This window comes from Raphanus sativus, chromosome 2, assembly GCF_000801105.2.
Source record: "Raphanus sativus cultivar WK10039 chromosome 2, ASM80110v3, whole genome shotgun sequence".
Lineage (NCBI taxonomy): Eukaryota > Viridiplantae > Streptophyta > Magnoliopsida > Brassicales > Brassicaceae > Raphanus > Raphanus sativus.
The window spans coordinates 18,386,036-18,491,368 of NC_079512.1; the positions used below are offsets into that span (position 1 = coordinate 18,386,036).

The 105,333-nt window shown below is 33.3% G+C and overlaps 13 protein-coding genes, 1 non-coding gene and 2 pseudogenes across 15 annotated transcripts; 10 read left to right on the forward strand and 6 right to left on the reverse strand.

Moving 5' to 3' along the window:
• The first annotated feature begins 10,882 nt into the window (after positions 1 to 10,882).
• LOC108829732 (uncharacterized) lies at positions 10,883 to 15,241 on the forward strand. The gene is made up of 7 exons (XM_018603333.2): positions 10,883 to 11,520; positions 11,622 to 11,708; positions 12,137 to 12,400; positions 13,326 to 13,496; positions 13,597 to 13,650; positions 14,453 to 14,599; positions 14,722 to 15,241. Exons 1-7 carry the CDS (start codon positions 11,323 to 11,325, stop codon positions 15,097 to 15,099), a joined length of 1,299 nt encoding a protein of 432 aa, XP_018458835.2. The 5' UTR covers positions 10,883 to 11,322; the 3' UTR covers positions 15,100 to 15,241.
• A 318-nt stretch (positions 15,242 to 15,559) lies between these two features.
• LOC108835491 (G-type lectin S-receptor-like serine/threonine-protein kinase At1g67520) lies at positions 15,560 to 17,023 on the forward strand. Its single transcript, XM_018608737.2, has one exon. It carries the CDS (start codon positions 15,748 to 15,750, stop codon positions 16,960 to 16,962), a length of 1,215 nt encoding a protein of 404 aa, XP_018464239.1. The 5' UTR covers positions 15,560 to 15,747; the 3' UTR covers positions 16,963 to 17,023.
• Positions 17,002 to 18,612, reverse strand: LOC108841692 (pentatricopeptide repeat-containing protein At5g18475). The gene has a single exon (XM_018614450.2). The coding sequence runs from the start codon at positions 18,541 to 18,543 to the stop codon at positions 17,026 to 17,028; it is 1,518 nt and encodes a 505-aa protein (XP_018469952.2). The 5' UTR covers positions 18,544 to 18,612; the 3' UTR covers positions 17,002 to 17,025.
• Positions 18,613 to 29,035: 10,423 nt separating this feature from the next.
• Positions 29,036 to 31,763, reverse strand: LOC108835457 (inositol phosphorylceramide glucuronosyltransferase 1). The gene is made up of 9 exons (XM_057001804.1): positions 31,373 to 31,763; positions 31,166 to 31,286; positions 30,740 to 31,089; positions 30,530 to 30,637; positions 30,302 to 30,436; positions 30,120 to 30,227; positions 29,755 to 30,025; positions 29,535 to 29,658; positions 29,036 to 29,418 (listed from the first exon to the last, which is right to left on the reverse strand). The coding sequence occupies exons 1-9, from the start codon at positions 31,613 to 31,615 to the stop codon at positions 29,202 to 29,204; spliced, it is 1,677 nt and encodes a 558-aa protein (XP_056857784.1). The 5' UTR covers positions 31,616 to 31,763; the 3' UTR covers positions 29,036 to 29,201.
• A 319-nt stretch (positions 31,764 to 32,082) lies between these two features.
• On the forward strand, positions 32,083 to 34,908 carry LOC108835458 (probable receptor-like protein kinase At5g18500; annotated as a pseudogene).
• Positions 34,909 to 41,588: 6,680 nt separating this feature from the next.
• LOC108836524 (U-box domain-containing protein 26) lies at positions 41,589 to 42,026 on the reverse strand. Its single transcript, XM_018609678.2, has one exon. It carries the CDS (start codon positions 42,024 to 42,026, stop codon positions 41,589 to 41,591), a length of 438 nt encoding a protein of 145 aa, XP_018465180.2.
• Positions 42,027 to 45,335: 3,309 nt separating this feature from the next.
• Positions 45,336 to 46,316, forward strand: LOC108836535 (E3 ubiquitin-protein ligase SINA-like 7). Its single transcript, XM_057004179.1, has 2 exons — positions 45,336 to 45,488; positions 45,645 to 46,316. The coding sequence occupies exons 1-2, from the start codon at positions 45,336 to 45,338 to the stop codon at positions 46,314 to 46,316; spliced, it is 825 nt and encodes a 274-aa protein (XP_056860159.1).
• A 5,861-nt stretch (positions 46,317 to 52,177) lies between these two features.
• LOC130508597 (sphingolipid delta(4)-desaturase DES1-like) lies at positions 52,178 to 53,020 on the reverse strand (annotated as a pseudogene).
• A 1,493-nt stretch (positions 53,021 to 54,513) lies between these two features.
• LOC108843235 (protein CANDIDATE G-PROTEIN COUPLED RECEPTOR 7) lies at positions 54,514 to 56,203 on the forward strand. Its single transcript, XM_018616373.2, has one exon. The coding sequence runs from the start codon at positions 54,678 to 54,680 to the stop codon at positions 56,004 to 56,006; it is 1,329 nt and encodes a 442-aa protein (XP_018471875.2). The 5' UTR covers positions 54,514 to 54,677; the 3' UTR covers positions 56,007 to 56,203.
• Positions 56,204 to 56,788: 585 nt separating this feature from the next.
• On the forward strand, positions 56,789 to 58,608 carry LOC108841378 (uncharacterized). Of its 2 annotated transcripts, none has more exons than XM_057001828.1 (4): positions 56,789 to 57,141; positions 57,945 to 58,003; positions 58,094 to 58,207; positions 58,350 to 58,608. In XM_057001828.1, the coding sequence occupies exons 1-4, from the start codon at positions 56,874 to 56,876 to the stop codon at positions 58,410 to 58,412; spliced, it is 504 nt and encodes a 167-aa protein (XP_056857808.1). In that variant the 5' UTR covers positions 56,789 to 56,873; the 3' UTR covers positions 58,413 to 58,608. The 2 variants fall into 2 exon arrangements, with proteins under 2 accessions (XP_056857808.1, XP_056857814.1); XM_057001834.1 differs by having other exon boundaries at positions 56,791 to 57,141; positions 58,356 to 58,608.
• Positions 58,609 to 65,222: 6,614 nt separating this feature from the next.
• LOC108837037 (uncharacterized) lies at positions 65,223 to 66,188 on the forward strand. The gene has a single exon (XM_018610113.2). The coding sequence runs from the start codon at positions 65,223 to 65,225 to the stop codon at positions 66,186 to 66,188; it is 966 nt and encodes a 321-aa protein (XP_018465615.1).
• Positions 66,189 to 74,829: 8,641 nt separating this feature from the next.
• Positions 74,830 to 77,584, forward strand: LOC108825767 (zinc finger CCCH domain-containing protein 58). The gene is made up of 7 exons (XM_018599119.2): positions 74,830 to 75,170; positions 75,298 to 75,446; positions 75,669 to 75,737; positions 75,850 to 75,975; positions 76,079 to 76,393; positions 76,471 to 76,743; positions 76,934 to 77,584. The coding sequence occupies exons 1-7, from the start codon at positions 75,101 to 75,103 to the stop codon at positions 77,297 to 77,299; spliced, it is 1,368 nt and encodes a 455-aa protein (XP_018454621.2). The 5' UTR covers positions 74,830 to 75,100; the 3' UTR covers positions 77,300 to 77,584.
• Positions 77,585 to 79,578: 1,994 nt separating this feature from the next.
• LOC108841326 (ethylene-responsive transcription factor ERF086) lies at positions 79,579 to 80,819 on the reverse strand. The gene has a single exon (XM_018614096.2). It carries the CDS (start codon positions 80,737 to 80,739, stop codon positions 79,732 to 79,734), a length of 1,008 nt encoding a protein of 335 aa, XP_018469598.2. The 5' UTR covers positions 80,740 to 80,819; the 3' UTR covers positions 79,579 to 79,731.
• A 17,828-nt stretch (positions 80,820 to 98,647) lies between these two features.
• Positions 98,648 to 101,861, reverse strand: LOC108817421 (GTP-binding protein OBGC, chloroplastic). Its single transcript, XM_018590102.2, has 6 exons — positions 100,764 to 101,861; positions 99,856 to 100,129; positions 99,470 to 99,761; positions 99,215 to 99,380; positions 99,031 to 99,139; positions 98,648 to 98,942 (listed from the first exon to the last, which is right to left on the reverse strand). The coding sequence occupies exons 1-6, from the start codon at positions 101,852 to 101,854 to the stop codon at positions 98,841 to 98,843; spliced, it is 2,034 nt and encodes a 677-aa protein (XP_018445604.2). The 5' UTR covers positions 101,855 to 101,861; the 3' UTR covers positions 98,648 to 98,840.
• A 156-nt stretch (positions 101,862 to 102,017) lies between these two features.
• Positions 102,018 to 105,164, forward strand: LOC108842591 (probable serine/threonine-protein phosphatase 2A regulatory subunit B'' subunit TON2). The gene is made up of 12 exons (XM_057001853.1): positions 102,018 to 102,271; positions 102,444 to 102,535; positions 102,722 to 102,784; positions 102,873 to 102,971; positions 103,050 to 103,208; positions 103,290 to 103,361; positions 103,481 to 103,613; positions 103,714 to 103,778; positions 103,888 to 103,963; positions 104,075 to 104,176; positions 104,297 to 104,489; positions 104,745 to 105,164. Exons 1-12 carry the CDS (start codon positions 102,130 to 102,132, stop codon positions 104,989 to 104,991), a joined length of 1,443 nt encoding a protein of 480 aa, XP_056857833.1. The 5' UTR covers positions 102,018 to 102,129; the 3' UTR covers positions 104,992 to 105,164.
• LOC130508893 (small nucleolar RNA snoR104) lies at positions 104,545 to 104,663 on the forward strand. Its single transcript, XR_008943077.1, has one exon. It is a non-coding gene; the product is annotated as a small nucleolar RNA snoR104 (small nucleolar RNA).
• Positions 105,165 to 105,333: the final 169 nt, after the last annotated feature.

A 105,333-nucleotide genomic window follows, 5' to 3' on the forward strand; every position in this document is an offset into this window, starting at 1 on the left:
GTCAGAATATTCCGACGGAATAGTTCGTCGGAATATACCGACAACTTATTTCGTCGGAATTTCCGACGACATTTTTCGTCGGAATATTCCGATGCTTTGGATTTCGTCGGAATCATGAGTTTCCGATGAATATGGTGATCAGAAGGCGCCGACGGATTTCCGAGGGAATCAGTGATCGGAATTGCGTCGGAACTTCGTCAGAATCAAGTTCATTGCTATCCGTCAGAAAATCGTCGGACGGTCTGATCGATTTCCGACGAAATTTTTTTTCCGACCAACTGAAACCGACGACCACTTTCGTCGGTATGCGTCTGTTTTCTTGTAGTGTTCTGCAGTCGTCTGTAATATTCATATTCATGATAACAATTGTCAGTAATATCCATATTCATGCTAATTATATACAAATCGAGTAGTTCTTGTTTTTAGAGGTCTTTGTTGGAACTATGTATATATTTTATGCATGAGTTCCATGAAAATAATTTATTATTTTTCTCACCCCTTTCAGCAAAAAAAATCTTTATTTTTCAGTTTTATCGATTTTATATTAATTTTTTTCTATATCATAATATTTATTTAAAATATTTCTATGTAATTTATCCTTTCTTAAAAGATTTCACATAATTTACAATAGTAGTTCCAATATAAATCCCCCTATACATTAAAAAGAGAAGTCACTTTAGTGATTTTTGCTTAGGTGTCACTCATATAGAGCTTCTAGGATTAATTCTTATAATTCTATTGGTTCTTTTTTCTAATTTCTTTTTGATTTATTTTTAATCGGGTGGTAAGAGTTATTGACCTAGAACCAATTAATCTATGCTTCCAAACACTCTCATCCGAGTTCTTTTATATATGTTAAGAAATCTCATGAATCGAGAATACAATTTATCATCCGAGTTTATTATATGAAAATGTATGACAATACAAGTTTAGTCTAAAATATGTTAAAAATGTGAATCGAGAAAACATACACATATATACACATATATTTTGATTAAACATTGGTGTCTTTTTCTTTTCATATTTTCATAAATATATAAAAATGTGATTTCTTATCCTGGTAAGAATAGCACACACATAGATTTTATTTTATTTTATAATTTATATTATACTAAAACATGTTAAAATTAGTAATAAATCAAAACGTTCACTAAGTACTAAATAAAGGCTATTTCAGAATTCTAAGTATTACTAAATAATATATGTTTAGCCACCAAAAATATTATTTAAAATTTAGGTGAAATTTAAAATATTTGAAAATTTAAAATGATTTAAATATTTTATTTCAATATAAAAAAGAAATAAAATTTAATATAGAGAAAGAGAAGTGTTTATAATGTTTCCTTATTGAGAATATACATTTCGTTTTAATGACTTATCTTATTTTAATTATACATACCTTGCACAATATTTTTCTTTCTTTAGTTATTTGTATGTTATGAATTGTATTTAATTTAGTAGATTCGTATTAAGTGTATTACCTTATTTACAAAAAAAAACTTGCATAAGACATTGATATGACAATACAAGTTTAGTATTTCTATGTTCATAATGATGAAAATGTATGACACTACAAGTTTAGTCTTTCTATGTTTATAATGACGAAATTTTATTTATTTACATAAATAAAAATTTAAATTATTAATAGATTATAATTGTTTATTATATGTAACAAATGAGAGAGAATAGTGCAATAGAAGGATAACCTTCCTTTGTATGTTTAAATTAATAAAGGAGATTTTTATTAATAGTGTAAGCTATAAAAACAAGGTAACCTTCCTTTGTAAAAAGGTAATAACTATTCTGATATGACAATACGCATTATTAAATTGATTGAAATAAATTTTGGATACATTTTATATTTATTTTGAATGTTATATAGGATTTATGCCAAGCCTAAATTATTAGTTTGATTGAAATAATTTTTGTACCAAGCCTTTATGTGAAATGATTGAAAAAAGGTATAGCTTTAGAAGTAACGGATTATGCTTCCATATATTACAACGAATCTAAAACTATAGACCATTTGGAATAAATTATTTGGTTACCATATATTAAAAATACACTACTTTGTTTCTAAATAATATATATATCTTCATTTTATTTAAAACGAACCAAATCCTAATTCAGAGATAAATATCACAAGATCTAGCCCACGAATATATAGGATTGTGTGAACATAGTATTACTTGCAAACAAGAACGTATTAGTGTAAATAGCATTACTTGCGCAAAATGTTACGGGAACTTGCCATAAGAGGAATGTTGTAATAAATCGTTCTGAACCCTTGGTCACATTACTTGCACAAGTACCAAAGAGATACTTGAATCGTATATTCTAAGTTACCTTATATAATTTATAACTTAATGCTAATTAAAAGATGGATTAAATCGTATATTGTAAGACAAAACTTGATTGATACTTGTAATAAAAATTGCCATCAATTTAAATTGAAAGACAAGAATAGGAAATCATCATTTATTTTAGTGACTTGACAATATAAAGATGCCTTATTCCTTGCGAATGTAATAATTTTGCAAATTAATATTACATTGTATTCAGTTTCATAATCTTTCTAAATTGATCACACAATATTAATCACTTTCCTTATATTCTAATTCGAAAACTTGCGCAAGAGATCGGCAAATTAATGCAAAAAATATATTGCATGCAGATCTCAAACATTTGGAAAGCTCGTCAATATATAAAAGCAATACTAAAGTCTTAGATATTATAAGAGAGATTGAAGGGAAATACCAAAATTTTAATAACGTTATGGCAATGGTTCAAGCTACCAAAAATCGAGTGTCTTTTATCAGGCAATTGAAACCGTGAAAAGATACATGGCGTATTGAAGTTACGATCCTTCGTTTATGGAGAAACTACAACAGAGATTCCGAAAACACCATCGAAATGTTTTTTGCCGATAAAGAAGTAAGTATATAATGGTATTATATTTAAGACTAAAGTGTTTTGCGCAAGTTTTTTTCAATCCAACTAATTAAACTTAGTCTCATCACTGTCTAGGGGACAAGAATTCATGCTCAAGTTGGTGAACAGCTCATAAAACAATTTGAAGGGAAACTAAAAGAGGGCGATGCGAAGGCCATCCAGTTATTCAAACTGTACGATGCTATGGGTGATTATCGAACCACCGCGCATCCCTAAAAATTGGATTCTTTCAAACTACTTTTGTTGGACCAGCGGATGACTTCTCAAGTGAAGTTCCGGAGAAGTATCTTGTGAATTACAGTGATATTATTGATGGAAAGTTTGATAACAGTCGTTTGGTTGGTTAGTCAATTCCTACGATTACTTAATTTTCTTTTTATTTTTTCGTATGCAATGATTTAATTGGGATTTTAATTTCACCTTAACTTTATATTGTAGATGTTATTGGCCAAATAGTGAACTTCGGATCTCTTGAAAACAAAGTCATTAAAGGAAAAGATAATTTGAGGCTATTGATTGAGTTACGTGACCAAAAGTAAGTTTACAATACCTAGGTTTTTCCTTTGATCAATTTGCTGAGGTTTGAATAAACATACGATTAACCTAACTTTATATTATATGCAGTGATGTCAAGTTGATGTGTACTCTTTAAACATGTCCACAATGATCATTTGTCTTATCAGGTTCTGTTATATTAAAGAGTGGAAAGATATAGTTTCGGCACTATATTTGTTTTAATGATTCAGAGCATAAAATGTTTATAAGCTCGTGCTATTGTAGGTGCTTACTCCATATGTAGCGGGTATAATTCAACCCATATTATGCTCAACCCATCACTGGATTTAGTTGACAATTTTGAAGCCAGGTAAGTCCACTAAAACGACAACTATACCCAGCTAGAAATATAGTGCGTGGATTCCAGATACATACTCAAACGTTTTTGCCTTACGATGGTCAAGTTGAGATTGATATCCCTTCTGATTTGCTGATAGAAAATAATGGAGGAGATCCTATTGATACTATGGCAAAAGAGGTTTATGGACAAGCTTTTCAAACCTCAACAGATAAGAATTTGTATAGACATCGAGCCATTCTTACTCCCACAAATGATGAAGTGGATAAAATTAATGATTACATGCTTTCGCAGTTGCCAGGTAACATGTTGAATCTGATATTCTTATGTTCCACTACCAATAAGAGATCACTAAAGAAAAGGATTTACATATAATTTCAGGTGAAGAGAAGGTTTACCTTAGCTCGGATAGTATTATCCCATCTGATGTTGACATATAAGAAAATGTGACCTATCCTGCGGAGTTTTTGAACAGTGTTAAAGTGGCTGGAGTGTCTAGACATTGTTTGAAGCTCAAGGTGGGTGCTCCTATTATGTGTCTTCGTAACATGGATGTTGCAGATGGCTTATGTAATGGTACTAATAACTGGTAAAGAATCGAAACCGCAGACGAAAACATTGAATGTTGTCTACAAACAAGTTTTTCAAAATATTCCGTAGTCAGGGTACGTAATTTTAATATACTTTTTCAAATATTAAAGTTTTAATAAATAAACTATTAGAATTATTTTTTTACAAGGATGTGCAAGATGGGTAGTGATGAGTTACCAAACCTATTTTATTTGATTATTATCCAGCTTTCCGCCTATTTCTACGACGGTATGTCATTTAATATTATTTTACGTTCAATAAAATTTTGAAATAATTATATATCTATCAGATAATGTTATCTGGTCCAATAGCTTACCAAATCTAATACATTGTTTTTAGGTGTCTAATGGATTTGGTTTTCTTTATCGAGAATTTTTACTTCACAGACTTATGTCGTTTATTGATTATGTAATTAAATTTTATTTATGGATAATACTTATGGATAATATTTTGAAATTTATTATATTTTCTTTTAATATGTGTACATAAATAATTTAATTACTCCCTCTGTTTCTAAAAGACTGATGTTTTAGAATTTTCACGATTTTTAATAAAACATATTAAAACTTAGCTATAAATGCATTGTTTTCTGTAATTTTATATTCCCTATACTTTTAAACCAATAAGATTTTACAAATTCCAATTATTTTTTTTGAACTTCACAATTTTTCATTATTAGTTTATAAAAATTGTATTGAAAATATAAAACATCAATCTTTTTGAAACAAATTTTTTCTCTAGAACATCATTTTTTTAGGAACGGAGGGAGTACAATTTAGTATAATACTATTATTCACCTGAAACCCGATATTACAACACATACAATACAATTCTAATTATAGAGGATAATATAAAATCAGTTACTTCTAAAACTATACACTATTTATAAGTCGGAGTTTTAATGAAAGTATCTTCTTAAAACACTAATTATTTTGGGACTTTGCAATTATACATACACACAATAACTACCTCTTCATACTCGAGTTAACATCTTTCCAAATATTTTTCCCTCTCGTCCAATGTCAAATATTGAGTATCGGCTTTTCTCCATGGCTAGAGCTTTCTCCAAATGACGGTGACCTGATGATCCCGAGTCAATCTGTTACTTCTAAAACTACACACTATGTAATCCATATTTTAAATTTTATCATGTCCGCACAGGGTGTGGGCCGGCCACCTAGTAGAAATTACAACCAAAGTACATTTCTGTGTATATTTAAGAAACTATAATGAAAACTTTACTATTAAACAAAAATACCTGATATATGATGTTTAACAAATAGAATCTTGCAATAATATTTTTAAACACCAAAAGATGAGAAATTTAGTTTAAATTTAATCTAACTATAAATTTTACTTTATTTGACAAAAAAGTTAATTTTAATTACAATTATCACTTTTAAAATTAATATTTTTTTTAAATTATATTTTTTTAACTCACTTTTTGCCCCCGAAAACGTAGGTACCGATTATATATAAAGATTTTTTAAACAGAAATAATATAGAAATGTGCTCACATGCATATAAATTAAGTTTACTCTGTACCACTTGGTCTAATAAAACTGGATCAAAATCAGTTATCCAGATAACAAAATGTAAAGTTTTCTTATGGATTTTCAGGCGATCATTTAAAAAGCTTAGAGCATTCTCCAACCATGACATCAATATTTGGTGTTGTGGTGTACCATAACATCAAATATTACACTAAAAGTAATATTATATATTATTTCATTTTTTCAGTTTTAATAATTTTATATTTATTATTTTTTGTAGATGACAAAAAAATAATTATTATTTTATCGCAATTAGATATTATGATTGTTAAATTATTGTAATTTTATTTTTATAAAATTATTTACATTTATATTTTCGGTGTAAAGTATATAAAATATTATATTAAAATTAAAAACTATTAATTATAAAATGCACATACCAAAATAATATTTATTTTAATAAAAAATTATTTGTTAGTATTACAAGTTTAACTTTATTATAAAAATAAAAAATGTTATTTTAATGTTTGAGGAATTTAATAGTATTACATAAAGTTTTAATTATTTACTATTGTATCTGATTTTACAATAATGTAATATTATTAATTTTCATTACTGAATTAATATAACTTAAATAAAGATTATAATCGATATTTTAATTAAAAATAATTAGAATATAAAATAAATGATGATAAACATCTGGTGATTTCTTACTTGAAAATAAAATAAATGTTCTATGATATTTTATTTTTTACAATATAAAATTGATCACTTAGTGATTTTTAATTGAAAATAAAATAAAAAATATTTTAACTATTGAAATAATTTGAAAGTACAAATAATATAATATATTGATGTTTAGGTATAAATTTGAACTGATTAATAATAATAACTGGATTAAAATTACATTAAATTTGGTATTTTTGGTGTCCTATTGGAGTTGGACTTATAACTGTGCACAAAAAAAAACATGATCCTTAACCCAAAATATCAGATGAACTTGAAATTGATAACATTTTCTACCGAGTTCGGGTAAGCTAGAACCGGATATATATATTGACCTAGTTGATATACCTATAAATTTGACTAGATCTGCCATGGACCACTATAATAAAACCACTGTGTGACTTTTAATATTGACTTCGACCTTTTATGTATATATGAAGACTATACAATAATGTATAACGATTTTATACATACATTTATAGTTGAATGAAATGGGTATTATGTTAACATGTATGTTATGGTCAACGAGATTAAATAGTAGTATTAGGTTGCACAAAGCCAAAAGGGAATATCAATCAATACTATTAAAACAGAAGCATTCTTAAAAAATCTACTTATACAAGGTTGTTGGACCTATTAACTAAATATGTATTATTTTATATTACTTTAGTTAATTAAAGATCAGAAATATATAATCAGTTGAACTAGAATCTTTTTCCAATCGGTAGATTTTGGAAACATATATGGTGGGACCCTTACTAACTTATATCGACAACCACTTTTTAATGTTTTTTTTTACAGCATCACTCTTTAATGTTATAGCTATATCATAATTAAGTTTGAAATCAACGCTAATTCATCACCCACGTAAAAACCAAAAAATGAACAAATAAATATGATAACCATATGACTCACAATCGTTGAACCATAAAACAATGACATGAACAAAAAAGCATCGAACAACCGTTGAGCATATTTTAACAAAGGAGGCATAGTTCACTTATAATGGTACTCTATCACATAAATAAATATGTATTTCAATATATGCATGATTCATTAAGTAATTTCTTAACGTTTCAACATATTTTATATATTTCTTGAACTATACTAGATCACCCACAATTTTTATTATTATTTATATTATTAAAAAGAATCATCTTAAAAATTTACTTACAAAAAATTGTTGCACCTACTCACTAAATATATTATTATTTTTGGTTCTGCTTTTATCTTCTCTAACTATACAATATTTTAAATAAAATCATTTATTACTCAATATTCTTATATACTTATTATATTGATTTTATAATTTTAAAATATTACTTGTAATATTATATAAATATTAAACTAACTTTATAATTATGATATATAGATAGAGACAGCTTAAATGTCTTTCGGGTTCGGATAAATCAATCATAATTTCCGTGTGTTTTATAAAATATACTTTATTTAAAGGCATCTTAAATTTAAAACAAATCAAAAGTTGAATAGTCTTATATTTTTAACTTATTTTTAGAAACAAAGATATATCATATATTGTTAAAAATATTATAAAAATAATATACTATAGATATGCTATTTAAATCCACTAACTTTATTAACATCAATACATTTTGGAAACTTATTTAAAAATTAGCATATATCATACATCATATTAGACTGTGTTATCTTACATTACATGGTTCTAATACAAAATCAAATTTAATTAAAACACTTTAGCAAATCATCTGTTAATAAAAAAATTGCACTATTTTTATTAAAAATAATTATAAATAAATCTGTTATTTAAAATAATTTTAAAAACTACTAAACCTTACAAATCTATTATATTAGCTAAAAATCTGTCAAGTAAATCTTAAGTTTCACTATCCAAAAAAATGTATTTTTAATTAATAAAATGCACACAAATAATAAAACGAGAGAGTGGGTATTCAGGATTCCGGGTCAGTGCTGATCGGTTCCTTTCAAGTATGGGTTTTTCGAGTCCTAAACATTTGAACATAGATAGGTATTTGAAAGTTTTTAATTCATGTTCAGGTTGGTGTTTTCAGGTTGAGGTTAGGATGGGATCATAATTAAAATATGTATATATTTGGGTACATCCATATTAGTTTGGGTATTTAGTACAAGAAAAAGAATCGAAGTATCTGAAAACCCAAAACATATCAAAAGACGAAAAACACCTGAAACCCCAAACAAATACCCAAAAATGTTCAAATTTATACCCAAAAATCCAAAATTTTACCTGGAAATTGGATTCGAGGAACAAAAAAAATACCTAATTCTTTTTCCGAGTACCCAAAATATATTTTTTAAAAATTGGAATTTCACCCCTGAAACCTGAAATTATAACCGAAACACAAACCAAAACTTACAAAAGTATATGTAATACCGAAAACCTATCTGAAATACCCAAATATACCTAAAATACACACAAAAAAATTCAAGTATAATTTTCGGGTAGAACCGGACTCGAACACAGACCGCAGGTCCAATGGCACCTATATTTTAGGGTCCTAAAGCCAATTGCACCTATATTTTATGGTCGACTTCGGTTTATTTTTCGGGTCCGGTAAAATGTTCAAGTGTAAGAAAGAGTTACATGAAAGTGTACATACAAAATCTTAAATAAAATTAATTTAAAATTTACATAATTCTAAATATTTTTTTTTGATAAAATACGATTTTCTAACATAATAATATACAAAGAAAAAACCCGCGCTTAAAAGCGCGGATCAAAATCTAGTAACTAATTTAACAAAATGACAAAATTTTCATTAACTATCACTTTGAATCAGTTGGTACGTTCATTATCTGTTGATATTGGTTCACACATCGCATTCAGAGTGTGTAATTATAGGCATATATATATACGCAAAAATAATTATATACAGTAAACTTAGGTGTATGGGCACGCAATTAAAAGACGCCACATGGGAAAAAGTACCAAATATAGATGATGCTTGTACCTAAAAAAAGGCTGGCTCAATTGAGAGACCCTCAAGCAAAGATATTGAAAAGGTCCTCCATAAACTTTTACTGAATATAAAACGTTCAAACTGATGCTTAGATTATTATCATAATTATATGATTAAGTTTTGATCTGTCCCGCGCATTTCCACTAGAACTTTAGTTACTAGATATTTGCAACAGAAGCAATGTGCTGATACATAATTTATAAGATTATAAAGTAAGTTTTGTTTAACAGATGCATCTGTAAAATACTATATTGGACACTAACCAAATTTCATATAGGACTGCTATTTGTTTATAAATATAATCGGTTTTAATATGAAACTAGATCTTGATCCGCGCTTTGGAAGCGCGGAATATTTTACGATGAAAAATTTCACTAATAACTTAATAAATATTTTGTTAACTTTTAAAGGTGTGTATTTAAAATATTTTTGTATTTAAATCAGTGTTTTTAAATTCAACCCGATTGTGATTATACCGGTTAATCCGGAGATCTAACAATTCAATTTAGTTTTTTAAAATATTCATATTAAAAAGTCACTAAAACCCGAGACTAACCGATTGAACTCATGGATGACCGATATGTAATCTAATTTGATTGAAATTGTAATATTTTAATCTTATAATCCAAATTTTAAAGTTTATTATTTTGTAATTTATGAAATTATGACGTTTCTACAAAATTTTAAAGAGAAAATGATGGATATAAAATAACTAAGATTACTTATTGTATTGTTTGGAAACATTGATAGTAGTATATAAAATATATTGTTTGGAAATATTGATAGTAGTATAAAGAAATAAGTATATTGTTTGGAAACATGGATAGTAGTATAAAGAAAAGAACATTAGTGATTTAATGTAGATTTAACTATAAAGTATAAAGGTGTATTTAATTTAAAAACTTACAAAATAAATGTTAGGTCCAACAGAATGTTTCTGTTTTAATAAGATAGATGAAAGTGAACTCAACAATATTAAAATATCCTACTTTGACTTGCTGGTATCAATAGTTCCAAACAAAACTAAGCCAAAACAAACTTGTTCATTTTTAGTATATACAGAGATAATCAGTTTTGGGTATCAAGTTATACTATATCGCGTCCAAATACGAACAAAATGCATACTCTATATGTTTGAAAATGAAGAAAAAGAAAGAGTGACAGATGAAAACATTGAAGGAGTGTCATAAAAGGGAAGAAAGGTTTAGTTGGTTGGGTAGGTCTCTCTATTGTATTTATAGTCTCCTTTGCTTCTCTTTCATTTATTTCTCTTAAATTTATTATAATCAATAGTATTGCTTTACTCTATCACACACACATGTATAAAATGAATATTTCTCCTTTTCTTGTTTCTCTATCAACAAGAAAGAAAAGACAATATAACTAAATCTGTCTATATATAAAAATGAAACCGATGCAGAGCAATGATGAATCCTGATTTGATCTTCTTCTCGTAAACTTCATTGCTTTCGCTTCTTCTCTTCCATTTCCATATTTACACTTCATAATATCTCTTCACCCACTTCTCTTCTTCCCCATTTATAACACACATACACATTTATATACACATACTTTACATTTACATATTTTGGACTAGCTATCGTAAATCTTTCTTGGAATGGTCTTCCTCTTATCTTAACTTTATAAAATTCTGTCTTCCTTTCAGTTTCCATTTTTTTTCATTTTCCGCTCTCTGGACACTGAATGTGATACATTCAAAGATACATCGATGGAGGTTATTGTTCTTGCATCCAAGAGAAGTCTTCTTCTAATCTTCCTTGTTTTTGTAAGTCTCTTGAGCAAAAAGGTTACGCATGTCTCTGCCGTTAACTACACCAAACAACATAGACAAGTCAGCAGCTTAAGAGTTGAGAGGATCCAAAAACACTTGAACAGGATCAACAAACCTCCTATCTTGACCATCCAGGTAATATATATGTGTGTACATGTTTCAAATGCATTTGCTGATTTCTGTAATATATTTGTGAAATGTTTACCCTTTTGTCGTTGTAAAATAATAATTTACAGAGCCAAGACGGCGATGTGATAGATTGTGTACCCAAAAGAAAGCAACCAGCTTTGGATCATCCACTCTTAAAGCATCACAAGATTCAGGTAATTCTGATTTCTAGCCACGCAACTAGAAAATTTTACTTTTTAACATATTTCTTATGAGCATCACAAAATTAATTATAAATCTGTATGGAAATATACACATACTTTACATTCGCATATATTGGGATTGAAACATTCGTCTCAAGATGAACATTCCCAAATTTCTAAAAAAAAAATTTAGGCCCCTTAAATATTATATTCTTTATGAAATTGTCTTCAGCCACCAAAAATCTGAGGGCAGGCCATGTATATAGGTCAAATTAAATTAGAAAATCATGCAAATTTTGTAAAAAAAAAATATTATAGTGATGCTGTTAAGATTGAAATCATTGTGTATATTTTTTCTAGTTATACAACAAATTGAGTCGGTTGATGATAGTAATAAAGCTTTCTTGTTGATGAGAACTTAACAATGAGAAATAACGCAGAAAACACCGAGGACAATGCCGAAGATGGTGGGAAAAGAGAGAAGTGATGATGTTAAAGAAGCAGCGAGTGTACTGGAAGGTGCATGGCAAATGTGGCACGTGAACGGCACGAGGTGCCCCAAGGGAACTGTTCCCATACGACGCAACACAATGGACGATGTGCTCAGAGCCAAGTCTCTCTTTGACTTTGGGAAAAAGAGACGAAGTATTCACCTGGATCAACGGACAGAAAAGCCTGATGCCCTTGGAACTAATGGACATGAGGTACACTAGATCATAAATTTCTCTTCTCACTTCCCTTGGATCCAACAATATTTTCGCTTGCTGATTAAATATTTTGCTTGAAAATGAATAGTGTTAGCATTTACATACTTTGTTGATACCAATAATATTACACGATAGCAAAGTTAGTGTGGATTGTCTGTGTAATCATTTAATTATCGACCCATATAACAGCTTCCAATGTCAGTCTCAATAATTAAAGTCATAAAAATACACAAAACATAAGCATTCAATGGATTTTAAGATCTGGTCTCGTTATAATAATTCTTGAATGATACAACTATCTATAAAAGTATATGTAAACGCACGGTTTTTCATTCGCATATATTGGGATTGTAAATATGATTTATAGAAGTTAAATCTTAAATTTTATATACTCCTCTATCAGACAAATGATAAAAAGTGTTACTTAGATTTTTTTTTTTTGCATATATTAAAAAAATAGATTAAAATGTATTTGTGTTTTTATTAATATCATCTATTTAATTAGTACTCTTTTGTTTTATAAATTTTTTTAACTTTGATATTTTTCATACAGATTAAGAAAGTTATTAATATTTAATTTATTATTAATTACATATATTTGACCAATACTATTTGAGATAAATAAAACTATTTATAAAATTAATAAAGTTTACAATTAATTTTCAGGTGAAAGTAAATAAAATTTGCAATAAAACTATAAAGTGACAATTTTTGTGAAAAAAAAATTAGAATGATACTTGTTATAAAACATAAAAAAAAATATTTTAGATAAATAAATTTATTTAGAAGATCAATATATTTTGAAATTAATACAGAGATGAAAGTAAATGTAAATTGTATTGAAATTGTCATTCTAGTAAATATTTTAAAATGATAGTAGACTAGTACTAAAGTTTTTAATGGTGGTGGTGGCGAATGATAGCATGCGATCGCTTATACGGAAACATCGTCGGAGATATACGGAGCAAAAGCTACTATAAATGTGTGGGACCCAAAGATTGAACAAGTGAATGAGTTCAGTCTCTCACAAATTTGGATTCTGTCCGGATCTTTCGTCGGTCCTGATCTCAATAGCATCGAAGCTGGCTGGCAGGTACTGTCTTTTACTACTTCAACCTTTCATGAGATGTTTATTTACTTAATGACTGTGTGCAGTAGTATATGTCTAAAGCTTTGATTGTTATACTAGTCAGGTCAGTCCGGAGCTGTATGGTGACAACAGACCAAGATTGTTCACTTATTGGACGGTATGCTTGTTGCTTTCTCCTCGTCCACTCTTTTGTGTTTTGATGCAACAAATAATCTGGTTGCACTTTCATATCAGTTTGCTTTAAATCAAGAGTCTAAAAAGGTAATTTTTTTGGTAAAAATGTTAAAGTCTAAAACTTACTAGGGGTTATATACTGAATATCCTTGAGGATTGACTTTAGCTAATGTGTTGCTTTTAGGACATTCATGTGACATTGGAGTAGTTTCCATGTGTAGTTCAGTGTCTAGTTATAGTATATAGATTGTATCTTCAGAACTACCATATATATGTGAACAAAAAAAAAAGAACTACCATATATATTACTTTGAAAGAACAGTTCCAATATAGTACTTTATCTTTGTATATACATTCCCTTTTCTGGAATAGTTATCATCTAGAAAGTCAGTGACACTGTGCATGAAGATTATGATAGGGTGAATTGGAACTGTAAATTACGCCAAAAGTTTACGGTTGAAAGTAAATTTTATTTGTAACATTAATTCTTATTCTTATAGGTACTTTTAGTGTGTAGTATTGATCATATTGAAGTTAATGGGTGGTAGAGCAGAGTCATGATGATAATGTTAGGTGAAGAGCATTTACTATTTGCATTAATAGCTTATTATTAATTCGATTGATATATACCAGTCCAATTCCTGTAGTACTCTCCAAATCATTAAATCTGGATGATAAAATTGGTATATGATCATTGCTTGGGCAATAACTTGATTAAGCATTTTGTTTTACCTTGAGCATAGTTAATTATCCTAAATCAATAATAATTTTTTTAATTGTTTTAGAGTGATTCATATCAAGCAACAGGATGTTACAATCTTCTATGCTCTGGATTTATCCAAACAAATAACAAGATTGCTATTGGAGCCGCCATTTCTCCTCTCTCGACTTTCAGTGGAAACCAATTTGACATAACCATTCTCATTTGGAAGGTTCGTCTCTATTTATTTGTCTGCTATATTAACTTTTATATATAAACGTAAAGTCTTATAAATTAGTGGATATATTCCAGAAAACACGTTTAAATGAAACTTTCAATTGCAATTGCATGCAGGATCCAAAAATGGGGAATTGGTGGATGGGTTTAGGAGACAAGACGTTGGTTGGGTATTGGCCAGCAGAGCTGTTCACACACTTAGCCGACCACGCAACCACCGTGGAATGGGGCGGTGAGGTTGTGAACACACGTGCTTCAGGCCGGCACACGACAACCCAAATGGGCTCTGGTCATTTTCCTGACGAAGGGTTTGGGAAAGCAAGTTACTTCCGGAACTTGGAGATAGTTGATTCAGATAACAGTCTCGTACCGGTGCATGATGTCAAGATATTGGCCGAGAACACGGAATGTTACGACATTAAGAGTTCGTCTAGTAATGAGTGGGGAACTTATTTTTACTACGGTGGTCCCGGGTTTAATCCTAGGTGTGCTTGAAAAAACAAGTGTACATAGAATGAATATGTAATTTTTTCAGTGAAAATTGAATATTGCTTATTGTTTTTTCTTACATGGTCGACATTGTTGATTAAACCTAGTAATTTATTAATGCATTAATAGAGAAAAGTGGTGTGTATGATATATTGATTACGAGAGTTCAAACTTTCTATATACGTTGGAATTTTATTCGAAGACTTGGAAAATTATTTCATCAAGTCGTTGATGCTTGGAACTAGTAATTAAGTATGGTCCTCGCTCATCAGCCACTTGCATATAGCAGAAGACCCTACGACACGTTTCTACTTTCTACACCAATTAAAGTTTGTCTTAATAACCCATGGTTAACATTGCAAACCTTGATCAACCATTTTAAGTCATAGTAGGACCAGATACATCCCAATCTTTGGTCTGAGTTTGAAACTTCTGTCACTGGAAGAGACTTCAGTGAAATACTCGGAAAGAAAGTTCTTAGGTAGTCTCCATCTTGTTCCAAGCATATACCAAAGACCGTTCTACATTTACCTATTCAAAGTTATACACAAGTCATTGAAACAGTTTGGAGTTTAAGAGGAGCAAAAGGTGCTATATATATCCCTAAAGTGAGAGCCTAAAGTGAAACAAACACTTGAACCAATCAAACATCCAATGGCTCTTGTTCCTCTCATTCTCATGCTCATACCGATGTTTCACGGGTCGGTTTCCGCCTTTTCACCACTCAAAACCGATACGTTGAAACCGGGGCAGCAGCTCAGAGACTGGGAGCAGTTGATCTCCTCGGGTGGCGTCTTCACTCTCGGGTTCTTTACACCCACAGAATCATCTACGTTCTTACTTGGTTCAGCTGGTCTTAGGTACATTGGTATCTGGTCTCAGCATGGTTCAATAAATCCAGTTTGGGTGGGTAACCCAACCGAATCAGTTTCTGATTCATCCGGCTCTCTGTCCATTGACACTAACGGGAATCTCAAGATCACACGGGCCAACGCTTCTCCAATCATGGTGAACCAGAAACCCTTTGGGCACCTTTCCTTGGCTGGAAATGTCTCTGCCACTTTACTTGACTCTGGAAACTTCGTAATCCGACATGTGGGTCAGGGAGGTGTCCCGGGTCGGGTTCTATGGCAGAGCTTTGACCATCCCACCAACATGCTACTCCCCGGGATGAAGATAGGGTTTAACCTAAAAACCAAGAAAGAAGTTTCGGTTACTTCTTGGATAAGTAACCAAGTTCCAGCCTCAGGAGCATTCAGACTAGGGCTAGACCCGTCAGGAGCTAACCAGCTACTCGTCTGGCGCCATGGTGAAATCTACTGGTCCAGTGGAGTTTTGACAAACAACGGAAGCTCTCAACTAACCTTAGAGCTATCCAGAGAGTACCTTGATTATGAATTCAAGTTTGGTTCAGACAAGTACATGAAGTACTTCAGTTACTCAATCAAGAAAACTAATGGTTCTGTCTATTCCAGCTGGTTACTGGACAATCTAGGCCAACTCACTGTTACCAACGTCCTCAGGAGCAACACAAGCAACAGGTGGATCTCTGAAAGCAGTCAACCCTGCACGACGGATTTAAAGAACAGTACAGCGGTTTGCATCACGGAGAAGCCAACGGCCTGTAGGAAAGGGTCAGAGTATTTCGAACCTAGAAGAGGATACATGATGGATAATGATTATTATGGCAATAGTTTGAGCTTTGGCCTCAGTGACTGCCATGGAAGCTGCTGGAGAAACTGTTCTTGCATAGCTTTCCAATCCTTTTCTGATGGACAATGCCAGTATTGGGGGAAAGGATCAAAGTTTGTTCCTTATGATAGCTTCACCTTGGACCAAAAAATATATGTTCTTGATTCTGTGAAGTGATGTGTTGTTGTAACAGTACTTATGTAAACCAGACTAATATCAATAAAGGGGTTTAAAATTATATCACGAAACTAAAGAATCAAGCAGTTCAAAGACATGCAATAACTTCCTCTCTTTGCATAGTGATTGAACCACAGCTCTCCAAGACTCAGGCTCTGGTTTGAAACCCATTCCCGTAAACCCTGTCAGAACTCGAACACCTATATCTGCATTCCCGGATCCGCAAAGCCGAACCACTAACTCGTTCCACGTGGCATGGTGTGGCCAAACTCCTTTCTTTGACATCAAACTAAGAAACCCAACCGCTTTCTCCAGCTCACCGTTCTTGCACAACGCGTTTAGTATGATCCTATAACTACCTTTGTTCAGATGAACACCTTCACATCCCCATTGACTCAGCATTTCAAGAGCTTCTTCTGTTCTTCCTTCGCTGCACAAACCCCTGAGGATCACATTGTAAGTTAACGCATCAGCTCTGCATCTAGAGGCTTTCATCTCTCCAAGTAACTCCATAGCTTCATCAATTTGACCACTTCTACTAAAACAGTTCATCAAAGTAGTATAACCAACTGTATCTAGTTTCAACCCGGTCTCCTTAACCTCTTCAAAGACTTCTCTAGCTTCCTGAATCTTCCCCTCTTTACAAAACCCATTCATCAAAGCAGAGTAATTATACACATTAGGATTGCACCCATTCTTCTTCATAAACTCTATAACCATCTTACCCCTCTCAACCTCCCCTGCACGACAGAACCCATTGATCATCACATTAAAAATAACAGGATCCGGAGAGATCCCTTCTTTAGAGATCATATCCTCAAACAACTCCATAGCTTCTTTACACCTGGAATGCTTAAACAAACACTCCATCAACGTCGAGTAAGTGATCAAATTCGGATACGAAAGTCCAGATCTTTTCATCTCCTCCACAACTCCAAACGCAGAGTCAACATCCCCGTTCATACAATGATGCTTCACCAAAATATTAAAAATGCAAGTGTTCGGCTGCAACCCGAGACGCTCTTTACCATACAGAAGCAGCTTCTTAGCTAAACCAACCTCCTTCGAATCAACAAGGAGGTTGAGACACGTGCTAACCGCGTTGAGTGAAGGCTTCACACGTGCGATCACTTGGATCAAACCAAACATCTCCACCACTCTACCGTGCATCTCGAACCTGGAGAAGTGTCTCATTAAGTTGAGGAAGAGAGCTTCCTGGAACCTGCAAGTCTCGTGCTTCATCTGGTGGAGGACCGCGTCGACGGCGTTGAACTTCTTGCGCCTCACGAGGTTGTCCAAGAGGACGGAGTACGTGGCGCTGTTGTGGTTGAAGCCTTTTTGCTGAGAGGCTCTGTTGAAGATGTCGAGCGCGCGCTGAGGGTCTCTCTCGCGTTTGATGAGATTGACGGCGGATTCGTGGGAGATGAATTGGGGTTTGGGGGTTGTTTCGGGGAGTGAGATCGAGGATTCGGGAGGTGGGTCTGGTTTCTTCTTGGAGGTTAAGGAGATTGGAGATATCCATGATCGGGAAGACGATGAAAGGCGGCGACTTTCGTTGATTATCGGAGTTGGGAGGCGCATTGTAGTAGTAGTATCTCTCACCTGTGATCAAGAGAATCGAATGAGTCCAAGTTAAGTTAGGTTAGGTTAAGAGGAGACTGACGAGTGACGACGACTGTGATGGTAAACCGGGGTTCAGTTAAATAAATATTTGATCTCGTACGGTTTGCAGTTGGTTCGGTTCAAAATGTGATTTTTGTTTCAAACCATAATATAGTCTGTACAAATTACAAGATCATAAAAGATCAAGAGCTCTGGGTGCAATCTTATACAACCCATTTTTAATAGTTAAGATGTTCAGTTTTTTTTTAAATAGATGTAATTTTATGTTAAACATATATAAAGGATTTAAAAATATTTTATGTAAATATATATTTGCTTTCATCTTAAATTTATAAAAAATACTTATAATGTTGTTTTCTTAAAAAACAATTTAATCAAAAATTTAAATCAATATTAATTTTAAGGGTCCATAATTTTTCTTTGCGCTAAGGCCTGTAAAATTCTTGAGCCGGCCTGGCACCACCAAAAGAAGTAATAAGATATCTAGACTGTAACTTTTGCGATTCTATAGAGTCCGCGGAATCGGAATAAAGAAAACCTGTGATTTAAAACATTAAGATCATCGGACTATAGAGAACCAGTTCCCAGAGGAGTGACAACGATGATGAGAAACCAATTAGCTTAAATAAATATTAGATACCAATGCTATAAACAACATTATTCGTTGTACGTTCAGTTTAAAATATGATTCTTCAGTTTTAAACGATAAATAGATAGGCTTAGTTATCTTAAGAAAATTTAAATTTCTTTGATGTTCATATATTTGTAGATAATATGTAGTATTTTTTTCTGCCAACAGAAAATATGTAGTCATATATATAAAATTTTATAGTTTACTTATTTCTCATTAAAATTTAATTAAGATTTTTTAAAAAAATTTAAACTGAACTAATTAATTTATAAATTTTAATAATAATTATGCATTTATCGGTAACTTAAATAATATTATAATATTTTGTTATAATAAAATGTCCAAAATTCAAAATACCATTGGCATAGTAACTTCATGTATGAAGCTACATCATACTAAAATGGTATAATATGTAAGTAGTGACCAATTTAATTTTTAATGAATTAATATATATATATATATATGTATAAGTGACGTTTCTTGTAAATCATAAATGAATTTACAGTGACAAAGTTGTTTCTAAGTATTACTTTTGTTCAATTCTGATATGATCACAAATTCACATGTTTAATCTTAAAGATGAATTTTTTAAAAGATATAATCAAGAAGAAGAGATTCTGCAGGTCAAACCACTCGATCAAACTTATACTTCATAGAGTAGTAGTAATTTTGATTTGCAATTTTTTTCTGAATATCAATCACTACAAACAAATATTTTCTTAAGAGAATTATATAAAAGTTAGAGGAAATATCAAAACTTTAGAATAAATAGACTAGCTCGGAAAAGATATTAGCGTCCTTTCCACGAGGTGTTTCATCATTAAGATGTCTCACCGCAGATCTAATTCCCAAGACTAAGCCATAAAGATTTGGCCGGTTGTAATGAAATGCGTCGATAATACGCTGGTCTAGTTGTTTGTAGTAGGACTGGTTTATTCCAAACCCGAAACCAACATTATTAAAACTAACTTTAAGATTGATGTCTCTCATGTCCCAAAACGCCATTCCATCACCTAATGTAGCGAGAAAGTCTAATTTCTTACCCCACGGCCAAAACAGAGGATGAATGGCGGCTTTACTCATTCGCAATCTATAAGAAAAACAAATAAAATGTTAGTACAAATAGTTAACTTGTGTGGTAAGCTAATAAATATACCTTGATTTAGGCTGGTTTTCCTTCAGTTTAGAAATGAGGTGAAAGGCTTCAGTATCAAACTGTGTGTTAGGATTTGTACGCACATTAAGTAGCGAAAGCATGTCAGACCTATTGTTCTTAAGTAGAGTATTAGCACTGTTAACCAGAGTCCTAATCCTCTGACCTTGAGTAGCACGTTCAGCCGGACGAAGAATTAACTGCGCAACCGTTCCAAAGTTGTAAACATCTGTTTCCTCAGTATCCTCAACAATATGGGAACTCTTTTGTTCTGGAGAAAGATCCCAATTTCCATTCTGAGGGATAGTAAGCTTCCGGGATTTACTACCAAATTTCTTTTTATCTATTATGTTGAGATGAGTTTGTCAGCCGTATTAAAATTGTGACTCACATGTGATGATTAATGTTTTCAATATTTACATTTCAACACATTAATTTGCTTTAATGGCCTTGTATAGGATTAGTGGTGTCTTGAGAATAAAGATCCATAATTATATTCAAAAAATTAATCATAATTTGTTAAAGAACATCTATGAACAATTTGTGTACATCATCCAACGTAAGAGCACCTAAATCTAGGTTTCAATTCTTTTTTTTAAGATCTAGATTTCAAAATTCTGAATAAAGAAATAATGTAAATGTTTTTTCTTGAATTTCTTTATGGTATTTTGAAGATTTAAAGCAGTTAAATAGTTAAAAGAATGAAAATTTATCGTCTGTTGAGGATAATTTTCATCATCATTTTCAAATGATTTTCAAATCTACTTATGAATATGTATTATTTTTACCTAATTATGTTATTAACATTCATATACATTGTAATATTGATATTCATAATCATAATTTCAAGTTTATGCATATTATTTTCTAGTATTAGATTCATGTAATTTTCTTAGCACAACACTTAATTGAAAGTAAAATTTTGATATAGTGAACTAATGATAATCTATATCTATACTATTAAAAGGGAATTAGTCTTGAAAAATCTACTTATACTAGATTTTTTTTTCCCAAATTGAAATTTATATATAAAATACGGGCCAAGCCCAATTACATGCTAAAAGACCATACATCCCGGTCCAAACAACATGTAACACAAAAACAAACCAAGCTAAACCAACACCGGTTTACTCAAACCATAAGAAACCGAACTTTAAACTATTTAGAACCGGCACCGACACTGCCCTAAACATGTGTCGTTCATCCTCTTCTTTTCTCATCCCGACGGAACCGCCCTAACCTGCACGGCGCCGCACCGGCGATCTTGCACGGAGAGCGTCATCGCTTATCCGAGAGCTCCTCCCAAACCATACCGGCAATCTACTGAACATTCAAAGCCCAAAGATCGTAACCTTTGAAAACCTTCTCTTGTCATCGTTGCCGTCACCGTCACCTTTAACTCGGGTGAGCATCAATCGCTAGTGCGAGATTCATCCGTCACCGTTCGAGCACACACACACCAGAGCAAAGACCATCAGAAAGAACAACACTATCATCCACCGGAGAGCTTCCCTCTTCCTACTACGAGATCTCACCCACCGAGTCTCAATCAACACCGTGAGACCATAATAAACTAAACCCTAAAATAGAATTAAGGGAACAAAAGCCGAAGACGCAAGGCAAGGAGATCCTTCACGTTTCAGAGACAAAGCCGGCGGCGATGAGGCTGTAGAAGCCTCCACCTCCCTGGAAGCTTGATCGGCGACGACGGAGCTATCAGAGCCTCCACCTCCTGGAGAAACAACTGAACCCAAAACCCATCTGTCTCAGCGAAACACCGTTCTACATCCTCACCGCGAATCCAGAGAGAGAGGAGCTGCCGCCGTTCAAAGCTCTCCTCAAGCGGAGCTCTTCCCGGAACAAAACCCCAACCCAGATCCTCAAGTATATCGGAAAGTGCGACAGATCGAAGCAGACAATACGCAAGCTAATCTGGACTGACAAAGGACGGAGCCACCGGCGCCGGAACGCGCCAAGATGCGCCGCCGGACGTCGGGGCTTCCTCCACAAACGTTTTCCTCTTTTTCTCTCTCTAGAGGCTTATAGGAAAAGACTATGTATCAATCTACTTATACTAGGTTGTTGGACCTTTTATTAGACTTAATTTTTTTTATTTTGGTCTTGCCTTAAATGTTTCTAACAATATGTTACTCTATGCCATATATTAACCGATTTTCACTCTTCGGCAAGTTAAGCACTAGAACAATCACATATATTTTTTAACTAACTTAAAAGTATAATTGCAATCGAATATACAGCAATGTAATAGACCTGTTCTCACAGAGATATTCCTTCCCTATTCTAACTCATAACTTCCCGTAACCACCTCACTAATATATTCCTGTATTGCAAAGTATTTAAATCAGTATATCACACATGATCCTTTTTAAAATAACCTGCAATTTAGAAAATAAAAAAACGTTTTTATTACATTAATAATATAATGAACTTATTTGATTAAAAACATATTATTTCACTATATCAAAAAACAATAAATGACCTTTTAATTGTTACTCAATATGTACCTTTATAATTCATAAATAATTGCATATAGAGTTATTAATTATTTAAAATTTAGTAATTATAGTGTATTAATATTAACGACATATGCAGAATAATATTATATTCTCTTAAGCCTATTAATATAATTAATAATATACATGTAGAATAATGTTAATTATACATGCCACTATATCGTTTATAAACAACACATGCAGAATAATACTTGCTTAGACCTATTAATAAAATTAATATTATTTGTAGATCTATTTTAGCAATTATAAATTTAATTTATTGATATATCTAAACCCATTGTATGTTTCTAAGCAAAATAAATAAATTAGATACACTTAAATTGTAATGTTATTGATTATTACAAAACTTATAAATTAAAATGCAAAATATAAATACAATATATTTACTTTAGCTGAACAAATAAATAATATTTTTAGTTTTATGAATTATTATCAAGTATATGAAAATTTTAATTAATTTTTTAAAAATATTATAAGATTTTTGAATTTCTACTGGATCAACTGGTATCGGTTCACGGGTTAATGGTGGATTTTAGATTTTATCGTATTATTAATTAAAAAGTTTTCATTAAATCTGAATTTTGTGGAAACATATCATATGATAGAACCTCTGATAAAATGCTATATGAAAAATATAAACCAGTCCAAAGTATATAGGCCATCGGATTTAGCGGTCTAACCGCGGATCCGATACAAATATAAAAACATTGCTTATATCTTAATTGGTCTACAAATCAAATATGTATCCACACTAAAAAGAGTTAAATAATGTGTAAAAAATATAATGGTTTCTTAGCACCAGTTTAATTTAGATACACTATTAGTCATCAACATTCGGTTTCGGTTCAGGTGTACTTGGTTTTTGGTGTTTTGGTTCACAATTTAGTTTCAATTTTTCGATTTTAAAGATATAGGATATGTTCGGTTATTTATGAATTTCAGTTCAGTTTTGATTTCGTTTTGTTTTTCAATTTGGTACTGTTCAGATCGCAGTTTTAGATAAATGTGTCTAAACCTATACACTTTCTTATGTAGAAATTCATTTAAAATATTTAATACTAAAAAAATCCTCGCTTTTCAAGCGTGGATCAAAATCTAGTTTGTTTTTATTTGGTTTGATCAAGTAAAAACTTTTCTTTCAGTTTGTTGCATCTGTGTGTCTCAAATCTCTATTGTACCAGTAAAATGCCCAGCACTCGTCCGAACCCACGAGTGCGGGCGACACTCGTTATCAAGGTTGACATCTACGGTATGCCTTTTCGGTTTAGGAAAGTTACTATTTCTATTGGGAAAAGGAAATCGGGTTTTTTGAGGCTGTATAAATATGGGTCTAAGGGTTTGTAAATTATCACATCATTAATAAGAACCCTAAACGGGTATTTGCCTCAATACGTTTTCTTCTCTATTCTTCTTCTAACCTAAACGACGGCTGTTCACAACAAGTGGTATCAGAGCTTTAGGTTGCGAACCCTAAAAGGATGACCGGAGGAAGTTCTCTTAAGTTCGATGTTCCAAGATTCGATGGGAAGGGAAATTTTCGGTCTGTGCAACGGCGTGTAAGGATTTGCTTAAGCGCAGCAAGGGATGAAGAAGTCTCTGTTGGAGACTCTTACGAGAAGACCAGGAGTGATGAATGAGCAAGCAATTTGTGTGTGGAAGACGAAACGAAAAGAAGCTCTGGAGAGAACGAAGCGATGGATCAGGATGATTGGGAAGAGATGCAGGATAAGGCCGTCTCAACGATTCGACTCTGTTTGTCGGATGACATAACACATCAGGTGATGGACCTCACAACTTGTAAGGAGATGTGGGATAAGTTGGAAAAGATGTATATGTCAAAATCGTTATCTAGCAAACTATACCTCAAGCAGAGGTTGTTCGGTTTGAAGATGTCTGAGAGCGGGGATCTGGTTGCACACGTCAACAACTTCAATCAAATCATCGGGGATCTGGTTCGTGTGGATGTGAAGATTGAGGACGAAGATCAAGCCATGATCTTGCTGTGTTCTCTGCCTCCTCAATATGAGACGTTGTTAACAGCTCTAACAGTCGATAAAACGACCATAAAGCTGGAGACAGTTTCTGCAGCACTACTCTCTCACCATGAGAGAAGGCAGAATACAGGCGTGGGTGACAACTCTCAAGGTGACGGGCTGTATGTCAGTCAGGATAGAGGAAGGCAGCGGGGGAAGCAGCAGGATGATACTAGCAAGAAAAGTCAAAGTCAAAGTTCGGGAAGAAAGTAGTCTGCTATAGGTGTGGCAAGCCTGGCCACTATAGGAGAGACTGTCCGGACAAAGGGCAGAATTCGAAGGAGACGTCGAACTCTGCAAACATGGTTCAGAAGGTGGAAGACTCGGAAGGATCAGCTGATTCGGATATGCTTGCTGTTACGTCAGGTGATCACTCGGATACCTGGATAATGGATACAGGCGCTTCATTCCACATGACCCCTAACAGGGAGTGGTTTGAAACGTACAAGGCTGGAAACATGGGCTCTGTTCGACTTGCGGATGACAAGGCGTGTGGTGTTGTGGGCATTGGACAAGTCAAGTTTCGGATGTATGATGGGACTATCAGGACTTAACAGACACATACCAGTCATGAAGAAGAATCTGATATCTCTGGGGTTGCTACATAGAAACGGCTTCAAGTACAAATCAGATGATGATGAAGTATTGAAGGTTTTCAAAGGTTCTATGATGGTGATGAAGGGACAGATGACAGCTGGAAGCGTATATCGGTTGATAGGGAACGTGGTTGTAGGTGGTGCTGCAGCTGCAGTTTCTGAGTCGGAGTGTACAACCTTGTGGCATATGCGTATGGGCCACATTGGGGAACACGGTTTGAAAGAGCTCTTGAGAAGGGGTCTTCTGGACGGGCTGAAGGATTGCAAGATGGAGTTTTGCAAGTTCTGTGTGATGGGAAAACAGTCCAAGGTATCTTTTAAGACGGGCCAACACACGACAAAAGGTCTTATTGACTATGTCCATTTTGATGTGTGGGGGCCAACTCGGGTGCAATCTATGGGAGGATCAAGATACTTCGTTTTATTCATCGATGACTTCTCTAAGAAGGTTTGGGTGTACTTCATGAAGCAGAAATCTGAGGTGTTCGAAAACTTCAAGGTTTGGAAAGCTGAAGTAGAAAATCAGACGGAGAGAAAGGTGAAGTACTTGAGATCGGATAATGGCACAGAGTATACTGACGGGAAGTTCCAGAAGTTTTGTGCGGAGCATGGCATTCAGAGGCACTTTACAGTGCGTAAAACACCTCAGCAAAACGGTGTCGTTGAAAGAATGAACCATTCGATTGCAGAGAAAGCAAGGTGTTTGAGGTTGAATGCAGGGTTAGCAAAGCAGTTTTGGGCAGAAGCAGTAAACATGGCAGTCTATCTCATCAATAGATCGCCAAGAAGTTCCTTAGAAGGAAAGGTCGCAGAAGAGGTGTGGACTGGGGTAGATATTGATCTATCAAACTTGAGGATATTTGGATGTCCAGCTTACATGCTAGTTGCAGGAGATGAAAGATCAAAGCTGGATTCGAAATCCAAGAAGTGCATTTTTCTAGGCTTTGAGAAAGGTGTTAACGGATTCAAGTTATGGGATCCTGAGGCAAGGAAAATGGTGTTTAGTCGAGATGTGGTCTTTGACGAGCAGTATATGGTGCAGCAGGCGATATCAGACCGAGTGCCTGTGACCATTGAGACTATCACGGATTCTGAAGTTACTCAGGAGGAGTCTGGTGCAGCTAAACCAGATGAAGTTAGTGATGAGCGGTCTGTGGAAGTGACACAGAAAGAGGTTCAACGTGAAACAGAGGAGAGTTTGGTTTCTAGAAGACCAAAACGTGCAATAAAGGCTCCAGTCAGGTTCGGGTTTGAAGACATGGTCAACTATGCTCTTATGGTCGAGATGGATGATCCTACCACCTATCATGAAGCTATTAATAGCAATGAGAGGGATGAATGGATTGGTTCTATGACGGAAGAGGCAGTAAGTCTGGATAAGAACGAGACTTGGGATCTTGTGGAGTTACCTGAAGGGAAGAGAGCAATTGGCTGCAAGTGGATCTACAAGAAGAAGGAAGGGATGTCTGTGAAAGAACCTAAGAAGTTCAAGTCCAGAGTAGTGGCAAAAGGGTACTCGCAGAAGAAAGGAATAGACTACGACGAGATATTCTCACCGGTTGTACGACACACTTCCATACGAGCTGTGTTGGGTTTGGTAGCTGTTTGGGATCTGCATCTTGAGCAGATGGACGTGAAAACGGCCTTCCTTCATGGAGAGTTGGAGGAGGAAATATATATGGAGCAACCTGAAGGTTTGGTTAAGCCTGGAGAAGAGCATCTGGTGTGTAGATTGAAGAAGTCTTTATACGGTTTGAAGCAGGCTCCAAGGCAGTGGTACAAACGGTTTGATTCATATATGATGAAAATAGGCTATCAAAGGTGCGAGTACGATTACTGTGTGTATGTCAAGTCCCTTGACCATTCTCCCATATTCCTGCTGTTATATGTTGATGATATGCTCATTGCTGCAAACGATATGGATGACATAAATCGTTTGAAAGGGTTACTGGGACGAGAGTTTGAGATGAAGGATCTTGGTGCTGCAAAGAAGATTCTTGGAATGGAGATTCGCATGGATAGAAGCTCTAAGAGGTTATGGCTTTCTCAGAAGAGCTACATTGAGAAGGTGTTAGAACGTTTTGATATGTCGAATTCAAAACCAGTCTCTACACCATTGGCGAAGCACTTCATACTTACAGCAGAGCAAAGTCCAAAGTCTGCTGAAGAACTCAAAGATATGGCGGAGGTTCCTTATGCTAGCGCAGTTGGTTGTTTGATGTATGCAATGGTGTGTACAAGACCGGATCTAGCACAAGCAGTTAGTCAAGTCAGTAAGTACATGTCGAATCCTGGGAGGAGACATTGGGATGCTGTGAAGTGGATCCTAAGATACTTGCGAGGTACAAGTGACTATGGGCTTATGTTTGGTGGAGAAGTGCAGGATTCAGTTATTGGGTTCGTGGATTCAGATTATGGTGGAGACCTTGATAATAGCAGGTCAACTACGGGGTATGTATTTACTCTTGCAGGAGCACCTATTTGCTGGAGATCGGTACAACAAGGTATTGTAGCGATGTCAACCACTGAAGCTGAATACATGGCACTTGGAGAAGCAGCTAAGAAGCAGTATGGGTACAAGGACTTGTATCCGAGTTGGGTGTTGATCAAGAAGGTGTTCAGCTACACTGTGATAGTCAAAGCGCGTTATGCTTGGCTAAGAATCAAGTGTATCATGGAAGGACGAAGCACATACGTATAAGGTTTCACAAGATAAGGGAGTTAGCAGCTTCTGGAGAAGTCTTATTGGAGAAGGTGCATACGTCGGAGAATCCAGCTGACATGTTGACCAAGCCTGTTACAACGGAGAAGTTCAAGCATTGCTTGAATCTGCTCCGTGTTTGCCAATGCTAAGAAGCAATGGAGGTTCCCCCAGAAGATAGACGGGATAAGGAATTTTGTAGAGATTTTTCGTCAAGGTGGTGTTTGTTGCATCTGTGTGTCTCAAATCTCTATTGTACCAGTAAAATGCCCAGCACTCGTGGGTCGGACGTAGTCCGACCGAGTGCGGGCGACACTCGTTATCAAGGTTGACATCTACGGTATGCCTTTTCGGTTTAGGAAAGTTACTATTTCTATTGGGAAAAGGAAATCGGGTTTTTTGAGGCTGTATAAATATGGGTCTAAGGGTTTGTAAATTATCACATCATTAATAAGAAACCCTAAACGGGTATTTGCCTCAATACGTTTTCTTCTCTATTCTTCTTCTAACCTAAACGACGGCTGTTCACAACACAGTTCAAACAATTCTACCTCTAGTTCTTTGGACCTCAAATGTGCAAATAAAACTCCATTGTTGAGTAAGTTATCAAATTGGGATGTTCCAGATTCTGATATTTGAAGTTGTGACTTGGAAGCCCTTCGTATCTTATATAAATCTAAGATAATTTAATTGTCCGTTAGGCTTAAAAGACTCTACTAGGAAGTAAAAAAACCGTTAGAACGAATAAATTACAGAGCATATGCATTGGTTTGTGGCCCAGTGTAAAGTTCTCTGCGCGATATTCACAAATTTATGATAGAATCTTATGTGCAAATGTTTAACTGTTTGAGCACAAATGGACTCTTAATGTTTAAAATATAAACTGTACAAATGTCAGCAAAGAGAGGAGACGAGCGAAAGATTATGGACAAAGCTATAAAACAATCTCAAGACAGAACTATAAACATTCAGATCATATGCTCTCGTCTCTGCAAGTTACAGTGGTGACACATTTTCTCAGGTGTCTTGCTTTTGGTTGTGTCAGCACATGAAACATAAAACTTTGATCTCGATGTTTCATTATGGTCTTCTAGACCTCTCAAGAACCATCTGATTGCGAGGTGCTCTGAAGTAAAAGTCATGAAAACAGATAGAATTATGGCTACACCCACCATTAGACCCAACCTGCTCAGTATACAACAGACCAGTAACTAAATTCAGAATCAAGTCAAAATCTAGACGAGAATGTGTTACCAATAGTAGCAAGAACAAATCCAAGTAGAGTTGATTAAGAAAATTACCTCAGAAATAAAGCGGTGATCCCTAATATATAAGGCAAAGAAACTGCAGCAATAGCCAGAAACACCATCCCTAATCCATAACACAATGTAGTAACGTCACAAGACACACCTCCTCGCTGATGACCTGTTGAGACCAAAAATGGTGGAAGTCACTATTCTTAATTCTCAACTTAGCAGAGAATGGTATAATGACATATTCTTTTTCTTTTCATTTCCATACCTTTCCTGGAATCATCCAAGGAGGATGATTCTGTTTGAACTGACAGTTTATTTCCATGTTGATGCACCAAAAGCAAGAAGCAACCAAACAAAAGAAAGAAGATTGTAAAAGTCCATTCGTATACTAAGATCAAGCCAGTCCATGGCATGATTTGCCTAGGCACAATCACAAAGGAAGTTCCAACGGATATCACAAGTGTAGTAAAACAGACTACAACTGAAACAGCGCCCAAGTGTTGAGGAACCTTGGAGTGTGTGCTGCCACTGTGGAGCTGTTAGACAGAAGCAATACAAGATGTTCAAATGAGATACAAACCTCTTTTTTTCAAAGAAATTTTAAAACAATGATTTGATGAAGAAAAATACTTGATAGCTGGGATTCAATGTCGAAACACCGCCATAAGCACGTGTTCCACTAGATCTGATTTTGTAATAAAGATATCTAATCTGATTGCATAATGAACCCTCATGAACCTGAGAGAAGAAAAATAATGAATATTATACAATCGAGAAAGGATGAATGTAGCAGAGGTGACAGAAGTGCTAACCTGAAGGGATCTATAAATGTAGAACAAAAGCGCACAAAGTGGTAACAAGAAGAGGAACTTGACAACAAATTCATCCTTGTGGTTTTTGCCGCCTCCAGTTCCAGGAAGAGTTTCCTCAAGCTTGACTCTAATGCCCTGAAATCGTTTGGCGGTGATATCAAATTTAATGCACAATTATTAGAAAGATAACTCAAAAAAACCAAAGAGAAGAAGAAGAAGAAGACCTACATGCCAGGCTTCAACAGGTTTCACAAGCCATGCTGTCCACCAGTCCCAAGGCTTAAGAGGGCCTAGTGTATAGTGAATTACACGAAGTTTACTGTCATCTACCATCCACTGCAGAAATCATGACAAAACTTAAGACCCTAAATTCCAAAATCACACATAAGGCGGCTAAGTACACTGTTCCGTTACCTAACTGAGAAAAGGCAAAATTACCTTATTAGCAAGCATATAGAGACCAACATCGGCATTGTACAACGTGGAAAGCCTCTCCATATCAGGGACTGCTCTGGTTTTTAGTTCTTCAGGGGTCAAACTAGGATCGAAGACACGAGCATTTGGGAAATCAGGATAGTAAGAATTCAAGAACCCTTGGTCTCCTCCTGTATAAGAGGACAAAGTCTTCACTTTTCTCATCATGTCATTGAAAAGAGCTTGGGACGGTTCAACAACCATGACACCAGAGTTGAGTCTCTCGGAGTGCTTCAAGTTAGCGCAGAACTTGGAGCACTTGAACAGATCATCAATGTTCTTCACCACAATAGTATCAGCATCAAGATACACAACTGCATTTAATGAAAAAACACACAAAGCTTAAAGATTTGAAAGTTGTCAAAACAAGAATCCAAACAAAGACTTCACCTTTATTGTAAGCTGTCATGTTAAAGATCTTGAGCTTTGTATAGACACCCCAGAACCTTGTGGGATGAACTTGGTTTGGATTTGCCAACAAACTGATCTTCTCTACTTTCCATCCATCAGCCTGTTAGAAGAATTCAAAGTTCACATCTTTTTAACTAAAGAAGCAGACAAGATTTTTAAAGCTAAACTCGTTGTAATTTCACTAACCTTGAGTAGCTTATTGGAGTAATCTGAGACGCCATCAGAGACCAAAGCGACCATATCTTTGTGGGAACCAGTGTCCCGAATCGATTTTCCCAAGACCCTGACTCCTAGTAAGAACTCATCTCCGTATAAAAGTGTGACATAAGCTCCTACCTTACTTGATTCAGATCCAAAGGAGCCCTTTAACAGGGCGATTGAGAAGAGGAGAAGCCAGAGACTCGCCTTGAGTCTCACCATCATAATCATTCGGAATCTAACTTTCTCGAGGAAAGGAAAGCAAACGTTGAAATAGATTTTTGAAACTTCTTTGGGTGTTGCTCATTATTGTCTTATTTGCCTCTGCGTCTCTTTCTCCCTGTCACCGCCGAGAAAGCTTTTATATATCCTACGACCGATTTTATAACTGTAACAGGCTAACATCACATGACCGAGATATTATTGAAAACATGACAACTATTTTAAAAATATTTTCTGAACTGGATTATGGCAATATAGTTACAGAACAAACCAAATGGTTTATTGGTTTTAATTGCATAAAACACAGAGTTTAGTTTGGAGAGGAAACAAAACACGAGACGATAAATAACCGTCTTCTCTTTTACTTTACTTTTTTTACTTTTGAGTAAGTCTTCACCTTGTTCGTTTCCCGTCAGAGAATAAATAATTGGATAAAATCATCTATTTACTTACAGTTTATCTATTTTTTTTTCCTGGAAGACAGCTAGCTACTACAAGGTGAAGCTTCAATCTTTCCCCACTGGTCTTCATTTTCTCACTGCTTGGGTCATCTTGTCTGTAGGTTAGAGATATCACTCCCTCACTACAAAGATTCAAAGCAGGGAACTTTCTACTCAATGCTGCTTGAGATCTGACCTTTTCCCTTCAATGTCTCTCTGAAATACTCACCCATCAGGTTTGGTTCTCTCTCACTTCAGAGCCCTAGTTTCTCTCTAATGTAACTTCTCTCCCAGAGTTTTCATTTGGTCTGTTAAGTCGTCTTTATCAGACAATGTGATGGTTTTGTACTTTCTGATAAGTTTCTATTGAACGTTTTGTGCTTTTTTCACCTGTAGTTTTCCAGCTAGCTAGAGTTTGGTCTTAGAACTGAACTTTTGGCAGCTGCCAGTTTTTGGGACCTACGCGCAATGCTTGTATGAATCTGATTTTTTCTCGGTCTTTTTGCTTGTTCCTTTCAAGTTTGATATGGTTCCATCTTTTGGTATAAGCTTTGAGTTTCTCCTCTGGTTAGGAACACTTTGATTCAGGTCTAGAAATCATTCTTCTCTCATTTTTTGTTTAATCATCCGCAAAATGTTATGTTTCTTGTAGTGCGTTGAGTTTTTGATTCTTAGGTCTTACTCATCTTGTTCCTTTTCTACAGGGTAGGAAGATGGGAACTAGTTTAAACGACACATTATCTCGGAAGTACAGTGGTTTGGAGCTATGGGAGATTATAGCCATTGCCCTTTCCGCCACATTCGTCCTAGTTTTAGCTATATCTCTGTATCTTACTTTCAGAAGGAAAACATCTAGACCTTCTTCTAATCAAACCTTTGTTAGTCGTCACGTTCCTCCTAGTGTTCCTGAAGAGATTAAAGAGATTAGAGTCGACGAGGTTTCCTCAAGCAATGGATATCCCTCCATCAGTGAGAAGTTTTCTCATTCAGAACCGTAAAAAGGGATACTAGCAGTAGCAGAGTCAGAGAATGGTGGTGATAGTAGCCGTTCAGGCTCGTTTAATCACTTGGAGAAGAAAGATGGCTCTAGCGTGTCTTCTGCTAATCATTTGACTGCTCCATCTCCTTTGTCCGGTCTTCCAGAGTTTTCTCACCTTGGATTGGGTCATTGGTTCACTCTTAGAGATCTTCAGATGGCTACAAATCACTTCTCGAGGGATAGTATCATCGGTGATGGTGGATATGGAGTTGTTTACCGTGGTAACCTTGTTAATGGTACTCCTGTTGCGGTTAAAATGTTGCTCAATAACCTGTAAGTTGAATCTTGAGTATTATATTTCATTTCTTGAATTCTTTCTTTTTCTAATGGTGGTGTTTTTGTATTTATAGAGGGCAAGCTGACAAAGACTTCAGAGTAGAAGTTGAGGCTATAGGTCACGTTCGCCACAAGAACTTGGTCCGTCTTCTTGGATATTGCATGGAGGGAACGCAGAGGATGCTGGTGTATGAGTATGTTAACAATGGGAATCTTGAGCAGTGGCTACGTGGAGATAATCAGAATCATGAGTATCTAACTTGGGATGCACGGTTAAAGATTCTTATAGGAACAGCCAAAGCGTAAGTCTTTGTGTGACAGCTTTGTTCTTCTTGATTGTGTTTGTTTAATCCCTCCTCATCTGAGTCTAATGGGAAAGGTGTGATGCAGGCTTGCGTACCTTCACGAGGCGATTGAGCCAAAAGTTGTGCACAGAGACATAAAGTCTAGCAACATTCTGATTGATGACAAGTTTAACTCTAAAATATCTGACTTTGGGCTTGCAAAACTGCTTGGTGCTGATAAAAGTTTTATAACTACTAGAGTTATGGGTACCTTTGGGTAGATTCTGGCCTCTCTCTCTATCTAAGTTTGAAAACTTTAATGCTGTTGCTCTTGAGAAATAACTTGTTTCTTTTACTTTCAGGTATATATGTAGCTCCAGAGTATGCGAACTCTGGTCTTTTGAATGAGAAAAGTGATGTCTACAGCTACGGGGTTGTACTCTTGGAAGCTATAACTGGTAGATATCCTGTAGACTACGCTCGCCCACCACCTGAGGTATTAGCCGCTTCATAAGAAACCTTCAAGCACACATCAGACTCTGCTCCCTTCACAGGGGTTGTTTTTTTTTTTTCTCATTTTGCAGGTAAATTTGGTGGAATGGCTGAAGATGATGGTTCAACAAAGAAGATCAGAAGAAGTGATTGACCCTAACCTCAACACAAAACCATCTACAAGCGCCTTAGAAAGAACACTCTTGACTGCTTTGAGATGTGTTGAACCAGTGTCCGAGAAACGACCAAGGATGAGCCAAGTTGCCCGTATGCTGGAATCTGAAGAATACCCTATTCCTAGAGAGGTATGAAACCGAGGAAAAATATCATAACTTTGAAAAGTGTCACTTGTTTTTATCATAACTTTGAGAATTTCAGGATGGAAGAAGACGTAGGAATGAGAACGGGACAGCAAGAGATTCAGATCCTCCTAGGAACAGTACAGACACTGACAAGACTCAAGAGTTAGTACCATGACCAAAAGCCTGAAGCTGGATAGCACTGGAGATAACCGAGGTGTAAATTGTCGTCACGTTTTCAGAGTCTTATGTGAAGCATGTCCTTGTTCTTCACCACATCTTCTGCGTTATTTAGATCACATCATTTGCTTGTATAGTGTTTGTTTGTTGTATTTATAGTTAGTTTCTTTTCGTTTTGAAATGTGGTTGTTTTTGAACCAATAAAAGAGTAGGCTATGTTAGTCTTTTATAGAACGACGTGTAGTTGTATTTTTTACTAATCTCAAGTACTATAATGTTTCAACTTTCGTTTATCTTAAGTTTCCACCAAATTATATTGGGTTATTTATGTTATGGTATGTATATACATGGTAACCAATGTATTGTAACCAATGTTTTTTTTCAAACCCGACCCTGACACTGGACCTGGACCGGGTGACTGCGACCCGGACGTGGACCGGGTGACTGTCCGGGTCATTAGGTAACCAGATCGACCACAGGTAAACCGCAAATTAATAAATTAATTAATTTTAATATATAATAATATAGTGGCTATAAATAAATATATAGAAACTAAAATTAAGTATTTTCTATTTTTATAAAACATAATATGTATATATTTAGAGAAAATATCTAGGATATCAATAAATTTTTTTTATCACAAATATAGTACACAAGGAAAAAAATGACCAAAATGTTTCATTAAATGGATTAGTTTACATTTATACTCTTAGGGTTAACTAATCCAAATCTTAGGGTTTAGAGTTAAAAAGGGGTTTTGGGATTAAAGTCTAAAGTTTTATAAAATAAAAAATAAATACTAAAAATTTAAAATAAAAATGTGAAAAACAGTTTCAAAAGTATTTTTGAATTATAAAAAAATTGAAAAAAAAATTAAAAATTATTTTTTCCAAAATATAAAGAATTTATAAAAAATTTTGAATCTGAAAACATATAATCTGAAACTATAAAAAATTGTTTTATTTATTTATTTTTATATATCTAGGGTATAATACTATTTTGACCTCTTAAATGAAACATTTTAGTCATTTTCTTTCTTGTGTGCTATTTTTGTGACAAAAGCATAGAAAATATATATTTAAGAGAATTGGCCATTTATTTATGTTTAAATAAAATATTTAACTTTAGTTTCTATATTTTTATTTTTATTTGACATACAGGATAACAAAAATAGTTTAGATTATTTAAAAAAATTGTAACAAGTTTAGATTTATGAGATCTAACAAAAATATCAAGATTTTAAAATTTCACAAATACTTATATGTCTAGTGTGAATAATAAAACTAACTATTATATATAAATATAATAACCGAAATTTGTGATAAACAAAATAATCAAAAACAAAAAAAGGGAATAAGGAGATACATCGTTTAAAGGTCAGGTCAGCAGAGCAGACAATAATAAAACTGAAAAACTTAAATTCTTATTTAAAAAGTTTAAAATACAAAACAGATTTTAAAACATAATCAAAAACTAGAAAAATAAAAGTAAGAGTTATCTAATGGTTCAACAAGTGGTTCCATCGGTAACCGAATTGCGGGTTTTATTGGGGTTTTAAATATTAGTTTCTTGATGAAATCCAAACCGGATTTATCTTGGATCACCAAATTTAACGGATCAACCGGAGATCTGGATCGAGTTTCAAAATCCTGATTGTAACTATGTGTTTTCTCTGCACATACGAGCATAATTATCTTAAAGATATTTATTAATACATGAATATTAATTTAAACATCAGCATAAGAAATTTTATTTATGTTCTCAAAAAGTTAAATTGAATAGAAAATATTTTATGCATGAAAAAGTTATTTATCAAAATATATATGTTTTGTTGAATTTAAGAAAACTTAGAAACACAAACGTAATATAATGTTTTTGGAAAATCTATTTATACACTCACTATATTCGTTATGTTTGTTTTTTTGTTTTTTATTCAGCAGTTATCAAAATCATCAATTTTGTCTTTGTTTTGAAAAAAAAACAATCCAACTTTTCATAATAACTGATGTTAAATTTCATTAATATTCATCAGAAAATCATAGACAACATGAAATTACCAACATCTAATCTGAAATAGTAAAAATATTTTGATGTTACAACGGAAACAAATCTCCGAATAACAAAATGGTTGCCCTTTTTTTACTGGTAGTAAACTTAAATATAAAAAATTTTGATTATTTAAATATTTTAAATAAAACTTAGTAATATTTTAAAGATGAAAATTTTAATGACTTGTGATGTATGAAAATGAATTATATTGATTCTGATAATTAATACTAATAAACATTAAGATAAATCTAAAGATAATTAACTTTTTATTTTCATATATAAAAAGTGAAATTTTATAGATGATTAGTTGGGTTGTAACTTTAAAATCTGTGCTGTAAAATTTAGTACGTAGATTTTTTTGCTATAAATGTATATGTTGTAACTGTAAAAAATAAATATATTAGAAAATCAAAAGTTAATTACAGTGAAACCTCTGTAAATGAATAATGTTGAGACTACACAAATACTATATTTTTTTATTAGTTTATAGAGATTATTAATTTATCGATATACTAATTGAACCAAAAATTCAGTTTGGAACTAATTTTATAGAGATTTTTAATTTATATTAATTTATAGAATATTAATTTAAAGAAGTTATACTGTATCTTAAATCAACACAATAATAACACAAGTGATTCTCAAGAAGATGACACATAAGATTTGAATAGCATTGTGAAGATGACATGACAATAAATGAAAAAAGTTAATACTCCAATTAAAATATTTTGTGTGTACATATAGTTTTACACATGAGCTTAATCTTCTTTCCCAAGAAAGGAAAAACAATTCAAACCCATCATATAATTAAAACGTGCATTTTGTCCGTTTCATGCTAGGTGAAAATATGGGAGAGAGAGAAAGAGAGGCATGAGCATACGGATTACCGGGTCGGAATTTTCGGATTCAGATATTCTGGAACTAGAAAAAATAGTACCGATTGGATTATTTAAAATTCCGATTCGGATATGGTTCGGTATCTGTCGGACCCGGTTCGGACCCGGTTTGGATTTGGTTACATTCGAAGTAACCATAGAAAAGTCGGTTTCGGTTCGGGTTTACGTGTATTTATCCTCACAGATCCAAAATGAGTGTTTTTACCCGACCTATCCGAATACATGAATCAATTATAAGATAGTAAAACCTATAAATACTAGAACTCTGAAACTAAATAAAGTAGACTTGAACTAACTCACAAAAAATAAAAACAGTTTTAAACTAACTAAAACTACCTATGTTAAACGAGTAGATGAACTAAGAATTGGATATTTTTGGATAGTTTTTCGGATCTCGGATAATACCGATCCGACTCAGTACCCGAAACATAAGTGAAAGTATATCCAATCAGGTATTTCATCATATCCGGATCCGATCCAAAACCAGATTTTTTGGATCGTTACCAGTTTGGATCTTCAGATCCCGGAAATATGTTCAGGCGTAGCTAGAGATCCCCATCCTTTAATTCATAAGTTACCAATATAATACATTCCAGTTTTTAAAGTTACATATCAGCAATTTCATCATAAAAATTAGGTGAACGAGACATTGATCTAAATATAGAGAAAGTCAAATTTTCAAAAGTTTTAAACTTAGATATCTGGCCAGATGTTCATGCAATAACAAAAAGTGAAAATATTTTCAAATGACTAAAATTCAAATTAAATAGGTTTAGTTCATAAACACACAATATGGATTGTCACAAACATTATTTTAAGCTTATAGAAAAATTACCAAATTTTAAGAAACTAAAAATAATAAAAAAAAATCTAATCTTAATTTAAACTAGCAGACATGTTTTCCACAAACCTCTTATTTTTTTACATATGGGTTAAAAAATCGTATAGGTCTGTTATTCATCAGGTCAACATAATTTTCTTGTTTATTCATAAAAATAGGTGCTTTCCGCATATGCAGACATAAATGTTTTATAATTGTTTATTAATATATGTATTACTAATTAAAATTATATAATGTAAATTTTTTATTTATGTTTTTATTTGTAGTTTTTACGTATCATAATTTTTGAAAATTTCTTTGTAAACTATATTAATTATTTATTAATAATAAATAAATCTTAAAAATTATACAATGTTCTATTTTCAAATATATTCAATTAAGAATATCATTTAATATTTAGCTATGCGTTTTTTCTGTTTTTTTTTTAACTTTTAACCTTTTTATTAAAAGATATATGGATAATAACACAACATATATATGAATTATATTTTTATTTTAAATATATTTTTGTAGATTTTAGATTATCTTTTTATTATTAGTTTTAATCACTTATCTAATCAAATATCTTTTAAATTCGTTTTTTATTTTTTATCTAATTTATATATTTTATTCATTAAGAATATGAACGACATTAACCACTATAACTTTTTAACGTTAGAGCTCTATTGCGAAAATTGCTTCATAAATAGAAGTATAGGTAGATAGATAGGATTTATTAAGTAATATTTGTATTAATCTGACAAAGATAAAATAAACAAAAACTACAATTTTTTAACCAAATTTGTAAAACTGGATATAAATTGAATCTTGTATAATCTTTCAACCCTTGTCTCATGACAAATAAATTGCATGTATCCATATGTAAAATTAATTTGTATTATGATTTTCCGCGGCGTAGCGCGGATATCTACCTAGTTTAAAGGTAAAGCATTATGGAAACTTAATAGGTACATTCAAAGGGTACACCAAAAGTTAGTAATCAGAAGGTATATTTCTCACGGTACCTATTTCTCACGATACCATAAAGTTAAAGATAAAGCATTACAGTCAATCAATCACCCACATCAATAGCAACACAATATATGTAGGAGTTATTTTTATACTCTAAAATGCATTTTATTTGTTAGCCAAATTCTATGATACTAATTTATTAATGAATATCAAATATATATCTTTTCACTAAGGGTATTATTTATTCTTTATCTAAACCAATACATAACATGCACCTCTTGATTCTTAAATAAAATAATAAAAAGTATACATTTTATAAAAATAAAATTTCCATAGTAGACTATAGTTGGGTTACTTAAGATATCTCTAAATTTAAGGTTTAAAGTTAATCAAATATAGTTATAGTAGGTTTATTTTAAATATCTATCTATTTAAGATTTAAATTTAATCAAATATAATTATACCAATATTACAATTTATAACTATTTACTCTATATAGAAATTTATAACTGTAATATAAGATTGTCTCTCTACTCTTCAGTTTAACGAAAGTAACATCGACTTTAAAAAACAATGTTTTTGCATATTAGATTGTTAAAAAAAACAGTGGTGATCTTTAAATACAATTTTAATTATTAATACATACCTACGTAAATAAATAGAAGAAATAAATATTTATATATAAATGAAAATATGTACTAACAAATAAATATTAAATTTATATTATATTATAAATATTATCCAAAATAATTATTTAATTAAAATATGAAAATAATCAAATACAATATATGAACAAAAATTATTGAGAACATGACAAATACGCAAAGCCACCTAATATTATGGAGAAATTGACAAATAAGCAAAACCATTTCGTAAATAATAGTAAAGACTTCATCTTCCTAGGAGTTCATAGTAACACCTATTAACAAAATCTATAATACTTAAAAGCATACTTCTATTTAACTAAAATTTTATAAAATAAAAATCATAAATTATATATGACTAATAAAAGCTAGATTTTTATTTTATTTTTATACAGCGAGAGATTGTGTTCTTTGGATTCATATTCTTTTATTGATAAGATAATTCGTGATGTAAAAATATTAAATGATTTAATATTACTAAAGTAGATATAAGATGAATAAAACTATAAAATTATTACTAAAATTTGATAATGTTCATGAAAAATTAATAATTTGATTTCGGTTCGATTTCTGATTTTTGAATTTTAGTTCTAAAGTGTTAGATCTGTTGGGGTATCTATGAAATTTTGTTATGTTTTGGTTTGATTATTTTAGTAATAAGTTTGGATAACATGTTTAAAAACTTGCTAATATCAAATAAATTTTTGAGTCCAATTAAGTTATGGTCCAGATCCAGTTTTTTTCAGACAACCATGGGTCTAATTCGGTTTCGGTTTGGCTACGGTTTTTCATACAATGGTAAATACTGGGTAATTCAAGATTTTGGATAATATCTTTAGTAATTTGAGTTTTTAGATAAACTAGATTTTGACCCGCCTTTAAAAAAGTGGGTATATTTTTTGTTTTAAATTTAATTTTTTGATATTTATGTTTTTATTTCTGATTATATTTTTATTTTTTTATAATCACATTTGTGTATAAATTTTAATCAAAATATTTTTTTAAATAATAACAATTTAAAAATTAATCCTATATACACACGGTTAAAGCTGGATTACGGATCGAACTTACCCGCTGATGCGCCAACTCCCGGATTTTCAATTTTGTTTTGGTTAAAATATACCCGCACAATCCGCAGAAAAATTATATAAAAACTATATCGGATTACATATAAAATCTCCAGATTTATCAATTCTCGACCTGTCCGAATGAGGGCGTCAGACCACTACCTAAAAGTTTATCATCAAAAGTTTTCTTATGAATTTTTTTTGTCAAACAGTTTTCTTATGATTTGACATGGAGTTGCACTTGCAGTCATATATTTCATCTTGGTTTTAGTATTATAGTTATAGAAAGATCAGGATATAAAAAGATTACTTAGAACTTCCACTTCGTTTTGGTCGTCCTATAGCTTTCATTTGCTTTTCAACAACCTTTCCAACTTAAAAAACTTGCAAAGACAGATAATTAAGAAGAAAAGGAACTTTTGTTAAACAAAAAATTGTTTTGAAAATTAATTACATGATTAAGACTACTTTAAATCTCTAACGAAAATAATAAATTACTTGTTTGAAAGAAAACTAAAAAGAAATCAAAACAGCCCCACTTCGCTACGACCGAACTCGTCGGAGTTCACAACAGTTTCGTCCGGCCAAGAATCTCCGAGAAGCTTCAAAAGCATCTGAGCTTTCCTCTTCGCTCTCTCCGTACAATCACTCTGCACCAAAAGCAGCAACTGCGTCACCAATCCCGCCGCCGCAGCCTCGTCTCTACACCTTTCCTCCGCCGTGCATAACGCCAGCAACGCTCCCGCCGCATACTCCGTCGCTCTATCCGACACTCTCAAGATCATCTTCACAAGAAGCGGCACCATCAAAGCATGCTCTCCGAACGCCGCGCATCTTTCCGGGATCCGGCAGAGAAGCTCCACCGTCGGTAAACCCCTCTCCGTATCGCACCTATCGAAGTCCGCCGCCAAACGGTCGATTAGAGTCCCCGGAGCTCCGGCGGAGGTTGCGAGATTTATCATCGAGTAGACATGGATGTTTCTGAGATTTCTGATATATATACATATATAAGAAGATATAACGATTGATATTAGGGTTGCAAGTTTTGTAATGGTGTATTGTTTACAAAAAAGTTGTGGTTCTTGGTGTTTCAAAAAAAAAAAAAGTTGTGGTTCTTGTTATTAATTTTGTTTGGGTATTCGGGTTTAACATTATTGATCCGGTTAGTTAAAAAATCGTATGATATAATGTAGTGGAATAGTTTGTCACGTTTTGTTATATTAAACAGGGTAAGACCAAAAACATTTAAAAATGAAAAAGTCCAAAACAACTTGCATAAGTCGACTTTTCAAGACTGCTTCCCTTTTAATAGTATACTAGATCATGACCCGCGCGACCGCGCGGATTCCATTTTTGTTTTAACATATAATCCATATTCTATAGTAGTTAATATAATTTGGAGTTTTTCTAATTTTATATTGTGTAGTTTTAAATAATTTTGAGTATGTCCAATTCAATACTGTGTAGTTTAATATAATTGTGAGTTTCTCTGCTTCGTAGTATAGATGTAAAGGTGAAAACAATAATCTAAATATTAACCAATAAAATTTAGACTAACATAACTGAAGTCTTTCTTAGGATATTAATAAAATAGTTATAATTTATACAATAGACAAATAAAAATATTTATGCAAAAAACCAACAAAGATTAACCGTGCTGATATATAAATGTTTTATATTTGGTTAAATAATTTAAACGAAACTGTACTAATCCAAAAAAATAGTTTCAATTTGTTTTTATTAATAAAATAGTATTTTGAATATATATGCAAAAAGTTCAATAAGAAAATGACTAATGTGTTTTTTTATAAAGTTAAATGCTTACAATGTTTCTGTTTTATACTTATTCACAGTATAAATATTATGGCCCATAAAGTAAAATTTTATTGTAAATATCCATGTTTTGATATGTAATTAATAAGCCGTAACAACAATTGTACAGGAAAAAATGAAAGATGTTATATCTTATTGTCCTTTTCTTTGCTATATAGATACGGAAATATATTCTAGTTATTGCATATCTAAGGCAAATCCGTCCCTTTAAATTATAGAATGTTCTATGTTATACTTATATTATTTGAGTATCAAGAAATATATATATTCTGATATCTATATCCAGCAATTTAAAATCTAAATATTAATCAATAACTGGCTAATGACTTGTTAATGACTTCCAGTCGACTAAAGAGGATGTATAATATAATGCAAAAAAATTATAGCTGTTTACGAATAGATGTATAATACAATGTCCACAAATATAATATAATGTATAAAAAAATATAGTTGTTTACGAACAAATGTATAATATAATGTTCAGAAGTATGATATAATGTATAATGTATGCAAAAATTATAGTTGTTTACGAACATATGTATAATATAATGTATAAAAATTATAGTTGTTTACGAACAAATTTTAAATTTGTACTCTCATTCGATGTATAATAATAAAAAGAATGGATTTTTTTTTTGTTTATGAATAGAAGTATAATATAATGTATAGTGTCAATAGAGTTAAATTATTATACATCGAGTGTAAGATGTCACATAGTTGGTTGATATATAGTTATTTAAGGAAATATTTAAATGAAAGGTTAAGGTATGAATAATAATGTGATGTCCAATTTAAAAATCCACCTAGAAGAAGTTGTAATGTTTCTGTTTTAATAAGATAGATATATGAGATAATTGGGATAATTTGAAATATAATGGATATAAATATTTGGATGATTTGGTTTGTCGGATTATTCGTTCTAAAAATAGTGTTTTATCTTATTTTTATCTTATTTCAAAGCTAAATAGAATTATATGTGGGTATATAAACTATATTTTAGAATTTCGAGTAGCTATTTGGTTCTCTGTTTGGTTTATTTTTGGTTTTCAGATGTAGAAAAATAAGAACCATTCAGATACATTTTAATATCGGTTCAGCTTCAGTTACGCTTTGATTTTCATGTTCCAATTAATTTTCCTATGCATTACTCCAACAACACAGGCAAGGTGAGTTTGATACCAACAAAAGATCCATGAGATTTAAGGGGTAGAAATGTTGTGGTTTGGGACAACATCTCACATTTTCTATTTTCAAGAGATGCATATGGTGCATTTCCTAGACATTTTGTTCTTGGTTGATATTAAATTCAATGATGTCTTTGTTAAAGATGTTGGTAATTTATCAAGAGATGATAAGCATTGTTTCTCTATATAGAAAAAGTGCGGGTAATTAGTTGTTTTAGAAAAGTTGTGTGTTTTATTTATTTTGATGCAAAACTTGTAGAATTATTTATTGAATTCAAATATTTAAAATCTATTTATATTTTCTTAGATAATGTGTGGAGGTTTTAATGAAAATATGAATCAATATAAGAAGAGAAGACATCACTCGAATACAATGAAATTAAAAAGAATATTTCAAGTATTTGATATTTGATACTTACAACATAAAGTAATTGATCCAACTATGATGGTAAAAAAGAAGAGAATGAGTAGTTGAATATTGTTCAGTTCGAATCTGGCACAAACAGAATGTAATGATAATTATCTGGCAAAAAACGGTGTTTGGAACATAATGAATCATATACCACTAATAGTTATCACTGATTATTAAATTGGGATAGAAGATATTTTTGACAACATAACATAAAATTATATTAGCAAAATAAATTTGTTAATACAGTAAAAAAATGTGATATGGTAGATATATTAACAAAAATGCTACCAAAACTAAATGGAATGTTGCATTGAATGTGTAAAAGGTCAATCGTATAATTATTAGTAATAAATTTAGTTTATGAAAAGATAATAAAGTAGAGAAATAAACCCGTGTTTTCATGAAAATAAAAATATCCCACATCGGAGTTTGGGAAATGTATGAAATTCAACTTCCTCTATAAAAAGTGCATACTTGGACATCATAACTTCACATGAGTTATAATTACGCAAATACATATTATAAGATAACATGTATAATCCCAATATAAATTTGTAATATAAATTTGTATTAGTCTGATTTTGGTTTACCTACACTTGGTATATTAGAAATCGGCTATTATAAAATATATTGATCTCGTCCAGGCGGTTGAGACCTTATACAAGGGTGTATTTACGTGTGTGGTTAATTGTTCACGTCACATACTTCAAAACGATTTTCCTCCAGGTAAGTAATATAAGCATGTCATCTTTTACTTTTGAAATCATATATCCTATTAATGTGAGTTGATTAGAAAATTTGATTCATTATATATTCATCATTTTTCCATTAAGCATATCGCTATGCATTGTGGTTCAAGCAATACAAATGACTCAAGCAGCAGTCACTTTCAGAAAATGCAAAGAACAGATGATAAGCTACGCTTGGCCATTCTCGATTTTGAAGTTTTTGATTGCATTATTTGTATTGAGCCACTCACTGCTCCAATATTCCAGGTTAGATATTGAGAACATTGAGTTTGAAAGATGATATTTGAGATTGTTTGCCATTTTCTATTGTTTTCTTAAAGTGAATTTCATGATTTAATGTGATTTCTTAATCTCTCTTTTGGAATGTAACTTTTGTTATTATTCGTTGGTTTTGTGTGTTAGTGTGATAAAGGCCATCTGGTTTGCTCTTCTTGCTGCCATAAATTCAGGAACAAATGTACTCTTTGTAATTTGCCTACTGGCGGCAAAAAATGTAGAACTGTGGAAAAAGTTATTGAATCAATTGGTATCCCATGCTCCGTGCTAGGTTGTGCCAAAAATGTATGTTATGGAGAAATATCAGACCATGAAAGAGAATGCATATTCCCTTTATGTGCATGCCCGGTACCAGACTGCAAGTACACTGCCTCATACAAGGATGTCTACGTTCACTATAACTTTGTCCACCAGAAAATTTCCAGCTTCGAAAGATGTATGCTCGATATTTTCACATCTGGCATATCTTTTATTATCGAGTTGAACATCAACGCCAAGGTATCAATTATGAGGGAACATGAGAAGAGTTTATTGTTTGCATTTCAGTGTTTCAGAAAGCTGTATGGTGTGTATGTAACTGTATGTTGCATTGCACCATCTTCTCCAGAAGTCGAAGAGTTCTCATACGATCTTTCTTACGATGTGGGTGGACAAACTATGATTCACAAATCACTAAAAGTGAAAAGGATTCGTCAATTGAGTCTTCAGATCCCTCAAGACAATTTTATGTTGATCCCTCAAAATTTATTACATGGTGTACGGTTAAATATAGAGGTTTCTATCAAAAGGATGGACTAAGTGCAATAAAATATTATTTAGCAAAAAAATGTTTTCTTCAAAAAGTGTAATAATATATATTTTTGTTTAAGATTAAAAGATGTTCAATTAATCTGTTATTGTGTTTATTTTCTTCTTTTATATAAAACTAAATTATGTCTCATGTGTTCAGTTTACAGATAAATATTTTATTATATGTATCTTTTAAAAAACATTAAATCACTCACTAAAATAAATAAAATAGAATAAGAATACATCAATGTGGGATATAAGAACTTAAGAGTATAAATTATTTATAATTTTTCTTATTACTTTGCAATTGAAATTTATGACATATTTTTAAATATATTTTATATTTCTCTTTAATCAACTTTGTTTTATTACTTAGCTTATTATATATATATATATATATATATATATATATATATATATATATATATATACCAGGATGAACCCGCCCTACAGGCGGGCGAGTAAATAACATAATAATATAAACTTATTATAAATTTATTTTTAACTAAAAGCAGTATTAACGTTCATATTTTGTATAATAATTTTAACTATTTATTTAACAATTCATTTTAGAAATTTAATTACTTCTCTAATTATAATAATTTTCTTAAAAAATGTAAATATTTACTTTCTCTCATTTTTATTCTAGTTTAACTATACTAATAAGTCACATAGAGTTTTTTAAAAAATTAGCCGATTGGAGTAACCATAGTGACATTATTTTCTCTCTTAGTTATATATTTTAAATGAATTTAACTGTTTCATTTTATATATTTTTAAAAAAAAATTAATGATTTACGCGATGTAAAATAAACAATTTATTCATAATAATTAAAAATATTTTAATACAAATAAATAGCTAATATGAAACTATTGTAACTATTTATACTTTTTGTCAACTCCGGTGAAATATCTCTAACAACGATCGAAGTCAAACCAACAACTTCGTCTCCCTTTCCATCCAGGTTATTTTACCTAAAGTGAAAGGCTTAAACTTTAAAAGGGAAAGATCTAGATCCATATAAAAAATTTGAGGTTAACCAAAGAGGAAAAAATATTAAAATACAGCATACATGATAAGAATGATTTGCGAAAGAGAGATTCGACCTAGCCAGAAGAAAGAATTTATTTAGGTTCTCTCAAATAAGAGAAGGATAGGAATGATAATCATCTCAAAACTTGGTAGAACTTTTCAGTCCAAAATCAAAAATACGAAAAATTGCCAACGCGAAGAGTAAACATAAAATAAAAGTTATTCACAATCAAAAAAACAAAAGAAAAAGATGGTAACCAGCGGTAAGATCCATCAACAACCGATTTCAACTATGATTAAGAAATATATTTTAGAAACAAGTTAGATAGAACTCGGAAGATATGGAAATTTTATCTTATTACTATTTATACATATACATATTTGTTAGAATATTATGTGCATTATTATATTTAAAACTAGTTTAACCATGTTATCAAAATAATTGATTAGAGTTTTGAAATATATATTATTAACTAACTTATAAATTATTTCTTAAAATAATTTTGTTATACATATTTAAATTATTATATATTTATAATATTGTATTACTAAATAATTTTTTATTTTGTTTTTTAGATATTTACATTTTTATTTGTTATGTATACATATTTAAATTATGATGGTTTAGTATACATGTAAATCTAGATGATGAAGACATTTTTAGTAAATTTATATTTATTTTAAAAGTAAATTTTCATTTGAAAATAATAGAAATATAAATTTATTAAATTTATTATTGTAGTATTTTTATTGTTTAATTTCCATATTAATATTCTTTAACCAACAGAATTCATCAACATAGTGACATACTATTTCTAGTGGACCTCATTGGTTATCTCAATAATATGTAAAACATTTATTTTTCGGCCAGACCCACCAATTATAGTAAGCTTATTATATCCAATTATTTTTTGTCGGCCAGACCTACCAACCATTGTAGACATATTATAACCAATTAATTTTGGCCCATGAAATTTTGATCTCGAGTTAGGGTTATGCGCGACTCTCATGGCCTCCCAGGAGCTTGGACATCGGATCATGTAATAAGCGTTGGATCCTCTTGAGGCCAGCGTCTACTGGAAGCTCCTTAAGACGTTTTTTCTGTTCTTGCACTCTTTTCGGCATCTATTATATTATTTGGTCGAACTTCACTGTCTCCTTTTCCATCAAACTCTCTATTCTTCTAAAAATATTTTTTTGTTTGCTTATCTCTGGGTCACCTCATGCTCCAAATCAAGAAAAGGGATAATCGTTTCGTGTTTGATTCATTACAAATCATATATTGCCCACCATGGTGAATGGTCAAATCATCTATTTCCCGGCAGATATAGAGCTCCATAGTCAGTTTAAAAAGAAAAATGATAAACAACGGCGTCAACCCTAAACGGTTTCGGAAAACTTTTGAAAATGATGACATAAGTCGGTAATCTTCATCAGACCACCTGGCCCATATTGTTGTGGGAACCGAAATTCGCACCGTCAAATTATCGTATAAATAAGAAAACTAGTAAAACCCTAATTTTCTAGAGGTCCCGGATTTCTGCGGAGCCAACGACAAGTGACCAAATAGACGCAGAAATTATGAGAAGATAGCAAACAAATTTAGAAAGAACAATAGATCTTATTTCAAATCCGCGTAAGAGCATTGCGGGCATTACAAGGGATTATAAAGGCTTTAGCCGCAGGTGCAGTCAGCGAGTTATCTAGCTCTAGCGACCTAAAACCTTAAACCTAATTGGATCGCAGCTCGATAACAAAATACGAAAAAGATACATAAACGGTTTTTGATTGATTTCGGACTGAACCTTATTAAAGGCTGCCTACGTACCCCTTTCGAGGATTAAGTCGAACGTAGTTCAATTGATAGAGCTGGACAAGAGATCGAACTGCCTGGGCGAGTTCGTCTAATAATTGAGTGCCAGTCATAGAAACCGAACTTGTCGAGAATAAAGCCTAAGTTTCTAAGTGCCGAGAATTATGAGTCTAAAAGAGTTGTCCCTTTTTGCCTCTCATCTTGAACCCCTTATATACTCCCTCCTAGGTCGGTTTACGTCTTCCTCTTTTTCCCTTAAGCCATCATAGTCCAAAAAATGGAGATATTTTATTTTTCCGTCCTTCATGATTATCTGCGGAAACTTTCCATTTATCCGCGGAATTTGACGTTTATCTTCCAAGCATAAACTGTCATAGGGCTTATGGGTTTAAGAAATCGTAAGCGGGCCTCGAATCAAGTTTAGAACTCTTTGGACCGTCTTTTGATTCGAGACGTTCGTTACGGTTTCTTCGATAAAGTTAATTTTCCGCGGTTTTATCGTAAACCAGACTGATGACCCCATTTGATCAAAAATCAAGAAATGGTTAAGCTGTGGTTTGCGGAAGGTTGTAGTGAGGGGAGTCGAGACTGCATAGTTTTACTTCGTATTATCGTTTCGGAAGATTTCGGATGCTACGTAAAGACCGTGTGGTACGCATGTTCGGTCGCTATAGCGACCGAGCTTGTCTTTGGGTTCAGTCGCTTGTGTTTGGGCTCAGTCGCTATAGCGACCGAGCTTGTGCTTATAGCGACCGAGCCGGGCGTTCCTTTGGCTGCTTCCCGATGATTGAGTCAAGCCTTTCGTGTTGTTGATCTTTTGTTTTTTTGAGTGATTGTGTTTTTTAACAAAGATACGATCTAATCGTAGAGTTCTTCGTAAGTATTCGATCTTTACGATTTTTTTTCGTAAAGAAAACAAAGACGTATATTTTTATCGAATGTTTTGATACTAACTTCGTCGTCAACACAAACCATTGGAGCTTGTTTCGACGCTGCAGGCAAATCTATTCAAGAATTTTATCGTAAAAATTGGGTTAAGTCCAAATCAATTGTTTAGGAAGTTCACGTGTCACATTCTCAGTTTTCTATTTGATGAGGTGTCCTCAAGAAAAGAGAAACTCTCTTTCTTTATATAATAAGATATAATATGTGAACTAATTTTTCAAATATATTTCTGAGGTTTTTAAATAAAAATGGACAAGAAAAAACAAACTACTTTTTATTTTTTAATTTAGTAAGTATTTCTCTATAATACAATTAACATTATAATTTGAAGCCTTGTTTTGATGATATTATAACGAGTACAGTTGCAAAATTTTGGTGGAGTCCTGGAGGAAGTACTAAAGGCTTACACTGGAAATCATGGGATAAGGTGTGTCTCCCTAAGGAAGAGGGCGGACTGGGTTTTAAGGATATTATGAATTTTAATACGGCGATGCTTGGAAAACAACTTTGGCGGCTAATTAACAAGCCAAATACTCTTTTTCAAGAGTTTTTAAGGGTCGGTACTTCAGGAACGCTTCACCCCTGGAACCGATCCGTTCTTACTCCCCGTCATATGGCTGGAGGAGTATCGTATCAGCTAGATCTCTGGTTAGCAAAGGACTAATCAAAAGGGTGGGAACAGGGTCATCTATCTCAGTATGGAATGATCCATGGCTCCCAACCACTCGCCCGAGACCAGCAAACAAAAATCAACACAATTTGTTTCCGGAACTTACGGTGGATTCTTTTATTATTCCAGGTTCTAGGACTTGGAATTCTCAAGCCATCCGGGCTTTGGTGGACCCGCAGGATGCGAAGATTATTGAGAGTATACCACTCAGCAAAAATAACATGGAAGATAAGGATGGTTGGCATTTTACTAATAATGGAAGATATACGGTTAAATCAGGCTACGAGGTGGAAAGGGTCTACCCAGATAAAGGAAAACCGCCACTTCTCTTTGGCCCGACAGTGGATGGCTTGAAAGCCCATTGTTGGCAGGTGAGGTGCCCACCAAAAATGAAGAACTTTTTATGGCAGATTGTATCAGGGTGTATTGCGGTGAAAAAGAATCTTAAAGCCCGAGGTTTGCATGGGGATATTGGGTGTGATAGATGTGGGCACGCTGAGGAATCATTAAACCACGTATTTTTTGAGTGTCCTCCAGCTCGACAGGTATGGGCACTATCAAAGATACCAACAAATCCAGATATCTTTCCTACGGAAGCACTGTTCACAAATATGGATCATTTATTCTGGCGAGTTCTCCCAAAGATGAATGATCATCAATTTGTATGGATACTATGGTATATTTGGAAGGCACGGAACAATAAGGTGTTTAGTAATCTGGATGTGGATGCATTGGATACACTAAAATTGGCAGAAACGGAATCTACCATGTGGGCTGCGGCACAAGAATTAGATGTAAGAAGAAATCTTCCGCACCAGGTACATCAACCTATCACAATTCCAGGAAGATGGTGTTTCATTGATGGTTCGTGGAAGGATAAGGATTCTTTCTCGGGACAGGGTTGGTATAGCACTTTAGAGGGATTCGAGGGATTAATGGGGGCACGAAATGTTCGAGCCAGTATATCACCCCTACACTCGGAGGTGGAAGCTTTGGTTTGGGCAATGGAGTGTATGAGAAATTTGCGACAGTTTCAGGTTACGTTTGCAACGGATTGTTCTCGGTTGGTGAAGATGGTTTCGGAACCAGAGGAGTGGCCAGCGTTTGCAAGTTATCTGGAGGATATTAAGAGTCTACAAAGTAGCTTCCAAAGTTCACAGCTTATTCATGTACCACGAACGGAGAATACAATGGCGGATCGTTTAGCACGCAGTGCTAGACAACAATCGTCTTTCGTCGTTCACATGGATGCGGAGCTACCAGTTTGGTGTGCAGAGTCTATATGAGTCTGTGTTGTTGATGACAAAAAAAAAAATATATGAGTAAATGTTTAGTTAGTAGGTTACTACAAATTTTTATATCATCCATAAATAATTTAAAATCTTAATGTGAGATAAACTAACATAAGATCACATGAAATTTCTTGAATACATAAAAACAACACATAAAAATCAAAACATAACAAAACTATAAAACTTGATGTAAAAAACATGTTGAGTAATGAATGGGTAAACTTTTCAAATTTATTATATGTAATTGTTGTTGAAAGTTTTCTCTTCATTTTGCTAAAAGATCCAACTGTTTTATCCATAATATACATGTGTATATATATACATATATATAATATATATAGTAACAATAACTTATACGACTTCTTATACTTCACAATTATCTCATGCTATCTCCTTCACCTTATGCAGCTTATGCTCCGGTATCATTGGAAAATCATGGTGCTCGTTATGGTATCCAACACTCCATGTTAGCAGATTCAGTGGACCGTAACATGAATGTCTTTTGGCTTGGATTAAAAACATAACATTCTAAGATAAAATGTTCAACCATTTGATGCATTCCACCTCCAACAAACGTTGAAAAGATTAGATCGGCAAAATATCTTCATCCGAAGAAGAAAATCAGAGATACATCTAAACCGATCTGAATAATAAAGTTGACAAATTCCCAATAATATGGTGGTTTCTGTTTAATGGATAATAGTATAAGAGCGTAGAAGAAGAGTTATAACAAAATCTAAATGATTTTGACAAATATGTTTGTTACTAGATAAGCTTCAGTGTAAATTGGCACATCCATATCAACATTGTCTACTCCTTGGAACCTGTGGTCCTCAGTATCGTATTTTGGAATGTTACCGACATTGGTATACTGATTGGTGTAGTGTCAACATTACCAAGCCATCGATTGTAAATAGGAGTTGAAAAGGCGAGATTGTGACTTAGCTTGTGGATTGCTAAGAAGAAATAAGTTTTTATTTACTAATAATAAGTTTTTATTGCTAAGATTCTCGAGCTCTCTAGTGAAGCCATTCAGTAGCCAGGACAATTACAAATTTAAGAAGTGAATTTGTTGGATCCTCATCCACATCAGGCAAATGTCCTGGCTACTGAATGGCTTTCACTAGAGAGCTCTAGAATCTGCTTGATTGATGGAGCATAAAGGGCATAAGATAAGTTCTCAGGACAGGGTTAATTCTATAGAATAAATGGTTCAACTGAAAAGATGACGGGAGCTATGAATCTCCGAAGAAGCTTATTTGCTTTGCATGCTGAATGTCAATCTTTGATATGGGCTATGGAGTGTATGAAGACTCTCAATTTCTCAGACGTAATTTTTGTAACAGACTTTTTTCAACTGGCGAAAATGGTATCATCACCCGGAAAATGACCAGCTTTTACTAAACATTTGGAGAAGTTCCAGCGTAGTAAAACTTTTTTTATTCCTTCAGGATCTGACATATTTCAAGGGCGCATAATCTTATGGCGGACAAGCTGGCACGTGGTGCGAGGTATTCTCCTTCTGCTATGTTATATGTCGATTCTATGTTTCCGATTTGGTTCTCTGATCCGGATAAACGTAGATCATAGTTTGTTTTCTTTGTTGTAAAAAAAAAGAGAAGAGAATTTGTTGATCTGTCATATTCTTCATAATTTAGGTTTAATCATATTTAATGATCAATAATTTTAGTGGTTTAGCTAATAATTTATTATTATTTTTAGAATAATTAAAAATATTCTAACGATATATAAAGGACAATTCTTCTACATAGACCATTTTCAATTTTTATCACAAAAGAGTCTTTAAGGAGGAAAATGGTAAAATATTTTATTTAATAGTTAAAACACCCTTATATTCTAGATATACAAATACATATAAATAAATAAAAAACTAAATTTTATATATATTTTTTATATATATAATTTCGATTTTTTATAATTGTTTTTTGAAATTTTCTTTTTCGAAATTGTTTCTAATTGTTTTTCAAATTTTATTTTTGAAAAAATGATTTTTGAAACTATTTTTAAAATTCTTATTTTTAGTTTTAAATATTTATTTATTGTTTTATAAAATTTTAAACTTTTATCTTAAAATCTCACCTGTTAACTCTGAATCATAACGTCTAGATTAGTTACCCTTATGAATATAAGTGCATATTTATATTTTTAACGAAAATATTTGAATTATTTTGATTATTTGAGACAGACAAAAAAGTTTTAGTGATATCATAGGATAATTCTCTAGTATAAATAACCTAAATTATGGAGAATACAAAAAAATAAACGAAACTAAAATTATTAAAAAGAAATAAATAAATAAATTATCTAAAATTAGAGAAAATGTGAGAAATAGATAATAAAGAATAATAAAAAAAGTAAAATAACCTAATACAACTATAGAGAAACTAACAAAAAAAAAGCAAAATTAATTCATAATCAAAATGTATAGTGCTAATTAAATTGTATAATCAAAATGATGCAGAAAAATAAGAAAGTATACATTGACTCAGATCTGAGATAACAGAAGATCCATATAAATCGAAAATCAAATTCGCCGACGGTTACTCGATCCGGTTCCAACTTCCTCCTACACGTTCTCAAGCCCATCGACCTCAAAATGACGAAAACGCCCCTCACCGTCGTCGTCCTCCTCCTCTTCCTCCTCATCTCCGCCGCCGTTCCTCCTTCCACGGCCGAGATCAAATCCCTCGTCATCTCCGACGACGCTCGCCCCATGATCCTCTTCGAGAAATTCGGATTCACGCACACCGGCCACGTCACCGTCTCAGTCTCCTCCGTCTCCGTCGTCTCCACCTCCCCAGATCCGAATCCAGATCCGTCTCGCCTCGGCTTCTTCCTCCTCTCCGAAGAGTCCCTCCTCCAGGTCCTCCTCGAGATCCAGCAGAACCCTAGGTTCTGCGTCCTCGATTCGCACTACGTCACGCATCTATTCACCTTCAGAGATCTATCTCCTCCTCCGAACTCTCGATTCAACCACTCGTACCCCGTGACTTCCCCCAACGAGTACTCTCTCTTCTTCGCGAACTGCGCTCCCGAGACTAAAGTCTCCATGGCGGTTCGAACCGAGATGTACAACAAAGATCCGAACGGATCTAAAGACTACTTACCCGCCGGAGCCACGCAGCTACCGTCTCTCTACTCCTTCTTCTTCCTCTGCTACGCAACCTTCCTCGGCTACTGGGGATACACTTGCTATACCAACAAGCGAGTCGTTCACCGGATCCATCTCCTCATGGCAGGTCTGCTTCTAATCAAATCGTTGAATCTGATCTGTGCAGCTGAAGACAAACACTACGTGAAGATCACGGGGACGCCTCACGGATGGGACATACTCTTCTACATCTTCCAGTTCATCAGAGTCGTGCTCCTCTTCACCGTGATCATCTTGATCGGAACGGGATGGTCGTTCTTGAAGCCGTTCTTGCAGGAGAAGGAGAAGAACGTGTTGATGATTGTGATCCCTCTTCAGGTGCTTGCCAACATTGCTTCGATCGTGATCGGTGAGACCGGACCTTTTATTAAGGATTGGGTCACGTGGAACCAAGTGTTCTTGCTTGTTGATATCATATGCTGCTGTGCGATTATCTTCCCTATCGTATGGTCGATTAGAGCGTTGAGGGAAACGTCGAAAACCGATGGTAAAGCGGCCAGGAACTTGTCGAAGCTGACGTTGTTTAGGCAGTTCTACATTGTTGTCATTGGGTATCTTTACTTCACGAGGATCGTGGTGTTTGCGCTTAAGACGATTGCGGCTTATAAGTACCAGTGGGTGAGTTTTGCGGCGGAGGAGATTGTGAGTTTGGTGTTCTATGTGATCATGTTTTATATGTTTAGGCCTGAGGAGAAGAATGAGTACTTTGCTGTTGATGATGATGAAGAAGAAGCTGCTGCTATTGCCCTTAGAGACGATGAGTTTGAGCTTTGAGATAAAAAAAGGCAAAAGAAGTCTGAGGCTCTGGAAGACACAGAGTATGTCTTATGTTAATGTCGGCTAATATTGCAACTACCTTTTTTTTTTGTTTCCTGTGTGTTAAATTTTGTTCTTTTTTACATTGAAAACTCCATTGTTACAAACGTTCAACACTTTTTTATAGCTTTAATCGTTGCAAATTCAAGAAACAATTATATTGTGTATAGTTTGTATAGAATCCCAAAACGTTCAGTGACCAGCCCATCCGAGCTAGCTACTGGACTAATAAACCATGGGCATTGTTCGTACACCAATAGGTCTAAGACTACTTCTTGTCCTTCAACTGAGACATGCATATGAGGTTGTAAGTGATTGGAACATACTGTCCGTTTGAGCTGGTTCCTATAAGAAGTGTGCTTAGACGGAGGGCCCTTGTCTAAGGCAGGCCTAGATTCCAAATTATGTCGAGAAGATCGTCCTGTTTGTGTATTCCACACTGAGTGAATAGATTCAGTGATAAATGTTTGTAGCTCAATGGAAATCTGTATATCAGATATTACTGCAACATCTACCCAGAGGGCTTCTATATAATGAATGGATGATGCTTTCCAGATATGATGCCATTACTCAGAGAAAGCAAACTCATCAAAAAGCTCATTTCAATTGCGGACGAACATGCAATGCAGTCAACTCCTGGTGAAATCACGTGCGGCCGCGTCTTCTTCCCTCCAAACGCTGCCGTTTTGGTCACGAAAATAAATATAAAATATAAAATTTAACTGGTTGACAACCGGTTCGATCGGTTTAATAATTGGGCGAGAATTTTGGTTTTAAAGACGGCCGTGAAAGCTTCTTCAGAGTATTCCGCCGTCGGAAATTGCAATGGGAGGAGGAGGCATGGAGGAGCTGACGGAAGACGAGAAGAGAGCTCTGAGAGGAAGCAAATTCGCTCCGCTTACTTCTCTTCCCTCCACTTCTCGCTCTCAGCCGCCCAGATTGGCTCATCCAGGTGGACCCTTGAAAACGAACAAGGCGGCTGCTTTAGCCAAGTTTCTAGAACGGAAGCTGCAAGATCCCAATGGGCTGTCTTCCATTGATCCTGATCTTATCGAATTAGCCGTCAAAAACGCCAGAGACACCGTTATTTCCAGTGAGTATTTACAAAAAAAACAAGATCCTTTTGATAATATTATATATGTCTCAAAGTTGTGATTTTGGAATGGGAATGAAAACGGGATTTAGTTTGTCAGAGAGGCTTATAGCATTATAGTCCCCGTTGATAGCTCTAAGCATTAGCAGAGAGCTGAGGTGAGGTGCTGATGAGGTGTAATCTTGTTTAGATACTCAGTAACACGCCTTATCGGTTAGTTGCTAGAGGAATGAGTTAAACTCACTCTTAAATTAGGCTAGGATGTTGGTTTGTGCTTAGGAGAGTTTAGGTTGTTGATCTAGAATTCAAACCAGGGTTCAATTTCTATCCTTTGGTAATTTACTTTAAGTTTGTTCTCTCTTCATCTTCTGTAATTGATTCAAAAGCGTGAATAAAAGGAGAATCACGTCTGGTTCTCATCTGCACTCCTAGATTTTGGTTGGCATTAGGGTTGAGAGATAGGCACACAAGTTCTTCCGAGATTTTGTATGCAAGCCCAACTCTAACCTTCTAGGAGAAGTATGAAAAGTGGGAAACGGTTTTCACACTATAAGTCCATTGTAAATTTGTAACTGTGAACTCAAGTATAGCTCACTTAAAAGTTCAGAATAATATTATTCCTAGAGGTCGGTGAAAACAACATAGCATACTAACACGGGGAGATTTGCTTTTATCGGAACCTGGCACCTGCATCTGTTATGTTGTTGTTGAGGACTACATATATGGCAGAATTAGTTTATTTCAAAGCTCTGTTAATATCGGAATGTGAAGGCATAGTCTTTATGGTACTCTACTGGTCTCAGGTGGGGCTTCGAGTTCAGGAAGAAGAATCCAACACGTTGCCTCATTTGAAGACGTCGAGGTATCTGATTCTCTCTACTATCTTTCCTTCTATATAAGTATGAAATATGTTCTACTGACCAGTTCTTGCGCCTTGTTCGTCATGTTATAGGTATCTTCTGATGATGATAAGATAGAGAACATTAAGCTTACCAAAAAGAAAAAGAAGAAAAACGCAAAGAAGCAAAAAGAAGAGAAAAAGAAGAAGAAAAACAAAAAGCATAAGGTTTATCTCCCTCCCCATCTTTTTTCCTTATTTCATCTTTCTATTTGCTTTTTATTTTCCCAACACGATTTTATAAAAGTCTATTTACGTTACTTGGTGGATTCCTTCACTGATATCTGCGTGTGCTAATCTTTTTTGAAAGCAACAGATCATAGTCGATGAAGATGCCAAGTTGAAGAGACCCAATAAGAAGTTGAAGCTTTAGTGTCCCTTTTTTTGATTATACATTACTACTGGTCACAATTGATAAAGATGGACTAGGGTCATGAGCTTTCTTGTTTTAACCGTTATTATTTATAAAAAAAAACTGAGACTCGACTCGTTTGTGGGTTTTGGAATTGGAACAAATAGCTTCATGAATCTGTATTTTTTTCTTTAATAGTTGAATTGTGTTTTTAGCCTTTTTATCATAGTTATGAGACCAGTTCCAATGAATAATGATCTGCATAAAGCTCATTGCAGGGCTGTTTACATAACATAGATCATGGGTTTAAGTGTGTTATGTAGTTTTGTACTACTTTCAAGGTACACAGAGAGGCGAGACAATAATAATAAAAGTGACCTCGCCGACATTTGGTAGATGAGAGAGGATACGAATGTTATGGTCCAAAAGATCTTTAGGAGAATAAAAGCTGCTCGCATGTGGCCAATACCTCTCCAAGTCAAAACCTTCGAGTTCTGTTTTTTAATTATTCCATAGAGAGAGAACTGCTTTTATATTTATCAACCTCCATAAAACCATGCTTATGAGTTGTAATAAATGCCTTATTTAGCGACAAAACAAACAACAAAAATGTCTTCATCTTGATCTTCATTTAACATCAAGATCCGAATATGTTTCACATGTCCTTGTTACGCGGCCTCAATTATTTTCAAGGCAACCAAAAAAAAAATAATAATAATAATAATAATAATAATAATAATAATAATAATAATAATAAATAATATAATAATAATAATAATAATAATAATAATAATACGTGATGATATTCAAATGTTCCATATTCATGCATTCAACTTGTCGCTTAAACTCGTATGATAGTCTGCTACATATCAATTAGGCCTGGGCATTTTACCCGGACCCGAAGACCCGACCCGAAACCGATCCGAAAAACCCGGTCCGGGTAGAAACCGACCAGATCAAATTATCTTATCGGGTCTTGTTGTAGAGGACCCGCGGGTCTTGGATCCGACCCGACCCAAACCCGAAACTCGGCGGGTACCCGAATTAATAATATAAATTAAATAAAATGAATTAATGGGGAGTCGAAGACGGGTTATTTGTCTATAGGAGACAACCAATTATTGTTCTATCTCGCATAGTTTAGTATATATACACATTTTAATATAATAAAACACACAAATTTTAAATAAAATGTCAAATATTTTCAGATATATTAATATTTTTAGTTTTTTTTGTATTTTTAGATATTTTTTAGGTCGAACCCGAACCGAACCCGACCCGAACCCGACCCAAAACCGAACCGATAAATTCTAGTTACTCGAATGGTCCAACTATATAAGACCCGACCCGACCCGAACCGACCCGGAACCGAAAATTTGAAATTACCCTATTGGGTCCTAAACTCCTAGACCCGAAAGATCCGGACCCGAAAGGATCCAGCCCAAACCCGACCCGACGACCCGAATGCCCAGGCCTAATATCAATACCATTAAAACAGAATCATTCCCAAATTATACCCTTAATGAATGTTTTAAATTTTCCAAAAATGTCTTTAATGATATGAACAAACAAAAAAAAATCATTAATGGCATTATTGTCTTTCGATTTTGTGGGCCTATTTTAATATTTAGATGTACTTACTAACTAATTAAATGGGTTATGTTTTTATATAATCAATTTCAAATTCCATAAACTTTTTAATATCAATACCACAAATTAAAGTCTGCAATAATTTTAATAAGGTTATATTAGAGATTGAAATTTTGTAACTATACGAGGATAAGACTTAATCAAAAATATTATTGGCCAATTTATATGTTTAGCAATATTTTATATAAATTATAAATCTTTAAAATTATATAATGGTCCAAGTAAGAATTTCGGATAAAAGTATAAAACCACTGCTTAACTTATTTACAAACATAAAACGGTTGTGACGCATTTTAAATTTCATCCTACTGTACATACTATAACAAACCCGCATAATTAAAACTTGATCATGTCACAGTTTATATAATTAAAACGAAGAATTATCAATCTTTATATTGAAAAAACAACAAAAAAATACCCGCCTTTTTAAGGGCGGATCAGAATCTAGTAGTTGTTTTAAAACTACCCATGTCTCTTTGAGAAAGAGATCCTATGTTTTTGCTTCTCTTTGTCTTAGCACAAAATTTTATGCTATGATGACTTTTTGTCCTTTGTAATCAATCATCCAAAGCATTAAAGTTTACGGTTCCATAGAAATATCGGAAGTGGTAATACTATATGCTGTCTCCAGTGTGAAGTGACTTTTAAACGATTGGTGTTGAGTGCGATTCACACTCTTTGCGTGAGCGTGCAAGAATATACTTTCCGTAATCTCCTCGATATCTTTTATTGGCGTTAAAACCTTGTTCAATTTCCTCTAGACAATTAAATTTAAGCTGAAATCAGAATCAAGACAAAAACTGCAAACTCTTCAAAATGATGGTTAATGTGCAATGTTTTTCTTAGTCGGTTTGCCAATTGTCTCTTAATTTTTTTCTATTATCTTCATAGTTTTGCGTGCAGATAGATATTCATGTCTTTTAACCAAAGAAAGTTTAATCTAGTGCTGGAACGGTGATAATCGTCCCAACGAAGTTGAATCTCATCCTCCTAGTTCAAGATCTTTGGGATAGGATGATCAACGTCCAGTAAAGATACAGACAAATGATGCTTGTTAATATTCATTTGGAATTTCTCAATTAACAAAAAAATAATTCTTGTTTAGAACGTTTACCTCTAAATTATTATATATATAATTGTTATTAAAAATTTCACTTAACATATTGGCAGACTCAGCTAGTCCAGAATCTTAGGCGTAGATATAATATCAATACTATTAAACAGAAGCAATATATATCGACTATTTTTTGGACTATCAAAAAAATATAGGTTGGTCCTATTATTTCTTTTCATATATTTATATATATAATTTAATTATCTTTCATATTATTTCTATTCATATATTCATATATCTAATTTAATTGAAATTAATATACACCATGCCTAAAATTAAGAAACTAACTAACTAATCTATTATTTTTTTAAATTAGTGAATTTAATTTATATAAATACGAAATTTCAATAAAAATAAATTATATTATATTTATTAATGTAATAAATAATTATATATGTCTATTAATTAGTATATATACAACTATATATTAATCCAAATGCAAACAAAAAACAATTTCTTCAAAACACTCACTAAATACATAAAAATATAATTCTTATTAAATTAGATATACATATACATAATCTATATATATATATATATATATATGATAAAAAAAATATTGATAGTTCGATACTATTAATATTTAAAACAAGATGAAACATGTTACTTGATATTTTTATGAATATATTTTTACGGATTATTCAAACACAAAAATATTTGTTTAATATTAACTAATTCAACAATATATTAACACAATTATATCATAAAACATAACATTAACATAAATTGATGCAAGAGAGTGTGGATCAATGGTTTAATTAGTTGTAAAACATAATTAATATATATATATATATAATAAAAAAAATATATATATAAAGATTAAAATTACTAAATATTTACATTTTAATGCGAATAATGAAATTAAATTTAAATTTAAAATAAGTCATAAACAGAAAATAAAAAAATCTAATAACATGTGAATAATAAAAGTAAACTAATTAAATAAATGAAAATTATATTTACAAACATAAATCATTAAATTATAATAAAAATATATACAAATTATTGATGCTCACATATATTTCATTTTTAGTATGCATCCTTTCGAATATTGATCTATTATCCTTACAACAAAATGAAAATTTAATTTGACTATAATATTTTAAGTCAAACCGAATTTCATATTGGATCATCTATCAGTTCAACTGGTAGCCAGATCCCCGGTTTTAGTTGTTTTTACGGGTTTATAAGATTTTTAAATAATATTTTTTTTAAACTAAACCGAACTACATACGAGACCACACAATTTGTCAATTTAACTGCGGGTCGGGTCGGATTTTAAAATATAAAGTTTCATTTATAAATCTAAATGTATAAGAATACATATTTATATAAAATAAATTTTGAAATGTTTCGAAAATAATCATACGCTTTGAAAGCGCGGATCAAAATCTAGCAGTATAAAATTTCAGTTTACGAGTTATATCCTAAACTGAAAATCTTTAAGTATTATTAATGTCTAACTAGAGTTTGACCCGCCCTTTCAAAGGGCGGGCAAGATTTCTTTTTTCATCATCCTATGTATTGATTTTCCGCTTTTGTTAAATGTCTGAGATTATTATCAATCTTAAAAGTTTGCATTATGATGATTTTGATCCGCCCTTAAAAGGGCGAGATTTTTTTCGAATGATATAATTTTTTTTTATCTTTGATTGCGTACTTACTTTAAAATGTTACAAATGAAGTGTTATATTCAGTGTTCTGTAACCCGGTCTGAACCCGCAGTTAAACTGATAACATCGATGACTCAATATGTAATCTGGTTAAACTCTATTTAAAAGTTCTATTAAACCCGCAATTTTGATTGCGTACATATTTTTAAATGTTACACATGAAGTGTTATATTTAGTGTTCTGTAACCCGGTCCGGACCTGCAGCTAAACCGATAACATCGATGACTCTATATGTAATCTGGTTAAACTCTATTTCAAAGTTCTATTAAGCCCGCAATTTTGTTGTAATCTTATATACTGGATTATAATTTTTGGCTAGCATTATTATACAAATTAACTATTGTCATTCAACCCGCCATATACTTGATAAATAAATTAAATTTTTAAAAATATTTAATACAAATATATATGTATATATTAACTTATGAAATTATTTATTAGTTGATATATCGTACTTTAATATTTGTTTTTAATAAGTTGAAATATGTTGTAAAATTCATGCATTTATTTTATTATGTTATTTTATAATTTAGAAAATAGTTAATAGATAGATTAAGTTACTTTATATTTATTACTTGATGTAGCAATTTAATTATGAATATAAATTACGTATATATAAATACTATAGAATTTTATTTCTTAGTATATAAATAAAAAATTGATTAAAAATCGTTTTTAACTACAGTTAGTTATTAAAAATGATTTTTATGATTTAAAAGTAAATATTCAAAAGAAATGTGTATTTACATTTTAAATAAAAGATATTATTAAGATGTAATCTTAGTAAAAGATACTTAAGAATATACTTTTATAGATCTTGTTTTGAAATATTAAAATAATTGGTTAGGTATAGTATATATTTAATAATATATTTTGTTTATATAATTTTTCAAATACAATAATTTATATAATTTTTTTATTCAATTAATTATTTCAAACCCATATGTATTTGTTGTTTCTTACTTTATATATGTTTTGTTGGATTTTGTTTTTTGATTATTTGACAAACTAATTTATGCAAAGTTCAACAAATTTAAAAATTATTATAAATTTTACTTAAATATTATTTAAAATAATATTTATATTGTAAGTAATAATGAAAAACATAACACAAGCACGTTCATTTCAAAATACATAACACAAACACTTTTACAACATAAAAACATGGTCGGTCATGGCCACATAATTTATACCATCCTTTATGTTTATGTTGTATAGAGTAAACATACAATAAACATACAGTAAATGTGAAGGACAAAAAGACATATGAAATGATATAGTAGTATACATGTGTTGTGTTATAAACATGAAAAACAGAAGAAGAAACAATGTCAAAGATATACGCACCGTAATTTTGACAAATGAAGTAAATATTTATTATGTGGAGCTCACGTCACTATGCACGCACAGTAACTTTTCCTTTTTACTCTCTATATAAACGAACGAATTCGTTCGATTGTAAACACACCTCTCTTCCTCTTTTCTATAAGAAACTCTCTCTCATTTATTTATCATATATCAGTGTTATCTTTCTCCTGCGGGTATAAAATTTCTTTCTATAAAATTTCCGATACATATAAAATTTATAAGTCTTTTTATAACACGTTATCAGCACGATCACTCTGCAATTCGGTAAAATTTATATGTATCATATTTACCCTGCTATAATGGCCGGTATACCGCCTATATTATTGTTTATTATTTATAGTGTTTTTTTTTAATTCACTATTATTTATCTATATTAATGCGGGCGGTATGTCGCCTCGTTAATTAACCTTGATTGTTAATTACACCATAATTATTTGGCTTGGCTGTGCCACCATAAAATTTATTTAATACTAATATGGAAATTTATTTATCACCATAATGCGATTGATATTTATCTGTTTATTATATCGTGATGTTTGCTCACCTATATAAAAATATTGTGAAATTTACTGAAATTGATTGACTGATTATTACGATATTTTCAGACTGATTTTCGATTCAACGATTTAACCCCAACGGTCACAAAGAAAAAAAATTCAATTTTTTTCCTTTTTCAAACGGCTATGAACAGTAATTTTACATCTATAAATACACTCATACTTCACTCATTTTCTTCATCAAAAATTATTCATCTTCTCCCAAATATTTTCAAATAATTTTCTCTCATTTTTCTCTCTCAAGAAAGATGATCCGCACGTTTTTGATTTTAGTTGCAATTCTAATTTGTGTTTCTATTTACGGTTTATTCGTTGGAGAATTTGCTCCAGGAGAATTTACAATGAATATCGGTTTACTTTTCTATGCATTGTTTCTCTTTGTAATTGCTTGCATGATTAATATAAACGGTTCATTCTAAATATTATGAAATTCTAATAAAATTTATTATACTTGTTTTTAGAAATACAAATGGCAAGAATCGAGCATCTTCAGTTTCCGGCTCTCAAAATAACTGGCGAAAACTATGTCGGATGGGTCACAAACGTGAAACCCTATCTGATTATGAAAAAGTTAACCGAGACGATTGTAATCGGTAACAAATCGCCGCCTGAGCATAAGGCTGAAGCGATAATTTTCCTGAAAAAACACCTCGATGAGAATGTTACGCATGACTATGCGAGCATAGAAGACCCAGCTGAACTGTGGCAAGCTTTAAAAGAAAGGTTCGATAACCAAAAGGAAGTCAACCTCTCTCACGCTCTAGAAGAGTGGAAAAATCTGAGGTTTCAGGATTTTCAAAAGGTTGAGGAATACAATTCCGCTGTCCTGAGGATAGTTTCACTCCTGAAGTATTGCGGTAACCCTGTCTCTGAAGCAGAAATGATGAATAAGACATACAACACTTTCCACAAACAGCTTCACTTCCTACCCGAAATTTACAGAAAATGCGGGTACACGAGATTTTCTGAATTGATGGTTGCGCTCATGTTGGCTGAAAAGAACAATGAGCTTCTGATCAAAAACCACAATTCCCGACCTACGGGAGCCAAAGCATTCCCTGAAGTGAATGCTACGGCGATAGAAAACTCAGAGAGAAGAACCCAAACCAGTCGGGGTCGTGGTCGTGGTCGCCATTTCAACAGCAAACGTGGAAAAACTTACAATCCCAAATGGAAGGGATCTAACAAATGGGTTAGATCCGAACAAGGTCCTAAGGGCAAAGAAACTCAAGAAGATACCACCCAGAAGCGTGAGAGTGTATGTTACAGATGTGGATGTAAGGGACATTGGTCTCGTACCTGTCGTACTCCTCCACATCTCTGTAAGTTATATCAAGAATCCACGAAAGGCAAAGCTAAGGAAGTGAATCTCACAGAAAATTTTGAGGGGACATCGTACCTCGATGCCTCTGATTTCGCAAATGAGTTGGACTAGATTCCTCCTGAAGAGAACTGAAGTGCTTATAATAAGACTACTAAATAATCTTCAGTATTGTCATGTATAATTATTACATTTCCTGTCTTAAACGAATAATGATGGTTTAACGTCACTTTAGTGTATAATTATTGTATGTTTTCTGATATGATTATTATATGAATGAATTTCATGTTTCTCTTTTTATTGATGTTTATGACTATTACAGAAATAAATCAGAATGCCAGTGAAACAAAATCCAAGAAACGGATTCGAGAAATATGTATACCAGATAGTGGAACAACACACACCATTTTGAAACAAAAGAGATATTTCTCTGATTTAAAATCGACAAAAATTATTGTCAATACAATATCAGGTCCTGCAGACTTGATTGAAGGTGCTGGTAAAGCTAACTTTACATTGCCAAATGGAACAAGATTATCCATAAAAAATACCTTATACTCTCCGAGTTCTAAAAGGAATTTGTTGAGTTTCAAAGATATCTATCGTCATGGATATGATACTCAGTCTGCAACTGAGGATGGAAGGAAGTACATGTATGTAACTTCTGAGAAATATGGCAAAAGACATATATTGGAAAAGTTTCTCGAACTCCCTTCGGGATTGCATCATACCTACATAGATGCAATCGAATCCAATCTTGTAATAAAAGAAAATCCAGAAGATTTCACAATATGGCATGACCGGCTCGGCCACCCAGGCACCTCAATGATGCGTAGAATCATAGAGAGCTCACATGGTCATTCACTGAAAATCCAGGAGATTTCTCAAGGGAATAAAATGACATGTGTTGCATGTTCTCTTGGTAAACTGATCGTAAGACCGTCGCCAACCAAAATCAATACAGAATCACCAAAATTCCTTGAAAGAATTCAAGGAGATATATGTGGACCCATACATCCACCTTGTGGACCATTCCACTATTTTATGGTATTAATTGACGCATCCAGTAGATGGTCACATGTCTGTCTATTATCATCTCGAAATGTGGCATTTGCGAGATTTTTAACTCAGATAATCAAACTGCGAGCACAGTTTCCCGATTACACTATTAAAAGAGTTAGATTAGACAACGCTGGTGAATTCACATCCCAAGCATTCAATGATTACTGTATGGTAACGGGGATTGAAGTTGAACATTCGGTGGCTCATGTTCATACTCAAAATGGTTTGGCCGAGTCATTGATTAAACGCCTGCAATTGATTGCAAGACCATTGATCATGAGATCAAAACTTCCAACCTCTGTATGGGGACATGCTATTTTGCATGCAAAAGCACTTATTCGGATAAGACCAAGTGCATACCATAAGTATTCTCCATTACAGTTAGCATTTGGTCGAGAACCAAACATTTCCCATTTTAAAGTTTTTGGTTGTGCGGTATATGTGCCTGTAGCACCACCACAACGTACAAAGATGGGACCACAAAGAAGGTTGGGAATATATGTTGGTTGTGATTCTCCATCAATTATACGATACCTAGAACCACAGACTGGTGATGTCTTTACGGCACGTTTTGCCGATTGTCATTTTGATGAGAAAGTATTCCCAGTTCTAGGGGGAGAAAACAAAAATGTAGAAAATGATATCAAATGGAGTGTACCTTCGTTGTTATATCTTGATCCTCCTACTAAGGAGTCAGAACTAGAAGTTCGACGAATCATGCATTTACAGAGTATAGCAAATCAGCTACCTGATGCATTTGTGGATACCAAGACGGTAACTAAATCTCATATACCAGCTGCAAATGCTCCTGCTTGTATCAAAGTACCAAATGATCAAGGAAAAGAAAATGATACACGTGAGTCTAAAACACGCTTGAAGCGAGGTAGACCTGCTGGTTCTAAGAATAAAAATTCTAGAAAACAAAAGGATATCGAGGTGACTGATACACCCAAAATAGCAGAAAATATTTTGGAAGAAACAAACGATGAGAATACTGAAAAACTAGAGCATCCTGAGTCAGAAAGAAATCATGAGATTTCTATCAACTACATCCATAATAAGAAGATATGGAACAGAAATGAAAAAGATGATGTTGATGATGCTTTCTCATATATTGTGTCAAGTGAAATAAATGAAGAAATCGAAGATCCAGAACCAAAATCTGTTTATGAATGTCAAAAGAGATATGATTGGAAACAATGGAAAGATGCAATACAAACCGAACTTGATTCGCTTAATAAACGAGAAGTATTTGGATCTATTGTACTCACACCTGTAGATGTGAGACCTGTTGGGTACAAATGGGTTTTCGTTCGAAAACGAAATGAGAAAAATGAGATCACGAGATACAAAGCTCGTCTTGTCGCCCAAGGTTTTTCTCAAAGACCGGGAATAGATTATGAGGAAACATATTCCCCTGTTATGGATGCAATCACCTTTAGATTCCTGATGAATCTAGCTGCTGATAAGAATCTTGAGATGCGTCTTATGGATGTTGTTACAGCCTATCTATACGGGTCATTAGATACTGATATCTACATGAAAGTTCCTGATGGATTTAAAATGCCAGAAGCATTAAGTTCCAAACCGAAAGAGTTATGTGCAATAAAATTGCAAAGATCATTATATGGGTTAAAACAATCTGGACGTATGTGGTATAATCGTCTCAGTGAGCATTTAACAAAAGAAGGATATGTAAATGATCCCATATGTCCATGTGTTTTTATCAAGAAAACAAAATCCGGATTTGTGATAATCGCGGTATATGTTGATGATCTAAATATTATTGGAACTCAGAAGGAAATACAAAATGCATCAGACTATCTCAAAGGAGAATTTGAGATGAAAGATCTCGGACAGACACAGTATTGTCTTGGCCTACAAATAGAGCATTATCAAAATGGTATATTTGTGCATCAATCCACATACACTAAAAGAGTGTTGAAACGCTTTAACATGGATAAATCAACTCCTCTTAGCATTCCAATGGTTGTTAGGTCATTTAATATTGAAAGTGATCCATTCCGACCATCTCAGGAAAATGAAGAGATACTTGGTCCAGAAGTACCATATCTAAGTGCAATCGGAGCGCTGATGTATCTTGCAAATTGTACACGGCCTGATATATCATTCGCTGTTAATCTTTTGGCAAGATTCAGCTCATCTCCCACAAAGAGACATTGGAATGGAATTAAGCATATCTTTCGTTACCTTCAAGGGACCATTGATTTGGGCTTATTTTACTCTAAAGATTCAAAAGGTCCAATGGTTGGTTTTGCAGATGCAGGATATCTTTCAGATCCACACAAAGCCCGATCACAAACAGGATACGTTTTCACGATCGGAGGCACTGCTATATCTTGGCGTTCTCAGAAACAAACGCTTGTAGCCACTTCTTCAAATCATGCTGAGATCATCGCACTCCATGAAGCAAGTAGAGAATGTGTATGGCTAAGATCAATAAGTCGACATATCTGTTCAAGCAGCGGAATTGACGAAAATACGGAGCCAACTATTCTATACGAAGATAATGCGGCATGTGTTGCTCAAACGAAGGAAGGATATATCAAAAGCGATAGAACAAAACATATACACCCGAAGTTCTTCTCATACACCCAAGAGCTCGAGAAGAAGAAAGAGATTGAAGTAAGATACGTTCGATCATGCGACAATGCAGCTGACCTCTTCACTAAATCACTTCCTACCTCGGTGTTCAGAAAACATGTTCATAATATTGGAATGCGTCATCAGAAGGATCTATGACTGCTCATTCGAGGGGGAGCTTACGTGGTTGTACTCTTTTTACTTTACTATGGTTTTTCCCATTGGGTTTTCCTAAAAAGGTTTTTAACGAGGCAACAAAGACGTTGAGCAAAAGATGATAGTGACACTGGTCTCCAAGGGGGAGTGTTATAAACATGAAAAACAGAAGAAGAAACAATGTCAACGATATACGCACCGTAATTTTGACAAATGAAGTAAATATTTATTATGTGGAGCCCACGTCACTATGCACGCACAGTAACTTTTCCTTTTTACTCTCTATATAAACGAACAAATTCGTTCGATTGTAAACACACCTCTCTTCCTCTTTTCTATAAGAAACTCTCTCTCATTTATTTATCATATATCAGTGTTATCTTTCTCCTGCGGGTATAAAATTTCTTTCTATAAAATTTCCGATACATATAAAATTTATAAGTCTTTTTATAACATGTTGGCAATATGTTCACGATTTTCTTTGTCAACTATATGTTCATGATTTATTTACTAATAGAAAGGTTTTATTGTAGTGCTCTGTATACATCACATAGTTTTCAATTAGCTGTGTAATTTAATGAATATATATATATATATATATATATATATATATATATATATATATATATATAACGTAACTGATTAATAAGTAGTGGACATGATTATATAAATTAGTGTAATCGTTTTTATAGGGAAGAAATTTGAATATAGTTAGACTGCAACAACTTTTTTTATAGTCCAAAAAGTAGTCGATAAATATTGCTCATGTTTTAATAGTATTGATGTGAATAAGAAAATTAAATTTTAAATCTAAATAATCTAAATGTCAAACATAAATATTATAATAGATAATTGATAACAAAATAAACTAATGCCAAATCACAACAATTAACTTTGTTAATAGTTTCATGATCCACAAGATTGTATAGTCTTATTTCATTAAAAAATAAAAAAAGTCATACAACTAAAAAGCACATGCGTTATATTTTAAAGTCTTTTTATTTAAGATGTAAACAAAATTTATTTTTAATATTTATTTTTAAATAATAAAAATGGTAATTAATATTAAATAAATTATTAACTAATATTAATTCTTTCATTATAGAATAAAAATAATATTCCCGTAATGTTTATATTCATAATTAAATTAATACATAAACTAATAAATATAAAGTAACTTAATTAATTTATTAAATATTTTATAAATCATAAAATTAAAGAATAACACACATTCATGAATTTTACCACATACTTCAACGTATTAAAATAAAATATTAAAGTAAGATATATAAAATAAGAAATAATTACATATTTAAATTTGAGTATTAAAAATAATTCGATATAGTATGATACGGGTTGAATGAAATATATTTTATTTATATAATAAAAACATAAATGTTTACCAATATAAAAATTAAAAATATTTTTACTGTAATTTACAGTTTTAAATATAAGTAAAATTAATAATGGCGGGTTTTATAAATGAATTATCTTATTTTAAACAAATTATATTTATTAATTTTAATTTATGTATCTATAAAAATAATTTTTAATAAAAATATATGTATGAAATTTCTAATTTTCAGTAAATCAAATTTTGGGAAAAAAACTAAGCCCATAGATCCGGGTCAGGTAAATACAAGTATAGTTATATTAAATTATTTTCATAAATAACTGGACGATTTATATATCTCTTGAACCAAAAAATAAAAAATTATAATCAAACTAAAACCAAAATCCAAAAAGAAAAACAACCTAAAACCAAAACCAAAAACCAAACATTATATTTAAACATATTGATGAATAAAAAGATGGGTTAGTGAATTTGTTGACTAAACCAATCTCAAACATTTAACAAATGAAGAAGATCAATACATAGGATGATGACAAAAAAAAATTTTATCCGCCCTTTGAAAAGGCGGGTCAAACTCTAGTTAATATATTAAATCTCTGAATAGGGTAGTTAAGTCGAGTCTTAGGCCATCATTAACGCTGAAATTTCATTTGGGGTTCTTATATTTTTTTTTGTCTGATTAAAAAAAAATAAAAAGAGAATTAATTGCGGAGACCCGCAAACAGTACAAAAAACTAGCGAAAATGATTTTTATTTTGTTATTTCTGCAACCGGTTTTTAAGTTTTGATGGGTCCCACCCCTAAGAAATCCTCAAAAACCCACCGATAATCATGGCCTTAGAGTACCTTCAACAATAGTTTGTCGAGGGTTTTTAAGATTAATAAAAATAATAATAATTTGAAAAAAAAAAGAGAGAGTCCAAAAAATTCTTAGATTAGAGGGTTTTAAGTACTCAACTAGAATTTGAACCCGCACGTCCGTGCGGATATTTTTTCATTTTATAAATGTATAACTTTGATATTATCATAAACATTTTAAATATATAATTTACATTTTAGTATTTTATGTTGTGTAACTTTATAATCTTATTGTTTAAATTTCTTATTAGACATTATTAATACATAGTGATCTTTTTTTTGAAACACAATAAATATGTATATAGTGATCTATTTTATATATTTTACTTAGTTATTAATTGTTATTGTGTACAATACGTTTTAAAATAAATAAATTTAGCTATACTGTAAAAATATATATTTTTATAGTATAACTAACCATTTTAGAAATGATGATCTAATATTTTAGCCTACATCAGAGTAAAATATGTTTAATTAAAATCACTTATTATAGTACTTATATATTTATATAGCATTATAGCTATGAAAATATTAAGGTTATTTATATTATAAAATTCATATAGTTGTATAATATAATTTACCAATCATAAAGTCATATATAGTTAAAATGGAAGAAATGTTCTTGTATATTTCTAACGTACCACAACTAAATACATCAGCTATTTTAGGTTTTGAAAAAACTAAATGCAAAAATAAATAAGAAACAATTAAATACAATAAAATGTAGATAGTTTCAAATAAATATAAATGGTGAGAGTTTTAGGAATGTATAGTAATTAGAATGAAACTAATTAATGTTGGTAGCCAAAAAAATAGGGGAAAAAATTGAAATATTGAAAGTAAATCAAGGGGATTTCAAAAAGATCATATTAATATCTATTTCTAGTAAAATATGAATAGGTCCAAAATATAAATGACAACATTTATAAGTAGATAAAAATAGGACTCTATTTTAATAGATTAGATACATCTTTGTCTCATTTGCATTAGTTGGTTTTTGAAAAAAAAAATTGTTTAATCAATTTACATTAAAATAATAGTATTTTTTTTGTTTAAGAACTCATTTGGATTTCTCCTTACTAAAGGTGCTCTTAGAACAAAGTTATAACACAACGTAACCTCTAATATGATCGGCCAGTGTAGTGGAAATGAAAGACTAATCAGTTTTTTCCATAACTAAGATTAGAAAACAATTAGCAGATTAGTTGATGGGAAAAATGTTAACATGAACTCATGTGTTATTCACTACTTGATGTTAACATTTTTTTTAGTTCTCAGCAAAATAAATTAACATCAACTAGTAAATAACATGAGTTCATGTTTTTCCTTTCTCATGCATGAGTTGATTTGACAAAGAAATTGTCTTGTTGCTATATTTGCAACTTGAACCGACAAAGTTTATATCCTTTGACCCTTTCTCCTAACTATTACAATTTTTTTCTTGGACTAAACTGTTACAATCTTTAAACATTCATTTCACGTTTTTAAAAGATTTATATAACAATATATTGAATATATATGGAGATAAATCTATAGTTCATAATATTTATTATCGATATATTGTTTTTGGCAACAAACTCCATATTTTATTATATGAGACAAAGTTTATTTATTAAAACTTGATGGAAGAAAAAAGAGGAAGGTTTCAAAAAAAAAAAAGGTTTCAAAAAAAAAAACGCCATAATTTATTATCAGTATATCTACGTGTGGTGTTCATGGTTCTATAACCAATTGCGTAAGTTTGTTAACACCTCTTTCTATGGAACAAAGTCAAAAATCGAGTCCCACAATGAAAAATAATATGATATGGTTCATTTTAATCACTATAAAAATATAAGAAAATCGATTTTGTACATAGAAAGAAATAATAACAAAGGATTTTGATCCACAATCTACCTCCGCTATATAAACAAAAGCTTCCTAGCATATCCCTAGCATCATCTTCAACTTTTACTTCATTCACTTTAATCATCATTCGAACTATACCATCTCAATAAATTAACTTAGCAAAAATATACGACCAAATAAAGTTTATCAAAATGCTTGGTTCAAAATTATGTACAAACTTCCACATTTTTAAAATAATGTAACTTTTCTTTTTAGTGGGTACATAATTTTTTTATTTATTTAACCTTAGAGATTTCCCGGCGGTAAGCCGGACTAATCCTCAAAAAAATTTACATCCGAACATATCCATTTATTTGTGGATAGGAAGGTGGTCAAGACGACTCAATCGAGGGGCGGACACTCTAGTTGGAATTCCATTACCACTAGACCAAGAGTTTTTGGTTATGAATGATAATTTTGTTGAGCTTATTAGTATGAAAATTCTTACATACATACTAATAAGTTCTTTCTATTATTTTTTTGAATTTATTAGTGTGTATGTAAACTCTTTTTAGAGAGTAAATTCATATGAATAAAACTATTAATAGATCATAAATGATATATTGATATTTATATTAATGAATTTAACATATTTCAAGTTTATATTTGCCGTTTGAGGTCAAAAAAAGAACAATAAAATCAAGAAATGTTCAATTGTTACAGTATCTTTTCTTAACTTTTGTAGGTTTAGTTTCACAGTAATGTACAATGAGGTAAGGAAAAGAAAGAAAATTAACGTAGATGAAAGAAAAAAAAAAGAATAAAAAAAAAGACAAGTCATTTATTCTATGTTTGGCGCGTATATTAACCACCACCGGCGGACATAAGCCCATAAAGAAAGATCAAACCTTTCCTTCCAAAACATCTCAGCCGAAAACCAAAACTGAACTTAACCCTAAAAACAAAAAAAATAAAAAAACAAAAGTCTTCAGCTCTAAGCAAAAGAGATCAAGCGACTGAGAGTGGTGTAGAGACAGAAACTAACCACGATCTGTGGTTTCTTCCCCAACACTCCCACTTGATCGGACCTCGACATTGCTGTGTTCTGTGTTTCCCAGAGTTCCAGACGAAAGAAAAAACAGAGAGAGGTTAGGGTAATAAAATAATGGAGCGGTACGGTCGCGCCGGCGAACAAGGATCGCGGTCGGATCCATCACTTGAAACCGGTATACAAGGTAAACATTGATAATGTGTTTCCTTCATTTCCTCTCTCGTCTCTCTTTCTCATTCTGTTAATGCTTTGATCACATCTGCGATTAGCGTTTTGTAAGAATCGTTTTATTTTAAATGCGGCGTTTGTAGGTTCGATGTGGCGGTTAGGGTTAGGAGGCGGTGGAGGCGAATCGTACCCGGAGAGACTCAGTGAGCCGGATTGTATCTATTACTTACGAACCGGTGTTTGTGGGTACGGGTCAAGATGTCGGTTCCATCACCCACGAAACCGTGCTCCAGTAATAAACTCTCTCATCTCAACTCGCTCTGTTTTTTTGTACTGTCTTGTTAAAGTTACTGTCTTGTGTGGGGTTTTGATAAAGTTACTTCCTTTTTGTCTGTTTCCTATGTTCCTTATCAGATGCATTATTCAATCTACGATCTGATATCACTGACACAGAATCTATGATTTAAATTTGCTTGGAAGCTCTTGATTTGATGCTCTGCTTTCATTCTTTTAGGTTTTGGGAGGTCTCAGAACAACAGAAGCTGGAGAGTTCCCAGAGAGAATGGGGCAGCCCGTGTGTCAGGTATCTATTTCGATCATTGCTGGTTACGAATTAATCAATGTACTTTTATGCTTCTCAATGTAGGGATTTAGTGTAGCCGATATCCTCACTCTTTATGCTTTTCTTTGCACAGCATTTTATGAGAACGGGAACATGTAGGTTTGGTGCTACTTGCAAGTATCATCATCCTAGACAAGGAGGAAGAGATTCTTTTACTAATCCTGTCTCATTAAGTTACATGGGGTTTCCATTACGCCCGGTTTGGTTCAAATCTCTCTCTCTCTTTTTTTTTCTTTGTTTCTTTTGTGATGATGATGCTCTCTCAAAGTTTCCTTACTAATGGATTTTTTTTTTTAAAACAGGGAGAGAAAGAATGTTCCTTCTACATGAGGACAGGTCAGTGTAAATTCGGTTCCACCTGTCGATTTCACCATCCTGTTCCTCCTGGTGTACAAGCTCCATCTCATCAGCAGTTATCAACTGGTTCAGCTATTTATCCACCTCTTCAGTCACAATCCCTTCCTTCATCGCAGCAATTTGGAGTAACTATACCAAGACCTCAACTCTTACCAGGCTCATATCTTCAAAGCCCTTACGGTTACAACCAAATGCTTCTTCCTCCTCCTCCTCCTCCTCCTCCTGGTATGGTTCCATACTCAGGCTGGAACCCTTACCAGGTAATGTTTGAAACGCCTCCTCTTTTGTTTTGTCCTTTCTCTTAATTTTAACAAAGCCTCGCTCCGTTTTATTTAAGGCTTCTTTAAGTACAATGCCTTCTCCTGGGACTCAACCGTCTATGGGATCAAGCTCTATTTATGGAATTAGACCGTTATCTCCTCCAGCGCCTGCGTATCCATCTTCAAATAATGAACAAACTTTTCCTCAGCGACCTGGACAACCTGAGTGTCAGTACTTTATGAGAACAGGAGACTGTAAGTTCGGAACCTCTTGCAGATTCCATCATCCTCTGGAAGCAGCATCTCCCAAGGGAGTTTCCCTCAGCCATATTGGCCTCCCACTTCGTCCTGTAAGTCTCATCATCCCCCATGCATCTTTATATAATAGCCTTATTACATGAGAGATATTGATACGTTCTGTATAGAAACTCTGTTTCTTGATTTGGATATGAAGCCCTGTTTCATTATTCTTTATAGTTCAATACTCAGTTGTGTATCTTATAATAAAGACAAAGCTAATAGTAGAGTTAACATTTGCAGGGCACAGCGCAGTGCAGCCACTTTGCTCAACATGGGTTTTGCAAGTTTGGGCCTGCCTGCAAATTTGACCACTCCATGGCCTCTTCTTCACTAAGCTACAGCCCCTCCGCTTCTTCCCTCACTGACATGCCGGTGCCTTACCCTCTTGGATCCTCATCGCTCCTCACATTAGCTCCGTCATCATCATCATCCATGTCTGACCAACGCACAGAGCTTCACTCTTCGAGCTCCATTAAACCCACTAACACAACAAGTGGTGGCTCAGAAACTTTGGCTTCTTCTATGGCAAGTGGTGTGAGTCACTCAGAGTCTGCTGAGTCCAAAAATGGTGACTCCGCTAGCATTGAGGTTAAGACTTCAAGTTAAGTAGAGAATAGAATCTCTCTCTATTCTTCTTTGACTAGTCTCTCTTTACTCTCCTTCTCTTCCTTTTTCATCACACTTTCATGAACTCAAGAACATAAGATTTTTTTTTTTTTTTGGGTGGAGACAACAAGAAGCAAACGTTGAGAGAAACGAAAGCAGCTCTAGTTTTATTTGTTCCGTCTCTCCTCTTATGTCTCTCTTACCATGTTCATATGATTCCTTCATGCATCCATCTTTCTCTTATATCTTTTCTTAAAAAAACTTTTCGAAGTTATTATTTATAAATGTCCTTATTACTCAGGAAAATCATCTGATTTCAGTTAGTCAAGAGTATCACATCTACTTTATAAGTTCTAGTGTAACTCCCCTGTTATTGGCAAGAGATTGCATTTTCGGTTACCATACATTCTGCATGAAATTCTGTTTTAACTTTGCTTTTACAATTTGTAAAAAATATTTGCCAGATACATTAATAAGGCCTTTTCCTTTCTAATACTCCCCTCCGTTTAATATAAGTCGTTTAAAAAAATGGTTCTAAATTATATGACATTTTCAGTTTTATATGTAAAATTTATTAATAATTTAATGTTATTTGACCAATGATAATATACATTCTAATTTATTATTTGTTGGATTATGGTTAGATAAATAATTAATGATGTTTTTGTTTATAAAATGTAAAAAATTATTCCCTCTGTTTCATAATAAGTGTCACTCTAAGCTCATTTTCTTGTTACACAAAGAGTGTCATTTTACAATTCCAATGTAAATTATACTACCTTTCACCTGAAAATTAATTGCAAACTGCATTGATTTTATAAATAATTTTATTTATCTAAAGTACTATTGGTCAAAGAGATATAATTAATTACAATTTACATATATTTCAACAACTTTCTTAATCTGTGTGAAAAATGTCACAACGACACTCTTTAAGAAACAGAGGGAGTAATTATTTTCGTAATTTATGTGCTCAAATCTAAAATAACTTATATTAAAAATGGAGGGAGTAGTAAATAAAATATTCAAATATTTTAAACAGTAAAACCCAAACGCAATAGTCGTTGAAACAATCCAACTAGATGTTTTTGGAACATAAACAAGAAGAGAAAGAGCATGAAAAGTTAGAACAGAACCGATCTATTTGTTCTACACTCGATTCGTACGACTTTGATCATGAATATATGAATAGAAGGGAGTACAAAATAAGTAAAAATTACTGTTGATGTGGAAGTAGAAGTCAGTAATTCTCGTACTTGGTTCTTTGTGTAGGTGATATAACATATGCATGTGTGGTTTGTTCGTTGCGTCTAGTTTTACTCAAACAATCAGAACAATCATAATCATGAGTTTGGTCACTGCGACATCACAACAAAAGCTTTCAACAACCCACAAAAATGCTAATCATTAAATGCATTTTCTCTGAGTTATTACTTAAATGATCTACCATAATGAACCATTTTTGTTTAGATTGATGTATAAAGAACTTAACAACAAATCAAAGTATTATGCACTCTATGTAAGTTATTTTCTTTGAAACGATACAAACTATAAAACATCAATTATGATGAACTGGATGGACTATTGATATATTTGTTTGATATGTATAACAGCTTTGATTGGGTCTGATGATTTAACGAAATAAAGTGAAGTTGATAAACTTTAGAAAGGAGGATTAACTGAGTTCAATGAAAGAAAGTCAAAAACCTGAAACAGATTTTAAAAAGGAAAAAGAGTTGTGATGTTGAGTAGTTGTACACAAAAGTATAGGCAAAAGGAGGGAGACATGAAACAGTGATTGTGCAATTAAAGACCAAACAAGTCATGACCGGAACACATGTCCAAAGACCAAAAACACCATCATGCTACTTCACTAAAAGTCCATCTCACATTAACTATATCTTTTTCATAAACCATATAACTCTTATATTAAAATTCAGTCTAATTCAATTGTTATAAAAGTTCATAACAACCGAGCGTATATGCACTGAGTTTCAGCAACGAATCTTATAATCCTGGTATATGACATATCTTAGTTATTCACTTATAATTAAATATCTACTATGAATAAGTCATTTGATTTATGTAAACACCACACTTATTATATACATAATTAATGATAATGAGTATGTTGGAAATAGCATGAACAAAAGGTGGTCATTGATACAACTCGAATTAACACTTTTTGCTAATCAAAAGTTCAAAACCATGATACTGAAAAGAAATCACATATGAAAAATAAAGAAGAAAGAAAATTTAAAACTTCATGGTAAGGGAACCTTATGGTGCATGATACAATAAGCAGAATATATATAGTAAAGTCGATAAACATGTTGTTAACAACAACAACCAAACGACCATGGAATAACGTAAAATACTAATTGTATTATTACATAAATATTAAAAAAAACAGAAATATTAAAAAGAATGTTCTAATAGAGTGAGTAGAAGCCTGTTGTGTCAGCTACAACATCTCCAAAAGCAGCCAGAGAAGAAGAAGAGAAACTTTGTGGCTCCATTATTGCGTAATCTTCCATTGAGATGGAAGTACCAGCACCATAGTTAGTGATCATGGCAGAGAGATCACACGAACCAAACTCCATCATCATGTCAACATCTTGGAAGTAACTATTACTAAACCCTTCGTATGACTCGGAAGCCTTGCTTGCCGGAGTTGTGAAACCAGCTCCGGTTTGGTTTTGGTTAGTGGTGTTTTCTGGAGGTGGCTTAAGACAATGGTTTGGTACAATGCAGTCCAAGTAACCCGAATTGTTACTGGAGTTACTTCCTTGTAACGAGAAGAAGTTGTTTTCTTCCTCTAGTGAAGAAGATAACGAGCCGTTAGAAGACGAGTTTTGAGGACTGTTACCAAACGCTTGAATATCAGCGTTTTGATGACGAACCGGCGTTTTAAAAGAAGCAGCGGGTAAGACGGTTTGTGGGAGAGTATGTTTAGGTTGCTGATGGTGATGATAGTTTTGATAATGAGGGTGGTGATCAATGACAAACTGTGGAGAAGAGTTTGGTAACAAAGATTGGTTATTGTAAGGAGAGACGATGAGAGAGTGGAGATTAGGGTTTGTGAGGATGGTGTGAACGTCATTTGGAGTGTAGACGAAGTTAGTTCGAGCTTGAGTGCCTCTCATCGAAAGAGCTGCTCTATCGTAGGCAAGAGCAGCTTCATGAGCAGTGTCGAAAGTGCCGAGCCAGTGACGTTCTTTGGTGGTTGGATCTCTAATCTCAGCTGCGTAACGACCCCATGGACGTCTCCTGACTCCTAAAAACCTCCCTGGCTCTGCTTGCTTCGATCTCCGGCCTCGTCTCTCGCCGGTTGTGGTGGTGGTTGCGTTGGTTGTGTTTTGGTTGATTAGAGCAAACCCCATTTGAGTTTGGGACGTTTCAAAGTGTTTAGTATGATCTAGGGTTCTGGAGGTTGACATGATGACGAAGGTATATGTTTTCGCAAGGAGGTTTCTTTTAGGGTTTTGCGAGGGTAAGTTTATTTTTTTTGTGTTTTGGCTTCTGTCTAAAGATGATGAGTGTTGTTTGGAAATGGAAGTGAAATGCTGTTATAAATAGAGAGACATTGAACTTGATAGAGAGACTTCACTTTTGATTCAAGTGCTTTTAGTGTATCTTTTATTTCTTCTATTTGGCTTATTTATTTATTTTTTCTTTTTTCCGAAGATATTATATGTAGGCTTCAGTGACAAAGATAGATTAAAGTTTGGCACATTGGTTCGATTTTTATAAGACTTTTGTATATGGCTCAATCCAAGCCAGTTAAAATTAATCAAACCGATTTTAAATAGCTCAATTGACTGATTCTAATCTGTTTTCTGGATATTACTTTTTATCTTGTTAAAGCTAGCTTCTAAGTTCTAACCATTACAATTCATATGTTAGTCTTAAAGCATTTTCAATGCATTATTAATTTTATTATTATAAAAATATTTAGAGTCAAAACTATCCAATTCATTTGTATTTTTTCTTTTAATATAAAAATTGTTATTTTCATTTATGTTTAGGAAAAATAACAATTTGTTAACTCTAAATTTTGATGAATGTTATTTTTTTTAAATTACATTAGAATAAATTTTTATTATATATTTTTCGTTATTGAAAAAAATAGCAAAATACATTAGAGATGGTTTTATTTTACTATGTGTATACATATATATATGCAATTATATACTATATGTGTTTGTATGCATGGATGGTTATTTATGAAAGCCTAAGAAGGAGGCCAGTGATCATCGCAAGTTCGGAACTACTGCAAAATCTGGAATGTCACAGTGACCAATTTTGATTTAGAAATTAAGAACAAATTATATTATAGACTGGATAATTTGGTAAAAGTATACATTTAACTGTGATGTATATATTGCATCACGATATATTTAAATATTTTATTTAAATGGGATCAAGCCACTACAAGAAAACAGCGATATTCTGAGGGATATTCCGAGGGAAAGAAATTTCCTCGGAAATTTCTGACAAAATACCGAGGAAGTGCCGAGGAAACGCGAAACTTGGTTTCCTCGGTATTTCCTCGGAAATTACCGACGAAATTCCGAGGAAAGCCGGGTTCGTCGGAAATTTCTTATGGATTTCCGAGGAGAAGATGTTCCTCGGAAAAAACCGACGACCTCCGAGGAAATATTATAGCCGTTAGAGAGCCGTTAGAGAGCCGTTGGGAGATTTTAAATATTCCGAGGAAATTCCGAGGAAGTAGCCGTTAGCGTCGGAATTTCCTCGGAATTTCCTCGGTCTGTCTCCAGGATTTCATCTATAAATACAACCACCCCTCTTCCTCTTCATTCACTCCATTTCTTCATCATCCCTCCTACTATCTTTACATACGAATTTGATTGAAAAAAAAATGTCTTCTTCAAATTATCATCGTTCTTGGATCGATCGACCTCATTTGGATCCGAACACGAGATTGCTTACGGAAGAATACCAACGAGGTATAACCGAATTCATGGGGTTAGTTCGCCAACTACCGGAAGCAGAAACATGTATGTTAAGATGTCCTTGCTCTAATTGTAAAAATAGAAAGATTATTAAAGAGTGGGATGTTTGGACTCATCTTTTATTGAGTGGATTTACACGAAGTTACAAAATTTGGTATCATCATGGGGAAACTGATTATGAACATTGTAGTACTAGCGAACCTCAGCCGGCGGTTAGATTAGAAGAACCAATTAGAACAGATGTAGATTATGGTGTAGGTACTGAGCAGATGGTAAATGATCATTTTAGAAGGGAAGATTTACCCAATGCAGAAGCTAGGAGATTTTATGATATGTTGGATGCTGGAAAGCAACCATTGTACGAAGGTTGCAGAGATGGTCATTCTGCTTTATCATCTGCTACAAGACTGATGGGCATTAAAACAGATTATAACTTGGCTGAAGACTGTGTGGATGCGATTGCTGATTTTGTAAAAGGTATTCTACCTGAGGATAATGTAGCTCCAGGTTCATACTACGAGGTTCAAAAACTCGTAGCTGGTGTTGGTTTATCTTATCAGGTAATAGATGTATGCAGCGATAACTGCATGATTTATTGGAGGGCGGATGACCAGCGGGTTACATGCAAATTTTGTGGGAAACCTCGTTATAAAGATACGGGTGGAAGAGTTCCAGTTCCATATAAAAGGATGTGGTATTTGCCTTTGACGGAAAGGTTGCAGAGGTTGTATCTTTCTGAACGCACAGCGCAACGAATGAGATGGCATGCGGAGCACTCAACAGATGGTGAAATTAGACATCCTTCAGATGCAAAAGCGTGGAAGCATTTCCAATCAAAGTATCCCGACTTTGCGTATGAGAGAAGAAATGTCTACCTTGGATTATGTACTGATGGTTTCAGCCCGTATGGCAAGAGTGGAAGACAATATTCTCTATGGCCAGTCATTGTTACACCATACAACTTACCCCCAAACTTGTGCTTGCGACGAGAGTTTTTGTTTCTCTCCATTCTCGTTCCCGGACCAGAGCATCCTAAGAGATCACTTGATGTGTTTCTTCAGCCACTAATATATGAGTTGCAACAACTATGGGCTGAAGGTGCTGAAACATACGATATTTCGTGTAAAGAAAATTTTCAAATGCGGGCAGTACTAATGTGGACAATAAGTGATTTTCCAGCATATGGTATGTTATCTGGATGGACAACACATGGAAGGCTATCATGTCCATATTGTCAAGATAACACTGATGCTTTCCAACTAAAACACGGAAGAAAAACGTGTTGGTTTGACTGTCACATGAGATTCCTACCACCTGATCATCCATATCGTAGGAGTAGGAATTTGTTTACGAAGAACAAGAAGGTGTTTGACAGTCCCCCTGCGGAAATTAGTGGGAAAGGTTTGAAGACACAACTAAGAGATTTTGGTGCAGAAAGGACACCAGACATCGGTGGACATGAGCGTTTTCCGGTAGATGCTGTTGGAAACCTACATAACTGGCACAAAAAAAGTATATTTTGGGATCTGCCATACTGGGAGGATCATTTGCTAAGGCATAATTTAGATGTCATGCATATTGAGAAGAACTTTTTTGACAATCTCATGAACACGATCCTTAACGTTCAAGGTAAAACAAAGGATAACTTGAAGTCAAGACTGGATTTAGTCGATATATGTGCTCGTTCAGAACTTCATGTTGATGAGAATGGTAGGGCACCTTTTCCCATATACCGACTTGATGCAGAAGGAAAAGATGCGTTCTTTGATTGGATTTCAAACGATGTGGAATTTCCAGACGGTTACGCATCTAATTTGCGTAACTGTATCGACAGAAAGGAAGGAAAGTTTATGGGGCTAAAAAGTCACGATTGCCATGTGTTGATGCAGCGCCTCCTTCCGTTTGCCTTCAAGGAACTATTACCACGAAATGTTCATGAAGCAATTGCAGGGATAAGTGCTTTTTTCCGCGATTTATGCACGAGATCAGTGACTCTTGAAGGTATTGAAAATTTGAAGACTAACATAGCCGTGATTCAGTGCAACCTTGAGAAGATATTTCCTCCCTCATTTTTTGATGTTATGGAGCATCTTGTTATTCACCTGGCAAGAGAATTGGAACTTGGTGGTCCTGTGCAGTATAGATGGATGTATGTGTATGAGCGGTATATGTTCCATTTGAAGAAGATGGTGAAAAATTTAAGTAGGGTAGAAGGTTCTATAGTCGCACAGATGATCAATGAAGAAATTTCAAACTTTGCCGAGTACTACTTTCCGGCAGAAGTTCAAACCAAAAACAGAAAACCTGCTCGGCATGATGATAGAGGCGAACGGGCAACATATCATGTTACGGTTCCAGACATTTTCAGAGATGTTGGACGACTTAGCGGAAAACCAAAGGACCGTCGACTTAATGAGCAGGAGCGCAGTCATTTGCAAACATATTTGCTCACCAACTGCGAAGATGTTCTTCAATATGAGAGGTAAATAAATTAGCTTACAATTTTTTATTTTAACAAGTTCAAATTTAAATCTTTATTAATTACATTATTGTCATCATATGTACAGGATTTTCATGGCACAAAAGCGGGTCGAATATAGATACGCCACAGACGAGGAACTAGAAGAAATGAAGCAGAGAGAATTTGCTGGATGGATGCTTACTTATGTGAGTGTCTTAACCAAATTAAAATATCATTTATCACATATTTATACTAATTCACATTTATTGATATAACCTATATATATGTACTATTAATAGGTGTCTGCTGGTTTGGCCAAAGGTGAAACATTTGACGATTGGATACGCGAGATGGTGGTTGGACCAAAATATGTTGTGAAGTCATATCCGAGATTTTGTACTCGAGGATATGCATTCACAACTCAAAAGAGGAGACGTTCGAGAACGACCTATGATGCTGGCGTTTGTTCTGCATCAGGAGATGATGTATACTACAGAAACATACATGAGATTATGGAAATCCAGTATTTGGGCATGGTTGGATTGCGGTGTACTGTTTTCTATTGTGATTGGCACGACAACACTCCAGATCGAGGTGTGAGAACAGATGCATTTGGTGTTACATCAGTAAATTCGAGGCGAAAGCTGCAGTATTATGATCCTTTCATTCTTGCTTCTCAGGCCGATCAGGTAATGATACAGAATGATTCATCATCATATGTATTAATTTACAATTTTACTGATAATTTTTTAAATATTACAGGTTTGTTATATCAAGTACCCCCGGGTTAGGAACAGAGATGATCCATGGGTAACTGTTACAAAACTCAACCCGAGAGGCCGAGTTCAGGGAAGTTCTGAGCTGGAAGACCCACTACAGCCAAGCACATCCGGCAACTTAAGTGCAACCGAAGATTTAGCTGGAGTTGGCCTTGTAGTCGATTTAACCGACTTCGGAGAGGAAGCCGTCGTTCACGTAGAGGATGAACCAGAGATTGGAGAGTTTCACCAAGATTCAGACTCAGATTCATCTGGTGATGATGACTCGGAAACAGATTAGCATAGATTTTTTTTTTTTTTTTAAATGGTAATACCGAGGAAATTCCGACGGAATTAAGGTTTTCCTCGGTATTTCCTCGGAATATACTTTGTAGATTTAGGGGTTTAATGCTAGAGTCCTGTTCCTCGGAATTTCCTCGGAAATTTCCGAGGAAATACCGAGGAAAACAAGGGTTTGCTCGGAAATTCTCGTTCTTCCTCGGAAATTCCTCGGAAATTTCCGAGGAAATTCCGAGGAAGAAGGGGTTTTTAAGCGAAAACAACGTTTTTGTGGATTGAATAACACGTATATAACCTTTATTAAGTGTCTTAAGCAGATTATGAAGTAAAAAATGATGTTTTATCCGATAAAACCAAATGTTACGATTGCATGAACGAAAACTACACAACATAAGATAAACATTTATACACTTTAATAAACGGTAAACGGAATACTTACGATTATTTTTGAAATTTTGTTATTTCATGGATGATGATCATCTATACAAAAAACCCTCAATGGTATACATTACATTTGTATAAGAAATGATATCGGGCAAAAAAAATCGATTTTTGAAACCCTAAACCCTGTTTCCTCGGAATTTCCTCGGAAATTTCCGAGGAAATTCCGAGGAACATTAATTTTCATTTACCCGGGCAACCCTAGCCGCCAACTATTTTTCGCGAAAATTAAATTAATTATTTCCGAGGAAATACCGACGGAACCCATTATTTTTTCCGAGGAAATACCGACGGAAAGTATCCGTCGGACCCCTCATAATATTAGGTCTGGCCGTTCTCTTCTTCCCCATTTCTCTCTTCCTCTCTTCCTCTCTTCTCGCGAACTCCGCCGCACCTCTCTTCTCCTCCGTCGATTTCCGGCGAATCAAACCCCAATCTCCTCAATTTCATTCCTCAATCATGTAAGGACCCTATCCCTCTCTCTTTTCTTCAAAAATCGAGTTTGTTCATGGTGTGTAATGATGATAGATTCGATTTGGTTAGGGTGAATTATAGAGTAGTGTATTGAGAGTTTGATTATGGTTTTAGGGTTTAGGATTGTGATTATTTGTTGTATTCAATTGATTTGGAATTTTTTTAAAGTTTTTATTAATTTTGTGGTTATAAAAATCGAATTAATAATTATGTATATGGCGAGTCAACAGGCGGGCTTTGAGGCACACAGGAGGCAACAAGAGCAAATGATGGAGATGATGAGGAGGATGTACCCGAACGAGGTGTTCCCGGACGTGCAAAACCCGTAGTTCTTTTTTTTTATTTCAAAAACTCGGAATGTTTTTTTTTCAGAATGTTTTATTTTGATTTGTACAACTTTGAATTATTATCTAATATGTTTTCAACTTTAATTTTAATTTCATATTTTCGAATTTAAATTTAAAAAATTACAAATTTAAAAAAAAAAAATTGAAAATTGCGAGGAAGAATCCCTCGGAAATTTCCGAGGGACACATTCCTCGGAATATTCTGAGGGCTGTTTTCCTCGGAAAATTCCGACGAAGGTGCCTCGGAATATTTCCTCGGAAATTTCCGAGGAAACGGGCCCTCACAATATTCCGAGGAAACTTTCCCTCGGAAATTTCTGATGATTTTCTGAGGATATTTCCGACGGATGTTTCGAGGATCTTCCATCGGAAAAGCCATCGGAATATATCGAGGAACCGCGTCCTCGGAATATTCCGAGGAATGTTCCGACGATTAGTGATCCACGGAAATCCCTCGGAAATAAGTTTCCTCGGTATTTCGTCGGAAATTTCCGAGGAAATTCCGAGGAACATTGAAATTCCGAGGAAATAATTCCGACGGCTGTGTTCCTCGGTATTTCCTCGGAATACCGTTATTCCGAGGAAATGCCGAGGAATACAGCCGTCGGTAAGCCCCTGTTTTCTTGTAGTGAGCTAGTTATTTAACTCAAGTTAATCTGCTTAGTGGTCACGTGCAATATGCATAATAACCCTATATATCATAGCTTAAAGGCCAAGGGTCTACATAAAAATTGATATTTCGCTTAGATTTAAACCTCATACCCAATTAACATAAACTACATATATTTGAAGTGATATGCATTGCTATTACAATTAGGATGTCTGATAAGTTTCAATGTTCTGAGGTCGATTATGAATTTGATTTTCTAAAATATTTTATAAAAATTGTCTTTTTTTCAAAAAAAAAAAATATATATTTTATAAAAATTGTACTTCAAAATCAGTAAGCTTAAGTTCTCCTAATACGTTGTAATATGAAATATAACAACTGATAGGCAAGCGACATGAAATTTGAGTTAGTTTGTTTAAATATAAGTATTAATCTAACTTAATTGCAGAAGCCCCTGGTCAAATCACATGGTTACCCGCATTTTAAGCGAAAATAGAAGTGAGAGCAATTTTTTGTCATCTTGTAATGATTTTTTCAACGGGAGTGGTTAAAGAGAGACACGATGAACCAAACCCAAATTAAAATGCTTGGAAAGTACGTATAAATTTGGTTTTTAATGTTAAATACCTCAGTGGACTATTTTGTATTGATGTCCTTATATGCAAACAAACACAAGGCAACAACAATCTTAATCTCTTTGTGTTTGTAATATGCTAGGATTATATAAATACACCTGAGCTTGAGTAGTTGTTTGTCATATGTGGTTGTATTTAGAAATTAATGTCTTACCCGACAACAAGGATATATGTGATGAAATCAAGAAAATTATGCATAGTCAACTTCATCACGACTTTAACTTAAGAGTTCACAAAGTAGCTGACAATCCAAATGACTATGGGCTCTAACGTTGAACTTTAGTTTATGATTAGATACTTTAGATTACACTTATCTTGTTTTTTTTTTTGAATAAATGTGAGATTACACATATCAAATGAGCCAGAACATTTACTTTTGAACTCTTCTTTTTAAAAGCTGGATGTGAAATTTATTCAAAGTAAATAAAATGTTTGTTACATCATATAATTTTAGAAGAATTTCAAAAGAGCAATTTGGAGGAATGTTAGCCAAAACTATTTCGACGATATAAATTATCAAACCAACTAGTTAATTTTCTTTCTACATTTACCATCCTGTTATAAGTACACTATTATCAATGGACCCGCCTGGTCTAAAAAAAAAAGAACTAGCAGTCAAAAGAGAAATTCGGAAAGCTCAAAAAGAATTGTAAAATGGTTGATCAAAAACTGCCCAAACAAGAGCAACATGGTAGGCCACTTCTTTGAGTTTAGTAAAAAATCAAACAAACTAATTGATAGTAGTTATCTCTGGCCGAGTCTATGCAGACCACATGTCGATTCCCAGTAGACTTATTTTATTTTTCTTTTTGTTGGTTATTTATTTCATATATTAAATTGGGTTTGACGACAGGAAAAAAATTAACTACGAGATGGTGGTCTAGTAGTAACTAAGCTTTGGGATTGCTAAGCAATCTGGATTCGAAGGTATCCACTATACTTCATCTCGTGGCTATATGGATATGAATCTATCTTACGACTCATTTGAATATTTAGAACAAAAGTCCATTTGTGGATTGCACCACTCATTTGGAAATTAATCTGAACTTTTCTATAGATTTGAGATACTTTCATGATTTTTAAAAAGGCAAAAATTAAGTTTTTGTTAAATATTCAGGTATAACTAGTAAACTAAGTCTTAATTTATTTCAAATCAGTTTTTAATATATATATATATATATATATATGTTTGCTTGATTTTATTGTACATTGGTCAAAATTAGTTATATGTATCAAACTATAAATAAATTATCGTTCTTGATTTTGATAAAAAAATGGAGAACATTTTGAGTAAAACACAGATTTTATATTGACAATTATGTTTCTAGTTCTATCAAATGAGATACAATTCGATAAACTTGAATCTTTCTATCTAACTTTGTATCTTATATAAGAGATGATTACATATTTAATTTACGTTTTGTAACATTTTTGTTAATTATTGCACTAGTAAAGTATAAAAGCATTTCGAGTAACTGAATACTATATAAATAAAATCATAAATTTCATAAATATATATTTGAAGTGATTGAGACACTCATTTAACATATATTAAATGGGAAAATCGCATAAAAAACCTTCAAAGTGGCACTGACTAACACTTTAAACCTTCAACTTATTTAACTAGCATATTAAATCTTCAACTTGGCTTTTGTATCATAACAAATCTTCAACTTGGCTTACTTTTCCATCAAGTAAAAACTGAGACCTGGTAACCTGTAGTAGGAGGTGACATGTTGTTGTTTTTTTAATTAACAAAAAATAACTATAAGAAACATAAATAAAACTTAGAAAATTACAGGAATATTCTAAAACTAGATTTAATAAAAATCAAAATTTTTTTTAAAACTTCGAATTTTTTTTTATAAATAATTTTTTTAAAAAAAATTATATAAAAGCTAAAAATATTCTCACAAGAATTAAATAATTTAAAACATTATCATCATCGACATGAACACTTTTCGTCATATCATTAGTAAGAGTAACATTTTTTAGTTATATAGATAATGACAATAGTGTAAAAAATAATTGTTATCCGTATGTCAAAAATTATCACCGTTCGAAGATATCAATATATCAAAATTAAATGCTTAAAAACAATTTTATTATTAATGGTGATATGACGAAAAATGTTACTTTTAGTGGTGGTATATCCTAACTATTTATTTTTAAATAAAATTTTAGAGCTTTATATATTTTATTTAAAATAAAAATTCATATTTTTACAAAATTGCATTTAAAATAAAAGTATATAAATTCTTAAGAAAATATTTTTTATATTTTTTAATATTAAGATTTTTGAAATTTTTTTATTAAAAAAATCTTTTATTTTGCAAAAGTTACATATAAAAAATTTAAAATTTTAAGAACATATATTGATTTTTGTTAAATTTAATTTAAGAATTTTTCTGTAGTGTTTCTTCTAGTTATTTATTGTTGATTACATTTTTTAATTAAATAGAAATAAAATAGAAACAACATGTCACCAGCTATTACAGGTTATCAGGTCTCAGTCTTTACTTGATGGAAAAGTAAGCCAAGTTGAAGGTTTGTTATGATACAAAAGCCAAGTTGATGGTTTAATATGCTAGTTAAATAAGTTGAAGGTTTAAAGTGTTAGTCAGTGTCATTTTGAAGGTTTTCTATGCGATTTTCTCTATATTAAATAACAAGGTTAGATGTTTTTTTAATTATTTGAGATATCTATTTAATAGAGTATCATTATTAGTATATCATTTGTGAGATGTTTATTTAGGATATTCACAATGACAATGTGCACAAAAATAATTGATAACTGATAAGTTTTATCCAACCTGTGAAAAAGTCAAACTCTACGCTATATAAAATGGTAAGTGTAATCTATAATTAGTTTGGTAACTACCTTAGTATTGTTGTTATTAACTACAAAGGCGCAGACGAAAGAAGTACAGTGTTACTAAATTTTACCTTCAACCAAGGTTTCTATTTAGATATTTTATAATATTTTTAACTGAAAAGGTGTTGTACGCCATTAGATCAGTCAAACGCTCTCTCTTTTCTCAATCTCTTTTGATGTCACATAAGCCACGTAAAGTAAAAATCCTATTGATTTTTGGAGAACTTTTAACCGAATGGGCTAGTGCACAAAAGTGTGATATGTTATTCCTTGTATTAAGGCTTCTAAATGTGACAATTGTTGGTAAGCTTTTTGCACATTGCTAAGTGGCATTGGAAATGAAAATTATATTCATTTGGTTTTACATATAAATGAGTCAAACAAATAGTATTATATATGTTTTTTTATAACAATAATATTTATTATTATACTAATAATATTATATATGTAGTTCTATCATTTTGGCTCTTTTAGATTTCTCTTTTCTTTTGACTAATACATCGGTAATACAACCATGGTAATCACAATCACTATCTTCTGCCTTCTGGTGCAGCCATCTGCCTTCTGGTGCAGCCCGCGGCTTAGCGGTACAATTTACCAAACACAACGAAATAAAATTGGTCGCCAGAATTTTTTTTTGTTCGCCAGAATAAAGTAACAACAACAATATTTAGTCTATATAAAAAGATATTTAGTCTATATGTAGTTTTATCATATTTATAAAGGAGAATTATTAGGCCGAGACCAGTTATTGAATAGCAAATATCTAAAGAAAATGTATATCTAGGAATATTTTGTATTAGAACTCTAAGAATATATTAGAGAACTACAATTCTTATCCGGAAATTACATATAGTTCTAAAATGCAATGATTATAAATAAAGTTATAAATATTTAATTTGGTGAATTTATTAATATGTTTCATCCCTTTTAAGAATTTGGTTTAGAGACAAATTTAAGCTATAGAAGAATGTGATGACCCTTGACTCATCCACTCATATTTTGAACTTCATGTGGGACTAGCCTTCCATTTGAATATCTTCTAGAATACGTCATATGTTTTATTACCAGTGAAATTAAAATCAGTGATAATGTTATTAATAAACAATAACTAATTATAGTTTTGAATTTTAGTGGTCTTATACACATCCTATATGGCTATATAAAGTATTTTCTTAAGAAACTCGTTTGAATTATAAGTAAATTCAACATATTTACGTAAAGACGTAGTTTATTTCCTGAAAGATTTATTCCATTTCCAGTGTGCCCTTTTTGTGTATATGACATGTAACAAGTAAAAACTTAAAAATATACATGAACAACATGCAACAAGTAAAAACTAAAAAACATACATGAATGTCTTGTACATCTTAAACTTATTGTCCACGGAAACGAATATATATATATAGTTTTTGTATCTATGCCTCATATTACATTTCATCAAACCTTTGACGAATGAACTCGTATATAATCAAGACTCATACGTCATAACGTTATGAAACTACAAAAAGCTATCACATTAGTTAGTACCATACGGTTAATATTGAATTCATGTGGTGGTTGAACGATTCTAAGCTAATTTGAATTTTCCCTAAAAAAAACTCGGAGAAACAATCTTAATATTTTACCAAAAAAAAAAACTCGGAGAAACAAATCAATAATGTGTGTTTCTGGAAATAGGGTAAATAATTCATACTATAGCATAACCAAAACCAATTGACATTTCGCACGATATTGGGATTGCACTATTGAACACTTTGAGTGAAATCATTTAGTCAAGTCCATGTGATCGAGGCTTTCTTGGGGTTTAGGAAAGGAGAATTTCTTCACATTTCTCAAAATAAAGGCGACGAAAAACACAGAAATGTTGAACAGCTAATGAAAAGCCAAAAGTTTTTCTTATGAAATTTAATAGTTTTGTGTTGTGCTTATTAAATTTTCTATTTGTGTCAAAAGAACATTCCGGGATTTAGGGTTAAAGGTTGTCTTCGAATAAACTTGGCCTTTGACGAGAGTCCAGACACTCTGACTGAAAAGGCAAGTGGGGGTTCACTATTAGTTTGCCATTGAATATAAATCCGATTACATAAGGTCATGGAGATGCAATGAGTATCAATCGTTACTAACTTACTATGATAAAATTCGTTTTTTCATATAGTAGAAGTTGATGCAGCAGCACATCCACCTTATAAAAAATAATTAAAAGATGTTTCCAAAACTGATATAGAATTCATTTAAGTTTATAAATATACCATTTAGATATTATATACTATAGTTTTGTAGAGTTGAGTTAATTTTTTATTTGCTAAATACTAGTTTAACAAATAAACCGCAGTGTGACTGAACATGAAAAAATTGTAATTTATAACTGTCAGATAAGAAAGTCGAAATATAACGCTCTAGTGATTTATTCTTTCGTCTATATTTAGTTATTGAAAATCTTGACCAGAAAAAGGGTTTAGCTATCTAATACCCCCTCCGTTTCGATTTAAAAATGTCGTTCTGGAGCAAAATTTTCGTTTTAAAATAAGTGTCGTTTTATGACTTCAATACAAAATTTATTAATAAGATTCTCCAATTCATTTTTCTATTGGTTGAAATATGGTTAGTTGTATAGGTAATTGTGTTTTTATTTTGGGAATATACAAAACCATATGTTTTATTTTAATACATGTGTATAAACCTATAACGACAAATAAAATAAAACGGAGGAAGTAGTAATTTTTAACACATTCAATATTTAGCGAAGAAATCAAAGGACAATAGAACTTTTACCACACTCGTGTACCGTAAATTATTCCATCCGTTTTAAAATAAGTGTTATTTTGATAATTTTAAAAGAGATTTTTTTTTTATAATCAACTAGTATATTTCTATTTAATGTGCGATTAATTGAATAATAATAATAATGATTTAAATTAAAAATTACTGGTTATTTAAAAAAGTAAAAATTAGATTTAATATACAAAATTATATTGGAATTGTAGAATGACACTTATTTTGAAATAGAAGGATATTATACTTAGTAATTATACAGTGAAACCTCTATAAATTAATAATATTAAGACTACACCAGAACTATAATTTTTTATTAATTTATAGAGATTATTAATTTATCGATATATTAATTGAATCAAAAGTTCAGTTTGAGATTATACAATTATATTAATTTATATAAATTTTTAATGTATATTAATTTATCGAGTATTAATTTAAAGAGGTTATACCGGTAGTTTTAGAATTTAGGGAACTCTAAAGTTACAAGCTCCGATCCATTTGTTTACTCTTACTCACTTTTACATTAAAGTCAGGTAATCAAAGGCACTCGTGGCACCTAGTGCGACGTAATAAATCATAATCATAACCTAAATTATGTTCGTGCTCCCATGTGCCCCTTTCTTAATTTCTACATATTTGTTCTAAATAATTTTACTATAGAATGAGGTATTATTATTCAAAATCATATTTTTATCGAATATATTTTGCTCGTTTGCAAAGTTCAGTCGTATCAAAAACTTGAAAAGTAAGATTTAAATATATCGAAGGGATTAAACAAAAAAAAGGATATCTAAGAGATGCATGTGACAAAATTATTTATACCAAAAGAAAACGAATGAAAATATATGGTTTTTATTGCGTGTGTGTGAACAGGATTTAGTAAACGCAGCAAAAATGATAATCATTTTTATTAGTTGAGAAAAAATAATCACCGTATTTTTTTGCAAATAGTCTCTATACTCTTAATCTTATTGCGATCCAATATGGTTAATCAAATGGAAAATTCGTTATAAATTAAATACAAAATATGTCGGAAAGTCGAAACACAAGGAACCAAACAAGGTACACTAGTCGTGGGCATATTATCCAAAATCCGAAAACTAAACTAAAACCGAATCGAAAACCAAAATCAAAAATGAATTGAAATTACAAAAACCCAAACAGTTCCTATATTTTTAAATCCAAAAAACTGAAACCGAATCGATACCGAACGGGTACTTGAATATTTTGAATATATTAAAATTATTAATTATTTTTTATTTTAATATATATAATATAATTTATAAATAAAAATTTCTAAAAAGCTGAACTACCCGAGTTACCCATATATTAAAATATAGATTTTTTGATTTAACTAGTGTTTTTTTTGATTTTTCTGATTTTTTGGTTTTAAACTCGAACCAAACTCGAGTTATATATAATTCTCTTCTACTTCGGGTTTTATAAAAAAAATAGAAACCCGATCCGAACCTGACATTATCCAAACCGAGCCGATCTAAAATATGTCTGGTTCCTAAACGGTTTCTAAATATTCCCATCCGAATAACCCGAAAATCGAATAAACTGAACCGGTTTGAACCAAAAAACCGAAAACCAATAAACATTAGTCGGAAAAAACAATCTATACTATTAAAGTAGGATCCTATTGATCTTTTTACTTAAAATACCCTTTTATTTACTACATGTGCCATTCATTTTCATTAGAAATCGACACCTTCATTAAGGACAATCCTGTATTTTTGATATTACACGATTTCTCTTAAATCTATTGGCTTTTGCAAATTTTTGGTTCGGTAACAAAACTGTTTTGAAAGCCCACACGTTGATTAAAATTGAATGTCATATAAAATAGGCCCACTTTCAGAACAATACTAGAGGTGTCAACCCACATTAATAGTAAATTTAGATGCATCTATACTATATATTATATACAATATATTAAGTGGAATATAATATTAGTGATTCAGGTCCAATCCCAAAACATTGAAACTAAACCCCAAAATATATTAGCTGAACCATATACATCCCTACTTATGCTTTGGGTTCACTTCCTTAATAACCTAAACTCTAATATACAATACCTACACCCTGAACTCATTTTATATCATTTACTAAATACTTTCTTTTTACTAACGAATATGTGGTTGTTACAAACAGGGATATTTTAAAATATAAATATCCAAAGGTATATTCCAAGTTTGATACGAGCTGTTCTACAATCCGATCTATTTTACAATTCAAATAAAATAATTATCATACTAAAGAATTTTTTTTGAACCAATGAATGGTTGCTACAAAACAGAGATATTTTAAAAATAAAAATATTCAAGAGTATATTCCAAATTTGTTACGAGCTTTTTACAGTATATATACATCTGTTTCATAGGTTAAGATCTTATCTATACTATTAAAGCATGATTCTATTGGTTTTTTTACTAAAAATACTATTTTCTTTACTAACATTGCATATTTCATTAAATGCAATCAAGTAATATTAATAATACATCTATATTGTATCTTTTTTTTTATCCAGCCCACTGCCCAAATCAGATCTCTTTTGGGCCATTTGAGCCGATTAATAAATCAGATCTAATTCTTATTTTTTTCTCCAAGTTCAAATAATTTATTTTCAATCATTCTTAATATTTTGTGTAGTGAACAAAAATTAATCACTTAATTATTATATTTTTTCTTTTTTAATATAATTTAAACATTCATAAAAAATTTTGAATTTTTTCATTGAAAAGTATAAATATTTATTTAAAGTAAATAATTTTTTTATTTAAAGAATTAACCACATAATAAAATTAACTTAACAGAGTTATACCAACTTAATTTATTAAAAAATAAAGTGTAATTTTCTAAACATAAATACTCATTAGACCTGGACGTTCGGGTACTCATTCGGGTACGAATTGGTTCTTTCGGGTATCAGGTTTTTCGGGTTTTGAAATTAAGCCTCATTCGGGTCTTATAAAATTTCAGGTCGGGTTCGAGTCGGATCTTTCCGGGTCCGGGTGGGTTCGGTTCTTATGGTAGGTTCGGTTCTCATGCATAAGAACCTGAAAAATAACAAAATAACCAAAGTATCTAAAACGGGTTCGGTTATTTGTACTCAAAGTAACCAAAGTATCCGATTCGGTTCAAATTTTGTATCCAAATTACTCAAAAGTAACTAGAAGTAACCAAAAATATCCATTATATACAGTTTTTTTGGGTAAACTGATATCCAAAATATCATATTTTATCCAAAAATACTCAAAAGTACCGAAATAACTACTATAGTTAACTTATAATATGAATTTAAAATATTAAAATAATTATAAATATAATTATAACATATATTTTTAGATATATATTCACATTTCGGATATCTGCGGGTACTCATTTATTTCTCTGTTCGGGACTGGTTCTTCGGATATAGCAATTTAGAATTCATTCGGATATTCACCCCGGGTCTGATCGGTTCGGGACCCTGATTTTTGGGTCGGTTCTTCAGGTCCGGATATTGTGATCAGGTCTATACTCATTTAAAATGAAACACGATAAAGAAAGATAAAAAGTTTAACCAAGCGCTCGTAGCTTGGTAGTAAAGGAGGTACAGCTGTACTGCCCGCCACCCGGGTTCGAGTCTTGGCCACAACGGATTTAACATCCCTTCCGTTGGGGCACTGGACCCCTTTCGAGGGGATAGTTGGGAATGTGGCTGTCCAGATACCAGAGTTATCAAAAAAAAAAAAAAAAAGTTTAAGTCTTTTATAAAAAAACAAATATATGAAAATATGACATTTACTAAATATTTTTCAATTTAAAAAAAATAAAGAAAAATAAATCTGCGCTTTGAAAGCGCGGATCAAAATCTAGTAAACATTATAAACCAAATACAATCGGATACTTCAGGAAGAACAATGACCAATCAGTGATGGACAAGTAAGCTAGAAACAAGCCCCACCGAACCTAGTATGCGCATACTATGTGGGACACTGTCGATGACACGTAAGACACTGTTGCCGCATGCGACAACGAGGAAACAATGTAAGTGTGGGACCTACTACCTAATCGAATGCGCTGCTTACGTGTCGTGATCTGAACGACATAGCGAGGGGAGCCACGTACGGCTAAGATTTTCTGGAGAACAGAGAGAGAAGTGATTGTCTGTTTTGACGTGTCTGGTCAAAAAGAAGATCTCTCTCAGTACGGACCGTCAGATATTGGATTGGACGGTTAAAATCAACTGAGAGTGATTTTCTGTCGAATCTTTTTAGACCATAACCCTCTCCCCGTTTCTTCTCTTCCTGTCTTTTTCTTTTTAATGTACCGGGGGGTAAACCGATCTGGTTTTCACATCTATTGCATAATATAACAAATCTCAACTCAAATTTAGTGTGTTATTCGTTTATGCATTTTTATTGATTTATTCCAATAAAATTTACTGTTTTAGATACAACAAATGAAGTTTAAATATCTTACAAAAATAACCTTTTTTGGTCAAATAACAATTTTGATACAACAAAAATAACCATTTTAATTAGTGCTTACAAATCTGAAAATCTTTCTTCGGATTTAATCTTTGTATTCTTATTAGAATTCTATTTTAATTTCTGTAAATCTATTATGAAATTAAATACATTAATGAAACACATGTTATGTTTTGAATTAAGATTTATAAATAATAGAATCAAATAACATATGATTTTAACATAAATTTAAATCAATTTAAGTAGGAAAACCAATAACCCCCACTAGTTTAGTTGAATGTATACATACATATAGATTCAATCATTCAATGATGTGCAACCAGTTGGCTAATCCATTGAACCACAAAAGTAATCATATTCACTTTTCTGTTTGGTACAAGAAACACTCCACAAGAGAAGTAAGATGGTTCACTTCCATTGAGGCCATCTAACTGAGTCTGTCGAAGTCTTGTTCGAATTTGTAGGACGGCTACTAGAGCCATTGGCCGAGTCATGCCACACCAACTCCATCTATTCACACACACACACACACGCAAAACATGGTGAACTTTTACAATCACTTATAACATACAAAGGATTCAAAGTAACTCATGCAAACCTCTCCTATGATCACGTTATCGCCTTCTTTAACGCCCATATTCTTCAGAGTTTTGTTCACACCACAAGCCTCAAGCACGTGCTGAAACCTTTTATCTGAATCCATGTACCTAACCAACCGACATTGGTTAGTGACACTTGATTACTTAGATTGTGTAAAATCTTGGTTGTAGTTTAACTCATACCGCCAGTTAGTCATCTGGACAAACCGTTGAAGCCCGGCTCCAACTACATGCCAAGCCCCTGTACCGCTATCTCGGAATATCTCAAACTCATTAATGGCTGCTCGTCTTTCCTTATCTATCTTCTTAGCTACATGGTCCAGATTCTCATTTGCTTGATCGTACAACCCTATAGCCACATTGACACAAAGTAACCATCAGTACACTGCATAAGATCAGTTTCGTCGTATAATCCCAAACTTAAAGTAGAATCAGGACCTTTGGGTTCTGCGTTGGCTTCTCTGTACTTCTTCAGTAGTTCATAAACGCTGGAGATCACTTCATGTGTGCCGTCTCTTTGTACTGCACTCATACAGAAAGGTTCAATCCCGCGGGCACGAAGAGTTTCCCTAAACATTGGCCACTTCTCGTAAGCATCTGGGAGGTCCATTTTGTTGTATGCCACTACGTAAGGCTTCTCAGCGATCTCAGGACTAAATAGTTCAAGTTCTAGACGAACGGCTTCAAACTCAAGGTCAGGTTGTGGAGCTGAACCATCTACAACATGTACCTTTACACAGACAAAAGAAAGGTTCTTTTTTTTTAAGACAAAACACACATGAATAAAGTATATAAAGCTTGAATCTAAAGATGATTGTTTTTACCAGTGCTGAACATCTCTCAGTGTGCCTTAGAAACTCATGGCCTAAACCGAAGCCTCTGTGAGCTCCTTCAAGCAAGCCAGGAAGATCTGCGACCACCAGTGTTGAGTCGTAATCAAATGAAACCACACCGAGGTTGGGAAGCAATGTGGTGAATGGGTAGTTTGCGATGGTAGGCTGCGCAGCACTTATCACGCTCAATAATGTGCTTTTCCCTGCATTTGGAGCACCCACAATCCCCACGTCTGCAACCAGCTTCAGTTCCAAATCTAGCCACCTATTGCAATTTGAAACGTTATAACTCTGATCAGAGATTTCCAAGAAAAAGGGACCACATATTACATTTTCTAGGATAACACAACGTCAAATTACTCTGCACCAGTGTGAAAGCGCTTGGATTCTAAGACTACTCATCCGATCTAAAGCTAAACCCACATTCTTCCATGAAAAAATATCAACAGGACCATTACTACTAGTATAGTCAGCAATGGAAGATCAAAAACTTCTATGATCCATATCTATATGAAATTTCTTTGGTTATTGAGCAAATGCCCTAAGACTAATTCATCTGAGTTACATCTGAAAGCAAAACTAACCGGAAGATCATTATGAAGGCAGCAATACTTACATGTATAAATCAAACTTTACCCAACAATAGAAAACGATATCAAAGAGTGTCCCAGAGCCAAAATGAAATTCTTGGATCTTTAAACTATATAGCTTCTATCATTGGTTCATCCTTGCACAAACTAACATATTGCAGTGATGATTAAGTCCCAAACTTTACATATTACGACAACATTCTTTTGTTCCCAAACTAAATCAATCAGTTCCCAAGACTTGTTCCATCAACACCCTACAAACAAAACCAACTAAAAAAGTGAAAGCAACACAGTGATACACACACTTACATTTCAGGACCTTCTTCACCATTCTCAGCAATCCTAGGAACTTTATTCATCCCGGACTTAAACGAAGCATTCCCTCTTCCACCTCTCCCACCAGGCATCAACAACGCCCTCTGTCCCGGATGCAACAACTCCAGAAGCACCTCCTTCTCCTCCTTCTCCCCCTCTTCCCCCTCCTCGCTCCCAACCTCTTTAGCCTGTCTAACCACCGTCCCAGGAGCCACTTTCACCACAACATCAACCCCTTTAGCACCACTCTGCATCTTCCCTCTCCCATGCTCCCCACGCCCCGCCCTGAAATGCACACTCTTCCTAAACGGCAACAAGGAGTTCATCGACCCATCAACTTCCACATACACATTCCCTCCTCTCCCTCCGTCTCCACCCGAAGGTCCTCCGAAAGGAACAAACTTTTCCCTCCTAAACGCCACAACACCGTTCCCTCCATCTCCCGCCTTCACAAATATCTTCGCTCTATCAAAACAACGCATCACTGCAGGAACTCCTTTCTCCTTAACCCCAATCTTATCCTCCTCCTCCTCCTCCTCCTCCTCCTCTTCCTCCTCCATTTCACCAGAGAAACAGATTGCCTCTCCATCTTTCAATCCAGCTCTCTCCACATCCTCTTCACCATACTCAAACACTTCATCATCATCATCAATCAATTCAGAACTTCCTTCAAACACATCTAATCTTCTGTAATTCCCCCATATATCATCATCATCATACTCCTTCCCCTCTCTCTCTTCTTCATCGTTCTCCACCAAAGTCTCAACCTTTTCCTCGACCCCTGCCACATTCGACTCCGACAACTTCACTTCCTCGGAGAACTTCAGATAAGAGGAAGATAGGAGAGAGACATCTGAGAAGTCTTCCCTGGGAGGAAGCCGCGTGTAAGTAGTGGCTTCACCGCCTACGTCGGGGGGTCTATCACCGCCACGAGATTTAAGCTCGAGTTCGCGTTGGAGATTGGCTTTTCTAAGGTTGGAGACTTTGCTAGGTTTAGCGAAGATCTTCTGCTCCTTCTTCGTCCTGTTGGGACGAGATAGAGCTTGTGGAGTGAAGAAGGAACAGCTTATGGATACGGAAGCCATTTTTCGTTTCCTCTGGCGAAAATGATTTTAACGGGGTTTTATGGGATTATACAATACCGTACTAAATTTTGATTTTTAAAAGTAATGGGGTGATAATGAAAAGTTATATGCATTTGAGGACTTGTATTTGAAAAAGTGAGAAACTTTGGTTACCTTTTGAAGCTTTGGATCTAGGAGAGAGAGAGAGATGAGAGAATTTGAAAGAGAAGGCTGCTCGCTCTCTTGGGTTTCTTCTCAGCTCTTTCGCTTTAGGGGTTTAATATCTCTCTGCTTCAATGTATAGCGGATCTAGCGATGGGGAGAGCCACGACACACCACCGCAGAGGAAGATCCCGCCGGCGTCCTCGATGCTTTGGGTTAGAAATCTACGGCGGTACATTGGCTCCGGCGCTGGATTAGGGTCCGAAGCTCTAATGGGTAGGTGGAAAAAAGTTGTTCTCTTTCGTTTCCCCTGTAGTAAAGTCTGAACCTTTAATCGCATCTCGAGTTTGTTGTGCCTCGAAATGAGTAAAGTTTCTGAATTTGGGGTTGTCTAGAGAAAATGTAGCTCTATGTATTGAGATGGGGGGTTGTTTTTATTGGTTTGCAGAGCTTGAAACGAAGAGAATCTTGCTAGAGATATTCAAGGACAAGCAACAGAAGAGCCAAGAAGCAGGCACGATACCGAGTTTCTATAAGAAGGTATGTCCCTTCTTCCCTTACATGACTAGTGTAGTCACTTTGCTTTATACCATTATTGTCTCACGGCACTACCCGGTTATAAAAAAACTTGCATTGTTAGTTGTTACACACTTTTACAAAAAGTTAGGTTTGCTTCAGTATTTTTGTGTTAGGCAATAAGATTTTGTTCCCTTACTCCCTGTCCAGAAACCAGAAGAAGGGTCTATTAGTGGAAGGGTCCAGAGGCTCGCAAAGTACCGCTTCTTGAAGGTAGAGTCTCTTCATCGCCTCCTATTATTAAACAGAAGAAGTTTAATGTTTTTTTGCTCACGTCAGTATGTTGATTTTATTTCCACAGAAACAATCGGATCTTTTGTTGAATTCTGATGATTTGGCTGCTATGTGGAATTGTTTGAGAGAAAACTGTGTGATTGATGATGCCACTGGTGCTGAAAAGGTACTAGCATTAAAGTTTTCCTCCAGAGCTGAGATAACAAGTATTCTGATATTTGCTAAATGTTTGTCCACCATATAGATGAACTATGAAGACTTCTGTCACATCGCCTCTGTATGTACTGAACAAATCGGCCCCAAATGTCGTCGCTTTTTCAGCCCATCCAATTTCATGAAATTTGAGAAGGATGAGGCTGGAAGGATTGCTATTTTACCCTTCTATCTTTATGTGATGCGCACGGTGCGTATCCTCATGTTTTTCTTCTTATCACTTGATATCTTTGGGTTTCACTTTGCTTATCATGGGTTCATCACTGTTCAGGTGTCGCTTACACAAGCTAGGATTGATATGAGTGAGCTTGATGAAGACTCTGATGGTTTCCTTCAGTCTCATGTAAGTACTTTTAAGTTTAGAATTGTCCCAAGAAGCTTTAAGGCGTCCTCCTTCAAGCAAATAGTGCTGACTCTAATCTTAGATTCCTTACAAATAGTCTACTTGCTGTTTAATTACAGGAAATGGAGTCCTATATTCTTGGTCTAATCCCTAATTTGGCACAATTAAGGGACATGCCGGAGCCCTTTACTCAAATGTATTGCCGCATAGCTTCACAGAAGTTTTTCTTCTTCTGTGATCCCCATAGGCGAGGTAGGGGTACTAAAGATGTATAGTTATGAGACAACCAGAAATTTGGCTTAATCTAGTCTCTAACCACCATGTGTTACAATTGATCTGTTTTTGCGTACAGGAAAAGCCTGTATTAAGAAGATACTGCTTAGTAACTGTCTGCAGGAACTAATGGAATTGCATCAGGTCAGTTTAGATGAAGGATTAGTGAAAAGACAGCTCTGTGATCGTATATAGCTTTCCATTGTCTGAAGCTACTGATTTCACTGATTGTTCCCCTGGTACTCTATGTTAGGAAAGTGAGGAGGAAGTCACAGACACAGAACAGGCTGAAAACTGGTTCTCTTTGACTTCAGCTCAACGTATATGTGGTGCGTGTGATGCAATTTTCTTAATACCTGCAGATAAAGGGAAACTAGTCTCGTTATGTCTAGTGAAGAATTCATGTGCAAGTTGATATAGAGTTTCTCTTTCTTCTGTAGATATGTTTCTTGCACTTGATAAAGATTGTAGTGGATCGCTGAGCAAACAAGAACTTAAAGAATACGCGGATGGGACCCTAACTGAAATTTTCATCGAAAGAGGTAACATTCAAATACCCTTTGGTCATTGCCTACTTTTCATGGTATTGATTAGTCACCAATAGTGATCTGAGACAAACTATAGTTGTAGAAGTAAATGGGTATGTACTTGCTGTTTTGTAGTGTTTGACGAGCATGTCCGCCGTGGCAAAAGCGTTTCAGGCAATTCCCGGGAAATGGACTTCGACAGCTTCCTAGATTTCGTTCTCGCGTTGGAGAACAAAGACACTCAAGAGGGTTTGACATACTTGTTCCGCTGTCTTGATCTCCAAGGGAGAGGCTTTCTCACCACTGCTGATATTCACTCCCTTTTCAGGTAATAATGATACTTTTTAGTAGATTTTTCCTTTATAAACATGGAAGTAAAAGAAGGGGAGCATCAATGAGTTCTGATGTTATCTGATACAATCTTCCTAAATTAAAAACTCTGCACTTCCTGCTTGCGGTAGCTAAGCTTTCTTCCGCGAGTCTCATATCTGCAAAGACACCAGAAACACCCTTGATGGTGTGATAAGTCTAGCGTCTCTTTTCTAAATTACAGTCTCATATCTCCATCTGCTTGAACTTGCAGAGATGTTCACCAGAAGTGGATAGAAGGTGGGAACTATGAGCTGTGCATAGAGGACGTACGGGACGAGATCTGGGACATGGTGAAACCGTCTGACCCATTAAAGATTACTCTGGATGATCTCTTGGGATGTAAACAAGGTGGAACTGTTGCGAGCATGCTAATAGACGTGCGTGGCTTCTGGGCTCATGACAACCGTGAGAACCTTCTTCAAGAAGAAGAAGAACCACCTGAGGAAGAGTCACAGTGATGACGTTTAATTAAATGGAAAATGGCTGTTTATATTGACACTCTTATTTTCTTCTGCTTTGCAATCTGATTTGATCACTGTGATTTCTGAATTTCTTGTTACATTAATGCACAACATAGAAAGTGTTATTTTCATTCGTCTCTTGGATATTACAATGAGCAAGTCTTATGGTTCTTGTCTTTGTCTCTGCACAGTTGTCTGTAAATCAATAGCATTCCTACCAAAAGATGACACAAAAGGCTATTGAACTTTGATCCTCCGCCTTGTTATTCACAAGTTTTTTTTATCTTTATATCGTCTAGGACAGCTTTAAAGGAACGCTATATCATGCTCAAGCCTGAC

Excerpts from the sequence above, each read along its gene's own strand:
- LOC108817421 (XM_018590102.2), bottom strand. The coding sequence starts at position 101,854 with ATGGCTTCCGTATCCATAAGCTGTTCCTTCTTCACTCCACAAGCTCTA. Across the intron at positions 99,762-99,855 it reads CTGAGAGATGTTCAGCACTG|GTACATGTTGTAGATGGTTC; the intron begins GTAAAAACAATC and ends GTCTGTGTAAAG. Across the intron at positions 99,140-99,214 it reads GTCCAGATGACTAACTGGCG|GTACATGGATTCAGATAAAA; the intron begins GTATGAGTTAAA and ends TCGGTTGGTTAG.
- LOC108825767 (XM_018599119.2), top strand. The coding sequence starts at position 75,101 with ATGGAGCGGTACGGTCGCGCCGGCGAACAAGGATCGCGGTCGGATCCA. Across the intron at positions 75,447-75,668 it reads ACCCACGAAACCGTGCTCCA|GTTTTGGGAGGTCTCAGAAC; the intron begins GTAATAAACTCT and ends TCATTCTTTTAG. Across the intron at positions 76,394-76,470 it reads CAGGCTGGAACCCTTACCAG|GCTTCTTTAAGTACAATGCC; the intron begins GTAATGTTTGAA and ends GTTTTATTTAAG.
- LOC108837037 (XM_018610113.2), top strand. The coding sequence starts at position 65,223 with ATGGCAAGAATCGAGCATCTTCAGTTTCCGGCTCTCAAAATAACTGGC.
- LOC108836524 (XM_018609678.2), bottom strand. The coding sequence starts at position 42,026 with ATGATAAATCTCGCAACCTCCGCCGGAGCTCCGGGGACTCTAATCGAC.
- LOC108843235 (XM_018616373.2), top strand. The coding sequence starts at position 54,678 with ATGACGAAAACGCCCCTCACCGTCGTCGTCCTCCTCCTCTTCCTCCTC.
- LOC108835457 (XM_057001804.1), bottom strand. The coding sequence starts at position 31,615 with ATGATTATGATGGTGAGACTCAAGGCGAGTCTCTGGCTTCTCCTCTTC. Across the intron at positions 30,437-30,529 it reads AACCTGTTGAAGCCTGGCAT|GGCATTAGAGTCAAGCTTGA; the intron begins GTAGGTCTTCTT and ends AAACGATTTCAG. Across the intron at positions 30,026-30,119 it reads CATTGAATCCCAGCTATCAA|CTCCACAGTGGCAGCACACA; the intron begins GTATTTTTCTTC and ends TCTGTCTAACAG.
- LOC108841378 (XM_057001828.1), top strand. The coding sequence starts at position 56,874 with ATGGGAGGAGGAGGCATGGAGGAGCTGACGGAAGACGAGAAGAGAGCT. Across the intron at positions 57,142-57,944 it reads CAGAGACACCGTTATTTCCA|GTGGGGCTTCGAGTTCAGGA; the intron begins GTGAGTATTTAC and ends TACTGGTCTCAG. Across the intron at positions 58,208-58,349 it reads AGAAAAACAAAAAGCATAAG|CAACAGATCATAGTCGATGA; the intron begins GTTTATCTCCCT and ends CTTTTTTGAAAG.
- LOC108829732 (XM_018603333.2), top strand. The coding sequence starts at position 11,323 with ATGGAGGTTATTGTTCTTGCATCCAAGAGAAGTCTTCTTCTAATCTTC. Across the intron at positions 11,709-12,136 it reads TAAAGCATCACAAGATTCAG|AAAACACCGAGGACAATGCC; the intron begins GTAATTCTGATT and ends GAAATAACGCAG. Across the intron at positions 12,401-13,325 it reads TTGGAACTAATGGACATGAG|CATGCGATCGCTTATACGGA; the intron begins GTACACTAGATC and ends GGCGAATGATAG.
- LOC108835491 (XM_018608737.2), top strand. The coding sequence starts at position 15,748 with ATGGCTCTTGTTCCTCTCATTCTCATGCTCATACCGATGTTTCACGGG.
- LOC108841326 (XM_018614096.2), bottom strand. The coding sequence starts at position 80,739 with ATGTCAACCTCCAGAACCCTAGATCATACTAAACACTTTGAAACGTCC.
- LOC108841692 (XM_018614450.2), bottom strand. The coding sequence starts at position 18,543 with ATGCGCCTCCCAACTCCGATAATCAACGAAAGTCGCCGCCTTTCATCG.
- LOC108836535 (XM_057004179.1), top strand. The coding sequence starts at position 45,336 with ATGCATTGTGGTTCAAGCAATACAAATGACTCAAGCAGCAGTCACTTT. Across the intron at positions 45,489-45,644 it reads TCACTGCTCCAATATTCCAG|TGTGATAAAGGCCATCTGGT; the intron begins GTTAGATATTGA and ends TTTGTGTGTTAG.
- LOC108842591 (XM_057001853.1), top strand. The coding sequence starts at position 102,130 with ATGTATAGCGGATCTAGCGATGGGGAGAGCCACGACACACCACCGCAG. Across the intron at positions 102,272-102,443 it reads AGGGTCCGAAGCTCTAATGG|AGCTTGAAACGAAGAGAATC; the intron begins GTAGGTGGAAAA and ends ATTGGTTTGCAG. Across the intron at positions 103,964-104,074 it reads TTCAGCTCAACGTATATGTG|ATATGTTTCTTGCACTTGAT; the intron begins GTGCGTGTGATG and ends TTTCTTCTGTAG.